Source organism: Portunus trituberculatus, chromosome 31, assembly GCF_017591435.1.
Source record: "Portunus trituberculatus isolate SZX2019 chromosome 31, ASM1759143v1, whole genome shotgun sequence".
NCBI lineage: Eukaryota > Metazoa > Arthropoda > Malacostraca > Decapoda > Portunidae > Portunus > Portunus trituberculatus.
The window spans coordinates 19298863-19406362 of record NC_059285.1 but is presented as its reverse complement, the minus strand read 5'-3'; the positions used below and the strand labels follow the sequence as shown (position 1 = coordinate 19406362).

Genomic DNA, 107500 nt, shown 5'->3' with positions numbered 1-107500 from the left:
AACCTACATATACATGTCTAAATATATAAACTACTTATTAGGCACATGCCTGCATACATCTATACATCAGTACACAAACACATGCACCCACATACATCAGTAGACAAACCTATGCACCCACATACACACATACATCAGTACATCAGTACATAAACTCATGAACCCACATACACACATACATCAGTACATAAACTCATGAACCCACATACACATACATCAGTGCATAAACTATATATTAATAGCCCTATCCATAAGGACTTTGTAATGCAAGTAAATGTTTTTTTTTTTTTTTTTTTAAAATTATCTGGACTATCTGAAATGATTTTTATATCTACTGGCAAGTTGTTCCATAGTTGTGGGCCATAATAGAAGATGCTGTGTTTGAAAAGAATTGTGTGGTACTATGGGCATATTATATTGACATCTTGTCTGGTGCCGTATCTTGGTTCCGATAATTTGAAGATTGGGGTTCCCTGTCTGTTTACAAGATTTTTAAAGATGAATAAAAGGAGAAAACATTTGTGTATAGAACAAAAATTAAGAAGCTTGTGCTCTGCGAAAATGTTGGCAGTGGAATCAAATTTTCCCAAGTTGAAAATACATCTTAAAATTTTGTTTTGGACTATTTTTACCTTGATGATGAAAGAAGGCCAGGTACATGCCCATAGTGAGACACAGTATACAAAGTGAGGATAACAAAGACTAGAGTGTAATAGATACTGAGAAGAGCCTCGACAGTGAAGTTGTTGCGAATCTTATACAATATGCCACATATCCTGGATAATTTGAAATAAACATCATTAATATGATACCTCCAATTGAAGTTTTTGTCTATATGAACACCTAAGAACTTCGTATGAGTTATATTTTTGACAACATTTCCCTCCAGCAACAATGGGGGCATTTGATGGTCTAAAGAGCGATTCTGAAAAAGAATGTAATTAGTTTTGGAAGTATTAATTGTTAAATGATTTGCTTTTGCCCATTGATTGATTTTTTCTAATTCGGTTTGTAAATTCCTGTGCAAGTTAAGTAAATCCTTATCAGCTAATAAAAGACTAGTATCATCAGCATGTATAGTGTATTTTAATTTTGTTCTTGCATTAGTTATATCATTTATGTAAATCAGAAATAGTATTGGTCCTAAGATTGATCCTTGTGGTACACCTTTTGTTATAATATCTGAAGTGGAGTAATGGTCATTGCAGAATAGTTACAGACTGAGTTCTATTTCTAAGATAGTTCTTGAAAAGTTGCAAAGGTACACCTCTAATACCCTTATGCTTTAGTTTATCAAGTAATATGGTATGATTTAACGAGTCAAAGGCTTTTGACAAGTCAATAAATATACCAACTACGTGATGTTTCAGCTATAAGTAATTTTAGACAACGTTGCTAAATTGTATAACTGCAGATTCTGTAGAATGTTTAGCTCTAAAACCGTGTTGATATTTCGAAAGCAAGTTATTTTTCTCCAAATAATTCAGCAGACGTAATGCTATAACTTTCTCAAATATTTTACTAAAAGCAGGTAATATTGAAATCGGTCTATAATTATTAATATCGGTTTTACTGCCAGATTTGTGTATTGGGATGATTTTAGCTATTTTCAGTTTTTCAGGAAAAATGCCGGTGTTCAGTGAAATATTAATAATGTGAGTTATTGATATTGATAATGGGGACGATACATTATCTACAGCAGTAGTAGTAGTAGTAGTAGTAGTAGTAGTAGTAGTAGTAGTAGTAGTAGTAGTAGTAGTAGTAGTAGTAGATGTTGTTGTTGTTGTTGTTGTTGTTGTTTTTGTTGTAACAGCAGTAGTAGTAAAAGTAGTAGTTGTAGTAGCAGTAATAGCAGCAGCAGTAGCAATACATAATAGTAATAGTAGTAGTAGTTGTAGTCCTAAACGATGACAATTATTAGATTTCTAAACCAGTCTTGCTAAAACATATAAATAAATAAACAATACAAAATAAGAATAGATGAAAATAAAATGCTTGTCGTCATTTTTTTTCTTCCACCATCACCACCACCACCATTTTTTCTACCCCAGGAGCGATGGCGGTGTGTGGTCAGCCCCCATTCCTCCCCATCCCCTTCCCCCTTCGTACCATACCCCTCCTTCTCCACCCAGCACGCCACAAGAAGCGGAACAAAAACGTAAGGGGGCGGATTGTGTCATGTTGGAGGAGGAGGGAGGTGGGAGAGGTGAGGGAGGGAGAGAAGAAGAGGGAGGGGGACGAAGGGATGGTTGGTGGGAGGGTAGGGGGAGTTAGAGATGACCAACCCACGCGGGCATTCCTCTCTCTCTCTCTCTCTCTCTCTCTCTCTCTCTCTCTCTCTCTCTCTCTCAGCTGCTGTCCGTTTTTTCTCAATAGAGCGGAAAAATAAGCTAAGAGTGAAAGAGACTAAGTTTATTGAAATGCATTCCTTCTCGAGTACACATACGAATGAATTCTTAATCATTTCACCCTTTGCATGGCTGATGTTCTCCTTACCTAATTTTGCTTAATAATTTTCATCATCACCCTTATATCAGTCTTTGCACGGCTCAGTATCTTCCCTTAATACAATTTCATCACCCTTTTCACATCTTCATCTTATCTTTATCTTTATTTTATCTGTAACACTCTAATATCATCCCTAGCACGACTCAGTATCTTTCACCAGTACTCTTTAAGCACTCTTTGTACTACAGTATCTTGTTAACACCCTTTAATCACCCTTCACATGCCACAGTATCGTTCCCAAACACTTAAAAGAACATTAGAGTATCAGGGGCCGCCGTGGTACAGTGGAACCATGCGTGCTCTGTGGTCCGAGGAATCTACAAGCGCACGGGTTCGATTTCTGTCCACGGTCCGTGTGTAGGTTGGGCTTCCTCACTCGGGGCAACGGTTTCCTATCGGGTGGGCTTTCAGATAGGAGGTACCCCTTTTAGCCCCTAAATTCCCGTAAAAACCCCACATGGTATAAAAATAAAAATAAAAAAGTTGGGGACGCGCGCTGCAAGAAGGTGTCAGTCCTGCACGTGGTGCATGGACTCTATGACACACGCCTGCCTGTACTCACCGATCATCGTCATCCGGATTGTGTGAGAACGACTAGGTGTAATAAAAGCATGATGTAGCTCATTACCGTAGAATCTATGAATGTAGGAAAAAATAGTCTATATTTTAGCCTTGTCTGTAAATGAAACAAATTTTCCTTGTCTCTTTTTTTATTACCGCAATCTCAACACGAGGTACGAGTATATATTTTGTAATGTGCATGCATAGCTTACATGAGATTGAAAATTTTCAGAAAAATAGATAAACATAAGCACCTTCAACATTTTTTCGGTGTTTACTGCATAAACCATAATGCGATATAAGATCATCTTCTGAAACATGTCCACCTTGACTTCAACTATTTTGAAAAAGCTCCAATTGAAGTTATACTTCTTTAAGAGTATTTTTCTTATGGTTCTAATGATACATTAATTATATCCTACATCATTAACAGGAGCAACACACTTATAAACTTGTTGGCTAATCCTCTTTGTGGCATTTGTAAACAATGGTGGTGATAGAGCAAAGTGTTACTGAATGCGAGCTGGTTTACTTTTTAAAGAGGTATAGTTGAGTTTTTGAGAGTGCTTTTGTAATTCAAAGGACAAATTGATCAGATTTCTACATAATTCAGGAGAAACACTTTTGAGACCTCCGACAAGTAAGCTATGTGACCTTTTGAAAATATAGGGGTGGTGAGAGACGACGTGCCCTCCGGACCACAGGCAGCCACGGAAAGGGAGCCTCTTGCAGCATCCAGACTTTTTTGCTATTTTATTTTCTCTGGAATGTTCGTGATTGGGGCATTTCCGTGCTATCCTATTTATTACCAACCACCCATGAATCTCTCTCTCTCTCTCTCTCTCTCTCTCTCTCTCTCTCTCTCTCTCTCTCATACATGCAATCTAATTAATCTAGGTAGACTACAGAAACTTGAGTATAGATACTAAATTGCAATGTAACCTTGTTATTCTCTATTGGAGGATTATATATTAGTAATTGTAACCAAATTAACCAATGCATTGAATAACTAACCAACTAACTAAATAAGTAGATAGATGTGTAACAGTAAGCAAATGAAATCGAAATAATCCTCAGATAGATGTTATTGAAGTGATAGGAGAGAAGCGTAAGGAGTGGCTATGTAGTATGAAGACTTTCAAGAAGATAAGTAAACTAGCATGTAATATAAGTAGTAGTAATAAGAAGAATGTAAAACAAGAAAACATCCCACTGTTTACTAGCTCTTGTCCGAATGCCTGGGCGACTCTATGAATAACCATATCTACCCTAATACCACATCTTCATTCAGTGTACACATATACATCCCGCACCCATGAATTTGTATCACCAATTCCTCAACATAGATGGGCTGTGGGCTTAAGGTCTGGTGGTGGGCAGGGCGCAGGTCAGGTATCAGGGATCGGGACGCCGGGTGTCAACAAAGATGGTGCGGGGGGAACAAGGCGTCTCTGTGGCCTTAGCAAGCTGTCAGTGGTAGCGACGGCGGCCATTCCAGAGCATTGCCGAGGGTTTAGCTGGGACATACAGCCGTGTGGTTGACCCATGAAGCAGCAAGATGTGGGCGCGGGAGTGGGCGGCGGCGGTGGTGGTGGTGGCAGTGTGGGGCAGTGTGCGGGCCTCTCTTAACCTGTACGTGGACGCCGAAGACGTGAAGCAGCTGCTGGGTGAGTGGCAGGTCGTGACACAGCTGTCGGGAAGTAGTGGATCTGGCGCAGCTGTGCAGGGTGAGGGGTACCTGGAGAGGCATGTAGGCAGGCAAGAGTGGCATTGGCCCACGTCTTACCACCTTCTAGATAACTCGCCCCTCTCACCAGTCTGGCTATCTTAAGCTGTTGTAGTCAAGCGCAGTCTCAGAATATGGAACACAAGGGGTAGCCTAGAGCTGTTGCCACGCCAATACGCCAGCGGAAAGCATTATACACAAGCGTTGTATTTGGTGATGGGAAATAGTGTCACATGCAGGTTTATGTGTGCAGATTGTACAAATTAGTTAATGTGTTGTTAATAGTGGTTTTGAGGGAAAAGAAGTTTGCACATTATTAGAAGTTGTGTGTTTTTGTTCAATCATCCTACTTTATCCATCAAGCCACTTTCCAGTGTTGATTACTTCATGAAGGTTAACACATTACTACATAGGAAGACTTAACACCAGTGAATGTCTGAAACTTCAAAATGCATCTATTAACTGATCAGCTGACAGATGGAGCTTGGGTATTTCTCAGGCATTGCATGATTCACATGTCACAATTAATTTTTCTCATACTTTCACTTTTATCATTTTCATGTAATATAAGGATTTTTATCACTCATTGCCTCAGGTACAGTACTTATTCACTGTAGTACTGTACACATGCATTAGTGTTGCTGGTCACTTTCCTTACCAGTGCTTTCCCTCCACAGGTGTTAACTCCCAGCTCTGGTATGTCAACAATGGTACTGTCAACCACTACGCCCTCAACTATGAGATTGTGGTGCCACCCCAGCTGGATGCCCTCACTTTTTACTGGCAGGCACTTCAGGGCCGCACGGTGAGGGACATCCCTAATGCTAGTGTTACTATGTTTCTGAAGCTGTATGTATCAGCTACACTCTTCACTTTTATCATCTCTTTTTCATCTTTTCTTATAATTGTATTTCTGTGTGTGTGTGTGTGTGTGTGTGTGTGTGTGTGTGTGTGTGTGTGTGTATTTACCTAGTTGTATTGTACAGGGTTCAAGTGGGGGTCATAGTGTCCTGTCTCCATATCTCCATTTATCTAGTTTTTCTTTAAAGTTATGCACACTATGTGTGCATAACACACACACACTGTGTGTGTGTGTGTGTGTGTGTGTGTGTGTGTGTGTGTGTGTGTGTGTGTGTTATTCACCACGGTCATCTGCTGGTCACCTAGAAAGCCTTTCCTCTACAGGAAGAGCTCAGAGCTTATACTGACCTATCTTTGGGTAGGGCTGTGCAATAACCATGCTGACAACCATCCAATTTTTCAGATCCCTTACACCTTGTCAGTCAGCGTTGCCAATCCTGAAGCGGTGCTGCAGCCAGTGTGCAATATTAGTGACCATGGCCTGGTACCCACCAAGCTGTCCTCCTGGACCCTGCGCCTCACCTGCACCAGGAAGCTCACCACGGAGGTGTGTTTGCTGTGCTGGGGAAGGAACTGGGTCATCAGACAACCACAGAAAGCTTGTTGCTGTATGGCTATCATGCATCACCCTAGAGCAGGGGTTTTCAACCTTTTTCTCATTAAGAACCCTTTGAGTTATAAGACCATCTGTCCGAACCCCTAGTAATTTGACATGGAACAGAATGTTAATTTAGTGACTGACACTAACTCAATAGGCAAAGGTATTCTGCAAAGGATGTATCTTTAAATCAGCCATCTGAATACCCCTGGAAATCTTCTTGTGAACCCCTGGGGGTTTGCAAACAAAAGATTGAGAACCCCTGCCCTAGAGGCTTTCACCTCAACTGTGCTACGAGTCTCATTCTGGATTCGGTATTAGATATTTAAACCAATATTTCCATTGGTGTTTGTTCTTTGGGATCATCTTGAAATACTATAGAGTTTTCACCTGAGGACAAAACTAGGTTACTTTAGGTTAAGTTTAGATTCATTCAATCAATTTGATCAGTAATCCTTCATTGTATAGAATGTAAATCATGGCTTGAAAAGATAATATTTTGCCCAGTAATAGTCAGTGTCTCGAAAATTGTCTTGGAAGGGTTAATTCCACAATACTTTTCTTTCCTCTGTATTCCTTTGTGTGACTGTATGTAATCCTGCAGGTGGACGTGACGGTGACCCTGCAGGTGCCCATGAACACTTCCCTGGCTGACATCACCACACTCACCATCCACCGCAAGAAGGTCTGCCTGAGAGGTGAGTCACTCTCCCTCCTGGTGCCACCTGACTGGAGGTCTGGTGTGCTGGATGCTGGTGATTGGTGGAGTGATGCACACCAAGCCAGACATCCATCCTTGATTTGTTGATTTTGTGTGTACTGGAAAAGCAGGAATTACTTACTTTGTTCAAAAATTGCTCTGAAACACATAAAAAATATGAAGTATTGTTAGAGCTGAGTGAATATCTTTTTGATATTAGTCTTAGTTAATTTGATATATAAAGGAGTCATTTGAAAAAAAAGAAACATTTGTAACAAATTAAAATTTTGTTTTCTTTTCTTATTTGATATTTATCTCTAAATCAAAGCAAATTGCAAAATAATTAAATTCATAATGGAGTGATTTATGTTAAACCTTTGTAAATTATGATTGTTCTGTGTAACTCTTACAGACAAAAGTAGTGCTGGTATTAACATTAATAAGTCACTCATAGCTGTGTGTGTGTGTGTGTGTCTCTCTCAGAGAATGAGGCAGTGCACATGGAGGCGACGGGAAGTGGAGGACACTCAACCACTGTGGTGTATGTGACAGTGGCTGGCCTGGGTGTGTTCCTGGCACTGGTGGCAGCTCTGGCAGCACTCAACCACACACACCACAACAAGATGTACAACAATGCAGCCAGGTGTGTGTGTGTATTTTCCTAGTTGTATTATTGTTACCCAAAATGCGCTACAAAGACCAGCTGAAGCGCACCCTGGCAGTAACTGACATCGACCAGTCCTCGTGGGAAGAAACGGCCAGGGACAGGAAGGTGTGGAGTAGTGCAGTACACCATGGCACTGTGGACTTCGAGGAGAAGAGGAGAGAGAATGAAGAAGCAGGGAGAAGAAGAAGAGAGCGACGAGAACAACCCCGTCCCCCCCCTACCCTCCCTTGTGAACACTGTCCACGATTATTCCACCACAGACTCGGACTTAACAGTCACATCAAACACAAACATCCACCCCAAAGATAGGAGACGTTCGACTAACGACAGGACCCAGTACTCGGACACGAGTGGGAGCCGACGACGACGACAATTATTGTACAGGGTTCAAGCGGGCTCATAATGTCCTGTCTCCATGTCTCCATTTATCCAATTTTTCTTTAAAGTTATGCACATTATGTGCTGTAACAACTTCATCACTCGGTGCATTCCACTTTTCTACCGTTCTGTGTGGAAAATTGTATTTTCTAATATCCTTCCCACACTTTCTCATCCTAATCTTCTTTACATGTCTTCTTGTCCTTCCAGCTTCTTCTGTCACCAGCACCAGGCCTTCCTTGTCAATCTTTTCAATGCCATTTATTGTTTGATACATTGTTATTAGATTTCCTTGTTCTCTTCTATCTTGTAAGGTTGGCAGTCCTATTTCCTTCAGCCTTTCTTCATATGATAGGTCCTTTAGTTCCAATTCCATCTTTGTAGCTATGAGTATCTTCTGGATCCATTCTAATCTTCTTATATCTTTTTTCAAGCTCGGTGACTGCACCACTGCTGCATATTACAACTTTAGATGTATCATGCTTGTAATAATTTTTTCATCATACCTTTGTCCATGTATTGAAATGTCACTAATATTAGTCAATGTGTGTGTGCGTATTTACCAAGTTGTATATACAGTAATACTCCGCTTAACGAACAGGATAGGGGGTGTTAAAGCTATTCGTAGAGCGGAAATTCGTTAAGCGGACGTAATTTTCCCATAGGAAGTAATGGAAATAGGGGGGGATGTGTTCTGGGCTGGTCCCCAACATACCATATGGGTAAAAAAAAAAAAAAATAAAATATATATATATATATATATATATATATATATATATATATATATATATATTTCTATTAGCTTTTTACAAGCTTTGCCTCCAAGAAAGGATTGTTTTGTAATGCATAAAGTGAAATCTTACATGAAATACCAAAAAATAAAGCAGAGATGATGAGATCGGCCACAGACGGCGACTTGGCCGCTTCGTCGCCGGAGAAATGTTGTTTTGTGAACATATATGCATATATAAGACAGTAACACCACCTCCAGAGGTGGTGTACCCAGCAACCTCAGAGCAACCTCATCACCGTCCCTCCAAGCGTTCATGGAAGCCATTTCGCACCAGGAGGTTGCTCTGAGGTTGTTAAAGAATTTTGGATCCAGCTCCAGGAGTGCTAGAGACAGGCGGGGAGCCAGACAATCACAGCGAAGCTGCCACGTTCGGTCCTTCACCCGGCAAATTCAAACCCAGAAAATTCTCTGAAAGGGATATGGTTGTATGTTATGCGGACTTTTTGGTCTAATTTTATATAGTACTTTAAGCCGGAAATTCGTTAGATGAACGTTCGTTAAGCGGAGTATTACTGTACCTAGTTGTATTGTACAGGGTTCGAGCAGGTCTCATAGTGTCCTGTCTCCCATGTCTCCATTTATCTAATTTTTCCTTAAAGTTATGCACATTATGTGCTGTAACAACTTTTTTATTCAATGCATTCCACTTCTCCATCGTTTTGTGTGGAAAACTGTATTTTCCAATATCTTTCACACACTGTCTCATCTTAATCTTCCTTAGATGTCCTCTTGTCCTTCCATCTTCTGTCTCCAGGACCAGGTCTTCCTTGTCTATCTTTTCAATGCCATTGACTATCTTGTACATTGTTATTAGGTCCCATCGTTCTCTTCTATCTTGTAAGTTTGGTCATCCCATTTCCTTTAATCATTCTTCATATGTTAGGTCCTTTAGTTCCAGCACCATCTTTGTAGCAATCTTCTGTATCCTTTCTAATCTTCTTATATCCTTTTTAGAGCTTGGAAACCATACCACTGCTGCATATTCCAACCTTGGTTGTATCATACTAGTGATAATTTTTTTCATCATATCTTTGTCTGTGTATTGAAACGCCACTCATATTAGTCAGCATTTTATATGATAATCTAGATTTCTTGCTTATGTGTTTTTCGGGTGTCAGATTTTCCTGTATAATCACTCTTAGATTGTTTTCCTCTTTAATCTTCATTATTTGTTCTTCTCCCATCAAATAGTTCCATACCAGTCTTCTTTTGCTCTTTCCTAGTTACATTATGTGACATTTCTTGGCATTAAACTCCAATTTCCACTTCTTACTCCACTCATAGATCTTGTTTATATCTTCCTGTAACAGCAGACCGTCCTCCTAGGTTTTGATAACTCTTAGCAGCTTTGCATCATCAGCAAATGAATTAATATAACTGTTTACCCCAATGTGAATGTTGTTTACATAAATCTGAAACATAATGGGGGCTAATACTGACCCTTGTGGTACTCCACTTTACCCCAAGATGAGTATGTATCTCTGATCACAGTTCTCATCTCCCTATCCTTCAAATAATCTCTTGTCCATTCTAGCAACGTTCCTCGCAGTCCTCTTATGTTCTCTAGTTTCCATAGTAGTCTTTCATGAGGGACTTTATCAAAAGCCTTTTTTATATGCAGGTATACTGTGTCCACCCATCCATATCTGTTTTCCAGTCCTGCAATAACTCGAGTAGAAGCTTAATAAGTTTGATACACATGACCGTCCTGTCCTGAACCCAAATTGTCTGTTTGATATGACTTGTTCCTCTTCTAGATATTTAACCCATTTTTCTTTGATAATTATTTCACATAACTTGTAAGTGACACTGGTCTGTAGTTTAGTGGTTCAGTTGTTTTTCCTCTTTTAAATATCGGGTATTACGTTGGCTCTTTTCTATTCTAGTGGAACTTTCCCTTCATTTATTGAACTTGTAATTATTTCCCAAATTGGATCCAGTAGTTGCTCTTTACATTCTTCTAACACCCAGACTGATACACCATCTGGCCCCATTGCTTTTCTGACGTCCAACTTATCCAATAATCTTCCAATATCCTCCTTGTGTACTGCGATCTCCTGTAATCCTTGGCAATGCAATGTCCTATTAGATTCTGTGAAATCTTCTGCAGTGAACACTGTTTTGAAACTCTCATTCATTATTTCACACATTTCCTTCTTTGTTTAGTATGTCTTCCCTCCTTTAATTATTTTTTCTATTGTTACCTTGTTTTTTGTTGTGCCATTTATAGATTTGTAGAAAAGTTTGGGTTCGTCTTTGCTTTTATTCACCACATCTTTCTCAAAGTTTCTTTCTTCCTCTCTCCTTACTCTAATATATTCATTTCTCGCATCCCTATATTGCTGTTTGTTATTGTCATTTTTCTGTTTTATGAGTTTCTTCCAAGCTTTATCTTTTGCCTTTTTAGCTTCTGTGCATCTAGCATTGTACCAAGCATGTGTTTTTTTCTTAACTCTATAAAAAGGTACATTTTTTTACTCCTTCATTATATAAAAAGGTACATATTTTTTTACTCCTTCATTATATTTCTGTAAGAATATTTCATATTTCCCTTGTATTGTCTTTCCTAACAATGTTTCTCCACTCAATATCAGCAAAAAAGATACTTAATTTTTCAAAATTCCCTATTTCATAATTTAATCTCTCTCCTTAGTAGTCATCTCTGTAACTTATCCCATCCTCCTCCTGTATTTGCATCTGGTTTCTCTGTGAATACTAGGTCAAGCAATGATGGTTCTTCTTCCCCCCAGTACCTTGTTGACTCCTCCACCCACTGATCCATTGCATTAACCATAGTCAACTGTAACACTTCCTTGCTCCACTGTCCAGCATTATCCATTACTTCCATCTCTCTCAGTTTACTTTTTCACAGTTAAAGTCTTCATCTAAAAGTATTCTTCCATCTCTTCTTATCATGTTATCTAGGCACATAATCACCTCTCTTTGCATATCTTTATCTTCTTCAGTTCCCCATGTATTTGTTTAGGTGGCACATATATAACTATGATTTTTCTCCTCTTTAATTCCTCTATTTTGATTGTTACTCCCATTACTTCCACTTTGTCCTCACCATATTGCACATCCTCCACACATATATTATCACGAACCATTATTAGCACTCCTCCAGCTATTATATCCCTCCTCTTTAAAGTTAACATGGATCTCTTCTCTTATTTCTGTTTCAACGATGCACATTACATCCAGCTTTTCTCTTTCAAATAATACCTAACCTCCAACAAGCTGGTTAACAACCCATCTATATTAGTATAAGTCACTCTTAATTTCTTGCCTCCTCCACGACCTCTTCGTACTTCCGTAGGTACCACTTCTTTAGTCTCATATCTAGAACCCTCCAGTGTGTGTGTGTGTGTGTGTGTTTATCTAGTTGTATTATGCAGGGTTTGAGTGAGGCTCATAGTGTCCTGTCTCCATATCTTCATTTATCTAATTTTTCCTTTAATTTATGCATATTATGTGCTGTAACAACTTCATTATCCAATGCATTCCATTTTTCCACCATTTTGTGTGGAAAACTGTATTTTCCAATATCTTTCACACACTGCCTCATCCTGATCTTTTCATGTCCTCTTGTCCTTCCATCATCTTCTGTCAACAGCACCAGGTCTTCTTTGTCTATCTTTTCAATATAATTTACTATCTTATACATTGTTATTAGTTCCCCATGTTCTCTTCTATCTTGTAAGGTTGGCGGTCCCATTTCCTTCAGTCGTTCTTCATATGTTAGGTCCTTTAATTCCAGCACCATCTTTGTAGCAATCTTCTGTATCCTTTCCAATTTTCTTATATCCTTTTTAGAGCTCAGAGACCATACTACTGTTGCATATTCCAGCCTTAGACATATATCATGCTTGTGGTGATTTTTTTCATCATATCTTTATCTATGTATTTAAATGCCACTCTTATATTAGTAAACATTTTTTATGATAGTCCAAATATCTTGCTTGTATGTTTTTCGGGGCTCAGATTTTCCTGTATGATCACTCCCACATCTTTTTCCTCATTTGTCTTCATTATTTGTCCCTCTCCCATCAAATAGTTCCATATTGGTCTTCTCTTACTCTTTCCTAGTTACATTATGTGACATTTCTTGGCATTAAACTCCAATTTCCACTTCCTGCTCCACTTATAGATCTTGTTTATATCTTCCTGCAACAACAGACAGTCTTCTCTGGTTTTGATAACTTTTAGCAGCTTTGCATCATCAGCGAATAAATTTATACAACTGTTTATCCCAACGTGAATGTCGTTTAGATAAATTTGAAACATAATAGGGGCTAACTCTGACCCTTGTGGCACTCCGCTAGTTACTTTACCCCGAGATGAATATGTATCTCTGATCACAGTTCTCATTTCCCTATCCTTCACATCTCTTATCCATTCGAGCAAAGTTCCTCGCAGTCCTCCTATGTTCTCTAGTTTCCATAGTAGTCTTCCATGAGATACTTTATCAAAAGCCTTTTTAATATCCAGGTATACTGTGTCTTCCCATCCATCTCTGTTTTTCAAGTCCTGCAATAACTCTTGAGTAGAAGCTTAATAAGTTTGATACACATGACCACCCTGTGCTGAACCCAAATTGTCTGTTCGATATGATTTGCTCCTCTTCTAGAAATTTAACCCATTTTTCTTTGGTAATCATTTCACATAACTTCCCTAAGACAGTTGTAAGTGACACTGGTCTATAATTTAGTGGTTCAGTTGCCTTTCTTCCTTTAAATATCAGTATTATGTTGGCTCTCTTTCATTCTAGTGAAACTTTCCCTTCCCTGTGTGTGTGTGTGTGTGTGTGTGTGTGTGTGTGTGTGTGTGTGTGTGTGTGTGTGTGTGTGTGTGTGTGTGTGTGTGTGTTTACCTATTTGTGTATTACAGGGCCCGAGCTAAGCTCTCTGTGTCCTGTCTCCTTGTCCATTCCTGTCATATCTCTCTTTCATCTGATTGACACACACCGCATCAATGACATGACTGCTCAGTTTATTCCACTTATCAATGCTACGATGCGGGAAACTGTATTTTCTCACGTCATTTAGACAGATGTCCTTTATTAGCTTTTTTCCATGTCCTCAGAGATAATTACTTGTGGTCACCTTTATCAACTCTATCCAGTATGTCAATCTTGTTCACCAATTTATACATAGTTATCATGGCTCCTCTTGTTCTTCTCTCTTCTAATGTGTTCAGCCCCAGCTTCCTCAGCCTTTCCTCATAGTCTAACTCCGTGAGTCCTGGTACCATCCCTTTCTACCTTCTTCACATTTTTCTTCATATGCGGTGACCAGACACATGCTGCATATTCTAGCTGGGATCTTATTAAGGTGCATAATATCTTCTTCATCATCTTCATGTGTGTGTGTTTCACACAGTCTTCAGCATTATGCACTAAACTCTTTATTACTTGCAATTATCCTTTGGTAACAATGTAAGATTTATACAGTCTGATTTTTTAAAAAGAAGGCCAAAATCCTTCATATACCACACACTTGTTTCTTTTACTCTTGTGGACAGTAATGCTTGCTGTTGAACTTGTTATCTTAGTGGACATGAAAACCCCAGCCTATCTATTGACAGGCAGGCATGTTACCACTAAGTTTTTTGTGTGTATGTGTTGAGAGAAAAAGGATTTAGACACAAAGAGACAATTAGAAGTTAGATAAATACATATGTAGAGAGTAACCCTCCTCCTTCATCAGCAGACGGCAGGGAGCAGCAGTATCACGGACGTCATCCATCCCCAATAACCGACGTGGTGGTGTGGCAGGAGAGGTAGCCGGGCTGGGCAAGGCCTCCCATTCTTCCCTGAGTGAGCTACGCCGCTCCCCACAGCCTACCAACACTACCACTGCCACTACCACCACCACCACTGCCAGCCCAGAACCTCAATACACAGACCCACGCCAGAGTGAGTCAATTTTAAATGATCTATGCTTGAGCCCAGAATTAGTTTGTTGGTTTCATGCATTTCCAGATGTATGGTTTTATTCTTGTTTTCAAACATAAGTATCATTTTGTAGATTGAGTTTTGCATCTCCCTTTCATTATGGATGGATGTTACATAAATCTTGATCTCAAGAATTTGTCTGTGTTGTTTTTATTTCATTTTCAGCATCAGTAATTTCTGTACAATTCAATTTCAAGGGTTAAATCCCTCCTGCCAAGTATTCAGTCAAATATTACTCTATTCAAATGGCATAAATAAAAAGATACATATATATATATATATATATATATATATATATATATATATATATATATATATATATATATATATATATATATATATATAATATATATATAATATATATATATATATATATATATATATATATATATATATATATATATATATATATATATATATATATATATATATATATATATATATATATATATATATATATATATATATATATATATATATATATATATATATATATATATATATATATATATATATATATATATATATATATATATATATATATATATATATATATATATATATATATATATATATATATATATATATATATATATATATTTCTGCCCGTAATCATGCCAAATCTATTCTCCAACTTACTAAAACTCTTTCATCAATAGAAAATGTCAAAGTCTTTCCAATTCTAACTCCTCTCGAGATTTCTGGCATCTAGCCAATAATATCTCTAACAACTTTACTTCTTCGTCTTTCCCTCCTTTACTTCATCCAGATGGCTCTACAGCTGTCTCTTCTTTTCTAAAGCTGAACTCTTCGCTCAAACCTTTGCTACCAACTCAACTTTGGATGATTCTGGGCATATTCCTCCTACTCCTCCACCCTCTGACTACTTCATCCCTAAAATTAAAATTCTTTATAAAGACGTTTTCCTGGCCCTCTCTGGCCTTGATTCTCGGAAGGCTTACGGTCCGGATGGAGTCCCTCCTGTTGTTCTCAAAAACTGTGCTTCCGAACTCGCTCACTGCCTGGTCAAACTCTTTCATCTGTGTCTCTACTTCTATTTATCCTTCTTGCTGGAAGTTTGCTCACATTCAACCTGTCCCTAAAAAAGGTGACCACTCCAATCCTTCTAACTACCGCCCTATAGCTTTGATTTCCTGCCTTTCTAAAGCCTTTGAGTCTATCCTTAATAGGAAGATAATGAGGCATCTATCAGCTCACAACCTTCTCTCTGATTGCCAGTATGGTTTCCGTAAAGGCAGATCTACTGGTGATCTTCTTACTTTCCTAACTGAATCTTGGTCATCCTCTTTAGGGACTTCGGTGAAACCTTTGCTGTCGGCCTTGACATATCGAAAGCCTTCGATAGAGTCTGGCACAAATCTTTAATTTCTAAACTACCCTCCTACGGATTCTATCCTTCTCTCTGTACCTTCATCTCCAGTTTCCTTTCCGATCGTTCTATTGCTGCTGTAGTAGACGGTCACTGTTCTTCCCTAAAACTATCAACAGTGGTGTTCCACAGGGTTCTGTCCTATCACCCACTCTCTTTCTATTATTCATCAATGATCTCCTAAATCTGACTCAATGCCCTATCCACTCCTATGCTGATGATACCACCCTGCATTATTCAACAGCGTTCAACAGACGCCCAACCCAACAACAATTAAATGACTCAAGGCGAGATGCTATAGGACGCCTAACTTCTGATCTTTCACTTGTTTCTGATTGGGGCAGAGAAACCTGGTTTTGTTCAATGCCTCAAAACTCAATTTCTACAACTATCTACTCGACATAACCTTCCAGACAACTATCCTCTCTTCTTCAATAACACTCAACTTCCCTCTCCTCTACATTAAACACACTCGGTCTATCCTTCACTAAAAATCTAAACTGGAAATTTCACATCTCTACTCTTGCTAAATCAGCTTCCAAGAAGTTAGGTGTCCTATGGCGTCTTCGTCCATTTTCTCTCCCTCCCAGCTGCTTGCTCTGTACAAGGGCCTTATCCGCCCGTGTATGGAGTATGGCTCTCATGTCTGGGGGATCCACACACAGCTTTACTAAACAAGGTGGAATCTAAAGCTTTTCGTCTTATCAACTCTTCTCCTCTAACTGACTGTCTTGATTCTTTAAGTCACCGCCGCAATGTTGCATCTTTATCTGTCTTCTACCGCTGTTTTCATGCTGTCTGCTCTTCTGAACTTGCTAACTGCATGCCTTCCCCTCCTGCGGCCTCGCTGCACAAGACTCTCTACTTCTTCTCATCCCTATTCTGTCCATCTTCCTAATGCAAGAGTTAACCAGTATCTTCACTCCTTCATTCCCTACACTGGTAAACTCTGGAACTCTCTACCTGTGTCTGTATTTCCACCTGCCTATGACTTAAACTCTTTCAAAAGAGGAGTGTCAAGACACCTCTTACGTTAACTGGACCCTCCTTTTAGATTTTTCTGTTTTTTCTCTTTCTACTTTTCTTTTAACAGGGCCTGGCAACCAGCGGGATTTTTTTTTTTCCAACACTGTGTTTGCCCTTGGCCAGTGCCCTTGTAATGTAAAAAAAAAAAAATATATATATATATATATATATATATATATATATATATATATATATATATATATATATATAACCATCATTTTCACTTCCTCTTTCCCCAGGTGACCTCTCAGCACGGCTGGCTGGGCTGCGGGCAGGTCGGGAGTGGGTGGAGCTGCGGGAAGTGCAACAAGAAGGAACCTTTGGCCGGGTGTACCGAGCCCTGTACCAACCCCCAGACCAGCCCCACCCAACCCCTGTCACTGTCAAGACTGTCACAGGTAGGTCAGGATCAGGAGAAGACAGTTAGAAAGTAGGTCATTCACTCTAATTTCATAAATCATGAGCCCATTATATTTTTGTTCAAAGAGGAACACACTTGTAGCACAATGTTGAGCATTGTAAATGTTTAGTTAGTTGAAATGTAGAGTTTAGTCAAGGTCATGGTTTTCTTTATTTTTATCTACTTTTATTCACTTAGTCTTATCTCATGGAAGTTCTTTTCCCAGACCTTCTTCACTTCAAGGTTATTCCAAATATTTTGTGTGTTTGCTTGTGCATGTTTACATGTGTGTTAAGGTCAATACCTCTTATTGATGGTGTGGTAACATTACAGACTCGGCCAGTGAGGGTCAGCGCACTGTCTTGCTGAGTGAGGGGCTGATGCTGGCTGGCCTGACCCATGACAACCTGCTTGGGGTGCTGGGGGCAGTGGTCTCCCCCCCTGAGGCACCCCCATATGTCATCCTGCCGGCCTCCTCACAGGGCAACCTGAAGAGGTGAGTGCAGCCCCTCCTGTGCCTGCCTTTGGTTAGGATGTTGTGGATGTGCATAGAAAGAAAACAATCCCTGTGAAGTTAGAGCAGGAACACTATCTCTTCTCTATTAGGGATCAAAGAGCCAAGAGAGCAGTGTGAATGAATGTGACTGTGAAAGTTATGTGGCTACCTGATATTGTCTATCCCCATTTTAGAAGGGACAACTTTGTTATATGTATGTATGCTTGCATAGAGAAAATTAAATAAGAAGCTTGGGCTTATTAAGATTAATGGCAAATTGATATGAAAGATTATCTGAACTTGATATTGCTCTTGTTTCTCCTTCACATTTAATTGAATATATTTATACTGTTGCTTTTAATTGTTTAAGTGATATTGTTATTACCTGAAGTTTTTCATATTGTCATTGATTCCTTCATTTTGCTGCCATTATGATATCTTATCTCCTTTGTTATCAATTTGTCAATGCTTTTTCTCATTAATACAATTAGCCTCCTATTCACCTGAAGTTATCATGTGGTTTTGTGGTGGAAATAGGTCAAGTAGTTCAGGATACCAGCAGGTGGTCCTCTCTCCCCCGGCAGGTTCTTGCAGGGATGCCACACCTTGGTGACAAGAGAAGTGGTGTCTGTCGGAGTGCAGGTATTGCAGGGTTTGGCTTACCTACATGCACGTCTCCTACTGCACAAAGATGTTGCCACACGCAACTGTGTGTGAGTATATGTTGTTGCTTCTGGATTATTTGAGAACCAATTTCTTCCTCTCTGTTTTTATGAGTCACATTATTTCTGGATGATTATTTGAGAACCAGTATCTTGTCTTTTTAGTCTAGTATGATAACATTGTTTTTAACCCTTAAAGTACAGGGGGTTGATTTAATTTCTGTCTCTTACAGCGGGGAAAAATCACACCTGTCAAAAATGCTAAAAATATTTTTCCTTATAAAAGCTTATTTCTTTGTGTTATTCTGAGTACAACGATGTAGTTTTCAACATGTTATGACCTCTGAGAGCAAAGTTATTGCATATCAAAAAATTCTCCCTGAGCCCATGGCAGAACCCTTCCACTAAGAAATACCCCCCAAGCTCCAATAACACAGTGCGCACTCTCTCTCTCTCTCTCTCTCTCTCTCTCTCTCTCTCTCTCTCTCTCTCTCTCTCTCTCTCTCTCTCTCTCTCTCTCTCTCTCTCTCTCTCTCTCTCTCTCTCTCTCTCTCTCTCTCTCTCTCTCTCTCTCTCTCTCTCTCTTCAGGCATTTGAATTTGATGTAAAAGTAGGAATTTTTGCACTTTCATGTCAAGAAAATGTGAACTCAGATATATGAAATGATGTGCAAAACAGGAAAAGAAAAAGAAACCACATATTACAAGTATTGTGGATTTCTATATTAATTGGAATCTGGCAACTCTTATTAGCAATGGGATTCACGTGACTTGGCCAACAAGCACAGTCCTGTAGAGGCAACCATGGGTGACACACACCAGCACATTGCTCGTGGGGAGTACGTGAAGAGGTTTATGAACATCGCTGTGAGGGTTGGTCTCTGTCTCCCAGATCACTATCAGAACCACTACTGGAGTCTTCACTTTCTTCTGTCTCAGTAAAAAAAATCACTGTCTTCTTTTTCATCACTGTCCTCAATGTCATTACCGAGTAACACTGACATAACATCACTCAAAGTACCATTTCCTCCCTCTGGGTCACGAGGGTTGCCAGATGTCACCTCAGAATGGGAAAAGATGACCTATTGTGAGGGAACATATGTCTCAAGGCTCGAGGAGGCGAGCAAGAAAAGATGCCAAATACCTCCACTTGCCCCAGGAACAATAGTGAGGGGGAGAGATTCAAACATTTAACGTGGAAAAATCATGATTCCCAGAACGATCCCCGCCTCTCCGCAGGCGACGCTACAATCGTTCCGAAATTATCACCGTACGTTAAGGGTTAAAAAGAGATAGGAATCAATTGGTCATCACATACAGCATAGAATAGATTCAGTAATCAGATTAATAGTGTAAGATTGACAGAAAGTTCTAAAAGTAAGTCAGATATATGGATAATGATTGTAGGTGTCCATAGCTAGGCATGTCTTATTCAGGAATTACCATGTGTAGACACATTGGCTTCTTGTAGCTTCCCTTAATTTAATGTTTTCCTTAATCAGCCATTCACATATTGCTTATACTTTTCATTTTCTCATTTGCCAGGGTGGACGGGGGACTGCAGGTGCGGCTGGGAGATTGTGCCCTGTCCAGAGACCTGTACCCCGGGGACTATCACTGCCTGGGTGACAACCACAACCGCCCCATTAAGTGGCTCGCCTTGGAGAGCCTCACACACAAGATCTTCTCACCAGCCTCGGATGTGGTAAGGATCAAGTGTGTGTGTGTGTGTGTGTGTGTGTGTGTGTGTGTGTGTGTGTGTGTGTGTGTGTGTGTGTGTGTGTCTTTCACTGTTTGATCTGCTGCAGTCTCTGACAAGACAGCCAGGCGTTACCCTACAGAACGAGCTAAGAGCTCATTATTTCCAATCTTCGGATAGGCCTGAGACCAGGCACACACCACACACCGGGACAACAAAGTCACAACTTCTCGATTTACATGTCGTACCTACTCACTGCTAGGTGAATAGGGGCTACACGTGAAAGGAGACACACCCAAATATCTCCACTTGGCCGGGGAAGCAAACCCTGGTCCTCTGGCTTGTGAAGCCAGCGCTCTAACCACTGAGCTACCGGGCACATGTGTGTGTGTGTGTGTGTGTGTGTGTGTGTGTGTGTGTGTGTGTGTAATGCATGAAGTATTGTGTTTTGCAACTTACTGTACTTTAGTGTTGATTTGATGTTTTGGTGATGGTGATAAGAAGTATGTTATGTGTTGTGATGATGATGAGTGAACATTATGCAATGATAGACCACTACATCACTGCCACTTCCTCCTTCCCCTTCTCCTCCCTGCAGTGGTCATGGGGTGTGCTGCTGTGGGAGGTGATGACACTGGGTCAGCAACCGTATGCTGAGATTGACCCTTTTGAGATGGCAGCCGTGCTGCGCAAGGGTGTGAGATTGGCACAGCCCATCAATTGTCCTGATGAATTGTGAGTACTGGCTGAAGGATGGTGGGTAGCTGTTGCCTCGGCACACCACCACCACCACTATTACTGGTAGCTGAAGGATTAATAGCAGTACTAACATTAAAGAGTCTCAGGAGTTTTCAAGACACTTATCCTGCAATTCTGGGTGATCTTTTTGACCTTTCTTTAGGGACTGGCATCTCATTGGGCATTTTCTTGTTCCCTTTGTTTACCTAGACCAGTTCCCATCTTACATAGTTTCTGACTCACTACGAGGTTGTCCTATCACTTTATTTTTGTTTCAGGTTCAAGGCAATGACATTCTGCTGGACCACAGCCCCCCAGGAGCGACCCACAGTGGACGAACTCACCACATATCTCACCAACTTCCAACAGCACCTGGACCGCTATGTGTGACCCTCCCTTATCCTGGCCACACCCATGCCACACCAGCACTATTACCCACCTCACTGACTGCCTTCACCCACACACTCACGATCACCTTCACTCACACTCAGACCTTACTAATTCCCACCAGTATTATAAACAATGTTTCACCTTTTTTATTCCTTCACCTCATTCTTCTTTCATTCAGTTTTGTTCCACCAGTTGTAACATTCACTGACAAACATCCCTTCTTGTAGCTAAGTCATTGCAGCTCCCATTCCTTTGAACATTTTCCCTCTGCTCCTAATAGGTCCCTAAGATTTCCCTTTTTACTACCATATCCCTGTCCCTCACAAGCTCCATCCATTCTTCTTTCTTGTAAGACTTGCTTCTCAATTATTTTTCTTGGAGAAACTGAAGGAAGAATGGTAAGGATGTTCTGAAGGATAGTGTTTCTGTGCCATAATCTCCCCATTGTGTTTAGGCAGTGAAGGTGGGAGGTGGATGTTGTGCATTAGGCAGGGCAGTGGTGGCAATGTGGCTGGGTGGTATGGATGGGCCAGTGTGGAAATGGTGTGCACAATGTAGTCTTCTTGGTGTAACTCCTCATTTGCTACAGAAAAACTTTGAAAATGTTGAGTGTTGCAGAAACTTTGAGAGGACAACTGCATTTGTTGTGAAGTGGCAGATGTGTACCATGACATGCTTATGAATTGTTGCTGGTGTGGCAAGTGTGTAGAGGCGATGCAGCTGTACAAAGATCATTCAGATACTTGACTGCTGTACAAAAGCTTTCACAATTATGGAGTACAAGTATCAAAATGGAGAATGTGGAGTGTTCTGTGCTACATATGTTGTATAAAAACATTTATTGGAAATTAGGAAAGAAAAAAATAAACATGATTAACTGTGAAAGAATTGTGAAAATCTGGTGATGATGTGAGGGCAAGAGTGTTATGGGAAACAAAGGGCAGCTATTTATTGGGTGTGATTTGAACTGTGTGAGGCCACAAGGTGTGTGTTCAGTATAGTTATGTTGCATTGAGGTGCAAATAGCCTTCAGTGAAACAGGATTTTTACCACATTATAATAGTAATGAAGGTGGATGAAATGCATTTATACTCTAGTACTTATGAATAGCATAATAATACACTTGACATAGGTATGACCCTTTGTGTTTGGTTCACTAACATGTTATGATTGTCATCAGTGCAGTTGGTTTTCAAAGGCAAGGCACTATGTAAATCATAAGGCAGCCATTGTCACCATAAAGTCCCAGGCTGACTTGAAGCTTTGGGTTCACCCAACTTCATTGCTTAGCCAGATGGCAGGAGTTACCTACATAGAATGTAACCTCGAGTAGGATCACGAAGCAGCTGGGCCAAGGGCCTTGCTCTCAGAGTTGCAGGACGACACTTGGCTCCCAGACATGAAGCGTCACACCTATGAAAAGGTGACAGCATTTCAGTCCCTGAGATATGCAACAGATGAATGCAAGATTCCATGACTACACTACTCTCGACACAGCTTGGGAGGAGACGATGTACTGATACTCAACACACCAACACAATACTCAGGAGGCCTTGGAAGAGCTCAAAAGGTTGTAGCTATATTTTAGATTGCCTTCCTCTGGAGATAGACAAGAGACATGTGCATCCCTCACTCAGATATTTAATTTTTCATTGTGTTATGTGTTTGCAATGATTTGCTGTGAATCACCAAGGCAGCTCAGAGGAAGCTTCATCAAACAGATATGTACAGAACAAAAATGACATGGAACATTGTGTGTACTGATCACAAATAGTCTTGAAGAATACTCAAATGAAGAGAAAAGGATTGAATGGAGTTCCTTTGATATTGAAGAATCAGTGTTGTGGTGATATGCTCAGAAATATCCTGAGACAGCTAAGGAAGGGAGACCACAACACACAGGCTGCCAAACCACATAGCTGTTCAGTGTGAGCAGCTGAATCAGCATGGATCTTCCCCTTGATAACTGGGGCTCAAGGAATACTGGAGTATGCATGCATGTGTGTGAGTGTGTGTGTGTGTGTGTGTGTGTGTGTGTGTGTGTGTGTGTGTGTGCGTGCGTGTACAGTATGTGTATAAATCAGTAACTGCAGTGAGAGTGAGGTTGTTAGTGAGTGTTGGTGTATGTTGAGGAAAAAGTGAGCCACTCAGCAAGACTGTGGATGTGTTGATCCTGTGTGTGTTGCCTCAGTCATGTGGTTCATTGTAGGTGTAAGTGAATCAGCAAACATTGTATAGTACACATTGTTCAGGTGTGGTTGACTGGTCCACAGCTATGATTAGTTTGATTCATGTCTTGAGTCACACTTAGGTTAAGGGTTTGGTTGTCACATCTTGGTCACAATTAATCACAAACACAGGCAGCCACCTCGCAGCTGGTTTTCATTGAGAGTAGTTTCCACAAATACATATATATGTATATGATTATGTTATGACACCTATAGAGATGGGCTGTAGTACTTAGGCAGTGGTGAGAGGTACAGTACCACTGTCAAGCCTTCCAGATACATGACACATGGGTGTTTCTGTGTGTCTCCTCACCTGACCAGTACATTCCTTAGCTCGGTAGACTCTGTTTCCTTAGTCTTCCCCATGGTAGTTGGTCACCTGTGATGCCACCTTGTTGGGGCCACAAGAGGTCATATGGTAGAGAATGGCTTGCATGAATGTTAGGTTCCCCAGACTATGATTTGTGATAATTTTATTGTAAAAAGACAAAGACCTTTACTATACTGTGCAGTAGCTTGGGTGGCACAGGACAGCATGTTCTCAGAGATGTTCTCTTCGTTTGTAAAGGTGTGAATGGTTACCTTGTATCCTCAGTCTGACAGACACATTTAAAAGAAATTTGAGTTGAGTCTTTTACAGATCCAGTGATATGCAAGTGATCAAATTCTCTCACTGATGCTTCACTCCCTCTAAGAGTAAGAACATCCACATTTCCATATCCAAAACATTCTTTCCTCATTTATTAGACCCCCTCCATATACTAGCATGTTAACCCAATCCTTCCTTTGAAGTGACCTTCACTCATGACTTTAACATAGATTTCACACACATTTTTTATCTTAAACTTTTCTCTTGAAATTTTTATCATAAACTTTTTTCTCTAGTCATCCTCTCACTATGGCCAAAACATCCCCTTTTTTCTTCTTTCTTTTCCTTCTAATATCACCATGTAACATTTCCTTCCATTTGTACAACTTTTCATGTTGCATTCTTCATCAGCACTTCCACCATTCTTGTTTTCTGTCAGTAATTAACACAGAAATCTGATTTGTAATACATCATTTTTATTTTATCCACATAGTGTAATGGGATGTGATTCACTTAATGTTGTATTCATAGTCACAAATTACTACTCGGCTACTTTTTGTGCTGAGTGGCCTTATCACCAAGTCTGTCAGAGTGAGGCTTAGCACACTTCCCCAAAGCAGCTGTGCTCACTCTTGTTCATTTATCTCACCTCAGGACTTCACTTCCTCTCATAGTATGATGGAGTGAAGACCAAGTTTATCACGGTCACACACAGGTCACATTTTACAATGAAGACTTCATCAGTTTGGTCACTGGGAATTTAGTATATAATAATTCATATACTACTATTTTTATATAGACTTCAATACTTGTAATAGTTTTACTTTTAAGGAACTTATTCTTATCCGGTCTTCTTAGGTTTTATAATTTTATTTACAACCAACCATTGTCAGCATTGCCTGACATGACCAACAGAGCTTAACTGACCCGGCTTTCCATGTACTGTATACACCTACTAGTCTGAGACAAGTCTGCCTCCACTCCTGAGGGTCACTCATTGTGAGGTGGTTGTGTTGGGATCTCAACAGCTCACCAACACACCCACAGCATCCAAATGACTAACACATGCTGCCTAGAGCCCAGATCTGACTATAATATTTACCAAGTTAGCAAGATTCATATTGTCTCTGAAATTTTTATTAATAATGTTAAAAGGATTACATAGCATGAGTTCTTTGTAAGATATCTGGTCAATCTACATCACCAGCAATGTTATGCCTTCAGGAGTACTTCATGGAGGAATGTGCACACTCACAAGCACGCATGCGCACACACACACACACACACACACACACACACACACACACACACACACACACACACACACACACACACACAAATCTTCGTAGAGTGTGGGTGTGCACAGAGCAGTGCACCATATCTTGTGGTGTAGCAGTGACTCAGTGACTTTTCCCGGACACTGCACTTTACTGCTACACAGGAGCTGGACTCACTCTTTTGATGCCACCAAACACTTGATACATATTTACTTTTTGTATGTGTGCCATGTATGTGTAGTGAAGATGTTAAGGAACAGAGACACAGTGAATTATATTTTGTTACATGATTATCAATAATATCAGTGTAATAATGCCTTAATAGTGAGAAACAATACAAAATTACTTGTATTTTATGCCTTTAACAAATACTATTTTCATGTTAGAATTGCAATGATCATTGTCACTACTAATCAAATGCTATTTTATGTTACTACTTTTGTACCAGAAAAATCTGCCATAATTGTATAATGTTGTTGAGTGCAGCAATGTTTTACCATTACCATCAACACTACTCCAATATCTGTATACTGTCCACAGTACTGTCAGGGTGTCACTCCACACCACCTTCCATTACTGAGACTACCTTTTTTTTTTTTCCTTCTTTTTGCAATTTCTTTTTTCAATTTCATTTTGTCATATCTTCATTCCATCTTCAGATAGGATGCCAGTCTACAAAAGATTGGTTTTTCAAAATGCTTAATTGGAAATCAATATTGAGGTGGGAGCTTATCCAAGTGTTGAGGAGTGGCAGTACTATGACATTAAGGTTGCCTTGTCATCAGTTCCCTCTGTGTTTCCCTCAGCATCTCATGTGATGCTCCATCAAAGGGCCATGTTATGTATGTATTTTTTTTTATTCAGTCATTTACTAGAAAGAGAACAAACTTAATTGCTTATGGACTTTTTCAGCTTTGGAAAGAATATGTCAGCTTCTGATCTCCCTCTGTTGAATATAAGGCCACCAAGTTATAGGATTTGATTAGATTATAAAGCATATTTATGGTAAACATGCTGTTTCTATGATGTCAATTGTGCTATGGCTTGCTCTTTGTCAAGGCCTAAACTCTTCTTTGTTGACACTCACAGCCCATATTATGAGTACAGTGGGCAAAAATCTTAATTAAATGGAAAGGAAAAATTTCTGAAATGCTCCCTCCACTTGATCCCTCCTTTTAATTCTGCCTCACAATAATGATACCACAGCCACAGAGATCATGATTACAATTATATAATCTTAAAAAAGCTTGTAGCTCTTTTAGTTGATTAAAACAAGTGTTTTAAGTTACATCAATCATCAATCAGGTTAGGGAGTATTTTTTTAATTAGGGAAACAGTGATTCAGAAAGCTTGATTATACCTTTATTTGTAACAGTAATATATTTGTAAGTTGGAACAGAGGAGAAGAAAGTAAGGAAGAGCACCAGGGGTCCATTTAGTAACATTCCACCCATTCAATATTCATTCATTCCTTATAGTGGCTACATGCTTGGCTCGTGCTTTGATGCCCACCATCATTGTTTCGCCAACATGACAAGTCCCTAATGAAGAGTAAACAGAGTTGGCGCTGTGTGAGTTAGTGTGTGGCAGGGGATAGGAGTAGTACCCAGAGGAAGAATGGTCAGTTGGTCTTGTGTCCAGAAACGTGTGCTTCTTGGCACTGACTTTCTGAGAAGACATCAATGTTATAACCACACCTTTGTGTTAGTGGACAAGCAAGTCAGACATGGAGTTGTGTGCAAAATGAGGGTAAAGGAAAGTGGTGTGCGTGTTTGGTGGAGTAAGACCTGTGTGCTGCTGTCAAATTCTCATCCCAGACTTTACTCCTTATTTGTTGTTCACATGACTAAAAGATGCTTATAGCTTCAATTTCCTTGTACTGAAGATTACTCAGTCATAACTGTAAATATTATAACATAATGGACAGATGTGAAATGAGCCTTACTGAAAAAAAAGAACGAATGATGTCATTGTGGATCATTAGTGTTGTGAAGATTTAGTCTGCTAGGGAAATGCCACATGTTGATCATACTTTTCCTTACCATCCTTTAAGATTAATTGAAATTTTGGAAAGACTTGAAAGATTTTTGTGTTTATCTTGCAGTGTTATGTATAATTTGATGTGTTGTCTGTTGGCTGCCTGACACAGGTGGAACTCAGCAGTAAGCTTGAGCAGCTTCATAAGGCACAATGCCCTGTTTTGTGTTTTATGTCAAGGTATAAAATTGATAGGAACTGAGAAGTGAGTGGTTTGATATGTGATCATGTATACTGTACCATGATATTGGCAGCTATTTTTTGTACTGCATCTTCCTCCTTTTCTTATTTTCATCATACCTACCACAACAAATCTTGCTGCTGCTTCTGCAACTGCTGCTGCTGCTGCTGCTGCTGCTGCTGCTGCTGCTACTACCGCTACTATTCTTCTTCTTCTTCTTCTTCTTCTTCTTCTTCTTCTTCTTCTTCTTCTTCTTCTTCTTCTTCTTCTTCTTCTTCTTCTTCTTCTTCTTCTTCTTCTTCTTCTTCTTCTTCTTCTTCTTACTACTACTACTACCTCTCCTCCTCCTCCTCCTCCTCCTCCTCCTCCTCCTCCTCCTCCTCCTCCTCCTCCTCCTCCTCCTCCTCTGTATCATCACCATTAATGCTTGTGATGATGATGATGATGATTAAGACCACCACCACCACCATCTCCTCCTCCTCCTCCTCCTCCTTATATGTATGCACATGTCACGTTCACCACTCCTCTTTCATCACCCATCTTGACATGTCCACTTTTTGCATAATTTCGCTACACCAAACATTACAAGTAACACACACACACACACACACACACACACGGTAGCTCAGTGGTTAGAGCGCTGGCTTCACAAGCCAGAGGACTGGGGTTCGATTCCCCGGCCGGGTGGAGATATTTGGGTGTGTCTCCTTTCACGTGTAGCCCCTGTTCACCTAGCAGTGAGTAGGTACGGGATGTAAATCGAGGAGTTGTGACCTTGTTGTCCCGGTGTGTGGTGTGTGCCTGGTCTCAGGCCTATCCTAAGATCGGAAATAATGAGCTCTGAGCTCGTTCCGTAGGGTAACGTCTGGCTGTCTCGTCAGAGACTGCAGCAGATCAAACAGTGAAACACAAACACACACAAAACAGCAGTAGCAGCAAGTGTAGTGTATAAATGTGAAATGGAGTGTATGCGGCGTGACAGACAGAAGTGTACGTACATTGTCTTTTCTTTTATCATTCATGTTCTCTCTTGACGGTATATTATGTAGCCATTGATTTCAAGTTATTTTTTCTACATTGTCAAATAACTCGGCCTAGTGACTGTATATGGTGAGTCTGGTCACTTTTATACTTAAATACAAAAGTCCTGATTGATGGTGTGTTAATCTGGCATGACCTCTATAGTTTATGAACTTGAAGAAAATAACAAAAGCTACATGAAGCTTTCAGTTGTGGTGGTCCCACCTATTAAAGCACGTAATTCTACTTATCACTCCGTAAGTGTAATCGTCTAAAGTTCCCTAATGACTTGGTACTAATAATCTTATTCTTCTATCATACTATCTGGAAATTAATCTTCATTCATCTATCATACTACCTGAAAATTAACTTTTTCTTTTATCATCTTTAAGCTTGAACCCACTATTCCTCGTCTCATCCTGACCAAAAGAATTCTATTTGTCAGCTTTTTTTTTTTCTTTTATTACGTACGTTATAAAGGCGGGTTAGCACGTGCGATTTAGCGACTGGAGTTTAACGCGCATAGAGTTTCCGACTCAAAATTGGTGCCTATAGCGATTGGAGAAAGCAAAGCAGTCGCTAAACAAGACCATGTTGGTCTTGTTCAAGGAAGATAGAGAGGAAGTTGTGGTGTGGGTTAAGGTTTGGAGGACAGCGACGGTGCTGCCACCTGTTAGAAGCGAGTACTTTCATAGAAAACGTTTTCAGGAGTAACAAGATTTCTCCCTTACTTTCTCCCCACCCCCTAATTTTTCCCTGCATTCTCTCGTGGATATGAACTTATAAAGCAAATAAAACATTATATATATATATATATATATATATATATATATATATATATATATATATATATATATATATATATATATATATATATATATATATATGCGTTTTCTGCCTGCCTCCACCTGGGCCATACCATACTCCTCACTTGCACCTCTTACGTCTGTCTCATGGTCCCTTCAGCCCTTGGTGTAGAACTACCCCTGAGGCCATGGAACATTTCCTGCTTCAATGCCCACGCTTCCACTCTCAACATACTGCACTACGCTCCCAGCTCTCCGCCCTGGCCATCACAACACTCGACCTGCCCACCCTCCTGGCGGCCTCAGGCGTCCACCGCTCCTGGCAACCTGCTGTCCTTCACCTTACTTGTGCCTTCTTGAGGAAGACCGGCCAGCTACCACGCCTGTGATACTCACACAGGACTACCCAGGGCTCATAAGGATCCAAAAGAGGCTACGAAGATCTATGAATTCTTATGAGCCTTGGGGTAGTTCTGTGTGGGTATCACAGGCGTGGTAACTGGCCGGTCTTCCTCAAGAAGGCAGAAGTAAGGCGAAGGACAGCAGGTTGCCAGGAGCGGTGGACGCCTGAGGCTGCCAGGAGGGTGGGCAGGTCGAGTGTTGTGATGGCCAGGGCGAGAGCCGGATGCGTGCAGCGTGTTGAGTGGGCATGAGCACTGGTAGGAAATGTTCCATGGCCTCAGGGGTAGTTCTACACCAAGGGCAGAAGGGGTCACGAGACAGACGTAGGCGGTGCAAGTGAGCACTGAGCGTGGTGTGGGACAGGCTGTGGCGGGTGATGGGTGATGTGCCTTGTGCTCCTTCCCGTGACTGACTGACTGTTTGAATCTTGTAATGGCGTCCATCCTACCCCGCTGATGGACCCCCCATCCCTCACCCCCTTACTACCTGCGATCCGCGCGCCATCTATTAGAAGCGTAGTTCCCTAATCAATTCCTCCAGCCCGCTCATTCAACCTGTATATCCTTATATTATAGAATCCTTGGCACTCATCCTCCCCTGCTGATGGACCCTCAATCCCTCAGCCCCTTACTACCTGCGATCCGCGCGCCATCTATTAGAAGCGTTGCTCCCTAATCAATTCCTCCTGCCCGCTCATTCAACCCGTATATCATTATACTATAGAATCCTTGGATGTGGCCCAGGCGGAGGCGGGCAGAAAATTATGTATATATATATATATATATATATATATATATATATATATATATATATATATATATATATGTAAACATGTTTTATTTGCTTTATAAGTTCATAACCACGAGAGGATGCAGGGAAAAATTAGGGATGGGGAAGAAATAAGGGAGAAATCTTAAGTTACTCCTGAAAACGTTTTCTATGAAAGTACTCGCTTCTAACAGATGGAAGCACCGTCGCTGTCCTCCAAACTTTAACACACACCACAACTTTTTCTCTGTATCTTCCTTGTTTTCTACTTACAGCCCAGTTTACCATCAGACGGAATATCACTCACTACAAAATTATGCAAGAAAAAATAATTACATAGTATAACCCACTACTTCACACAGCCTCACTACACTTTTCACCTGCGTGGTGACACACGTAACTCGATCACTTCGTAGTTCCACAAGAAAACTCACTTAACTAGTGTTTGAGGCTGCAATGCACTGTTTATGGGGGGAAATGTACCAAGTGGTGACACCTCCTCCTATTCTCTTACGACACCACTGTCAACACAATAACATCACTTTTCTCCTATTTTCACTAAACATTAGCCTAGCAAAACACACACACACACACACACACACACACACACACATGGTATCACGCACAGAGAGAGGGTAGCCATCGCTACCTGCTCTGAGTAGAAGTGGAGCCAGACTCAGTAAGCAATTTAATAGTTAAATAAATAAGCACTATGTCTTATATAAAAGTTACGTTAATTTTTCAGATGCAAAGTATGCAATTGACCTGCTTGGACTCGGAGTAGAAGTGGAGCCAGACTGCATGAGAATGAATGTATTAGCCCGTTCTAACAGTCAAGCCCCTTAATTGGCTGGCCTTGTTTCCTCCCCCTCCCAAAGTTATTGGCAGTCGTCACAATACGACTGGTGCGGATGCAATTAAAAGTGATTTGATTGCCATTGAGATTACATTAACGAAAGACACTTTTCCCAACAGCTCAGTTCTCCCTCTGCCGACTGAAATGAAAAATTCATGTGATACTTCTAATTACACAGCGGCTGAATTTTTAATTCACAGCTGACTACCGTCCCTCTCTCTCCATCAGACCATCAGCCTATATGGTCTGTCTGATGCTCCACTCACACATACACGATTGTGGTGCCACGACAGGCACGATGGCTGAAATTTGGCATCGGGGGACGAAAAAACATTATTGGGGTATCAATCGTGCATGATCGGGGTGTTTCGGGGGTCATTGGGCAACATACGGTGCATGCAGGGGTTGCAGGGGATGTCCAGGCATCGGGACAAAAATTTTGAAAGTGCTCAAAATTTTCAGCCGACTGGCCAACAACTGTCAAACAGCGTAGCTATCGGGGAATATCGGGGCGAAAGGTACGGGGCTATCGTTGCACCATCGCCTCCTTGCGGACCGCGAGGGGCGGCAGAAACTGTGATGACGTATGTAGAGGGCAGCACTGGCGCTCCTGCCAACCGTCACAGGCGACGCACCGCCCACTCTGCCTGGGAGTGGCGACACGGTCACGCCAGTCAGCTCTCTGAGAAAGCCGACCTACAATCTGGCAATGGTCTCTCACCCCGCTCAGTGCACACCTGCACTACTCCGTCTCTGCCCCTACCTCCGTCTACCACCATGTCACAGGCCAAGAAGGACAGCAAGAGGAGGAGGAAGCAGCCTTCAAGCCCCACACCTGACCCTTCCAACCCTACAGCTGAAGAGGAAGTGCCCACACTGCACCTGGAGGAGTGTGAGGTGGTACCCCAGGACAGCTGTGGTGAAAGTAGTGTCAGTGCAGTAGAGCACAGTGACGTTGAGGGCTGGTGCTGGAGTGTTTGCCTGGTGTTGTAGTGGGCTGCCTATATATATGTCATGGCATGCATCGGGGTTGTCACTCCGACACACCCGTACCATTGCTGCTTTCGCCCCGAATGCAACAATGATACGCCCCTGCTGGGCCGTATGGGGCGATATAGGGCGATGCAATTTGCAAATGAGGGTGTTGTTAGGGGTTCATCACCCCTGTCGCGCCGAAACGATCGTATCATCATTTCACGTCGGGCGGCAGTGCCACGTTAGGTGCGACACCACCCCGATCACTCCCCCGATATGCCCGATAATCATGTCTTTTCCGGCTCTCGGCCCTGTCCTGTATTTTCGGGAGCAATCGTGCACTTTTTAGCCCCGATTCCAATCGTGCCTGTCGGGACACCACAATTGTGTATGTGTGAGTCCAGCATGACTGTCTGTATGTCTGTGATAGCCACGTGTGCGTCGTAGTTACATTTATAATATTAATAATTACTAATTTAATAACAATGTCCCTGGCACTACATATCTTGTACATTGTTATTAGGTCTCCTCGTTCTCTTCCATCTTGCAAGGTTATCAGTCCCATTTCCTTCAGCCGTTCTTCATATGTTAGGTGCTTTAGTTTCAGCACCATCTTTGTAGCCATCTTCTGTATCCGTTCTAATCTTGTATCTATTTTATAGCTCAGAGACCACACCACAGCTGCATACTCCAGCTTTGGACATATCATACTTGTGATGATTTTTTTAATCACATCTTTGTCCATGAATTGAAATGCCACTCTTATATAAGTCAACATTCTATATGATAATCCAAATATCTTGCTTATGTGTTTTTCGGGACCCATTCAGATTTTCCTGTATAATCACTCCCAGATCTTTTTCCTCTTCAGTCTTCATTAATGGCACCAATCGCGATCTGTGTAGTTTTCATTGTTAGCCAGCTGATTTAATTCACAAGTTGGTCCTGCCTATCGCGTCGAACTGTCGCTCTTGTGGAAGCCCCATTAAAAAATATATATATATATGATATTCATGCCTACATACCTCATAATATAAACGTTTGGTTATTTATCTATGTGTCTGATTGAAAATGACAAAAATATGCAAATATATGTTCCTAATGGTGCAAAGTATGGATGTACCAGTGTCCCATCAAAATATTTTTTGCAAGTCTAATAGTACATATATACCTTATCACAAAATTGTCAGAGTTTCTGCATAGGATAATGCTCCACTCAAAAAGCGTAGAGCAAATATCACTGAGTAGCATTTATAAAAAAAAAAAAAAAATTTCGGAGTCTGTGCCGAAATAACCTGGCCAACATTACCGAAACCGAATTTTCCTAACTGAATCACAACAAGCGAACTTGGTATGCCTTTTGATCTCAGAAAGTTTCTCAGAGTTGGCACTGTCCATTTTCTAAGTTCATCCTCACTAATATCCATAGTGAAGTCGTTGTGTAGCGAGTGTGCCGATGGCTCTTAACACGCTAGATTTGTTTACGTTTCGATAGAACAATCTCGGTGCATGTTAGACAATGTAATCTATACTGTTAATTTCCTAAGACTATTAATTGTTGTGATTTTCTTTATGAATATAATTCATATTAATTTCTATGGAAAGAAAAAGGCATTAAAACTACGCTTTACCTATTAATGATCTTTTCTATTTTTTGTCCCAGAAATAGAGATGGTAAAGAAGAGCGCTCTACATATATATAAAATATTTCCACTTTTTTAGTTTATATGCCACGAGTACATTCTTAGAAAGATTATAACTATTTTATTAAACCATTTAATATTCACAAAACGTGCAGAAAAGTACGTCCCAGTTGACCAACTTGCTGTGAAATAATTAATCCATCTGGCGGTTGAAGGCACCTACATAGCAGATCGCGATCGGTCCCGATTGGCACCAATCGCGATCTGTGTAGTTTTCATTGTTCGCCAGCTGGTTTAATTCACAAGTTGGTCCTGCCTATCGCTCCGAACTGTCGCTCTTGTGGAAGCCCTATTAGAAAAAAATATATATTGATATTCATGCCTACATTTCTCATAATATAAACGTTTGATTATTTCACTATGTGTCTGATTGAAAATGACAAAAATATGCAAATATATGTTCCTAATGGTGCAAAGTATGGATGTACCAGTGTCCCATCATATTATTTTTTGTAAGTCTAATAGTACATATATACCTTATCACAAAATTGTCAGAGTTTCTGCATAGGATAATGCTCCACTCAAAAAGCGTAGAGCAAATATCACTGAGTAGCATTTAAAAAAAAAAAAAAAAAAATTCGGAGTCTGTGCCGAAATAACCTGGCCAACATTACCGAAACCGAATTTTCCTAACTGAATCACAACAAGCGAACTTGGTATGCCTTTTGATCTCAGAAAATTTCTCAGAGTTGGCACTGTCCATTTTCTAAGTTCATCCTCACTAATATCCATAGTGAAGTCGTGTAGCGAGTGTGGCCATGGCTCTTAACACGCTAGATTTGTTTACTTTTCGATAGAACAATCTCGGTGCATGGTAGACAATATCCTCTATACTGTTAATTTCTTAAGACTATTAATTGTTGTGATTTTCTGTATGAATATAATTCATATTGATTTTTATGGAAAGAAAAATGTATTAAAACTACGCTTTACCTATTAATGATCTTTTCTATATTTTGTCCCAGAAATGGAGATGGTAAAGAAGAGCGCTCTACATACATATAAATATTTCCACTTTTTTAGCTTATATGCCACGAGTACATTCTTAGAAAGATTATAACTATTTTATTAAACCATTTAATATTTACAAAACGTGCAGAAAAGTACGTTCCAGTTGACCAACTTGCTGTGAAATAATTAACCCATCTGGCGGTTGAAGGCACCTACATAGCAGATCGCGATCGGTCCCATTGTCTGTTCGATATAACTTGTTGTTTTTCTAGATGTTTAACTCATTTTTCTCTGATAACTATTTCTCACAACTTCCCCAGAACACTTATAAGTGACACTGGTGTGTAATTTAATAGTTCAGGTGCCTTAATTTTCATCCTTTAAATATCGGTATTACGTTGGCTCTCTTTCATTCTAGTGGAACTTTTACTTCGTTTAGTGAACTTATAATTATTTCCCAAATCGGATCCAACAGTTGCTCTTTACATTCTTTTATCACGTACCCAGTTTGATACACCATCCAGCCCCATTGCTTTCCTGACTTCCAAATGATCTAATAATCTTCTGTTATCCTCTTAGCGCACTGTGATTTCCTGCAATCCTCGGCAATGTAATGTCCTATCTGTTTGGTTCTGTTTATTCATTTTCACACAATGTCATCTCCTTTTCTGTTTGGTATGTCTTCCCAATTTTGATGAATTTTTTTTTTTTCCTTATTCTTCATCTTACCATTTATATATATGTAGAAAAGCTTGGGTTTATTTTCGCTTTTACGCACCACATCTTTCTCAAAGTTGTATTCTTGCTGTGTATACTGTCCAGAGTTATTTTTGTGATACTTTAACCTTAAGTCCTTGCCCAGGGGGTGGGTGGCAAGGCCCATCCTCCTCCTTTGTTGTAATTATTTATTAATTCAACAATAAATGTATCAATCAATCAATCAATCAAAGTTTTTTTCTTTCTCTCCTTACTCTAATGCATTAATTTCTCGCATCCTTATACGGCTGTCTGTTATTGTCATTTCTCTGTTTTATGATTTTCTTCTAAGCTTTATCTTTTGCCTTTTTAGCTTCTGTGCATTTAGCATATTGTACCAAGCGTGTATATTTTCTTAGCTAACTCTATAAAAAGGTACTCATTTCTTTACTCCTTCATTATATTTCTGTATGAATATTTTGTTTCTCTTGTATTGTCCTTCCGTATATAATGTTCTTCCATTCAATATCATCAAAAGTTTCCTTAGTTTTTCAAAATCTGCTCTTGCGTAATTTAATCTCTCTTTTTTTTAGTCATCTCTGTATCTTATCCCATCCTCCTCTTTATTTCCAGCTCTAATGTCATATGATCACTTCTTCCCATAATATTAATGATTACCAATACTTGAAGAGTATATGTGGGAAGTGCTGTTAAGCTTCTGCCCATTAGTGGCGCAGGCAATTTTGTTTATAGTGGTACCCATATTAGGGCCCATATCACCACCCAAAGGCATCTTTGGTGTAACCATGTAAGGTGTGTGTGTGTGTGTATGTGTTTTCACTCTCCCGGCCTTCTCTTAATTCCTTCCTCTCCCTCCCTCGCTCTCTCAAGTTAACACGATCTGAAAATTAAAACACACCTTTTAAATTTTCCCATACAATACTAATCTATCAATGTGAACAGTTACCCTAGTAACAATATTAATAATAGAAGAAATAGAAGTGTGTTCCTCCTTGGCTTCATTGATGGCGGGGAGCGATGACGTAATCTGGGGATCGGGGGGAAAGACGAGATTTACTATGGCTGGGAACACAATCTGGGACGCTGCCAAGTGAGTCTGTCTGGCAATTTGTCGCATTATCCAGGGGTGCAGGGAAGTGTTTTAGTTGTGTACACTTACCAGAGGATGTGAGACGTGTGTAGGGCGGACATATCACACATGACGAGGTGAGATGAGGTGGAAATGAGGTAAGATACGAAAGGTTGTGTGCTCCTCTGACGTTACAGTTCTGCCACTCCCTCAGGTTAATGGGTTTTGTTGGTACGGGTTGATTGGTGTTCCTGTGTGTCATGCCCCGATATGTGCATGGGTTTACTGTAAAAAATGATGGGGTTTGTGCAAGTTGCCACTCGTCTTGGTAATGTGGCAGTGAGGTGTGTTTACCCCTCCGCACACCTGTCATGTTCCGTAAGGCAGGGCAGGTGTGTTCAATTTCCCTCCCGCCCTCCATTTCTCCTCCCTTCTCTGTTTCTTGTCGTTCCCGTCCATCGTCCCTCCCGTCCCTTGTCCTCTTTGTCCTTCCCATCACATTGTGCCTTTTTTTCCGTATCACCTTCCCCCTTCCTGGTCTTGATCCCACTGATCCCCTTCCCCCACCCGCCCTGTCACGCTGCAAATTCCTGGCTGTAATGATATATAGGCAAAGCCAGATTTAGACCTCAGAGATTCGGGGCTCTTGTGGTTCAGGGATCCCAACACAGAAGCCAAAATACTGTTGGCTATTTTATCTAGTTATTCAAAGAGATGGTGATGGGGGTCATGTGGAGCTTGCATTTTTGTAGTGTCTGACACACCTTGTTCATTTAATTTTTTTTTTTTACTTAAACTAATTTTATGATTATTACCATAAATGTTCTAAATCCATTGTGTAAGAGATGAACGTTTTATAGTACCTTAAAATGAATTTATTTATCATCACCACCATCAGAAGCCTAGAATGAGCCAGTGAAGGAGGCAGCACCAGGATGTCGCTGTACGGGGAGAGTGCCAGGTCCCCGCTGGAACATGTGTGGAGACAGTTTGTGCCACAGGGTTATGACCAGGCCCTGCGCAACGCCTTCTATAATGTGGCCGCCATCGTGTTTGTGGGCTGTGTGGCAGCTGCTGCCTGGTCTGTGTACATGATCTTCCAGGTAAGGCTGGTGGGTGACTACAGAGCAGTGTTTGACTCACAGCTAAAAGCACAAGTTGAGGTAATTTCTCATTGCGGATTTTTTTTTTTTTTTCATCATGTTATGGCCTATAGTGCCTGTAGGCATACTTGAAGAGTATATGTGGGAAGTGCTGTTAAGCTTCTGACCATTAGTGGCATAGGCAATTTTGTTTATAGTAGTACCCATATTAGGGCCCATATCACCACCCAAAGGTATCTTTGGTGTAACCATGTAGGTAACTTTAAATCACTTGACTAATGGCATAGCTTCTAAGTGGTATGTGGTGGGATTCGAACCTACGTGTGGACGTTCTGCCTGATCCCACGCTCACCACTATGCCACCGCCTCCCTCTGGTACCTACAGCTATTGTCATGCAAGTTTATTGGTATGGTCTTGAAACTTAATTGATTTACTTTACCAGTTATGGTGACAAGAAGCTTCTTAGTGGTTGTGCATGACTTGGCAGGACAGTGAACTGCTTTAAAAAGTTTTATGTAATATTTGTTTCTTTTCACTAAGTATCATGTCTCTCTGTAGGTCTAGAGGTTAATATGTCAGGAAATGCTTGTGAATATGAATGTATGTATGTATGTATGGTTTATGGAATTGTAGAATATAAGGAAATATCAAAACTATATTGACCAATAAAAGAATGTGTGAAAGCAAGTACAGAAACACACAAGTTCATAATATAGAAGTAAGGCATTCCAGTGTCTGGCACCATGACCTTTGACCTACCTTGCCTTTTGCAGCCCTTTGTTCAGCCATTGCTGTGGGCGGTGCTGTGTGGGTCGCTGCTTCACCCTGCCAAGCACACCGTCACCAAGTGGACGCGTGATTGGCTTGCAGAGGTCCAGACTTCCCATGGCTTGGTGTCTGTGGCAGTTGCCTTCCTTCCCCTCCGACTGGTGGACACTGTGTCGGAGATAGTGGGCAGGTGAGGATGTGGTGGTGGTGGTGGTGTGGTTATTAAGTGGTTTGTCTCACAATTAATCAATCACATCACTTAATGTACTTAATCAGTCAAATTATTATAGAAAATTACTAGATGTATGTCAGTCAGTGAGATAGTGCATTCTTTAAATTGATGCAACACACGAGTTGATTATATATCTAATCATTCATTGTGTGTTATTCATCTAATTATTTATCCAGAGTGTCATTTGGTCTTTCATATAATCATTTACCCAATCACTCTTTACATCAGTTGTAATTTAGTATTTCACTCATTTAATGATTTACCCAGTCAATCATTCAGCCAGCCTTTCATTTTGTTATTTAATCAGCCAATGAGTGAGTCAATGGTTGTTCCAGGTTTGTGGTGGCCCACGTTAAGAGCGTGGTGACGGTGACTGTCATCCTGCCGCTACTGTATATTGTGATCCATCATACCCCAACCGTCCTCTCCAGCCTGGCCTACAGCATACTGTCCTGTCTGATTGCTATCACCACCACTGTTGTCACCGTCATCACCACCAATGGATACATAGTGGGTGTCATCCTCTCTTTGTGTTGTGTGTATGTATGCTTATTTATTTTTTCTCTAGGCTTGAGCTACACTTAAGGAATCTAGTCTGTGTCTGCTCATTGTTTACTTGTGTTGATGTATACTCTTTATCTTTGTTACCATTCCCTTCTTTTATCTCATCTTTCAGTTGATTTTAGATGCACATATTTCTATCACTAATGAAAAATTATTTTGGTATGTATGGATATGACAGAATGCTTTTCAGTGTGTATATGTTTGTATGTCATGTATATAATCCTTTTGTTGATTACTAGAGATGTACCGATACCAAAATTTTGGCCGATTCGATATCGATACCACCTAATTGGGCCGATACCGATACTACTACTGATACCGATACCACCAATACCGGTACTACTACTTATAGTGATATTATACTGCACTGGACACCAAGATGAGTTGATGGATGGCGAGCGTTATCAGATGGGAGGCTTTGTTTTGGGGGATGCTGTAAGTCCTTCTGAGAACATTTGTGAAATAAAACCAATTCTAGAAGCTTTTTGAAGCCATTTCCAAAGGTAAATTACTCAGTAATTGGAATGAATATCTTCTCAGTCTTCTGACTCTTGTCAGTTATTTTAAATTCTTACTTCTTACTCCTTTAGCGACCATTTGGTCTTGTGCATTTTCATTATTAATTTTATTGACGATATTTTGGCTATCAAAAATATTTTTGAAATTATTAAAATTGTAAAACAGACACAAAATATTAGCAAAAGAAACTCATTTTGTTGTGTATGTTTCTCTTTAATTAAATCTGACATACTTTGATATTAATTCATTAGACATTAGTAGACCAATTCAGAAAAATGAGCTTTCACCTAATCTTTTCAATTAAATAGAAAAAAAGTTTAGTTTATTCTAAATTTCTAGTGTATTGCTATGATCTTAAATAATTAATATGCAACAAATTATACACAATGCACATGATTACAAAACAGAATCGTTACTTTCTTAGTTTTGGAATTTTTACATCCTTAGGTTAACACAAGTAACTCAAAAATTAAACTTGCATTAAAATTAATATACATATATAATTCGAGCTTCCACCTATTCCAGTATGATATCTTGGAAAAGGCTAGCACTAGCACTGTTAATTATAAATCAAATAAGAATATGCTGTTTTTACAATAATGCAAAATGCCTAACTATATATATATATATATATATATATATATATATATATATATATATATATATATATATATATATATATATATATAGATAGATAGATAGATAGATATATATATATATATGTATATATATATATATATATATATATATATATATATATATATATATATATATATATATATATATATATATATATACCAAATCATTTCGTTGGATTCTCAATATCCGAAGTTTGACATTCTTAGATTATAGTTCAAAAACATAAGCTTTTCACCTGTGTGAACTTTGTGTGGGTGGAAGAGCAGCGTCTGACTGAGAGACAGTGAGAATGCGTGGTGACTCATGACCGACCGTGTGACAGGATGCCAGAGTTCAGCCTATAAGTGTTTCATACACGTCCAATTTATAGGTTGTGGCTTATTACCACAGAAAACAGTATTCTATGACATACAGTAATCACCACGGAAACTTAATACGCCGTATTATATTAATTTGGTATCATCAATATCTTATATCAAATACGTATATCACTAAGTAGTAAATTCCTTTTAGGTATCGGAAGTATCGGCGTAAAATAAGCCGATACCGATACCGATACCCAAAAAATGGGCCGATACCGCCAATTCCGATACCGATGCATTGGTACATCTCTATTGATTACTCACTCTTTCTTCTTATTTTTGTTATATGAGAGAGACTCCAGCCAAGGTTAACAAAAAAAGAGAATGAAAAAGACTTATTGAGATGCCTCTCCCTAAAGAAAGTTGAAAAATAGAGTATCAGCATGGTGTAGAGATAGTGTATAGATTTCCTCTCCTCCTCCCCCAGTCCCTCACATTGGTCACTGGTTACCTGGTGGCTGTGGTCTTCTTCTGGACGGACAAGTCATCTCATGTCCTGGGTCGCTTCAGTGTGCCTGTGTGGCTGGTAGCAGCAGCAGGCTTGGCAGGTCAGTTTAGCAAGGAGAATTCAGGCCAAGTAAAGTCTATTTGCGAGTGTTTATTTTGTGTGTGATAAGAGATATTTTGTATTGTTTAGGGGTCTAATTAAAGATTACGATTTGATTGTTTTCTGGAATGTTTGTTCAATTGTTTGTAGTTGTGCTGGATACCTGACTTTGCACAGGTCCTCACTTTGACTGAAAACTCTCTCCTGGTAAGAGTCTGAATGATGAAAATTCAAAACTGAGTGTGTGTGTGTGTGTGTGTGTGTGTGTGTGTGTGTGTGTGTGTGTGTGTGTGTGTGTGTGTGTGTGTGTGTGTGTGTATTTACCTAGTTGTAGTTTTATAGGGCCTGGGCTTTATGCTCATGTGGCCCCGTCTCCATATCTACACTTATCCAATCTTACTTTAAAAGTATGCACACTCGTTGCAGACACTACTTCTTCATTTAAATTGTTCCACGTCTCAACACATCTTTGCGGGAAACTATATTTTTAATATCTCTCAGACATCTTCCTTTTCTCAGCTTTTTACTATGCGATCTTGTGCTTGATGTCATATTCTTCTCTCAGGATCAGTTTCTCATTATCCACTTGGTCCATTCCGTTGATCAATTTATAAACTTGTATCAGGTCTCCTCTCTCCTTCTTTGTTCCAGGGTTGGTAGATCCATAGCCTTTAGTCTCTCCTCATATGTCATCCCTTCAAATTCTGGAACCATTCTTGTAGCCATTTTTTGTAGTCTCTCCAATTTCCTTATGTGTTTCTTTTATGAGGGGTCCACACTACTCCTGCATATTCCAATCTGGGTCTTATTATAGTACTTATCAATTTCTTCATCATTTCTTTGTCCATGTAGTGAAATGCTACTCCAATATTCCTTAGCAAATTATATGTTTCTCTAAAAATTCTATCAATATGGCTTACTGGTTGATTGTTTTCTTCCATCGTCACTCCTAAGTCCTTTTCCTTTTTTACTTTCTCCAGTTCTACTCCATCTCCCATCTTATAGATTCCCACAGGTCGTCTTTCACTCTTTCCCATTTCCATGACATGGCTTTTGTTCACATTGAATTCCATTTCCCACTTTTACTCCATTCCCAGATCTTATTTAGGTCTTCTTGCAGTATTTCACAATCCTCTTTTGCTTTATAACTCTGCACAGTTTCGTATCATCTGCAAACAGATTTATGTAGCTGTTCACTCCTTCTGGCATGTCGTTAATATAAATGAGGAAAAGTATTGGTGCCAATACTGACCCCTGTGGCACTCCGCTTTCTACTGCTCTCCACTTGGACTTCATATCTTTAACTACCGTCCTTATTTCTCTCCCCCTCAAATAATTTTCTATCCATCTCAATGTGCTTCCTTTTAAGCCACCCTTCTCCTCTAACTTCCATAGTAATCTTGCATGTGGCACTTTGTCAAACGCCTTTTTTAAATCCAAATAAATACAGTCAACCCATCCTCTCTCTCTTGTACTCTATCAACTATTCTAGAATAGAAACTCAATAAATTAGTTACACAAGACCGTCTTTTCTAAAACCAAATTGGCTATTTGATATTAATTTGTTGTCTTCAAGGAACTCGATCCATTGTTTCTTTATTATTCTTTCACACATCTTGCATATTACACTAGTTAGTGATACCGGTCTGTAATTTAAAGGTTCTTCCTTCCTTCCGCTCTTATATATGGGAACCACCTCAGCTCTTTTCCATTCTACTGGTACTGTTCCATTTTCTATTGAGCATTTTATGATGTTGTATATAGGACTTGCTAGTTCTTCCCTACATTCTTTCAGTATTCTGCCTGAGACTTCATCTGGTCCCATTGCCTTCTCTTCATCCAGTTCCTTCATTAACTCTTTTATTTCAAGCTTGGTTACTTTAATCTCTTTCATATAGATTGTCTCTCTATTACCCTGTGGCCTCTCAAATTTGGATTCCTTAGTAAAGACCTCCTGGAATTTATTATTTAATAGTTCTGCCATACTTTTGGGTCTTCCACCATCCCGTTCTCTCCTTTTAACCTTTCTATTGTTTCTTTTGCCTAATTTTTCCATTTATGAATCTATAGAACAATTTTGGTTGCTCCTTACATTTTTCGACAATGTCCTTTTCAAAGTTCTTTTCCTCTTCCTTCCTCACCTTAACATATTCATTTCTCGCTGCCTTGAAGTTTTCCTTATTTGCTGGATTTCTATTTCTCCTCCACCTTTTCCATGCTCCATCTCTTTTCTCCTTTGCCCTAGCACACCTTGCATTAAACCAATCTTTCTTTCCTTCTTCTTTAGGTCTATATTTTGGGACATATTCCTGACTCCTGTTTTGTATATTTCCAAAAATAAGTTATATTCTCTTGCATCATCTCTGAGTTTTCCATCTCCTCCCAGTTTACGTTTTAAAATAGTTCTTGAGATTCTCAATATCAGCCTTTCTGTAATTTAATCGGTCTCCTTTGTATGAATCGTCTCTATCTTCCTTTCCTCTTCTATATCTATTTCTAATATTACATGGTCACTCTTTCCCAATGGGCACTTATATCTTATATCATCATTCATTTGTATACCCTTGTAAAAACTAGGTCCAATCTCGCTGGCTCGTCGTTTCCTCTGAATCTTGTGCATTCCTTTACTCTCTGGTCCATCATATTGTCTATCATTAGGTTCAGAATCTTTCTCCCCAGGCTTCTTCCCCCATACCACTTTCATAATTTTCCCAGTCCACTTCTTTACAGTTGAAATCTCCTACTAATATCACTTTTCTCCTTTCTTTAACGATTCTCGTTAGACTCCTTATTGTGTCATCTATCATGTCTTTATATTCTTGATTGGTCCATGAATTTGTTTTGGTGGCACATATGTTACAATGATTGTTAACTCTTTTTATTAATATGCATCTTAACATACAATACTTCTGCTTTTCCTTCCCACATTCCACTTGGTTTATCACTATCTCCTTCCTTAACATTATCATGACTCCTCCTCCTCCTTTACCCACTCTGTCTCTTCTCCATACATTATACCTATTATCCAAGTCTATTTTGATTGCCTCATTTAGTTTTGTTTCAGCCAGGCATACAATATCTGGATTTTCTTTCTTTATGTAATCTCTTAATTCTAATTTACTTGATAAAACCCGTCTATGTTCGTATACATCATTTTTAGTCTTTTGCCTTTATCATTTTTAGTTAAACTTGTTCCACTTTTTTCTCTTCCTTCTCGTTTATATACCATTTCCTTATCCTGTCTCCTAGAATTCTCCAAAAAGTCTTTTTTTCCTCTTCTGACCTTTCATTATTTTTTTCCCTTACTGCTGCTGCCAGTTCATTGTATCTCTTCCTTTCTTCCTCATTTCTATTTTTCTTTATATAGATATCCTTGCAGCCTTCTGTTTCTCTAAGTTTTGTTGTTCTATATAATATTTCTTCTGTTGCTGCTTGTGATTTTAGTAGTATTTTAATTGGTCTCGTTTTTCCTTCTTGTGTATGTGTGTTTCACTGTTTGATCTGCTGCAGTCTCTGACGAGACAGCCAGACGTTACCCTACGGAACGAGCTCAGAGCTCATTATTTCCGATCTTCGGATAGGCCTGAGACCAGGCACACACCACACACCGGGACAACAAGGTCACAACTCCTCGATTTACATCCCGTACCTAGTCACTGCTAGGTGAACAGGGCTACGTGAGGAGACACACCCAAATATCTCCACCCGGCCGGGGAATCGAACCCCGATCCTCTGGCTTGTGAAGCCAGCGCTCTAACCACTGAGCTACCGGGCCGTGTGTGTGTGTGTGTGTGTGTGTGTGTGTGTGTGTGTGTGTATTTACCCAGTTGTATTTATCTAATTTTATATTACAGGGTTTAAGCAGGGCTCATAGTGACCTGTTTTCAGAACTACTTTTATCCAGCTTTTCCTTAAATGTATGCATATTTTCTGCTGTTACGATCTCTTTACTCAAGCCATTCCAGATATCCACCATTCTATATACTGTATTTGAAAATTAAATCTTTAATGTTCCTCAAACATTGACTTCATTATCTTCTTGGAGTGACCTCTTGTGTATGTGTGTGTGTAGGGTGGAGTTCTTTCTGCCTGAGGATTAACACTTCTATCATGTCAAAATAGTTCACAGCTTCTCTTTTTTTTTCTTGCATTTCTTAAAACAAGTTAGAGTTTTCCCAATACAGGTTGAACCTCCCAAATCCGGCATCCACTGGACCTTAGACTTGCCGGACCATTGAAAATTCCGAACTATAGGTAGTCCCCAAAACACCCTCTAATTACACTGCATTATACAAGTGTAGCTGTAACATTGTTTTGATATATGATAGTTGTACATGAAAAATATACATGCAGAAGTATATAGAAAAACACGTAAATTAAGTTCAGCATGGAAAATTTTTGCCTGCGCCATTATCATCTCGCCAGACATGAGGACGTTAAAAGCGTGCCGAAGCTTAAACCACTGTATGAGAGCACTGTCTAAATCACTGCTTTTACCCTCCTTAAGTGTTCTATGAACCTCTATGTTCTTCTTGCTCTCACACTCACTGTAAAACTTGAGAAGCTGATTCTTCTGCTTTTTTATATCATAGCTGGTTGATGAGCCAATGTTGTACTGTTGGCATAGGGTCTGCACTAAAACACCTTTATCTAGCTTCCTCAATAGGTCCACTTTCTGTTGCACTGATATTGTCATATGTTTGCACTTTTTCTTTGGTTCACACACAACACTATCACTTCCTGGTCGCTTGGAAGCCATGTTTAGGGGCAAATATTACAGAATAAAATGTGTATGTACCTGGGGGGTGGTGCTTGCAATGAGCGGCAGTGTGGTACTGATCCAAATTTGACCCAGAATGCCTGGGCTCCAAAACACAGTACAGCGCTGCCGCGTCCTAGCAGCGGTCCCGCAAATTACTTTGGCCAATTAAAAAATTCCGGCAAACAAAAATTTTGCCGGATTACAGGTGTTGCCACATGAAAGAATACCGGATTAAGGAGGTTGAACCTGTAATACATGTTTTTAGCAAGAATCCTTATGTCCTTACCTATGATTACAGTGAAGTTGATTATTAACTTGCTGAAAGCAAGTGTGGAGCATTGTGTCTCTGCACATGTAGTGTACCTGTGTTGTGTGTACTCCTACAGGGATGTGGCCAACAGGCAGTGTGGTGCTGTTCCTGGTGATGTGTGCACTGCTGCTTGCTGGCCTGTGTACTGAGGTGCTGGACGTCCAGGCACACCTCAGGGACCAGAGTAAGTGTCTGTTTTACCTTTGAGAGAAAGAGAGAAATGAACATTTATAGCTTTACTTCCTCTTTCCTTTCCTTTGCTTCTCTGAGTTTATTAGTAAATTTTAGTATGTTTCTTTCTTGTTTCTTTTATCTTTTCCTTGTGAGTCTGTTAGTATAAAGTTACCACATGCTTATATTCCACTCACAGAGGAGGAGGATGTGTCCTTAGTGGAGGCCATGTTGGCAGTGTGTCGTGGTGATGTGGAGAAAGATCAACAGCAGAAGCAGCAGGAGCTTGAGGGCACACCTGCTGTCAGAATAGTGGTGAGCAAAGGAAGACTGCAAAATGTTATAATTTTTATTATACAATTATACAAATGCACTCAATTTACAATTCATGTTATTTTGATTTCTCTTTTATATTAGGAACGTAATTCATCTCCAAATCACAATTCACCTGCCGGTTTGGGGTCAGTTCATGTCATACCTGGCTGCCCTGCTCTCTTGGTTTTGTTGTCAGTGAAGAAGTCAGCAAATTTTTACTTCTTCATACAGGATGAGGATGAGGATGAGGATGAGAGCCAATCCCACACCTTGTCTCCTGTGGCAGAGGAAGAGGAGGGAGGAGAGGGACGCTCTAACACCTCCACCCCTCCTGATGCCATCCCTGCTAGCCCCAAGTCCCCTGCAGGAATCCCTGAATCCAAAAAAGAAGTAGAGGAGATCCAGGAAAAAGGAAAGGTATAGACTACAGTTGATGTATTATTGTTAGTCAGCTTTAGCTTTGTTGTTAGTTAGCTTTTAGTCTTCCTTCTTTCTTCCATGCCCATATCTTTGTCTTGTTGTCTTTGAAGTGTGGATTGAAACAGCTTTAATGTGAAGAGGTAGTTGACAAAGTAATGTTCAGCCAGTTCCCAAGTAGACAAGCTAAAATATACACTAAGCTGGAACAGTAAAACCACAAGAAAGCAAAGCACAATACTGATATTGATCATGTCCCATGTTAGTGATTTGGTCATTGTCATCATATGATTGCATAATATGTTGTGATACCACAGGATATCAGTGGCCCAACCCCAAGCACAGACACACCCCGGCCCAAGGTGCTGCTGAGTGCTGGGGTCCACACCATGCCCCAGACCCAGAGCCAAGTGGAGGAGAATGGCAGCAACATATACCTTAAAGTGAGCAGGATTGTTATACTGCCTGGAATGTGTTGGGATGCAAGTTATTAGAGTGGATGTAGTGCAGTTTATGTGCTCAATCCTCTTCTTTATAGGTGTGTCTGGTAGAAGTATGTGTGTGTGTGTGTGTGTTCTAGTAGTGAAGCAGTGTGATGAGAGTATCTGTCTTCCCCAGGGTGTGTTTGTTGGGTGCATCTTAGTAGAGCTGTGGAGACACAACTACCTGCTGCCGCTGCTGCCCACTGCCATGATTTACTATGGCATCAAGAAGCTTGGTGAGTGTGACAGGATGGATTGACTGACTCACTGCTGTAGGGCAACTGACTTAGTGTTATGAGGAGGACAGACTGACTCAATGCTGTAGAAAAGACTTGTAAATTTGCTACTGTGAGGGAGACCAACAAAGTCACTCCTGTGGTAGGACTGCCTTGCTACAGAAAGAGACAGAGTAATAGAAAGCGATTGGTCACCTGACTGACTGACTGTATAAGATTCCATAAGATCTATAAATTTTATGAAAACAAAAGTTAGCCTAACACATTAACTGTGTATCTGGCCACCCGTGTACCAAGCAGATGTTTCACTTGTTGTGTATTGGTACATCTGAGGCCTGAATATCACTTTCTACAAACTATTACAATCATGAGTATGTAAACAATTTGTGTATAAATTTGTATTTATTATGACTGCAGTTGCATTGCTAAGGTTCTGGAAAATAAGATAAAAATGATAAGACAATAATTTTAATTTTATTTGTTGAAAGAAAAATATAGGCTTCTGAAATACAAGTAATGTTTGGTGACATATTACTTCAAAAATACAAACAATATAATAAATAATGGAATATTAGATCATCATAATGTTGATCACTAATTACACGAGTCATGTTTTTCGTTGAAACTGAAATGCAAAGGTGTGGTTGACCCTCACATTCGTTGCAATAGGTGGATACTCTCTTAGGTTTGTTTGTGGCCACCTTGTATCCCTCAGACAGTAAGATTTTTCATAGCATCCTCTGCATCGCTTCCTTGTGTTTTTCTTTGGTCCATCTGCTTCCTGTAAGGTATGCTCTTTTCTTGCACCCAATATATCAGAGGTCCTATTCCCTGGTTTTGTAATTTCCTCAGGGATGTTTTTAGTAAGAGAGAGGATTGCTGATTCTGTGAAGGTTTTTAGGCATACTTGTTTTGCTGAGCAGTATTTATTGTATAGAATTTGAGTTTTTTTTTTTTTTTTTTTTTTTTTTTTTTTTTATACCATGTGGACTTTTCACGGGAATTTATGGGCTAAAAGGGATATGTTTTGTGGTATCTCCTATCTGAAAACCCACCCGCTAGGAAACCGTTGCCCTGAGTGAGAAAGCCCAACCTACACTCGGACCGTGGACAAGATTCGAACCCGTGTACTTGGAGACCCCTTGGACCCCAAAGCACACATGGTTCCACTGTGCCACGGCTGCCCATTTGTCACTGATATCCCAGCAATCATTTCCAGAGCCAGCTTCTTGTACCACTTCCTTGATTTTCGGAGTGGCGAGTAGTAGGAATTGAGTTGATCAGTAACATCATCACCTTTTTTTGCTTTATTGTACTCAATGACACTTTCAGGTTTTACAATCTCTTCTCCTTTACTGTTTTTCTTACCACTTGGAACTAAGTTATTACCTTGCTCAGGTACTGTTGATAGTGTGTTATCTTTCCACTTGTATCACTTCACACCTTGTCTGTTTTCTGCTTCTTTCATTTCTCCCACCTTCAACTTTGCTTTTACTACTTCTTGGCACAAATATTTCATACCTACTCCAACAGTTCCACAAATGTAAGTCTTCTTGCCCAACAAGTACTCTGCCAGGGTGACTGAGGTGTAATAATTATCAGTGTAGATAGTGCATCCTATACCTAACATTTCATTACATAATTTTACCACATGTGATTCAGTTGCATTTAGGTCAGCAATCTTATCACTCATCCTTACATGAACCTCTAGATTCCATGTATATCCCTCAGGTGTGCAAACTTTGTACACTTTCATTCTATATTTGTTAGCTTTCCCTGGAATGTACTGTTTGATGCCTAATCTCCCTCTAAATGGCACCATGCTCTCATCAACAAGTTTGGAGCCAGGTTTGTACACAGTTTTGAAATTGTTAACAAGCAGCTCAATCAGTGATCTGACCTTGTACAATTTATCTTGAGAAATTGGATGACATGTGTTGTCTACAAAATGCAAAAAATCTGTAGAGAGGCTCAAATCTTTCCCTTGACATTAGCTTTGGTACAAAGGAATCATCATATAACATACTTTTACACCAGTAGAGTTGAATTTCAGGCTTTACAACTAATCCCATGTAAATCACAATGCCAAAAGAAATTTTATCTCTTGTCTGTTGATAAGTTTCCATGACACCAGTCATGACCTACGTGTTACTGTTGCAGCATCAATTTCTTGTTGTGCATACCTATTGGTTTCTTGAACAATCGTATCAATGATGTCATCATCAATAGGCAGCGCCTCAGTTTCATCATCTGCGTTACTGATAGTGACACTCTTTTCTTCCTTGCCAGTAAAGGCATGCATGCCTTGTTTTGAAGATACAGGCAACCACTCAGATTGTGTGCTGTTGTTTTCATTTCTTCCTGAGTTTGAATGATTTCCATTTGGTGCTTGAACTTGTTCATCCTGCTCTTCATCCATTTCAGAATCACTTTCTTTGGAGAGATCATCTTGATCATCTGAATTACTGACAAAAAAAATCTGAATCATCAGATGAAGTATGTGATTGTCCTCCGTAAAAGATAGCCGGGTTAATTTCTGCTGAGAAAAAAAAAGACATTATTATCGGTTTTCCTTTGCATAGTTTATCAAAATTTTAAGTTATTGTATCAATACTAATTCAAGTATCCATCATAAAGCTATATCAAATAGCAGAACATGAATAGATCATCATATGCTATAGCCCATGCCTGACACACTGGTGTACCAGTATGCGATAGAAGGGAAAAAAAATTACTGGTCCACAATTTGTACCATGGATTTTAATGCTCTATACTACAGCCCACGCTCTCACAATGATACATACCTCTTCTCTCTGCAAAAGTCCAACGGACACTGGAGTGGTCGGGTAATGAAGGTTACGCGGTGCGGGTGAGTGTGCCGAGTTGCCAAACTCAGTTGACGTGTTAATTTAATTAAAATTGGAAAATAGTTGATGGAACAATCAATGAGTCAATGAGATCCTTAGCAAAAAAAGTGAACTTAGATTTGATATTTGTTGTGTTCATCCTTGTTAGTTGGCTCTTATGAGTGTTCTTTGTAATTATCTCATCACTTACTGCATTCTAAAAAAACATGTTAAGCAGCCAAAAAAATTTAATATTAAGAAATCTAACTAACCTTTCATCCTTACCCTATGCCATGATACTTGTCCGTTACTACCTTCGAAGACCTGTGTTGAACAACTAAAAAAAATAACTTCTGATAAATCTTTTAACTAATCTTTCCTACACACCCTATACCCTGCCTGCTGGGTCATTCCATCTCGAGAAATGTTACATTTGAAGACAACTTATTAAACTACTGAGTTATATTACTAAAAGTGTGCAAGATATATGAATGGCTATTGTATGCTATGTTACCAATACTTTTGTCTATCTCATGCCATATTCAGTTTATTTGTTTTGATTTAGATTTTACATATATATTTTCAAAAGTTAAGTGAGGAACATTACTGCAATGCTACCTTATCTCCAACTTTGCCTTCATAATTTCTGTGATGTAACTGAATCAATTAAGGGATGCTTCATATCAGTAATAGATGAATATATAAGTAATCTGCTATAGCCATAAGATTTGGTTATTCCTAATAATTATTGTGCTACGAATGGAAATGTGACTGTCATACACATTACCAGAAAAGTGAGACACATTACTTGTTAAATTTTTATTGAAACAAAAAGTAAAAGTTAAACATTCCCTCTTCTGACACTGACTCAGTGACTGCAACATAATGTTTCAATGTCTTATAACTCTTCTTAGTTGTATACTAAACCAGTACATAGCTACCTGGTATTGGCTTGGGGAGCTGGTTCAACTTTGACACCGGTAGACTCTGGCATGGTTCTGTTGGTTTTCATTTGATTGGCATGAAATATTTACATATGACTGTATATACATTGGTGACTTGCTGGAGCATGATAGAATGATAAGGCATCAGATCCCCTCATGTTTAGAAAATATTATTCACTCCTAGGTGAGGCTTCAGAAGCAGTGTCACGGCAATCTGCTGTTTTACGACTGAACTGGAGACTTTGAGTGGTGATTAGTGTGTTGAAGTGAGATCAGGACACTGTGAAATAATTATTATTTGTCTGGTTCAGTGTCATACCTCTGTCTCAACAGAATCTTTTGTAATAGTATAGTGAGGCTAATAGTGAGAGTTAGGTGGTGTTGTATAGTTATGATGATGAAGGTAGTGAGAAAAACAGTGTTTGAATAGATCATTGCAGTCTTATGATAGACACAGAGGGTGGAGGAAAGCCTGGCCATGTGAGGAGAAGGGATGGGAGGGAAGATAAGAGGTGTGACGAGAGGGGGAGAGTTCCATGGCACAGCTGTCATTCACAGCTGCTTGCTGTTTGTTTGTTTCTTATTGTCTTGATAGCTTCATCTATTCTTTAAGTTTCTGATTTGAATTCTGGCTAGTTTATGCCTGTAAGGACTTTATCTCTGAAAAAGTTGAGAGCTAAATGACAAACATTCCTTCCTGACATTTAGGGAAGTAGGGCGAGACTAGTGCTGTCAGGTCAAGTTTACTTTACCCTAAATTCACTCTTAACATTACCCTGTTTGCTTTAACAGCCAATCAGATTACACTCTGAAAAGAAAAGAAGCTAACTATGTGGCATATTAAGCAGCAACAGTGAATGCCGACTCGCTGAGGTTGCGTGAGAAACGTTATCGCGTGATTCAGTAACATTTCTCACTGTATGCATGTAATGTGTGTGATGCTGCCTGTGACCTACTCCAATCTCTTACAAGATAATTTAGGATGTTATTAGTAAGACATGGCAAATACTATATATAATGTAAAGTTATATTATTTTTCTCCAGTGCATAAGTTGTGTATTGGAAAAATGGCAAAAAGAAGTCACACACGTTACACTTGACGAACCTTCACTTCAAAACCATGCCACACTCACACTATATAGTTATATGTGAACCAAACAGCTATTCTAATTGTAATAAGAAATAGTTGTAATTTTTATATAATCAAGGACAGTTTTTCAAACACGTGCTTACTTAATTAAAAGAGTGATGTGTAAATCACAAAATTCAGTATGAATTAATGTTCAGTGACATGCTGCCACATTATTAAATGTCACACTCATAATAGACTGTTATACACAAATTATGTCCATATTCATAAAATTAAAGAGTTGTGCTTCAGTTTGGTATATAATACATATATATTTGATGATTTCTGAAATTCACACTAAAAGTTGACGTTTTCGTGGAATGATCCTACAGCCTCCCGATATCTGATGTGGAGTGCAAAAAATGGCAGCGTGGTGGCCAACATGATGTGTGCAGTGAGGAGCAAGGTGGGCTCCTTCCTGGGTCCTCGGCGCCCTGCTCTGTTGCCTGCACCTATCAGAGGGGTGGCTAAGGTGAGGCTGGAGGGAGGAGGAGGGGAACAAAGGTACAAGCTGGAGATGAAGAAGAAATAGGAGGAGATAAAGTGAAGCCAGAGGAGAAGATGAGAAAGAAGAAGAAATATAGGGAGCAATGGAGGAAGAGATAGAAGAGAAGAAGAAAGAGGAGAAGAGGGGGAGGAGAAGGATGGTGAATTATTGGAGATAAAAGAAGGAGAAGTGTGAGGAGAAGAAAGACAAGGAGATACAGAAAAGAAAAAAAAGCAGGAATCTGAGGAGATAGAAATTTATTGTGTGTGTGTGTGTATTCTATATATTCTGTCCAAGTCTTCCTGGAGTAGTTCGCAATCTTTGTCACATCTCACTTTTCTTAACAATTTTGCATCGTCTGCAAATAGGCTCACATAACTGGACACCCCATCCACCATGTCATTTATGTAGACTGCGAACATTACTGGTGCCAACACTGATCCCTGTGGAACTCCACTCTCCACCAATCCCCATTCTGATGGTCTGTCCTTAATTATTGTTCTCATTTCTCTTCCTACCAAAAGTCTTCCATCCATTTTAGTAAACTGCCATGCACTCCTCCTACCATTTCAAGTTTCCAGATCAGTCTCTGGTGTGGTACCTTATCAAAGGCCTTTTTAAATCCAGATATATTCCATCAGCCCAACCATCTCTTTCCTGTATTACATCTATCACCCTCGAATAGTAACATATCAGGTTTGTCGTGCATGAACGCCTTTTCCTAAAACCAAATTGACACTCACAAAGTATGTCATTTTTCTCCAAGAAGTCTGTCCATCTAGTCTTCACCACCCTCTCACACATCTTAGCTACCACACTTGTAAGTGACACTGGTCTATAGTTCAATGGGTCTCTCTTGTTACCTGATTTATAGATTGGGACAATGTTAGCTCTTTTCCAGTCTTGGGGCACTACACCTTCCCTTAATGAGGCATCAATTACTTCACAAACTTTTTCTGCCAATTGCTCCTGCATTCTCTTAAAATCCATCCTGATACCCCATCAGGTCCCACAGCTTTTCTCACTTCTAAACTCCCCATCATGTTCTTGATCTCCTCCACAGTTACTTGAAACTCCTTCATAATCCCTTTCTGTTCCATTACCAGTGGTTTGTCAAAAGCAGTCTCCTTTGTGAATACCTTCCGAAAGCATCCATTCATAGCCTCTGCCATTTCCTGGGATCTTCACTGCATACTCCATTTACTTCTAAACTTTCAATACTTTCTCTATTTTTGATGTTGTTGTTCACATGTCTGTAAAAAGCCTTGGTTGGTCTTTACATTTATCAATTATATCCTTTTCTTGTTTCTTTCTTTCTTCTCTTCTAATCAACACATATTCATTTCTTGCTCTTTTGTAACTTTCCCACTGCTTAATCCGTCTTTTCCTTCTCCACCTCTTCCATGCATCCTCTTTTCTTGTTCTAGCCTTTTCACATCTATCGTTAAACCAGTCCTGCTTTCCAACTTCTCTATGTTGTCTTATTGGTACAAATTTTTCTCACCTTCTTTGTATATTTTTATAAATTCCTTCCACTTTTCATTTGCTCCTTAGCACTCTTGAATTTCATCCAATTTGTCTCTTGAAAGAATTTCTTTAGGTTTCCAAAATCTGTCTTGGCATAATTCCATCTTCCCACTTTATATTCTTCATTTCTTCTAGATTTCTCTTCGTCTATCACCTTGAACTCCAAAACTGCATGATCACTCTTTGCTAAAGGGCACTCCACCCTCATCTCCTCAATGACCATTGGCTCTGTACTAAAGACCAAGTCCAGTCTTGACGATGCTCCCTCTCCTCCAAACCTAGTATCTTCTTTGACCCACTGAGTTAACACATTTTCCATTGCCAGTGTCAATAGTGTATTTCCCCATGTTGTCTCTGATCCTTCCATTGACCAGTCCTCCCAACACACCTCTTTACAATTAAAATCTCCCATCATTATAGTTCGTTCACAGCCACCCAACATTTCTTCCAGACATGTTCCTGTATCACTTATCATTTCTTCATATTCCTGTACTGACCATGCATTTGTCTTAGGTGGTACGTACACCACTATGTAGTGCCTCTTTTTCCTTCATTAGTTTCTGCTCTGATCTTTAGCACTTCTGCCTTTCCCATACCTTTTTTCACTTGATCCACCTTTATATCTTTTTTAACCAGCAACATCACTCCTCCTCCCATCTTACCTACTCTATTTCTTTTCCAAACATTATATTTCCTTCTCCAACCTTCATCAGGTCTTCTCCTCTCTCTCAGTTTTGTTTCAGTAAGACCCACAATATTCTGTGTGTGTGTGAAATGTATGAACTCAAATACAGATTAAATGTTTTCATGTGTACTAAAATTTTGTGGTCACTAAGCCAATTAACTGTGTGTGTGTGTGTGTGTGTGTGTGTGTGTGTGTGTGTGTGTGTGTGTGTGTGTGTGTGTGTGTCAATGGGCATGTGTGTACAGTTTTCATCTCTCCTATCATCTCTTCCTGACAGCTGCTGATGCGTACAGACAATCAAGTAGTGGTGATGCTGGTGGCTGCTGTGGATGCCCTTGTCACCCTCTTTGTCATTCTCACTGTCATCTTCTTTGCAGTGACAGCCTCCATCTACCTCGCTGTGCAGGTGAGGGGCACACACATGCTGAGGGAGGAGCTGTGGGGACTGATCTCATTACTCAAAGATAAAAAGTGGTTCATGAAAGGTGTTATGGGTTTGATGCTGTAAGATGACACCCATATTGCAGTCTTGATAGAGTAAGACACCCACCCACCCACATCATAGAAACCATTACATTACCAAGCTAACACTGACCTGACCTCTTATAACCCATATTGGCCTTCCTCACACAGATCCAGGGGGAGAGCATGGCACTGATTAGCCTGGGCAGTCAGGTGATCAACTCGACAGTGGTGAACAACCCTCAGTTCCTGGCACTGCTGCCGGAAGGCTTGGGTGAGGTGGTGACATCAGCGCTGGATGAGGGTTACCTGTACGGCCGGCAGTGGATTGCTACCATGGTGAGTGTTGCTGGGTGGGGGATGGGAGAGGAATGGGTGGGGTAGTCATGAGTAGGGGATGGGTTTGAGATGAGAGAGCATTGGGTGGGATTAGGGATAGAGGACGGGGTGTGGTGGATAGGCATGGTTATGGAAGAGGGTGGTTTTTGTATATACAAGTAAATCGTAATCCTGCAGAGTTAGTTGATAAATTTTTACCTACAAATTAAGCAACTTTTCCTTCTTGCTGATTAAAAGAACAAAACTTTTAGAAATTAGATGAAACTTTTGAATATGTAGCTTGGTAAGATATGCAAATATTTGAATTGTGAGCATTTCTTGAGGAAGGGAATTCATTGGCAAGCCATAATTGAGCAGTGATAACACAAAGGAGAGAGATTAGTTGTAGGGAAATGGCAGTGTCATGGCTTACCTTTGCCTCCTCCTGATCCTGCTGTGTCCTCTCCTGCCAGTCAGCTGCCAACACCCACAGCTGTTCACTTTATCTCACATGTCATAACTTCACTGAAACTCATTTTTTGGCACACTGTATTATTAACATTTTCAACTTTGAAATACTTTGTTTTTGCATATTTTTTTTTCTAGCACTGTTGCAATTGTTTATTTGCTCAAAGCACCACTTCCATTTTTTCTTTCTGCATATTCAATATTTCACTCACAGAACACTATTCTATGCATTTCAAAGTTGTGATCAGAGTAAAGAACAAACATAGTACTTTTATTTATGCAAATTCACACTTGTATTTACTTATGGACACTCAATATTTTTTACCTTGAACATAACCACCACCTGTTTTTTTTTTTTTTTTGTACAATATACTCGTATATATATATATATATATATATATATATATATATATATATATATATATATATATATATATATATATATATATATATATATATATATATATATATATATATATATATATATATATATATATATATATATATATATATATATATATATATATATATATATATATATATATATATATATATATATATATATATATATATATATATATATATATATATACACACTCAACCCTCGAAACAACGGACAAATGCGTGCACGACCCTGTCCGTAGATTGCAAAAGTCTGTTCTTTGCAAAAGTACGTAAAAAACTATATAAAATGTACGTAAAATACTGTGTAATCATTAAGAAATCATTCAAGCAGTATTACAAAGCATTAAGTACAACAAATAACCTGAAATAGATGACATGAGCATGGTCAGTTTAATAAGTATTAATAAACAATACAGAAAACGAAGTTTACCGGATAATAATTTGCCGAGAACGGACAATCGCGCGCATTTTAATATTCGTCCATAGATTAAACCGGACTCCAGAATTTGTCCGTAGTTTCCGAAATCCATTGATGGGAGGTCCGTTGTATCAAGGGTCGAGTGTATATATATATATATATATATATATATATATATATATATATATATATATATATATATATATATATATATATATATTTATTTATTTATTTATTTATTTATTTATCTATTTATTTATTTTATTTTCTATATTCATTTTTTCATATGTACTTCTTTTGTCTTATGTTTGCCATATTTTGGCTAGGTATTTACTCGTGTTTGTCTTAGTTTTTAATGATTTCAAAAGTATATGGCTTTCTTTATTTTCCTACAGGTCAATATGATTTCTTTGTGTGTACATAAGTGCTTGCTGGTACAGTATTTTGTTGTGCTTCACGTGCATACCGTTTTTCTCGTAGACATGAGATACTGACAATGCTTCAGTAGATATAATATACACAAGGCTTTAGTGTTCATTTGGTCTGACGTTTTACTTTCATCCCATGTTTCATTTGTGAGTGACGTTTACATTTATGCTTCTTGTATATTGATTCTCGCTTATTCCTCAGTCTAGTCTAGTTAGTTTAGTCTTTATCAGCATCCCTTTTCAGGAATTTCCTTTTGGGTCTGGCTGTAGCAGAGAACTTTACTCATATATCTGTTCTTCATCCTCTCTCTCTCTCTCTCTCTCTCTCTCTCTCTCTCTCTCTCTCTCTCTCTCTCTCTCTCTCTCTCTCTCTCTCTCTCTCTCTCTCTCTCTCTCTCTCTCTCTCTCTCTCTCTCTCTCTCTCTCTCTCTCTCTCTCTCTCTCTCTCTCTCACATTATTCCTTTCCACACAAATGAGAATGTAAAATATTCTTGACTAGCCTTCATCAGTAGTGTCTAGAGGGAGATATAGCAAGCTTCCCTCCAAGTAGGCTGGTGTGTGTGGCTTGATGTGGTGTGTCTATTACAACTATGAGTGTTTTTGTCTCTGTGTGTGTGTGTGTGTGTGTGTGTGTGTGTGTGTGTGTGTGTGTGTGTGTGTGTGTGTATTTTATCTGTATGGGTAAAGGGGCTATCACACTGGCCTATGATACGCAGAACGTGGGCCATGGTTCTTGGTACGAAACCAGGAACACTATCACACACAAGCTGCCTGTGTTCTTGTTATGCTAGGCAAACGGCCCACCAACCAAGACAAAGCCTAATCAAATTAAACCAGAACAAAACCATGCCGCTTATACCTCAGCCTGTGTTTTGTCCAGGAACTGCATTTGCACTTCTTCTTGTTAAAGAAAAGTAAGTAAAAAAAACTAGAGAAAAACTGAGACGTGCGCGATGGCAACTTTAGAGTCAGAGGTGGTTGCCATGAGCCCAACCTATCGACATGACATATATATACTTTACCTTTCTAAATTGATGAAATATTATTTAATATTCCAATATGAAAAATTTAGTCACATTCATTTTAGTTCAAATGAAAGGTTTTTATTACATATATCATGTTTACTTTTCCATTGGGATAGCATACGGAGAACCGGGATGGATATGAAGCCATCCCAACTTGGTTCCGCTAATCCCGGGCAAGTTCCAGCTATCTAGAGCAGATGTTCCTGGTTCCGCTTATCATAGGCCAGTGTGATAGGGCCTTAAATGAGAGAGAGAGAGAGAGAGAGAGAGAGAGATTTTCTATATTTTCACTTATATCATGAATTTCACTTCTTTTATAGATATTTTTCTCATTACTTATCAGAATATCAAAAAGAAGAAAGAGAAGTTTTCTTGATAGGAAGAAAGCAGGAGGAGGAGGAGTAGAAATTTCTTAATGGACAATTTGTACAGTGCTTGTCACAGCACTATGCCGGGTGAGCACCTCAGCATAATGCTGTGATGAAAAACAATGGCCTATCATGCAAGGAGATAGGGGGTCTTTTTCCATCACGGCATTATGCTGATTACTAGCCATTAGCATGATGCCTCTCAACACACACCACAGTATCACCTCAGTGCCTGCATGGCTGTTATGGTTGAGGAAGTGTTACACTGTTGTTCTCTCATTTGCACCATTTGTGTTTGTTTCCCTTGGTTTCTGAGCTATACCTTGGTGACTGTGAGTAAAAGGAAGTCGTTAATGTTTGTAACTATAGCTCAGATCATTGGGCTTCACAATGCTGGACTCCAGACAAGAGAAATAGTGGCAAATATTGGTGTGAGTGAGGGATTTGTGAGAAACTGGTTGAAGCGTTTCAGTGACAATGATGGTGTCGAGTTACCATCTGCTAAACCTTGCCTTGGTTCCTCAAAAAAGACATCTGTATGTACTTTAATTGTGCTCCAAAGGCAGCTAGAGAGTACATCTACCATAACTGCCAGAGAATTAAAAGAAAAAACCCACTTCTGCTTTCTGATGCAGGCCAGGCCAAGATTTAGGAGACGGTAACTCGACACCATTGTTGTTATTGAAATACTTCGACTAGTTTCTCACAGATCCCTCACTCACACCAACATTCACCGCTGCTTCTCTTGTCTGGAGTCCAGCTTTGTGAAGCACTATGATCTGAGTTATAGTTACAGGCATTAACGACTTCCTTTTACCCACAGTCACAAAGGGATAGCCCAGAAACCAAGGGAAACACAGACAAAAGATGGTGTGAATGAGAGAATAGCAGCTCAACGCTTCCTCTCACCACTACAGTCAAGCGGGCATTGAGGAGGTACTGTGGTGTGTTGGGAGGAAGTGATGTTATGCTAATGGCTGGTAACCAGCATAATGCCATGACAAAAAAAGGCCCCCCTGTATGATAGGCCATTGTTTTTCATCATGGCATTATGCTGGGGGGCTCACCCGGCATAATGCTGTGACAAGCACTGTACGTAGTCTTTATTCCCCTACTTTCTTCTATGCTTTGCTTTCCTGAGCTTCCCTTCTCTTGTCTCCCTGTGCTGTGGTGATGGTGGTGGTGGTGGTGTGGCAGCTGGTGGAGGGGGAAGATGGGCACACCACCATCAATGCGTCTAAGGTGGTGAGTGTCGACAGTGTGTGCTGGTGTGGCTTTGCTTTCTCAATCACCATGACTATTTTCAAAGGCCAGAGATGATTAGCCAGGTTCTGCAGAGTGTTTCTCCTTTTCATATTGTAAAAATGTCATTATAAGCACAATTATAAAAATACATGTCATTTCAGCTACAGCATTTTGAAAGTAGTCAAGGTGTGGCCAGAAGTATTTCAAAACAATCTGTATTGTTGTGTCTTTGTGTGTTTTCCTCAAGCCAGATACACACTCACGCTCTCTGTCTGGCTGTGTATTGCAAGTCCTCTTAACCTTGGTGCAGGGAATGATTTTGTTTGTATATCTATTTGTTAATATGTCTTCCAGTTATAGTATCAAATAATGGAGTGATAATGTCTCCTCTAACAGTAGCATGTATCAGGAAGGTACTCTAGATCATAAGGTTTTATTTAATGCAGTGAACCCTTGATTTTTCTTAACTTGATGTTCAACACTAGGAAAATATGCAGATTGAAAGTGAAATATACTAACTTTCCTTAATGGATTACCTTTGCATGTTTGTAAAGTCTAGACAGCAGAAGACATACTATCAAAAGTCAAGGTGTGTCTGTGTGATTGTTTGGTGTTATATGGTAAAATGTTTTTATTAGTTGATATCTTTATTGCCATGAATATATATATATATATATATATATATATATATATATATATATATATATATATATATATATATATATATATATATATATATATACACACACAGGCAACCCATGTTTAACGAAGGTTCACACAACGAAATTTCGCTACAACGAAGGTTTCATTTTACTACCATCTGCTCGTTTAACGAACACCAAACTTGCTTTAATGAAGTTTTATCCAGGTAATTTTTTTCCAAATTTGAAAGCCCCACCGTATCATGCAAGCTGACAGGCTTTTGAATACACCAGGAGCTGCTGGTACTAAGGCCTGCCTCAGGAAAAATCCTGGGACACCTATAGAATAAAGATCAAGATCAAGATCAAGCCTCTCGTGGACAACACGCGCAACACTCACTCCCCAGTCAAAACATAACAGCGTTAGCAGCAGCTTGTCTTCCCTAGCTCAACTTACCACCAAAACGCCCTGCAATTGGCCTAGTGTTCGTAAGAAGACCAGGAAGTCTCTTACTCTCCAAGTGAAGCTAGATATTATTCACAGACACGAGAGAGGCCAGAAAACTATAGCAGTGCTGGCCACCATCTTGACTCCATATTATACTGTCTCTATTTTCAAGTCAGCAGACTCTATTAAGAAGGCTGGTGAGACCGTATCTTCCTTGCAAGCTAAAAGAACCACCTGAACTCATGACTCTACAATGGATAAAATGGAAAGCCTTGTGGAAATGTGGTACATAAGTTTTGTATGCGGTACAATGATGTGTCCTTTGTTTACATTCCACAGGTTGCCGGTTAGTGTCTTTCCCGTTTCACTCTTCCTCCCTTCATAAAGTTAAGATCATCAACATTATAAAGTTACATACATACATACATTAGTGTACATTATAATGACAAATTAAACTACCTAAATGTTTAACTTCATAATTTTTACTTTCATTAAACCTTAACTGTAATATGATGCACTCTTGCTTTGCTTACTCTCAATGGAAGTTCAAATCAGGGGTTAAACTTGTTATAATCGGTTCGCTTAACGAAGTTTCGCTTAACGAAGTGTTTTTAGGAACGTAACCCTTCGTTAAACGGGGTTGCCTGTATATATATATATATATATATATATATATATATATATATATATATATATATATATATATATATATATATATATATATATATATATATATATATATATATATATATATATATATATATATATATATATATATATATATATATATATATATATATATATATATATATATATATATATATATATATATATACAGTCATACCTCGTCCAACACGACAGTTGCGTCCCTGAGCTCGTCGTGTACGTCAAGATTCGTGTTCAGCGAATAATAGGCCCTATGGGAAATTGGGGGTTATGTTCCCAGATCCTCAAAAAAAAAAAAAAAACAATAAATGAAGTACCAAGCACACATTTTATTTAATTATAGTACTAGTACCTTTAGTTTATTTGCTGGTTGGAGAGGGCTTGAAATATGAAGTGATGGGCCTCTGACTGGCAGATGCTTCCATATGGCATAAAGTCTCCTTGTAGGGCAAAAAAAGCTCCTCAACACCCCTCTTGAACTTACCGTATTTTATGGCTTACAAGACGCACTTTTTTCCTAAAAAATACCCTGAAAAATACTAATTTCACTGTTTGATCTGCTGCAGTCTCTGACGAGACAGCCAGACGTTACCCTACGGAACGAGCTCAGAGCTCATTATTTCCGATCTTCGGATAGGCCTGAGACCAGGCACACACCACACACCGGGACAACAAGGTCACAACTCCTCGATTTACATCCCGTACCTACTCACTGCTAGGTGAACAGGGCTACGTGAAAGGAGACACACCCAAATATCTCCACCCGGCCAGGGAATCGAACCCCGGTCCTCTGACTTGTGAAGAGCACTCTAACCACTGAGCTACTAGGCATGTGTGTGTCTTCCAAGATGAATGTTGTATTGTAAGGCAGCATCCAACCTCCAGTGAGCTTGGACACTTGACAGATATCAACCTGGATTTGTATGTTGAGTCATTACATTATGATGTTAGCTTAAGTACCATTTAATTTAGCCTTTTATTTTATGTAAACTCAGTACTTAGGTGTTACAAGTATTTCCAATACCATAATCCTTCCTGCAGCCTACTCAGCGTGTGGAGAAAACAGGCTGCTCCCTCGTCTCATTGCAACACACACATACATGTACACGAACGCACACACATCATGCCAGGTGCCTTTATACCTTTATTAATAGAACATCCAAGTGGCTTACTCATTCAAGCAAGAGTCAAAACTCCACTTGTGAATTGTATTCACATTGATAAAGCCTATGAAGCACGACTGCAAAATAAAATAAATACAAACTGCAGCACTGACGTGTTCGGTTTCTGCGATCGGACAAGTGATTTCGTAATATAAACAACAGGTCCAAAACATGCCATCGCCCGCCACTAAAACAAGAAGAGATGGACTGTTTCACTGTGTATATGTATTTACCTATGGTGTTTTTATTTACATAGTTTTAAATTTGTGGTGAGTGCTCCAGCAAATTTGTAATGAGTGGTGAAACAATAGTGTCTTGCAGGCTCCTTGCTTCTTATGTTTTTGTGTTCAGTGGTCAGGTATATGGTGAATGCATTCTTGTATGAGAATGACTTTTTTTTCTTAGAAATTTCTTTCAAATATTAGGGTGCGTCTTCCAAGGTGCAGCATCTTGCTAGCCATTAAATACGGTAATGCTCCTCTCCAGGATGAGATCTGTTTCAGTGTAGAGGGATGTTGCATCTTCCATGACTTTCAGCAAATTACGAAGAGTCCAAGACGCTTAGGAGGGGAGGTCAAGTGCATCCACCAGGACCAGCGGGAGATTCAAATAGAGACCAAATCATGCAGTCGCGAGTCAAAGTTGTGCTCAGCAAATATGGAATATTTTACCGATTCGTGTATACGCGAGTTTCGTGTTCGGCGAATTCGTGTTTGGCAAGGTATGACTGTATATATATATATATATATATATATATATATATATATATATATATATATATATATATATATATATATATATATATATATATATATACAGGCAACCCCACTTAAGGGGTTACGTTCTAAAAACACTTCATTAAGCGAAACTTCGTTAAGCGAACCAATTATAACAAGTTTAACCCCTGACTTGAACTTCCATTGAGAGTAAACAAAGCAAGAATGCATCATAGTACAGTGAAAGGTTTAATGAAAGTAAAAATTATGAAGTTTAACATTTAGGTCGTTAAATTTAACTTAAGTCATTATAATGTACACTAATGTATGTATGTACGTAACTTTATAATGTTGATGATCTTAAATTTATGAAGGGAGGGAGAGTGAAGCGGGAAAGACACTAACTGGCAACCTGTGGAATGTAAACAAAGGATGCATCATTGTACCGCATACCAAACTTATGTACCACATTTCCACAAGGCTTTCCATTTTATCCATTGTAGAGTCACAAGTTCAGGTGGTTCTTTTAGCTTGCAAGGAAGATACGGTCTCACCAGCCTTCTTAATAGAGTCTGCTGACTTGAAAATAGTAGAGACAGTATATGTAGTTTTCTCGCCTCTCTTGTGTCTGTGAATAATAATCCAGCTTCACTTCGAGAATAAGAGACTTCCTGGTCTTCTTAGGAACGCTAGGCCACATTGCAGGGCGTTTTGGTGGTAAGTTGAGCGAGTGAAGATGAGCTGCTGCTGACGCTGTTATGGGAGTGAGTGGTGCGTATGTTGTCCACGAGAGGCTTGATCTTGATCTTCATCTTGATTCTACAGGTGTCCTAGGATTTCTCCTGAGGCAGGCCTAAGTATTTGAGGCTCCTGGTGTATTGAAAAGCTTGTCGGCTTGCGTGATTTGGCGGGGCTTTCAAACTTGGAAAAAATTACTTGGATAAAACTTCGTTAAAGCGAGTTTGGTGTTCATTAAATGAGCAAATGGTAGTAAAATGAAACCTTCGTTGTAGCGAAATTTCGTTGTGTGAACCTTCGTTAAACGGGGGTTGCCTGTATATATATATATATATATATATATATATATATATATATATATATATATATATATATATATATATATATATATCAGTGGAGACCCAATACTCGAACTTTTCAATACTCGAACGCAAAAGTTCAATTTAATACTCGAAAAAATACCTGATAGTCAAACGTCCACACACGTGGCTGTAAACAAAGGCTCCCTGTCATCCCCCTTCCCCCTCTGCCAGTTGTGATTTGTGTTGCTGCAGTCATCAGAATAACATTCTCCTGCATTCTATCTGTAGTTTTTCATTTATAAATTTACATAACACCAAAGTCTTAATAGTGGTGAAAATATCTGGTAACCAAATGGCTGCACATTTGGTCATATACAAAGCTTTGTCATCTCCCTTCTCACAGCCACCACTGTACCATTCTGATTCTGTATTATTGGTAATACTGGTAATACCGGTATTGCCGTAATATCAGTACAGGGGATCCTTGCAATTCGACGGGGTTAGGGTGGTTTTTCATCGGTCGAATCAGCATTTATTCAAATCATGAAGCAATTTTTCCCGTAAGATACTTAAGAATTAGTGGGGATAGGGACCAACCTCCAGCCTGGACCCCCTCAAAACCACTATAACCTCTATAAAACACAAACTTAAACTAAATCAGTGCTATTAAAGGCTTCATTTATATCTAACTTGTTTTATTAAACACATTAGGGTGCTGTATAGTACATTTTTAGAAATAAAAACACTTGCAGCGGTCTCGCAGTACTTGTCCTGTTTTTCCAAATTGTTGATACTGTTGATCTAGGGACACCCAATTGCACTGCAATGACACTGTGAGCTATACCTGCCTCACACTTTATTGTAAACTCAAGCTTATCTTTGAAAGGCAGGAAATTGTGCTTCTTAGGGCTGGGGCTGGAGGTGGCTTTCCGTCATCTTGAATCAGACGAAACACACCGTTTTCCTCTAGTGTCAATTTTTAGTCAAATTAAGATTTATGGTTTCTAATTAACACTTATAATAAAATTAATTTTCTTGTTAATTGGGATGATGCTATAATCTTAAATCAATAGAATCTTGATAAGTAGATGTAAATATTTTTGTCTTAGCCTAGCAGTGAAAAGTAGTTCAGTTGTTTGTTTACATTTCACTGGGACTGCGACATTCCAAGGCAGAACTTTCAAGGAACAACTGACCAAGATGAGCAGCTCTGTTGTTTATGAGTGGACAAAGCTGTCTGAAGAGTTTCTCATAGAGAGCATTAAAGGCCAAAAATAGCAATGAAAAATAGCAACGGCTTGCTGGGGTGAAGGGGCCACCATGTTTGTTTACAGTTGACAAATGCGACAAAGGTGGAAGCGAGCTTGTGTGTGACGACCAGCGTCGACAAAAGTTGACAGTCTTCAGGAAGTTGACAGAAAAGTGCTAGTGTGACACACAGGGTAGCGTCAGTTTACACTTCTGCCTGGCGGGTTTGTAGCAAATTTGGGATGGCGGTGGATTTGACCAGGTGGGTGGCGCGCAAGATATGAATGTCGAATTGACGAGTCAGTCGGTCGAACCTTGAGGATTGGGTATTAATTAACTGAGTTCAAATTGGCGATAATTCAAACTGTGAACAGTTGAATCACGAGGACCCCCTGTATAACGGATGCCGGTGTGTATCCCTAGTCCTGCCGCAGTCTTGAGAAAAACAACATTATTCTGCATCCTATCGGTACTTTTTCATTTAGAAACTTATGATGACACCAAAGAGGCTTATTAGTGATGAAAATAAGGAATCTGGTGAAAGTGCAAGTGTTAGTGAGCCACAGCACTCCATTAGTGGATTTACAGGAATCACACCAGGATAAAAGTTACAACAGACATTTTCATGGATGGTGACTCATCTTCTGGCGACCTCCCTCCTCCTCCTCCCCACCCTTCTCCCCTCCTTTTCTAAGTTATCCATCACCAGCTTTCTCTTACGGTATGTACAAATCAAAATTGTAAAAAAAATAAATAAATAAATAATACGTTGAAATTTTTATAAACTTAAGATTGGAACGAATTACCTGATTTATAGGTATCAATAGTCAAACTTTTTAAGACTTGAACAGCCATTTGGAACTAATTAAGTTTTAGTATTGAGTCTCCACTGTATATTTTAGAACATTCAGACTTTAACTTTTGCTTTAACTTTTTTGTTTTTAATTTTGAAAATCAAGGGTTTACTTTGCTAATGGAAGTTTAAGGATAAGTTGTGAAGCTCTAAAGTTGGGATGTAGGCAGGTATTGGTTTAAGTTCTTATTGAAAGATTTTAATGTAATGATGTAAGTTTAGGGTGCCATTGGAGGACTTGCAGTATTATTTGCTGGAGGCCTGTAGTTTGTGTCATTACTGTGTTGTATTTGCTTTAGTGTTTAGAACAGATTCACAAATATTTTGATGCCTTATCTCAACTATTTTTAAGAGGCCATAGTGGAATTCAATCATGTTTTCATAGGTGTATTTTGGGATTTTGGTGATAATTTAAGATAATTTAATGAAGATTCTGTATTTTGTATGTCTATATACCAGGCTACTAATCTCATATGGGGCAGCCGAGACAAAGTACCTCACACTCACACATTCACACTATTGAACATTGCCAGTTATCTACGTATAAGAAAAAACAGCCATGAAGACTTGACCAATTATCTCTGTGGCCTTTGAAAATAGTCCTTATGAGAGTTTGAAGCACTAAAGAATATCAGCGTTAGTCTTAAGCCTCAAAATTCCTTAGTGCAGGACTCTTGTGTACTGCCTTGTTGTGCCATGCTTGGTTTTTTCTCTTGGCAGCACATGTCACGTTTGGTTTCTTGTGTGATTCATGTTCAGTTGTCTAAACATTTATTTTTTTCCTTTGACATTGGATGTTCAGGGTTGATCTATTTGTAATGCAGTCAGCTCTCGATTAACACAAGTTTGAATAACGCAATTTTGATTAAACATGACTTGATATTTAAGGAGATAAAATTGAATAATGCAATTTATTCAATTTAACATAGCTTAACTCAACTTGATGTCATGTGCACCCATGTTGCTTCTGAGGGAACCGCCTGAGACACTCAGTCAGATTCTTAAACAATACCTTCCACCTTCATCAGTTGAAGGGTACCATCCAGGAGAAATCTGTGTTCTTAAGAGCATGGCCTTCCCACACCTCAGGAAGGCACCAATCAGGCAGGATTTACCTTCGCTGCAAAAGTGAACCAAGTCCCATGTCTTTGTCAATATCTTCGCATAAATTTTGCCTGAATACCTATTATTATTAGTTTTTTTTTTTTTTTTTTTTTTTTTTTTTGTGAACTAATTTGTTTTAGAAACAAAAAAATATGGGTTATCATTCAAATAGCCTACTTTACAAAAATTGTGATTGGAACCAAACCCAGGAACAACAACAACATTGCCGCTACCAGCTTCAATCACTGCATCTCCATCTCCCAAGTTTTCCATCAGAATTCTTGTTGGCTTGAATTAGTTGGAATTAGTTGTATGTCTTTATTGCTTGATGAGTACCAATTTATGTAGATAGCCTGCACAGTTAAAGAAGGTGGCAATTTTCTCCCGTGTTAAGGCCATTATACAGCCATCTGTGTTTTTTATTTAGAAGCACTTTTTCCTGGCTCACCAAGTCTATTAATAAATCATGTTCTGCAGCAGTAATAGGGCTGGTTGTCTTCATAAAATTCTTCATGTTGCCTGTGGTGGAATGGTGAGGCAGTGTGGTCTGGACTGCATGGCTCAGTCAGCTGATGTGATGGTAATCAAGCGCTGCTATGAGTCACCACCAAATTATACTCATGATTTATTTCATTAAATGCAGTAATAATAAATGTATGAATATGGAATGGTATTCCTGGCATATAGAATCATATGCCAAATCACATTGAATTAATATTTTTTTATTTCTTGGACAAGAATGTGTGTTATTATTGTTTCCATGACCTAGTGATTTATTAATAGTTTTAAGGTTTGAGTAACAAAATCCCCAAAATGGGCCAGACTTCCCCAGTGGCCAGGAGCATAACCCCATATTATTTTTTGTTTTCTATGGGAAAATCATGTTTGAATAGCAAGATGTCTCCAGGAACATAACCCTCACATTAATTGAGAAATGACTGTGTATTCCTCGGCTTGAGTGGCACCTATATCATTTGCTCCTGAGCAATGAGAATGTGCATATGTCTATGATGCATTGGTTTCATATTCATTGTTTTCTTGTTTAGTATTCAGGCTTTAGTACTTCTGCAAAACTTTAAATATGATTTTTATGTTGGTTTTACCAGTTCCTTTTTACCAGTTTGTGTTTCTTGCATTGTTCTCTGAGGCCTCTTTGCATGTGTCAGAAAGAGAAAGTTGTACAAAACATATTCATGTTTTGCAAGCTGAAGGGAGATGTGCATGATAGCACATGAGATGCTCACTGCCAGCACCATTGCACCTGTTATTGCACCACACATACACACACATACTTGCTTGGGAATATGAACAGTACAAAATGGTGATGAGAAATACTCTAGACAGAATGAAGCAAGAACTCATCAGAAAGGATAGAGTGATGATAGTTGGAGACTTTAATTGCAAAGAAATAGTGTGGGAAGACTATGAAGTGGTGAACGGTGGTGAGTGGGCAGAGGAATTGTTAAAGGTAGCAACAAATAACTTGATGACACAGTGGGTGAGATCACCAACAAGGTGCAGGGGACAAGATGTTGCAGCAAGGTTGGATTTGGTATTTACCAGGGGCATCTCTCTAAAAGAGGAAATTGAACATGAATGTCCCTTGGGGAAAAGCGATCATGATGTCCTAAGCTTTGAGCTGGATATGGAATTAAGCACGAATAAGATTGTGGAACACAGGGAGGAAAAATTAAATTATATTAGGGCAAATTATAACCATATAAGGGAGTTCTTTAATGAAATTGACTGGTCCGTGGTATACCAGGAAAGGGATATGCAATTGAAATACGATAAATTTATGGATTTGTATAACTCTGCTGTGAAAAGTTTGTGCCATATCACAGAAAGAGGACTTTAAATAATAAACAGTGGTTTAATAGAAATTGTGAAGAAGCAAAAAAGAACAAAGAAAAGGCATGGAAGAAACTTAAGAAAAACAGTGATGTATTATCAAGAGAAGTTTACAAAACAGCAAGGAATAGATATGTTGAAGTAAGGAGAACAGCACAGAAGGAATATGAACAGAGGGTGGTGGAAAACTGTGATAGTGACCCAAAATGTTTTACAAATTCATAAATGGAAAACTAAATATAAGGAGGCAATAGAAAAGGTAAAAATGGGAAGAAGTATATGAGGATGCTGGAGATATAGCTGAAATTTTGAACAACAACTTTTGCAAAGTGTTTACAAAGGAGGAGCATTTTATGGGAGGAAGGCCTACGGAAATAAAGCAAATGCAGGACATCATGGTTACTAAGGAAGATGTAAGGAAAATTATAAGCAATCTGGATATTAATAAATCAATGGGGCCTGATGGCATATCTGGGAGGTTGCTAAATGAATGTAAGGATCAATTGTTGAACCCAGTATTTGATATTGTGGAAACCTCCATACGAACAGGATTAGTCCCGAAAGAGTGGAAAAGAGCTGACATTGTGCCTATATATAAGAATGGTAGTAGAATGGAACCGCTAAATTATAGACCAGTATCGTTGACTAGTATATTGTGCAAGGTATGTGAAGAAGTAATTAAAGCTAAGTGGAGTGAGTATCTAGAAAGTGAAAACATTCTGAGTGAAAGACAGTTTGGTTTCAGAAAAGGAAGATCGTGCGTATCCAATTTATTATGTTTTTATTCAAGAGTGACTGACATACTACAACATAGAGAGGGATGGGTGGATGCTATCTACCTGGACTTGAGAAAGGCCTTTGATAAAGTACCACACAATAGACTGATGTGGAAACTAAAGAAGATTGGAGGAGTAAATGATAAACTAGCAAAATGGATGGAAAATTACTTAATGGGAAGAGAAATGAGAACAGTGGTGAGAGGAAGGAAGTCCGAGTGGAAGAAGGTAACCAGTGGAGTTCCACAAGGGTCAGTGCTGGGTCCCATCATGTTTTTGATTTATGTTAATGATATGCCAGTAGGAATTGACAGTTACATGAACATGTTTGCGGACGATACTAAAATTATGAGGAGAGTAAAGAATGTGGAAGATTGTAACAAGTTACAGGAAGATCTTGATAAAATATATGAGTGGAGTAAGGAGTGGCAGATGGAATTTAATATAGACAAGACCCATGTTATGAAAATGGGAAGAAGTAGATACAGACCAAACAGGGATTACAGGCTGGGTGATGAGAAAATTAAAGAGACCAATGAGGAGAAAGACTTAGGAGTAACCGTGCAAAACACTTTGTCACCGGAGAAACACATTAACAAGATTTTTTGGAAAACATATAACATGCTTCAAAATATTGGCCTTGCATTCCACTACCTAGATGAAGGAATGATGAAGAAGATATTATGTACCTTAATAAGACCCCAGTTAGAATATGCAGCATGTGTCTGGTCACCGCATATGAAGAAAAATGTGAAGAAGGTGGAAAGGGTACAGAGGCTGGCAACAAGGATGGTACCAGGACTCAGGAGTTAGACTATGAGGAAAGACTGAGGAAGCTGGGGCTGACCACATTAGAAGAGAGAAGAACAAGAGGAGACATGATAACTATGTATAAATTGGTGAACAAGATTGACATACTGGACAGAGAGTTGATAAAGGTGACCACAAGTAATCATCTCCGAGGACATGGAAAAAGCTAATAAAGACATCTGTCTAAATGACGTGAGAAAATACGGTTTCCCGCATCGTAGCATTGATAAGTGGAATAAACTAAGCAGTGATGTCGTTGACGCGGTGTGTGTCAATCAGATGAAAGAGAGATATGACAGGAATGGACAAGGAGACAGGTCACAGAGAGCTTAGCTCGGGCCCTGTAATACACAAATAGGTAAATACACACACACACACACACACACACACACACACACACACACACACACACACACACACACACACACACACACACACACTCACACACACACTTTGAAAAGATTCTCATATGACAAGCAAGACATGAAAGGTGTAGAACATTGTAACAAACTGATACTTTATAAAAGAATAGCTTCAAAGATTATGTTTAGGGTGCTGCATTATTAGATTTGTTCATGTATATGTACTTCCAAAGTCGTACATGATGTTAGTCTGTTCCCAGCATTTCCTATACAACACAGTAGTTATCAGTGTGTTACTAAGTTACCAGGCAGCCACTGCAGTATGCTATCCATTCCCTCACTGCTTTACATACCTCTTAGTGCAAATGTGTTAGTGATGTCATTGACTTGCCCATTTGTTAGTGTGATTAAGATATTTATTTACTTGTCTGTAAAACTCTAATACAAGTTTTTATTAGCAATAATCCCTCTAATTATGTAAAATTTGATGATCCTGTAAGTTGAGATTGTCCCAAACTGAGACAGTTTTATAATGATTGAGTCACTACAGGTTTTCCTTTGATATAGAATATGAAATGTTTCTTCATGAGTCACTACAGGTTTTCCTTTGATATAGAATATGAAATGTTTCTTCAATCAGGTCTGAACATGTTAGCAGTGCACACACATTACTGAAAAATTATAGGGCATATGAACACAGGACAGTTGAAGATTGCCATGCTATGGGACTGCATGATTGTGGGTATTGGATCCATGCACTCTCTGATTGTTCTCATATGCCTTCCCAGGTGCGAGGAATGTTGGGAGAGACTGATGATGTGAAGGCTGAACAGCTGGAGAAACAGGTAAGCAATGCATGTGCCAGAGAGAGAGAGAGAGAGAGAGCAAATACATATTGAAATTGCAATAAGAACATGACCTCCATTAATTCTGAAAATAATAATACATTAGCTATAGAGTGATTTGCTCATTTTTGTCTAAGGACTTCTGTTCTTCTGTGCCTGGCTACTTGTGAGTGTGTTTTCTAGTTGTAGCATACAGGGGCCTGAGCTACACTCCCATGATCCTGTCTCCATATCAGTGTGCTCTATGCAAATGTCTAGTATCCCCTCACAATGTTATTTATTCCTTGCTTCTATTGCTACTTTTTGTATTGTATTCCAAGTACTATCTATATTATTACAAGGTAAGCTGCTCTTTTTTAGTCACTCACACATGCAGATGTATACTAAGTGCTGAAGAGGAAGCGTGTATGTACAGTCAGCTCCACATTCAATAAAGTAGGCTTTTTACATTTATTATTAACTTAAGCCACATGTCAACTTTTTAGTAGGCCAGAAGAAATGATCACAAAATAAAGCCACCTTTCCCAACCCTACTTCATGTCCACCTTCCATCTACACTCCCTCCTTATTTCTCTCTGCTGCCCTCTCACCATGACCTTCCCTGTGGTCTAAGCTCCAGGCTACATCTCTCCTGTTAGAGATTAACCGATTATTAGTAGTCAAAGAGGCTAATAACCAATATTTGGAGCTGAAGTTCATTTGCAGTATATATATATATATATATATATATATATATATATATATATATATATATATATATATATATATATATATATATATTATAATATAAACATGTTTTATTTGCCTTATAAGTTTATTAACATGAGAGAATAGAGGGAAAGAATAGGAGGTGGGAGGGGGAGCATAGGAGAAATGTTCATGTTACTCCTGAAAACATTTTCTATGAAAGTGCTCACTACCAAAAGATGGCAGCACTGCCACTGTCCTCCAAACTTAAACCCACACCTAAACTTCCTCCTTGTATGTTCCTTGTTCTCCACCATGTGTATATTGTTACGCCCCTCTCCACTGTGGCAACACTGAATAACCCTGAAGTCTAGGGGGATAGGAGTCAACCACAATAGGGAGTGAGTAACTGATCAGTAAGGGAATTTATATTAAAAATTTCTATAAAATAAACTATTATTTATGAACATAAGGAACATACCAGAACCCCAGGAGAGTGACACTTTTCTGAATAATTAACAAATGACCCGAACTCACTGTACACCCAGATTACACACAACATATGCGAGAGAAACAGTTACACAATGACACATTTAACACACATACCGAAACCGAAGATAGCAGACCCTGGTAAGCCAGTCGAGTCCCCAACCATGCCCCTCACAACACCTTGGGAGAGAGGAGAGACCTCGATGTCTAGTGGTGAGACTGCCGCAACTTTCAGGCGTGGGGCCTTATATTAACTGGGTTTGAAGCCCGGTGTGTTTCGAAACGGGAATGAGACCCGGTATTAACAGTGAAGCAGCTCGGAGTTTCGAGCAGGGAAATGAGACCCGGTGTTTAGCAGTGAAACCTCAAACGTTGGTGGCATCAGGGCAGGCACTGGAGACTCGACTACCTTGTTCACACAACAGTAGTTACTCACACAATAATAATTACCCATACAAATAGTTACTTAATCTAAGTAATTTCCCATAAATATTAAAACACATATATTTAATCTAGTGCTTGTTGGGAGCACAGGGCTATGACAATATCTCCACAGCGCTATACATGCACAGCTTTCACTGCTGATTCGCTCTGCTTGTAACCAATCAGATGGTGCTGTGGGTGCCGGGTGAGACAATGCTGAAGATAGAGTAGTGACAAAAGACAAAGAGTGCGGCTGCATCAGAGCCAAAATAACCCAGTTTTGAATTTATCTCTTATCAGCCGTCGAATTAAAAAAAAGGCCGATGCTGATATGCATCAAAATGCTTAATATTGGAGCCAATAATCAGCCCGGCCGATAATCGGTCGATCCCTAGTCTTGTATGTATGTGTGTTTAATAATAATGTAGTATTTTAGTTTATTCTGAGTGGCAGTTTACAGAGTCAGCTAAAAATTCTACATATTATCCTTATATACTAACATTCATACGTACATCTTAAGTCTACACAACCCCATGGTGGCTTCTGACATCCTGATGTGCATTTGCTTGGTAGCACTAGATTAGGCTAGTGACCTAGTCCTGGAGTGGTCAGGCCACTCCATGTGTATTTTTCTATTCAGAGTTTGTTTCTCCTACCCAGCAGCAGGTCACAACTCTTGATTTATACCAGATATCTAATCACTGCTAGGTGACCATGGGCCACACACTTGAATAGAAGCCTTGCCCATATGTGAATGCCTGTCAAGTTTTATGTTTTTTGCTTAAGTCTTACAATTTGTATGACTTTCATGTCTTACAGCGTAAGTTGAAAATCTTATATTTTTCTCCTCATAATACGTTTTTTTATGTGTTTGTCGTAAGCAATTTGAAATAAATTCCCCTTTTCAAGTATTCTATAATATATGACACCTCTCCCAACACATCAGGGTGTGGTACTGTGCTTTTTTCATTTCCTTGACGGTGATGAAAGGCTCTTTTTTCACTTCACACTCCAGCAGCTTGTCAATCCTTGGGTGTATCTTCCTTTTCTTATGGTTTAATTACCATTTTATACACAAACTTATGGTCTCTAACACAAAATCTTACAGCAAGACACCATAGTCACTTAACAAGCGTGTGTGTGATTCACCTCGGTTGTCTGCTGGTCACCCAGCCAGTCTTCCCCATTACGGAGCGAGCTCAGAGCTCATAAACCAATTTTCGAGTAGGACTGAGACCACATAACACACTCCACACACCAGGAAAGCAAGATCACAACCCCTCGAGTTACATCCTGTACCTATTTACTGCTAGGTGAACAGGAACCACACATTAAGAGACTTGCCCATTTGCCTCACTGCTTACTGGGATTCGAACCTGGCCATCTCGATTGTTAGTCGAGCGTGTGTGTGTGTGTATTTACCTAGTTGTAGTTTTACAGGGCCTGGGCTTTATGCTCGTGTGGCCCCATCTCCATATCTACACTTATCCAATCTTACTTTAAAAGCATGCACACTCGTTGCAGACACTACTTCTTCATTTAAACTGTTCCACATCTCAATACATCTCTGCGGGAAACTATATTTTTTAATATCTCTCAGACATCTTCCTTTTCTCAGCTTTTTACTATGCGATCTTGTGCTTCGGATGTCATATTCTTCTCTCAGGATCAGTTTTTCATTATCCACTTGGTGTGTATTTACCTAATTGTATTTACCTAATTGTAACATACGGGAAAAGAGCTATGCTCGTGTTGTCCCGTCTCCATATCTATTAATGTCCAGCTTTTTCTTAAAATCATGAATATTCCTTGCGTTGACCACTTCCACGTCTAAACTATTCCATGCTTCCACCCTTCTATGAGGGAAGCTATATTTTTTCACATCTCTCCTATAAGTGGCCATTTTAGTTTTTCCCATGCCCTCTCGACATTCTTTCATTCCACATACACAGATCTTCCCTATCCATTTTTTCCATGCCAATCATCACTCTGTATATTGCTATCAGGTCTCCCCTTTCTCTTCTGTTTTCCAGGGTCGGAAGTTGCATTCTTTTCAGTCTGTCTTCATAAGTCAAATCTCTTAAGTCAGGCACCATTTTTGTTGCAGCCCTCTGTACTTTCTCTAGTTTCCTTATGTGTTTCTTTAAGTTCGAGCCCACTGTATTGTTGCATATTCAAGCCTCGGTCTTATCATTGCAGTAATTATTTTCTTCATCATTTCTTCATCTAAATATATGAACGCCACTCTTATGTTCCTCAATAAGTTCAATACTTCTCCAATTATTTTGTTTATATGTCTCTCTGGCGATAGGTCATTGGTAATTGTCACCCCAAGGTCTTTTTCTTCATGACTGGTTTTTATGTCTTCATTTCCTATCTTGTACATACTCCTGATTCTTCTTTCACTCTTGCCAAACTCTATTTTCTTGCATTTTGTCGTGTTGAACTCCATTTGCCATGTACAGCTCCATTTCCATATTCTGTCCAAGTCTTCCTGGAGTAGTTCGCAATCTTTGTCACATCTGTGTGTGTGTGTGTGTGTGTGTGTGTGTAATTCACCTCCTCGGTCGTCTGCTGGTCACCCAGCCAGTCTTCCCCATTACGGAGCGAGCATGTGTGTGTGTGTGTGTGTGTGTAAGTGTGTGTATATACTGTGTTCTGAATGAAAGTGCAGGTTAGAGAGAGAGAGAGAGAGAGAGAGAGAGAGAGAGAGAGAGAGAGAGTAGATGAAAAAGCAGAAGCAAGTAAAGACAGGGAAGGTAAAACCACACTTTATCTCATACTGTTTACTATTTCTTTTAATATATTATTTTCATTGCTTATATCTGAAATCCTTTGAAATTTTAGTAAACATACTCTCTCTCTCTCTCTCTCTCTCTCTCTCTCTCTCTCTCTCTCTCTCTCTCTCTCTCTCTCTCTCTCTCTCTCTCTCTCTCTCTCTCTCTCTCTCTCTCTCTCTCTCTCTCTCTCTCTCTATGAAATAAGTTTGTCAGGGAGAGAGAGAGAGAGAGAGAGAGAGAGAGAGAGGAGGGGATGAAGGTGGTGTGATGGAGGAGAAGAGAAGAGTGACAGGTAAGAGGGTGTGGATGGCCTATGATACACATCAGAAGCAGATGTAGCCAATGACAGCTACTATGAAAAAAGATATGTCACTTTTGTTAGAAATATTGGAAGGAAAACTGCATCAGTGAGTGTACCTGTGTGTGTTGCAGGTGGTGGAGCTGTGGGACCGAGTGTACCAGGCTTGGGTGGTGGCACATCCCCAGGCTGTGTCACCCGGCCCAGTGGTCACCTCGGAGGCTGTGGCAATGAGCTTCGACTCGCTGATGGAGGGACTTAAGCACTCCCCAGGTACCTGACCACTTTGCCCACCATGCCCTCTCACACTCCCTCATGGCTTCACCTGGCTTTGTGACCCAAGTTGAAGTATTAATAATCATGAAGCCTCAATTTTCTAGATTAAAAAAAAAGGAGTAGAATTGCCTAACTGATTAGGTTAGTTTTTTCATGCATTAAAAAAACAAAGTAAAGAAATATTTATCCACAGTACACATAATAAGTACATGAACATACATCTAACCTTCCAACAGTTTACTTTGAAAAGATTTTTTAACTTAAGTGTGTGAAATAAATGTTTTATTTGGTTTTAATATTGATTTATTTCCACAAACTTCATTAACACTTCCCAAAAACTTGGGAAACAAGATGCAGAAAATTGAGGATACAATGTTTTCAGCTAGAATGTCATCTATCCTAACACTTTAAAGCTTAACTACCTTTAGTGTATCTCTACTATTTTACTGTAATTTTTTGGGGCAGACAGCAATTATATAGCTTTTTTGCAAGTGTTTGTAATCTTTGATCACTCTCCTAATCTTGTAAAAAAGTGTAATGATAACAGCACATTTTACCTCATTACTTAACAGTTTCATCTCTATTTGATAAAACCACACTGCATCCTGTCACTACATCACTCTCACCTCTGCTCCCCCTCCTCAATACTAATAGTAACACCTCACTGTGTCTGCTGTATTCTTCTCTTACTAGTTTCATCTGAGAGGTTTGGTGGGAAAAATTCATCTCTCACCACAATTTACAGATTTTCATAATAGAATCAATATTAGTGAGTTAAATATTTTCTCCCTTTCTTTCCTCCCCTCTCCTCTCTCCCTCTCCTTTCCTCGCACTTGTGACCTCTCAACGTGGTGGTCAGACTCAGCAATGGGAGGTCAGTTGGTTTTTATTATCATATTTATTATTATTTATTTTTTTTATTATATATATATATATATTTGCAATTTTTCCTAATATCATTATGTTACTAGATTGTAAGATTTTGGTATTATTGTTATTTTCTTTTCCTTTTGCATTGATCCTAGCAGAGTGTAAGGTCTTAGCTCAGCCAGCCAGCCAATGGATACTTTATTATTGCCATTACTATAACCATGGCAAGAGTCCCACAATACTTGGCTTGTCAGTGTTTACAGTCACCCACGTAAGGTTCCCAGCTGTTCCCTGTTCTCTAGAGCCCCATCCTGGCTGTCATGTTAGGGATGCACGTTTTAATTTGATTTTTTTTTTTTTTTTCTCTCCTCACACACTCTTTTATTATAATTTTTTTATGTACAATATATGCATGTCTACAAAGGAAATACAAGCGAGGGAAAGGGAGTGAGGGAAGAAGGAACATGACTATCACAGTACTATTTTTGTCTTCTCTATCCACCCTTCTTCACTCCCTCCCTCCCTCCCTCCCTCCCTCCCTCTCTCATCTTCCCCTCCACCTTCTTTCTCTTCATATCAATTCTAGATGATAAATAGTTTCCGTTAAGCAAGTGAAATTTAGAAATTGAAACATAAAATGGATGAACATTATATTTTTGTTTCATCATGTGTTTTCTCAAATTAATGTACCTTATCTAGAGTGGCAATATGGTGATGAAAAAACACAATGAAGAAAAGCACCTTATTTTTTATTATCTACTTCATCCTATGTTTTCCAACCACCAAAGTCAGCATGTCTTATTTGTACCAGTAATGATGTGTGTGGTAGTGATGATGTTCTGGTGCTGGGGTCAACATACCTTAGCTATAATGGTATTGATATGTGTGGCAGTGGATGTATAGTGCACTAGTGAACATACTTATCTGTACTGCTCATAATGTGTTTGTTTGTGGTGGTGGCACAGGGGTTAGTCTGTCCCTGGTGAGTGAAGTGGTGGGGGACAACTTGGGCACTGTCATGAGTGTGCTGGAGTCAGTGTGGGGCCTCCTGCTGGGGAACCTCAGTCTGGCCATCTCTGCCCTCACTGCTGTCGCCTCGCTGCTGCTTGGAGGATCTCTCTCTATTCTTAACGCTCTCATTAGTGTGGTGAGTCTGACTGAAAACCTTACTTTTTCATTATTTTATCATGTTAAGGCTGCATTATATTCTCACCACAGAGTATGAATTTATTGTATTCTCAATCAGTATTCTATCACATATTCTCTTTCATACTTCACTCTATCTCCATCTAATTCCCTTTTCCTTACCATTTAACTTTCCCTCCCTTCATTTTCTGACCACACCCAATTACCTTTCCCACCATCTCTCTGCATTTAGGTCGTGTTCATGTCATCGCTGTTCTACGTGCTGAGCGCCAGTGGGTCAGTCTACAAGCCTGTTGCTGTGATAGTCAACTTGGCGCCTGGCCAGATGACCCAGTGAGTAGGGATGTGTATGTTGTTTGCTGTGGTGAAAGGAATGGAGAACATTATGTATTATTTGTCAACACTGCACCATAAGGTAAAACCATGCACCATACCATATATTTGTCCAAGCATATTTGGACAAGAGAATGGAATGTGTGTTATACATGCTTCTTATTACCATATCACTAGATAATGTTTAGTCATGCACCACATTGTACTTTGATTCACATCACATGCAACTGAATGGGGATTTGCAATCGTTTGATTAACATATTTTGAAGTGACTAAGATTGTTTTTGTCTTTTATGCTTTCTTTCTGTCTTCATCTATCTGTAACTTTAGTGCACTACAACTCACTAAATGAATTATGTGCATGTGAGTGAAAAATGCTTTTTATCTAGCCTGCCTTTGTGGCCTCATGTCAGATGTCAACACACACATCCTGCCCTTGCACTCAGTATGCATCTGGACCATAACCACACCACATTCACAGACGCTCAATTGAACACATCCATTGCACCCATCACACTCATTCTGCACATCCAGTTACCTGTGCCACCACAATGCCTCCCCACCCCCAGCCTGGGCAAAGCAGTGGAGGACGCGGTGAATGGAGTGTTCATTGCCTCGCTCAAGATGGGAGCATTTTACGGCATGTGGACGTGGCTGCTGCACTCCCTCTTCAGTGTCAACATTGTCTACATCCCTTCTGGTGAGCAGCGGGATGGAGATTTTGTGATTCAGCATAATTTTGAACTTGCTTTTTTTTTTTAAGAGGCAGAGAGGAATGAATAGGGATGGTAGTGTGCATTGTTTGCATCCCTTCAGGTGTGTGGAGAGATGATGCAGAAAAAGAAGCCAAGTCATGAATAAAAGGAAAAGAGGGGAAGATATTGTGGCAAACTTGAACCATTGTACTGTAGTTATAGTAGAAATGATAAAATATAAAAAGAAAGGAGGAAAAGGAAGTGAAGATGAAAGAGACAAGGAATGCACATTAAATCTAGGAAAAAGATGGGTTAATGTACATAGATACAGAGGCAGGACCATATGAATTTGGTTGAGGCCTTACATACAACTACTAGATAAACACATTACTACATACCTCTTCACTTCACACCATCTTCTTCCCATCAGTGTTGGGAGCAGTGTTTGGTGCTGTGCCTCTGGTGGGGACATACTGGGCTGCCTTTCCTGGTGCTCTTGAACTCTTCTGGCACCGGGAATCCCCCTGGCTGGCGGGTTTCCTCCTTGTGGCCCAGCTGCTGCCCATGTCTTGTGTTGACACTGCCATCTACGCTGACATTAAGGGGTGAGGGAAAGACTGGATACTTAGTTACTTGGTGTGTGTGTGTTGTGTTGTATTGTGTTGTGTTGTGTGTATGTGTTGTGTTGTGTTGTGTTGTGTGCATGTGTGTGTGTGTGTGTGTGTGTGTGTGTGTGTGTGTGTGTGTGTCCATATATCTTACAGATTAGAAAGTTGTAATAGATAAATAAATGGATACACATATTACCAGTAATGGAAGTTTATAGACAGATTAATAAGTAAAGAGAGCGATAGATATGTATAATAGATACCCTTATATCAAGAAGAAATAATGTCTTTATGTACATCCTTCCTATGCCATCCCATAAATAAATTGGTATGTAGAATGATAGATAAACAGACAATAAGCTTAAGCAACCAAACATGATGAAATGAAAAAACAAAAGAACAAGCATACTCTTAAATCTCTCCTGCCTTTTTCCACACAGAGGCAGCCACCCTTACCTGACAGGCCTCGCCATAGCTGGAGGTGTTTTCTACTGGGGGGTGCAAGGTGCTATACTGGGGCCACTTCTACTGTGCATCCTCAAGGTCGCCACTAACATGTACTCAACTCTCATCCAGTCCCCAGCTGATATCACGCGTCGCTTTGCCAAACTGCGCAGGTATGTGAAGGAGAGATAGATAGGAAGTGAGTATGTAGGATGGAAGGGTGATGGGTATAGGATAAGGGAGGGTATGTGGGGGAGAATGGGAGATGGAGTAGGTTGTGTGGGATAGGAGGATGTAAGTGATTGGGAAGAATCTTGTGATGGGGAGATGGGAGGTGGATGTGTAGGAAGAGAGGGTATAGATAATTGGGAAGTTTCTTGTGATGGGTGTAGATGATGAGAGAGTGTTTTGATGGTTGTAGGTGATGGGAGGGTATGTGTTAGCAGAATACCTTGGCTGAGTTAGTGACAGGTATAATCAAATAGAGATATAAAATAGATTGACTGGAGGTGAGGCAGGTACATTTCTTGAAGTAGCACTAGGAACACTGCAACACATTGTACTGCAGTGAGCTTGTGAATAGACAGGACAGCAATACTCTCTTATCATTCATGCTGACAGTAATACAGACAGCACAGAATGAATCTTTATAAATGTGGATCATATGAGCTGAGAATTGCTTATCTGAAATTATATTAGGAATGAAGTGTTTCTGATTTTTTTTTTTTTATTTATATATTTATCTGTTTATTTTATTTACATATTATTTTTATGAAGAGATTTCCTCCTACTTAGGTTACTATCAGAAAAAAATGTTATATGAAAAAGAAAACATTGTGAGTTTGAAAGGCCAAATATTCTGATGATTCACATGATAATATTATTATGATACTCTTTGTATGAAAATGTGCTTAGGTTATAAAGTCACCTTTATTTATGAGGCACAGTATGAGAGAGGGAGACAGTTCACATGACCCTACTTTTGAGAAATTGCATTTTGAAATTTATCACTGATTACTATGAAAACAGTAAAAATATATTACTATTATGCATCAAATGAAATATCTAGGGTAATTCTGCCTTGCCATATGCTTTTTAGTAATTCTTTTATTTATTTATTTATTTTTTTTTTATTTAATTTTTGGTTATGGCCGCAAATTTTGCTCACCCCCTACTCCACATTTTTATAAAGCATGTATGGTATAAGAGGTATTATGTTAAAAACTGTGTTAGGGTTCACTTTCATCCTTTATATTGGCTTGAGACATTTAAGTTCATTATCAGGAACAATGCCTTTATGTTCCTGACATTCCCCTTAGCAGATTTACCAACACAATAATAAGGATTGACTGGGGATTTATTTGCTATCCTTCCACCCATGAGCAAGGTTGGTAGTCACAATGGTGATGGAATATGCTGTGACTCTTGATGACAGGCACAGTCTTCTTTCCTCCTTTGCTGGGGCTCAGCATGCCAGATATCCACATCAGCGTCAGGTTGAGGGGCAGGGGAGTCAACACGTGTATTGCTGGATGAAGACATGTTATAAAGAACGAAAAAGTGCTGAGAATCAGAAGACTAGCTTGTGTGGTGAAGGCAGAGGCTAGTATGGTGGTGATGCATCACATTTGGTGGGAAAATGACAATAACACGCCACACTGGGCTGTGATTGGTCAGGCGCAGAGGCATGGCTAAATGTTCCGTTTTCACTGGTCCATGCATGTCCCAGCATGCGCGGGGCTTGTCCCCCTCTTACATACAGGAGAGAGAGTTAGTCTGATCCACACTACACCCCAAATTATGTCACTTTAGTCCTTAGTTTAACCATCAGGATGGTCAGATCTCTTCTCCCCGACTCTTCCACATGATAATCACACCCTTTAACAAGTTCTCTTCTCTAACTCAAAACCTCCAGATTTAAGGGTTATCCCCCTCTTCCATACCATGCCTCATATGACATTTTTTTTTTTTATTCTAATTATTATAATTTTTTTTTCTCTGGATAAAGGATTTTCATCTTTTACTTCTTTACTTTTTTTTTTTTTTTTTTAGTTTATTTAGGTGTTGGCCATCCAGTGAGGGCCAAACATAATGATAGAAAATTATGCTGAGGTCAATGAATAGCACCTTGACCTTTCTTTTTTATCCTCCCTGTGTGATTCCCCCCCTGTGATCCTCATGACCCCTGTGACCACCATGTCTGCACCCAGGGAGAAGCTGCAGGCAGGGAGAGAGTGAGCTGCCTGTAGGGACCCATAGCCAGCAGAGGCGTCCATAGTGTGTAGGTGTGAGTGCCAAGTGCTGCCAGCATGCCACACTCACCGGGCACTGGGGTGGTGGCACTGCATGTCTCTTTACTTTATATAGCCACTCACTGTAACATTACTAACACTGTCTCTGTAACCTCCCCTTCAGCTCTGTTTTAGTGTAAAGGAAGAGGAGCAGGGATATAAACACTGGAATTTGAAAGCACCCAAAGAAGGAGGAGGAGGAGGAGGAGGAGGAGAGATGTGAACATAGGAAATTGCAAGCACATAGAATTCTTAAGGAAAAGATTTGGGTTGTATTGGAAGATCTGCACACCACCAGTCTTGCACATACAGTAGGGATGGGAATGTGTGAAAAGTTTACATGAGAAACATAGTTCCAGAGGTTGATACAGAAGATCATCTTGTGAAGTAATGCACATAGCACATCTTGCACACATCAGTTGAGCAAAATCTATACAAGAATTATGAAAATCTCAAGTCAGTAGGGCAGAAGATTAACTAGTGATGTAATGGAAATTGCACAAATCTTGTATGCTTCTGTGCAAGATTGAAATGAAAAAGTGCAGCAAAGTTTGTATACTTACACACAGGAGTTAGACCCCTTAATGCCAATAATAAGAAAGATCATTTAATGATTCACTTATCACCCCATTCTTTTACCCATTACAATAGTACAGGGTAGCAGTAGAAATGTACAATATGTTTTGTATATCTAGATACCAAAGTTAAACCCTTCAATTCAGTAAGTCAAATGATCATGTAACAGAATGGTCCACACCACTTGTCTTGCTTCAGTGCAGTACATTGATGGGATTGTGCATTATCTTACGGCATTAGTCTGATTATGGGTGGTGGTGAAAAAAACAGACACATCATGATTGTAAGATAATCAGTTTTGTAGACCCATGAAGAGTAAGAGTGTTGTGTGATCAGGTTGACTGTGTGAATAATGGAAAGATAAGCAAATTTAGTTACCTTGTTTAATATTATGGAAGTGAGAGGAGAGAGGCAGAGAGAAAGAGATGGAAATCAGACTTTTCAAGAGAGAACATTTAAATAAAAATCTTGGGATGCTACCTAATCCTGTTGATAAACATAATAAAAAGAAGGTAATGCATGATAGTAAAGTTATGATAATTCTGATATGCCTTTGTGGCATAATAGGTCTCAAGGTTCAAGGAAGCCAGCAATAAGAGTAAGGAGGATGTTGCAGTTGTGGTGTGAGCAGAATGGACGGCTCAGATATTGTGTGAGGGAGTGATTGATGCAGTAGTGAACATTTCTAAAGGTGTCTTTGTTATTGAAAGAGAATAGAATGGAAGATGACATGCATAATCCTTGCATAACTTGGCCTAATTCCTAATTCAGTATCAAAGCAAACTCAGTGTAAGCTTTTACTTCAAACAACACTGCTGGGGAGTGACTGAAGCAATAGTATGAGGAGTTCTGGTGCTGATGTAGTCATATGGGTCTGCAATTAGTCCAAGCAATGTTTGGTATAGCTTGGCTGTGCTGCTGTGCTGCTCTCTGTAAAATGTTTCTGCCAGCTGTCTCTGCCTCCCTTCTGTTGGTGATGTTCGATGTGTTCCCTATTAGATGGTGACCAGATATATGGATCACAATGTAGGGGTTCAAGGTTTGTGCCTCACCTCACCACTGACAGGAAGACAAAACACTCTACTTATCCACTTCATAAAGGATAAACTGCTGTGACTTTTTTTTTCATGAGATTGTATGTATGGAAAACTTGCATGGAGTAAATTTCTGATAATGCAAGTTTAATATTTCCATAAAGAATAATGGTAAATATGTAGTTTTGTATCATGTAAATGTGTAAAAATTCACATAAAAAAAGAGTAAATCATTATACAGTGAAAGCAATGTATGAAAAAAAAAAAAAAAACTAAATGGCTGAAATTCACTGCACAGGAGATATAGTGGGATGGGCAGGAGCATAAGTAAGACACCAGGACATACATCCATGCTGCTACATTCAAAGCATGACCAGCAGGTTGTATGTGTGGTGTGTACTACATATTTACAAAGCTTCATTACATTTGTTATGGTGGCTCACTCCATACTAATACCTACCTCTTCTTTCCAGCATCATTCCTAGCAACTCTAGCCTCCTTTCTCTTACCTTCTGTCTCTTATCTTCCTTTTAACTTATCTTCCATCTGTGACCACAGGACATGAGCGAGTGAAACCAATGGGATTACTTTTAAGACTATATACATAGTAGACTCACTCATTGTCACTCACTCCCTCATATTCCAGAAATCCAACAATAAACTGAGATGGAAGTAAGCAGTGAGGTAACTAGTGTTTCTTTACATCAGTCCACAGCTTGCTTGGATGCTGCAAGGCTTGTAATGGCTTGGCTGGTGGTGTTGGTGGTGGTGGTGGTGGTGCCTTGTGGTGGTGGGGCAGGAAAGCTTCATCATGGTATAGAAACAAGTGCCAATGCTGTATGGTAGATGTGGAATGCAGTGTTGTGTGTGTATAGCTGTGCTGGTAAGGAATGTGCATTGCTGTGGTGCTTATTCTTCACATTGATAGCCATTCGTATATTAACCAGGCAAATTGTAACTTAAGAACATGGCAATATAAGGGAATATTTGTGTCAGTTCCTGTATAAACATGTTTACATATTTCCATCTCCTGTTGTCATCCATAAGAGAATGGGAAATGTTTTCAAAATTTAGATTCACCAATCAGATTTACCTAGAGATTTTAATTTTTCCCCCTTAAGCAATGCATTTTAGTGTGCTTCCAGGCAACATTTTGTATATTTTTCAGTCATGAATGTGAATGTTCTATTTGTAAATGCCCTCAAAAAATTATTTTATCCACAACTCAAATTTGTCAAATAAGATGTTCATAACTAGTGATTCACCCATACTAACTGCACAAATATGTTATCCCTTAATTATCAAGGTACTTATTCCTGATGCAAACAAACGTAAGCTTCTGTGCACCTTTCCACTTCATGAGTCCATTCCTTTGTCCACGTAGTCAATGCCAGAGACATGTTTCTTTCCCAAACAGTCACCAGTTATGGGCATCAAGTGGAGATATCATGTGATCTGTGTGATTACTTTTGGTGCCCAGTATTAGAGAGAGAGAGAGAGAGAGAGGTTGTCATAAGAGTTGTTGATTAAAGAGATCATAAAGTGTCTGCTCATAATGCCAAGTGCCTCTGTCTCTGTGGCTGCCACTGTCACTACTTAGCTTGAGTTGTGCTGCAACACCCAATGTTCTTCTATTTCCATCAGTATTGCTATTGCCTGTATCTTGAGCCAGAAAATACATTAATCCTACAAAATGTAAATGGAGAAAAAAATCATGCTATAGATAGTACAGTACATTTTTGTCATATTATCAGTTTATTTATAAGAGTTTGAGTAGCTATGTGCATGTAGGTGTATATTACTTTTTATATAGCAGTAATTTGTTGTGTTTGATAGTTTTATATGTTTGTGCAATAATAGTTTGTTTGCCTCATTGTTTTCATTGCAATGAGTCCTCAGGAAACACCAGGTAGGTGGCAAGTGCACGTAACTCTATTTACGCGATAGATGCGTTCCAAGAGGCATCGTGTATTTCAAAATTCGCGCAAAACAAATTTGTAATTCTCACAAGAAGCAATAGATAATAGGGGGGATCCGGGATGTGGTCTTAAAAATTTCATACAAAATATTTTTTTTTTTTTTTTTTATTTGTTACCATTCTAAATACTAGAAGTGTATTTGAAATAAAGGGAAAAGCAAGAAATTATAAGAGAAAACAACAAAACAAATAATACGTAAACACAACACTCACTGCGTCACTGCCTTCACCACTCACACCACAGTCAGTCACCATCTTCCTCTGAGCTTTTCCACTTTATCAAAAATCCACTAATCAAAAATAACCCCACAGTATAAAAGTAAACACTAGTGAAAAAAATAAACGCAGGACGCCAATGTCTTCACCCCTCACAAGCACTTACTGTCGCTGTCCACTTTCTGGCACACAATTTGAAATGCGTCTGGCGCTCAGTTTGAAAATGCGGTTGGGCCAAATCGTGTATAAGCAAACCGATCATGCAAATGTGATTAATTATAATATTTTTTTCAGTCACGTATTAACAAAAACACGTAAATTAAACATGTGTAAATCAAGTTACCTGTATAGTTGCATTGTACACACTAACACACTGACTTCATTAAGTACTTACAAGATTGCCCTTGTAAATAAATAGTTGCTTGATTTAACATCAGCACTAGTTGTTAAAATCAGAAAACTAATTATCAAGGCATAACATCGGCTTCTGTTTTGTCATATATGTATGTGACGATGTAGTGTTGCATGTGTACTAGTTGAGCAGCATCTTGTAGTGTTCATACATTTGTCTGTTGTGGATAACTGGGCACATTAGCTCCACCTCTCAGTGTTAACCTGTGAGGTCACAAGTTGTGTGGTTGCTGTACAACAGGGATGAGAAGAAGAGCCGTTGTGTTTAGTTATACAAGACAGGCAAGTGAGTGGTGTAGAATTACCATGTAGTCCTTTCAAGTATTTAATTGATATTTTGAGGTCCCTTCAGAGCATAATGCTTCTTTGATAACATAGAGTTTAGATGTTGTTATACTTATTGTAGTATCTGAATAAATCAGTGTATAAAGAGTAAGAAATTTTGAATATTTTTGTGGCCACATCATGTGAGTGAGTGGTTATAATGGTGAGTAAGGAACACAATAGAACTTGCTTCCCAGAGATGTTTGAGGTGATGCAGCAATACAACATCAGGACTTGCTTGTCTACTTACTGTCTGTTTTTCTCACTTACTTCCAGATGCCAGAGTGAAGTTGTTTGTGATCTGTGACAGACAAGACAAGAAGCTCTGACCATCTCCCTCTCTTCTCTCCTATACCAAGCTGCTGCACTGCACAGGAGGCCAGCTCAGAACTGCAGATCTGGCACAGCACAGCACTGCACAGCATTCAAGCCTTGTGTACTCTTGCCAAAACCTTGTGTAAACTGGAGCTTAATCTCATTAGTGCTTAGTGTTTTAAGGGACTTGGGCATTCAGGGTATATGTGTAAGTAAGGTGAGTGCTGTGTGAGTGAAAGGAAGGTCCATTCCCTTAATGGTCTGCTGAGATTATCAGATAGAATGGAGTTTGGGAGAATAAGAGCACTGGAATACTTATGGACACAACCACACAGACTTCTTCCATGGCTACAGCATGAGGGAGCTCTATGGAACAAGCCTCAGTAGGTCAGTAGGTCAGCCTGGCGCCTTAGTGAGGGCAAGGTACCCTTTAGTGATTTACTAATGCGCATTGAGTCTTTGTCTGTTCACACAGTATTTTTTGCCAAAAATTTTTTCTGCACTTTGTCACTTGAGCTCTGGGATGAAGCTATGTGGGTGATGTGTGCCTGGGTAGTGGGAAAATGTTGCATGTGTGAAAGTAGAGCAAGACTACCATCAGCCCAACTTGTGAGGTGTGGCAGGAAGTCTTGCAACTCCAGAGAGGGACTGTAGAGGCAGATGTTATAGGGTACCAATGGTTTTTACTGCACTGGTGATGCACAATAGGCTCATGAATGCTGCCTGGTGTGTGTGTGTGTGTGTGTGTGTGTGTGTGTGTGTGTGTGTGTGTGTGTGTGTGTGTGTGCTAGACTGCTGCTGGAAGAAAAGCTTTAATGTGTTTGCCCTCGAAGCATACTGATTCTCACAGAGAAAATTTTCTAAGAACATTTTTTTATTTTTTTTTATTTGTTTATATTTAAGTTAGTGTGTGTGTGTGTGTGTGTGTGTGTTTGTGTTTGTGTGTGTGTGGTCATTACCTAATGCTCCTTGATAATCTTCAGCTTGTACAGAAAAGTAGCACACTTCCTTAGTATAAATACATAGTTACTGTTCACTTATTTTTTGTACCATGGATCAGTCAAAAAAGCTTCCTCTGAAGTAGGTTAGTAATGGTGGTGCTGCCTTGTACTATAATGAATGAGCCTTGTTCTAAAACCTGTGAGTGAGGGACAGCTGTGATGGCCAGTTGGTGGTGGCAGTGATGATAGAGACTGAAGCATCGACACTGGTGATAATTGTGGTAGCTATTATGCAGGTGATGATAACTGTTTCATCCAGTAGTGGTAGGAGTGGTGACAGAGGTAGTGAAAGTTCTTGTAGGTCTGATTGTTACTCTTGGTGGTAGTGGTGTTGGTGGCAGTTGTTAATAGGACAATGTTTTTTGTTTTGATATTAAGGAAGAGGGCAATTAGAAAGTGCTTTTCTTCCATTATGGTGATAATTGGTGGTTTCAATCATACCTGTTATTGTTTCTTTTTGGTAGGAGGAGTGGTAGTGGCAGTGATGGTGCTGATGATGAAGCTGAGGTACAGGTGTTGATTCATCCTGTGTATGTGTGTATTATTACTTTGCATTATGAAATGGAACAAATGAAATGAGTTTCTAAGTGACATAGTTTTCTTGCTGTTCTGATTTCTTCTTCTGATTATGTCTTTAAGAATAGTATGAATATTTAGGCAATGCAATCTCATCTCGTCCTTAGGTGTTTATAGCATATAGAAGAATTAAGCTTGCTAGGAACACTGACTGGAAAACAGTTCTTATTTGCATTTGCCAAAGTTTGTGAGTTAAGAGAAATGTTTCCATGACATTCTTATTTGTATATGAAGTCTTTGTCCCTTTGAGGAAATGCACGATCCTCAGAAACTGTATATTTCCTCATTTGATATTAGCTTAATTATAAGATGATTACTTCATGTATTGGAAAATAATTATTGAGTCTTGACTTTGGTGTCTGTTTCATTATATTGCTGACAAATTACTTTTCATGGATTAGAAATGGCCTCTGTTTAAAGTGAAGGTCAACTCACATCATGATATGTAATTGTCCAAGTCTGTTTTGGGGGCTGCCACGTCTGTCGCAGCCCTCATGACCCAGCAGTAAAGAGATGCTTCCTTCTCAGTTGTACTTGTCTGCAATTCTCATGTATATTACAAGTGTTTCTACTTTTGCTCTTTACATGTGTTTCTCAAATATTACCACTTGCATAGGAGTGCCTGCACACACACACACACACACACACACACACACACACACACACACACACACACTTGCTATCTCTATACAGGGACCTTATCTGTTCATGTATGGAGTATTGCTCACATGTTCAGGAGGTTCCACTCCTACTGCTCTATTAATTAGGGTGGAATCAAAATTTTTTTGTTCTGTCAACTCCTCTCCTTTCACTGGGTGTCTTCAGCCTCTTTCTTATTGCCACAATGTTGAGTCTTAAACTATCTTGTAATACTATTTTCATGCCAACTGCTCTTCTGATCTTGCAAACTACATGTCTCGTCTCCTCCCCCCTGCACAAAATTTTCTTCTTTCTATCACCACTATTCTGTCCACCTCTTTAATGAAGAATTTTAACCAGTACTCTCAATCATTCATACTTTTTTCTGGTAAACTCTTCCTCCTGCCTGCTTCTGTATTTTCATCTGCCTATGACCGAACTCATTAAGAGCAAAGTTTCAAGACATTTATCCCATTCTTTTGGCTGATTATTTTGTCCCTCTTCTTTTGCCTCAATGTCTTTTTTTTTTTATTATTATTATTGATTTGTTGCCCCTGGCTGGTTTTCCCCTCTTACATAAAAAGAAATACACTATTTGCTGTCATGATGGATAGCATCCTCAACAATTACATAGTAGGGTGAAGTTTGCACTATGCTCACCTAGGGTTTTCACTGTTGACAAAGGAAGTCTATAGTGTGTGTGTGTGCTGTGTAAAAGGTCTCTGCCTTATTCATGAATGTAACTGACTGTGAACTCTGAAGCACTCACCTGAAAGTACAGCCATCAGTCATGAGTCCAGTGCATGAGGAGGCCTGAAGACTGCATTGAATATTGTAAGTACGTACATTCACACACACACACACACACACACACACACACACACACACACACACACACACACACACACACACACACACACACACACACAGGTACAGTATCTCAGTGGTTGTGAATAGTGTAATAGGAAAATTTCCATTTCCATAAAGGAGTAAAAGCATGTAGTCCATCATGTAAGATAATAGTATTTGTGTCAAAGTGTGATTTAACATTGTTTTTATTGTGGTTTTATATATCCACAGGTGATGGGATTTTCATATCACATGATATACAGAGTTCAGAGTTTACTGCTGGGTGAATTTTACCTTGGGGGAGTGAATGTTGTGATGAATTGATGGTGTGTGTGTGTGTGTGTGTGTGTGTGTGTGTGTGTGTGTGTGTGTGTGTGTGTGTGTGTGTGTGTGTGTGTGTGTGTGTGTGTGTGTGTGTGTGAGAGAGAGAGAGAGAGAGAGAGAGAGCAACAAGAAGTAGAATTATAGAAAAGGCATATATGTATGCAGAAAGCGATTTTCTGTGTTATCTGTCTCTCTGATGATAAGGAATAATTTGCTTACAAGAAACTCTTTTGTTGATGCATTTACCAAACCAGGATATGTAGGTGACATGTTAATGATAATGCTTGGCTGAGGATTTGTTTCCTAGAGTCTTGCAAATATAATTGAAGTAATGTTTTCAGGGAAATCTTTTAAGCTCTACATCTTGTAACTTTAAGGGAAAATTTAAAAAGGGAAGAAGTGAATGGTTCTTGCAAAATACTTTAAGTGTGACCTGAAGCACGAAAAAATATTAAGTAATGGAAATTAATGTTTAAGAAGTGTAATATTTTAGGTTTTATTTATTTTCTTAGTGTGAGGCAGTGAATGAAGTGTTAGTATGAAGAGCTGACAGCAGCAGTGCTTGCCTGTTACTACTGCTGTTGCTTTTGCTGCTCTCACCATATCACCTCTGCTGCCTCGTATCAAAGGGGTGTTGATCCTCAGCCGGCCACAAGTAGGTTATTGCAGGTTCTTACTTTAGATTAGGGAATGATTACCTTATAAAGATTGACTCATAGAAGCTTTATACCAATTAACACCAGCAGACTAGACAAGATGCTTTTGTTAAAGATTTCAAAATTTTATTCATGCAAGAATTGTATTCAAAGTAAAGTTGCCAAAATCGTGTTTTTTTTATTTACCAAAAAATTAAACTTTTCTGAACTGATGTTTTGGCATCATGACTCATTTATAAACAAATTATAATGGCATGAGGAGTGGGGCTGACATGACACTTATTCTACATAACATTGATGTAGCTTACAAATGAAAGGTTTCAAGTCCCTACATATGTTTGTAGTGCTGCAGGAAGGAAAGACCAACAGACCTGCACTCTTGTGGATGTGTGAAGCAGAGTGTGGACACCTGCAACAGATACATAGTGACACTGAAGAATGCCAACAGAGACCACTCCCAATAAGGTCCTCTTGTCAAGTGAGTGGAGTGACTAGTATGTGGAGACACCTAGCTACACATACATTCTTCATTCAAGATTTAGAATTGAAAAAAAGTATATATATATATATATATATATATATATATATATATATATATATATATATATATATATATATATATATGATGACTCCTATACCAGCTAAGGAGTCCCCTTTCTTTTCTCACTTTTAAGGGACTGGCACCTCAGTGGGCCATTTTTATTACTTTTTTCTGCCCATGTCCGGTTATCTCACTTACATAAAAAAGTCTTAGCCATTCTGATAAAAATTTATAACAAGTACCTCATTTATCATATGTGGCTGTTTGTCCTGTTAAATGTTTTTGGAAATACAAAGTTTGGTCAAACAAAACTTCATCTAACCTTAAATCTAAGCTAACATATCCTAGCCTAATGTAATCTAAACCTAATCAAATTCTTTTGTGGCACGATGTGGTGATTATCAAAAGCATCAATATGAGGTAGTAATAGCTGGTCATGGGAAAAAAACTTTGAAATGTTAAGTACAGTGAGTGCCTACCACAGCATGTCGTACCATGTTATGAGTTACTGACAAGAATCATTAGTAAACATTAATTGGCATTCTTTGTATGTGTTATTGGAGGAGCCAGAGGGGACAAGGAAATGAGGCTGTTTGTCTATGATGATCAAAAGGAGTGGCCAGTGACGGCCACAGAAGAGCTTTGGTCCCTCTTTATGTTTACCCAAATGCTTCCTGCCTGCTTCTTTGACCCTCCTTTCCCCACCACCACCACCTCTAGCCTAAACACTCTAGTCTAGGCTCTTCCTTGTATCACCCTTGACTCACCTCCTGCAATGGAATACTTAATTAGTCACAGTAATGATTTTTTTTCCATTATTTTTGGATACTGGAAAGAATAGGTAGAGTGTACAGAAAAGTATTAGTATGATTTATATTTTTGTTTTTATCATGATGTTTGTATAATTTTTATTGTTATTATTATTATTATTATTATTATTATTATTATTATTATTGTTATTGTTAGTAGTAGTAGTAGTAATAGTAATAGCAGTAGTGGTGGTAGTAGTAGTAGTAGTAGTAGTAGTAGTAGTAGTAGTAGTAGTAGTAGTAGTAGTAGTAGTCTGTTCACTTTAGTCTGAGCCGTGAAGCCGAGCCTCATTTGAAAGGAGGCCGCTGATTGGCTGGCCCCCTCTCTCAATCCACTTTGTGTTGAAAGGCTGTGTCATGAATGCTTTGTGATACATGCTTTTGTTTTATGCGTTATATCTCATCTTATACACATAATAGACAGTTTCTGTTAGTACCGTTACACTCAACAGTAAATGCAGAAGCTTTGATACTCGGGGAAAAACAATTAATAAGCAACTATAAAGAAGTTTTAGCGAGTTGAAGTGGAAAACTTTTCGCGACATCTTTATAACACGGTTTACTTATCATCATATCCTTTGGATATATTTAAAGGAATGCTGTTATAAATGATTGCATTTCATAAAAGAATGTCTCCTGAACGGTATGCAACTTCCAAATTATAGTTAAAAGATAATGTAAGCGAAATAGAGAATTATTTATGGGAAAGTATGACTCGCGAGGAAGGGCACGGCGGAGTGCCGCCAGTGAAGACACACTGCTGGTTCACCTTGATCCAGTTAACTGGATTACGCTCCCACCGTGACCACTCCTCCGTGCCCTTCCTCGCGAGTCATACTTTCCCATAAATAATATTCTATTTCGCTTACATTATCTTCTAACTATAATTTGATAGTTGCATTACCTTCAGGAGACATCCCTTGATGAAATGCAATAGTTTAAAGCAGCATTCCTTATAATATATACACAGAAAATGATGATAAATAAACTGTGTTATAAAGTTATCGCAATGCAGCCTTCACTTCAACTCGTCAAAACTTTTTTATTGTTGCATATTGCTATTTTTTCCTTGAGTATCGAAAGTTCCGCATTCACTGCTCAGGCTAAAGGTACCAACAGAAATTATCTGTCATGTGCATGAGACAAGATATAAGGAATAAAACATAAACATGTACCACGAGAGCCGTCAGTACACAGCCTCTCAACACAGTGAGCGGGGAGCGTGCCAGCCAATCAGCTCTCGCCTTACCTCCATCCTCACCTCCTGGATACAGTATCGTGTCGTGCTGCCCACTGTCACTTGCCCGTCACCGCGAGTGACACCGTCTCATAAATAATTATGTAATTCGCTTACATTATCTTTTAACTATAATTTGGAAGTTGCATACCGTTCAGGAGACATTCTTTTATGAAATACAATCATTTATAACAGCATTCCTTTAAATATATCCAAAGGATATGATGTTAAGTAAACCGTGTTATAAAGATGTCGCGAAAAGTTTTCCACTTCAATTCGCTAAAACTTCTTTATAGTTGCTTATTAATTGTTTTTCCCCGAGTATCAAAGCTTTTGCATTTACTGTTGAGTGTAACGGTACTAACAGAAACTGTCTGTTATGTGTATAAGATGAGATATAACGCATAAAACAAAAGCATGTACCACAAAGCATTCATGACGCAGCCTTTCAACACAAGGTGGATTGAGAGAGGGGGCCAGCCAATCAGCGGCCTCCTTTCAAATGAGGCTCGGCTTCACGGCTCAGACTTAGGTGAACAGACTATAGTACTATTATTATTATTGTTATTATTATTATCAATTATTATTATTATTATTATTATTATTATTATTATTATTATTATTATTATTATTATTATTATTGTTATTCTTCTTATTATTATTATTGTTGTTGTTGTTGTTATTGTTGTTGTTGTTGTTGTTGTTGTTGTTGTTGTTGTTCTTCTTCTTCTTCTTCTTCTTCTTCTTCTTCTTCTTCTTCTTCTTCTTCTTATTATTATTATTATTATTATTATTATTATTATTATTATTATTATTATTATTATTATTATTATTATTATTATTATTATTGTAATTATTATCATTATTATTAACATTATCATTGTTGTTGTTGTTGTTGTTGTTGTTAGGAACAGAATGAGTGGGTATGGGCTGATATCATGGCGGCATGCTTATTATAGGTGGAAGCACCATTATATACCCTATTTTGGATAATAATAATAGTGATGGTACTTTCATGCTCATAGTTTATTATTATACTGTATAATAAATAATATATCAATCTATCACATATGAGATTACTTATCAAGGCATATACAACAATTAATAACTACTATATATGGTTAAGAATTTAGAATGTTTTATTTTGAATGTAAATCATAATCATGATTTCCTTGCTCATCATTTACTCACAGCCTTCAAAAGGAATTATAGTAACAGTTTGCGAAGCCTACACTTTGTGTCCTATACTTTGTGTAGTACATTATCACAAAAGCATATACAAGTGGCAGTTGCATGTCACGCATGACCTTGCCGGGTGGTGCCAACAGCAGACAGAGAAGGTCACCAATGGCCACCAGATATGCTGTTCATGCAGTGTTTCCCAGTGATGATGAGCTTTGAGCCATGTGACCTTTCCTGCTTCCTTCGTAGCCTGCAGCCATCGTGTGTGTGTGTGTGTGTGTGTGTGTGTGTTCCTGCTGTGATGAGGTGCATCACCACTCTCTTCCTTGGGTCACACTTCAGGTCGGCATTTTAACCAATGGGGTGGTCTGGACAGTCGCACTCAGGGCCGCCCACGCCTGCCTCACAGGCTTCCTTGCAGTACTCGTCCAGTGGGTCCATGGTGGTGGTGGAGATGGTGTCAGTGTCGTCCCTGGGGCTGCCAGGCGCTGAGGCAACATTAACCTTCATGGCGCTGGCACGCTTCTTGGCAAAGATCTTGGCAAGCACATTCCTGAAGGCTTTCTTGTTGAACTCACCATTGGTAGCAGCAGTGTACTCCAGACCTTTTTGTGCCTTTCCATTGGCATTCTTCTCAGACATTTTTTCCTGGATGGCTTCGTCAATGGCAACCCCAATCTTCCTGGAACTCCCCAGGAAGGCAGCCTCAATGTCCCGCAAGCTCTCGGAAACGGCACTCTCTATCTTACCACTTCCTTTCTGTGCCTGGTATGGACGGGGAGACACTGGCATCACCAGCATCACCATCATCACCACAACCACTGCCTGGAGCCACATCTGCAAGGAACACCATCTCATGACACGCTATTCACACTCCCACTTTTGTTTCGCTCATGGCATGTACTGCAGATTTCAAGGTGGGAATATTTATACAAAGTGATTAAGCTGTGATGAATCACATACCTTCGTATAATAAGCAGGTGACTGGAATAGTGTTGGTCTTTACTGCCGTGCTGAAGACCCGCAGGTGGGCGCTGTATCTGTGCTGATTGCTACTACTGGTTGCTTGGAGCTTAGAAGATACTAAAACTGTTTGACGAAGTAGCGGCGAGTAGAGCTTATATAGGAGACCATTGACGTCACACAAGTGCTTCAGTGGTGCACGTCTTCCGCCGCGACGTCCGCCGCACCGCCTGGAGTGTACGTGGCGCCGGCTGGGTAGTGGTGGCGGCTCTTTCATGTGCCGCCTTGCGCCACCTTTACCTACCGCCAAACCGTGTGCCGCAGATAGTACTCAAGTGATCCGTCAGTAATCTGTTGTTCCTCGAGTTTCTTTCGCGTCGATATCACTGTATTGACGTCAATCATTAAAATAGCAATGGGTTTGATTTTTTTTTTTTTTTTTTTTTTCCTACTTGTCGGAAGAAGTAGTACAGCTGCCGTCGGCGCAACGGCAGCGGCCTCGAGTCCAGACAACACGACAGCAAGGTGCAATGGGCACGGCCAGTGTTGTCATCCCGATATTTAATTCAAACTTCGCACACCAGTAATATAAAGGATTTTATCCCGCCACCTGTAGGACATCTTCCCTATTCAGGGGATTGGCTGCAGCACGTATGGTTATATATGAATCGTCCCAGGCGTGTCCACTATCTCATAGCCACCTTAGCATGCTCTCAAGTTCTCAACTCTCAGCTGGAGGAGGGCAGACAGGAGGGATGTGCACAATGCAGCCGCGCCTATGCATAGTTGGACGGCGGGCGGACCTGTGATGCTCGAAGCTGAGTGTACAGATTCAGTCCGATGGTGTGCTCTGCCAACGCTGTGCCACCCAACAGTAGCGTATACATACAATACCTACACCCAAGTCTTCAGCCTAACACCCTTGCCGAGCATGTTACCGGCGTCACCACTCATCACTTTCTTGCTCTGAATGCACTATGAAGGCGCCTAATTGTCTGCAGTTACTGTCTGTCCTCACCAAACTACAATGATGTCTTGGTGGTGGCCTAGGAAGGAAAATGGTAAAAGAATGATCTGCACAACCGTCTTTTTCAATCAGCGGCTGCAGTACACAATTGTCAATTAGTAATAACATTACTTTGGAATCACATGGCGCGATGGTGGCGACAACAGCATTAGAGGACAGGGACAAGAATAGTCTTTAAACCTTGGACCGGGCTTGAGTATGGGAAGGGAAAGGGGAAGGGGGGACAAGGTCGCCTCTATTTTGGATGTAGATCACCTTGTCTACAGTGAACCGTGAGACAGGCGAGGAGACGTCGGATGGCGTAGCGACACCTTGAGTGTCGTGGCATCGCGGCAGGGAGTGGTGGGTGGTGAGAGACTGGCGAGGAAAGAGTTGGTGGGAAGTGAAGGAAGGTATACGTAGATAGAAAGTGAGGGAAGAGTCGATAGGAAGATGAGGGGGCGAGGAAAGAACGGAGAGAGAAGGAGAACGGCATGAATGGAAACACAAGATGAGAGAAAAGTCTGTGGTCAAGGGAGGGAGAATCCTCAATGGGAGGATAGGGAGAGAACTTTAGAGAAGGATTAATGAAGATTGATGGAGAGGATATTGTGATAAGGAAAGGAGAAGGAATACTACGAATATTGCAATTATGAATATATATATATATATATATATATATATATATATATATATATATATATATATATATATATATATATATATATATATATATATATATATATATATATATATATATATATATATATATATATATATATATATATATATATATATATATATATATATATATATATATATATATATATATATATATATATATATATATATATGAATAGATCAACGAGGATGAAAGAAGAGGCAAGGTTTAAGGGGTAATGGAAGAGGAGGAGATTATCATGACGTCAAGAGTGGTGAGTGGTGGGAGAGGTCATCATCGCACCTGCCGTCCTTTAAGCGTCACCAGCCTCTTCAGCCGGCAGTTCCCGCAAGGCTGCGACGCCGAGGCCTTTCTGTTAAGACAGTGCAAGGTCAAGTGGCAAGAAGGTTACAGTATGTTAGCTGACGGCCGCTGGGACAGTTAGATGGTCTGCAGTAATAAGTTTTGTTCTCGATGAGAGGACGCTGGACATACGATCCAGTTACAGCGCCACTAAGTGAAGGGCATTTATTCATGTCAGTCTGTCGGACTATTTGTGTTATTCATGTTCTACTCTCAGATTTTTATTTCACGTGTCATCAACAGATATTTACGCACTGTATGTGGAACATTTATGATCAAGAATAAGCTTTATTAAAAAAGAAAAGAAAAAAAAGACGGTATCTGTAATTTGAATGAAAAGTGGCTGAAAAGCATGTACTTTCATAATTTGTGATCTCAAAAAAATGCATCGTTTGTGTATATGAAGAGAGAGAGAGAGAGAGAGAGAGAGAGAGAGAGAGAGAGAGAGAGAGAGAGAGAGCACATCTTTCACTTTGTCAAATACAATTACCAGTCAGTCCCATATATTAGCAACAGCCGCAACAGAGTCGTTAATTAGATAAACTTACAGAATATCAATCGAAAGCTAAGGCTTACCTCACTGCCGTCTTTCCAAAAAATCAATCTGAACCAGGAATTGATCATCCTACATCTGATTGTTACATCGAGAGGGTAGGCATATCTGCAGTAATTCTATATACTTCCCGTATAATGTCATCACCCCCCTGTTTTCACAGCCATATAATTATATAAGTACTGTACATACAACCATTATGTTAAATAACTCTAAATGTCAACTGCCCAGTCATATTTATGTGAGGTACCTATTGCCGAATACAATTAAAGCCCTGGTTACTTGTTCCTATAAAGTGGCAACTCCTTCCTGAACTTCCCTTTATATAGTTAAACAAAACACCCAAATATTTATACTTACTTACTATCTCAATACCCTCACCTCCTATAATCTTTCCACTCTATGAATGTTCTATATATCTGTCATACGGTCCCTTATTGATTATGCCGCCCGTGTTTTAATACAGTTTAGTGCCACTCAACTCCGTCCCCTGGAGCTTGTACAGAATGAAGCCATGCGGATAATCTTGGGATGCCCCAGGACTGCACGGATTGAAGTCCTCAGAGCTGAACTGCACCTGCCGAGTATTATGTGTAGGGTACAGGAAATTACTTGTCGCACAATTAGTCGGATGCTATGCACGGGCTCTGACTCTCTAAAGGGATCACTGACCCCCCTGTATCATGATCCTCGCACTCCTACAACACCATACCTCAGGAAGATCTTGGGAGTACTGACAAGTGTAGGTGTAGTCGAGGCTTGTATTAACGTTGTTATGTCACCGCTGCAACCCGCCTGGAACCCTCACCGTGTCAGTGTTGATATTCACTCACTGCATCAGCCCAAGAGGGACTGGCTCCCTCATGTGCTGCAAGACATGTTCATGACTAAATTGTCCAAGTACCCACACGTTCAGGCTATTCATGTTTATTGTGATGGGTCAGTCAATGGCAGCAGGTCTGGATGTGGGCTGTTCATCCGTGACTACATCTCTGCCAGTCTCTACACTGACACTGAGGTTTCCAGGCGGCTCCCTGCACCCATGTCTTCCACTAGAGCAGAACTGTATGCTGTTCTGGAGGCGCTCCACATTGTGGCGCCTCTCCATAAGAATGTATATTTCTTTATTGACAGTCAGGCTGCATTGTACGCCCTTCAATCCACCTCCCCCATGGACTGTGATCTAGTTAATAAGTGTCTTGATCTCATCCACGCCCTAGAAGGTGCTGGTGCCACGGTCCATTTCATCTGGATACCCTCTCATGTGGGTATCCGCTAAATGAAAAAGCAGACCACCTTGCTCAGTGTGCCCTACAAGATGACACAGTGAACCCTGGCACTGAGTACACTCTGGGTTATGTTAAGAGTAGCATTAAGGACTTTGTACAAAGTAGCATTAGTGATCAGTTGGAGCTTTGTTGCCATAGGGGCAGTAGCACTAGTCTTCACTATGCACGTGTCTCCCAGAGCTGTGCTTACACCTACGGGAGACACACTGCATCACATGACAGGGTGGCAATGAGGCTCAGATTAGGCTACAAATACTTTTGGGAAGTCAGTGCTTCTCCTGGTGTGTGCTGTGTGCTGTGTGCTGCACCAAGGGGACACACTCTGCGTCACTATATCATGGAATGTCCTCTCATTGCTAAATTTAGGCCACAAGGTCAGCATGACTTGTACAGCCTCATTGACCATCTCCTAGACTCTGCCACCCTCAAGGAAATACTCAGGGAATATCCTCAGTTTGCTCCCAGACTGTAGGATGTCTTAGGCAATAAGGTGTGCAATATGTGTATTTATTTATTGAAATACTCGTATTCTTGTTGTGTATACTGTCCAGAGTTATTTTTGTGATACTTTAACCTTAAGTCCTTGCCCAGGGAGTGGGTGGCAAGGCCCATCCTCCTCCTTTGTTGTAATTGTTTATTAATTTAACAATAAATGTATCAATCAATCAATCAATCTATGAAGTCCGTTCAGGGTGGGCTAGGTATGGTCGTTTACAACTAGCCGTGTGCCAAATCAACCTTCGTACATGCGTCTCTCTCTTATTTATCATCCATGTGCTGTTTGAAAGTGATATTTTATGTATTGCGTGTATAGTAAAGGAAGTTACATAGTACAATGAGTGTCTATGTTTACGATGATAATGACGATTTGTATAAATTCTATGGCATGTGGCAGTGTTTTTTTCCCATGTTGCCACGTTGGTGGTGGTGGTGGTGGTGGTGTCCCCTTTCATCTCTCTGTTGGGTCAAGTGAGGCCAGGCCGGAGTTGCCAGGTTGGCAGGTTTCCCGCCATATATATATATATATATATATATATATATATATATATATATATATATATATATATATATATATATATATATATATATATATATATATATATATATATATACACACACACACACACACACACACACACACACACACACACACACACACACACACACAAAAGGGGTTTTCTGAAAGTTTGAGAGAAAATGGACCAAAAACTAAGGCGCTGGAGTATTGTTTATTATTATTCATTTCGACTTTTTTCCACACTACCTAAATAATAACAATAATAATAATGATAATAATAATAATAATAATAATAATAATAATAATAATAACAGAGAGAGAGAGAGAGAGAGAGAGAGAGAGAGAGAGAGAGAGAGATTAACAGATGGGTGGTGGGTCGGTACTTAATCTGATAATTGGGAGTCGAACTGGCAACTTCGCACTCATGGGAATTCCAGAATGTGCCCTGCCCTGAACGGACTTCATAGAATGGACGCACTATAGTTGGAGATTCATTCATTCACAATCTTGTGGATCACGTGTTAAACCGCGTGTATGTGTGTGTGTGTGTGTGTGTGTTATCATAGAATATAGAGATTGTAGGCGGAGCATGAGGGATAAGGGAATGAAGCGAGGCACGTCCTACATGTGCACCTGCCACTTGAGCCATTGACGTAAAGTTACACACACACACACACACACACACACACACACACAAGCCTGGCAGGGATCCTCATTCTGGCAGGGACCCTCAACCTGGCAGACATCTTAACTTGGCGGGGATCCTCGGCCTGGCAGGGAGCCATAATTTTAGCAGGGTTCCTCAACTTGACAAGGACCCTCAGCCTGGCAGAGTATCTCAACCCGGCAAGGAGACCTCAGCCTGACAAGATTCTTCCGTCTAGGAAGGCTCCTCAGTCTAGCAGGACTCTTTAGCCTATCAGGGCCCTTCAGCTTGGCAGGATATTTCAGCCCGAGAAGGCTTAAAAAAAAAAGAAGTGGCAGGGCTCCCCAGTCAGATGGCATTTCTCATCCTACCAGGGACTCCCTTTCCTGACAGAACTTTTTAATCTGGAAGGACCCATCAGTTAGACACGGTTCTCAGTTTGACAGGGTTGCTCATATTGATAACTTTTTTATTTATTTTTTTTTTAATTGGCAGGGTGCCTCATTGTAACAGGGGCTCTCAATTTGGCTGAGTGCCCTCAGTCTGTCAGGATCCTTAGCCTGATAAGTAACCTCAGTCTTCCAGGACCTTTTTTTATCCGCTGGTTATCTATCAGCAAAGTACGGAAGTGTTTGTCAGTCCGTGCTCGGGGTCAGGTATCACGTCATACGTGTCGACACACGCATGTTGCTTTGTGTGACTAGTGGTGTGTTGCTGGTCACCACACTTGTCGCGGCATTTCGCCAAAATACAGGAGATTAATCAACACATGAATGAAATTTCAAGCCAGCTTAGCACCATTTTCTATCTAGCCCCAACCAACACCGTACGTACTTAGATTCCCGCGGTTGTAAATAACGGCGTAACTCCAGGCGTAAGCTGCTCGCCCGGTAACAGCACGCCATAATCAGAGGTGCGTTTCCCTCGCCTCGCAGTAACATTGCCTCGCCCTGCCTGCCTCTCATCAACACTCATTAAAGAGGAACGAGTTGTGTTGTGCTGCATCAGTCAGCTCGCCTCCCCCTGCCCGGTCAATGCAGTCCCAGGGAGGAAGCCTAACGCTTCCGATGGTATCCTTCACACGGCAGATTCTGTTTCCCGTCCATGCACGGGTTGAGTAATGGTTGCGATCAAGAGTTTGTGGTTTGACTCATGAATAGTTTAAGCATTTAAACATTTGAGGTCTACACCATTAACACTATATTATGGATTTAAATGCACGATTGAAAATGGATAGGCAGTGATAATCTGCTTTATTAGTTATATATTTCATAAATCATAAATGAAATTATATTATAAACTCCCTTCTGGTTATCCTCTTTTTTATTACTTCCCGCGGCTGCTACTGCTGCTACTACTACTACTACTGATATTATTACTGCAGAGAGTCCTCCCCGTGATGGCCGCCGCCAGTGATGCCAGAATGAGTATGGAGCGGAGGAGAGGACACCGTTAACCAATGGGGTGGTCAGGACAGCCACATTCTGGGCCGCCCACACCCGCCTTGCATGCCTCGTGGCAGAATTCATCCAGAGGGTCCATGGTGGTGGTGGTGGTAGTGGTGTCACCAGTAACCATTTCATCAGCCGGGGATGGCCGAACCGGAGCTGCTTTAACCCCCATTACGGCGACTGCAGCGAAAGTGATAAGCAGCAGGCCGCCCATGGCCACCCAGCCAGACCTCATGCTCTACCTGCAACAGACATCACGTTACCAATACAAGTAGCGAATGAAGGAGAGTGGGCTGAGAGGCGGCAAGGGAGAGGCTACTGGTCGACTAGGGTGACTAGATGTCGCTCTCATATGCTAACACTAATAACAGAGGGGAAGAGGGGCGGAGGCTGCTCCAAACACTGATTATATGCCTTAGTGTTGCGACTGTCCTTTCTTTTTATGATGCTGCTGGACTTCACCGCCGGTAGGCAATTCAGCGGCAACGTCTGTTTTGAGATTTAGGTTGTTGACCTCTTATCATGTGGAACCTCAAAAATGTCCAACTCTCGCCCGTGATGAGGGAGGCAAACTTTTAAAGTGACACATTTGCAGAGGCTAATGCCGTTACCCGATTTCCCTGATATAGTTACCGTCCTGCCTGGCTGACTCTTGCTGACAGTCAAGCTTTGTTGACACTCCCATTATTCATTCATTTATTTCATTTTATTTCATATATTATTTATCTATTTTCTTTATTCTATTAATTTATTTATATTTATTCCCAAGAAGACGATCGTTCATCGCGTAGCTCCTGAAGATAAACCACAGCCTGACATTCGAAGCATTTGGAACACCAGACATTCGCACACCAGTGAGCGTCCTAGGACGACCCTCCCTCAGCAAAGCAAAAGGCATGAACTGAATACGAGCTTCAGTGAATTGTGTGCTAATTAGCGAGACCAGGAGCAAATTGGCCACGTTCCGACTAGAGTCTCATCCATGGGACTGGTCGAGACTGAAACACTGAAACACTGGCGAATCTTGAAGCCTTGATTTCTTACCAGCCTTGAGAGAGAGAGAGAGAGAGAGCGTGCGCGCACGCACTATGATGCGAGAACCTGGAGTTAGAAGTGATAGGGCAGGGAAAGAGCCCAGCTGGCGCAGTGTCGGTCCCAAGGCGTCATGCAAGGCCGAGGACTTTCACAACACTATTGAGATAAGGACGCCACTTTTGTGTCGCTTCGGTGTCGTCTGTGGTGTCCTCTGCTCTGACACAAACAACACAGGCTGGGAAATACACACCTTGCTCCTTCTCTCTCTCTCTCTCTCTCTCTCTCTCTCTCTCTCTCTCTCTCTCTCTCTCTGACACACCGCATCAGCGTCACAATTGCACCACATTTATGATCATTACCACATCATACCACACTAAATTCCATTCACAATACTCTATCAAAATTATGCACCATACTAACTTCTTTACACACACACACACACACACACACACACACACACACACACACACACACACACACACCTTGGCTGCAAAAATCACTAGAAGACGCTGATGAAGTATAATAAGGAAACGTCTTGGTTGTGGTTGTGGTGGTGGTGGTGATGCTGATGGTGAGCTGTCTCGATGCTATTGTCTGACTCCTGGTGCTGAGGTGTGCCTGTCTTTATAGGTAATTTTCTTTCCCACGCTCTCTGACGTCAGCAGTCAAGTGA

General features: G+C 39.7%; 3 protein-coding genes and 1 long non-coding RNA gene across 19 annotated transcripts in view; 2 read left to right on the top strand and 2 right to left on the bottom strand.

Moving 5' to 3' along the window:
• Positions 1-4484: 4484 nt before the first annotated feature.
• LOC123511405 (tyrosine-protein kinase Dnt-like) lies at positions 4485-22686 on the top strand. 2 transcript variants are annotated; one of them, XM_045267255.1, is made up of 12 exons: positions 4485-4736; positions 5473-5600; positions 6060-6203; positions 6859-6952; positions 7438-7597; positions 14504-14709; positions 17404-17562; positions 17898-18060; positions 18645-18773; positions 20267-20426; positions 21019-21155; positions 21437-22686. In XM_045267255.1, exons 1-12 carry the CDS (start codon positions 4628-4630, stop codon positions 21546-21548), a joined length of 1701 nt encoding a protein of 566 aa, XP_045123190.1. In that variant the 5' UTR covers positions 4485-4627; the 3' UTR covers positions 21549-22686. The 2 variants fall into 2 exon arrangements, with proteins under 2 accessions (XP_045123190.1, XP_045123189.1); XM_045267254.1 differs by having other exon boundaries at positions 14501-14709.
• A 14408-nt stretch (positions 22687-37094) lies between these two features.
• On the top strand, positions 37095-94243 carry LOC123511272 (transmembrane protein 245-like). 15 transcript variants are annotated; one of them, XR_006676728.1, is made up of 25 exons: positions 37095-37148; positions 38026-38230; positions 39005-39189; positions 39567-39741; positions 41743-41863; positions 47011-47118; positions 47305-47420; positions 47652-47837; positions 48155-48280; positions 48456-48555; positions 53807-53946; positions 56451-56579; positions 56807-56974; positions 61264-61311; positions 73778-73834; positions 78646-78784; positions 79647-79661; positions 80623-80804; positions 81036-81136; positions 81706-81836; positions 82262-82436; positions 82880-83056; positions 85094-85164; positions 87431-87468; positions 89990-94243. XR_006676728.1 is itself a non-coding variant. In XM_045267018.1 (24 exons), the coding sequence occupies exons 2-23, from the start codon at positions 38063-38065 to the stop codon at positions 87447-87449; spliced, it is 2766 nt and encodes a 921-aa protein (XP_045122953.1). In that variant the 5' UTR covers positions 37095-37148; positions 38026-38062; the 3' UTR covers positions 87450-87468; positions 89990-94243. The 15 variants fall into 15 exon arrangements, 6 of the variants coding, with proteins under 6 accessions (XP_045122953.1, XP_045122951.1, XP_045122952.1 ...); XR_006676729.1 differs by having other exon boundaries at positions 85094-85170; XR_006676724.1 differs by lacking the exons at positions 85094-85164; positions 87431-87468 and adding an exon at positions 87493-87598.
• Positions 94244-98193: 3950 nt separating this feature from the next.
• Positions 98194-107500, bottom strand: part of LOC123511088 — a 16180-nt gene continuing 6873 nt past the window's right edge. Inside the window, exons 3-6 of the mRNA XM_045266703.1 lie at positions 106610-106721; positions 105799-106030; positions 98849-99105; positions 98194-98679 (exon numbers count right to left, since the gene is read on the bottom strand). Of these exons, the coding sequence (XP_045122638.1) occupies positions 98194-98679; positions 98849-99105; positions 105799-106030; positions 106610-106721 (1087 nt within the window). The remainder of the gene's footprint in view (positions 98680-98848; positions 99106-105798; positions 106031-106609; positions 106722-107500) is intronic.
• LOC123511542 overlaps positions 105578-107500 on the bottom strand; it is a 2051-nt gene continuing 128 nt past the window's right edge. Inside the window, exons 1-2 of the long non-coding RNA XR_006676861.1 lie at positions 107310-107500; positions 105578-106034 (exon numbers count right to left, since the gene is read on the bottom strand). The exon at positions 107310-107500 is cut by the window's right edge and continues 128 nt beyond it. This is a non-coding gene — a long non-coding RNA (uncharacterized LOC123511542). The remainder of the gene's footprint in view (positions 106035-107309) is intronic.

Excerpts from the sequence above, each read along its gene's own strand:
- LOC123511405 (XM_045267254.1), top strand. The coding sequence starts at position 4,628 with ATGTGGGCGCGGGAGTGGGCGGCGGCGGTGGTGGTGGTGGCAGTGTGG. Across the intron at positions 14,710-17,403 it reads ATACACAGACCCACGCCAGA|GTGACCTCTCAGCACGGCTG; the intron begins GTGAGTCAATTT and ends CTCTTTCCCCAG. Across the intron at positions 21,156-21,436 it reads ATCAATTGTCCTGATGAATT|GTTCAAGGCAATGACATTCT; the intron begins GTGAGTACTGGC and ends TTTTTGTTTCAG.
- LOC123511272 (XM_045267015.1), top strand. The coding sequence starts at position 38,063 with ATGTCGCTGTACGGGGAGAGTGCCAGGTCCCCGCTGGAACATGTGTGG. Across the intron at positions 47,119-47,304 it reads GGCACACCTCAGGGACCAGA|AGGAGGAGGATGTGTCCTTA; the intron begins GTAAGTGTCTGT and ends TTCCACTCACAG. Across the intron at positions 56,580-56,806 it reads CCATCTACCTCGCTGTGCAG|ATCCAGGGGGAGAGCATGGC; the intron begins GTGAGGGGCACA and ends TTCCTCACACAG.